The sequence below is a fragment of the Ixodes scapularis genome, unplaced genomic scaffold (genome assembly GCF_016920785.2).
Source record: "Ixodes scapularis isolate PalLabHiFi unplaced genomic scaffold, ASM1692078v2 PGA_scaffold1__304_contigs__length_218370807, whole genome shotgun sequence".
Classification (NCBI taxonomy): domain Eukaryota; kingdom Metazoa; phylum Arthropoda; class Arachnida; order Ixodida; family Ixodidae; genus Ixodes; species Ixodes scapularis.
This window is the reverse complement of record NW_024609846.1, coordinates 91,706,683-91,813,227: the sequence shown is the minus strand read 5'-3', so window position 1 is coordinate 91,813,227 and position 106,545 is coordinate 91,706,683. Positions and strand designations below refer to the sequence as shown.

General features: G+C 45.3%; 2 protein-coding genes and 1 long non-coding RNA gene across 3 annotated transcripts; all 3 read right to left on the bottom strand.

The window, feature by feature from the left end:
- Positions 1 to 16,042: 16,042 nt before the first annotated feature.
- Positions 16,043 to 17,657, bottom strand: LOC121835957. The gene is made up of 3 exons (XR_006077729.1): positions 17,551 to 17,657; positions 16,754 to 16,953; positions 16,043 to 16,108 (listed from the first exon to the last, which is right to left on the bottom strand). It is a non-coding gene; the product is annotated as an uncharacterized LOC121835957 (long non-coding RNA).
- An 8,880-nt stretch (positions 17,658 to 26,537) lies between these two features.
- On the bottom strand, positions 26,538 to 36,887 carry LOC121835776. Its single transcript, XM_042290268.1, has 9 exons — positions 36,807 to 36,887; positions 35,324 to 35,518; positions 33,960 to 34,201; positions 30,798 to 30,964; positions 30,557 to 30,707; positions 29,183 to 29,323; positions 27,954 to 28,088; positions 26,897 to 27,049; positions 26,538 to 26,624 (listed from the first exon to the last, which is right to left on the bottom strand). The coding sequence occupies exons 2-9, from the start codon at positions 35,493 to 35,495 to the stop codon at positions 26,538 to 26,540; spliced, it is 1,248 nt and encodes a 415-aa protein (XP_042146202.1). The 5' UTR covers positions 35,496 to 35,518; positions 36,807 to 36,887.
- Positions 36,888 to 46,632: 9,745 nt separating this feature from the next.
- Positions 46,633 to 105,634, bottom strand: LOC121835956 (neprilysin-1-like). Its single transcript, XM_042290541.1, has 21 exons — positions 105,538 to 105,634; positions 99,664 to 99,723; positions 99,423 to 99,584; positions 81,721 to 81,810; positions 81,325 to 81,533; positions 76,918 to 77,106; positions 71,869 to 71,967; positions 67,301 to 67,393; positions 67,090 to 67,220; positions 66,133 to 66,370; positions 63,192 to 63,290; positions 63,042 to 63,119; positions 62,420 to 62,532; positions 57,465 to 57,523; positions 57,332 to 57,383; positions 57,154 to 57,221; positions 56,964 to 57,094; positions 56,831 to 56,896; positions 48,911 to 49,012; positions 46,866 to 46,942; positions 46,633 to 46,729 (listed from the first exon to the last, which is right to left on the bottom strand). The coding sequence occupies exons 1-21, from the start codon at positions 105,617 to 105,619 to the stop codon at positions 46,633 to 46,635; spliced, it is 2,295 nt and encodes a 764-aa protein (XP_042146475.1). The 5' UTR covers positions 105,620 to 105,634.
- Positions 105,635 to 106,545: the final 911 nt, after the last annotated feature.

Sequence of the window (106,545 nt, the reverse complement as noted above, 5' to 3'; positions counted from 1 at the left end):
GAGAAAGGACACCACAACACACAAATACGCAATCCACACGCCGAACATGGAAACGAACTTGAATACCCAATTGCGCCTATGCGTAGTGAGAATATCAAGGCTGTTCGGATTTTCTGATGTTCCGTGCAACCAAAAAGTTAATCTAATAACAAATTGCAACGTATATCACCTCGACATGCAAAGCAGAAAGCAAGACGGACTCCATCGCATCCGTTAGCGACCATTGAGAAGGACGTCTCCATGGAGGGAAATTGCACAAAGTTACAAAAAATTCGCAAAAAAAAAAAAAAGAAAAAAAGAAAGTCTTATGGTACGTTTACACTTGCGGATCCGCCAGAGGATCCGCCCAGCTTTTGCCGCTGGGGCGAAACGCTGGGCGGAAAACGCGGCGGCGAGATATAGGTCCGGGATCTATTTCTGCCGCCGAACGAGGCGTTTCGCTGACCGGAAGTGACATTCTTGCGCGGCGCGACGCTGCCTACGTCACGAGTACGCGTTCTTCCGGGAGCAGCAACGCCCGGGAGAGAGAGAGCCGAGGCGGGAACTCTCGCGCCTTCTCGTCATATTTGACGAGACGTTACGGGAACCGCTGCCGCAGCCGGCGCTGCCGCCACTGCTCGAAGGAAATAGGTGTAAACACAACCAGCTCGTCGCCGCCGCCACCGGAAGCGGATCCGCTCCCGCCATAGAGATCATATACTAAATCTAGAGGAAAAGGTCCGCCATTTTCCCATACATTCTGGCTGCCGCAAGCGGCGGACCATGCAGGCAGACCCTCGGGGTCCCAAACACGGTTACATCATCAGAGCAGTTTCGTGAACTTCAACAATCCACGAACTTACCGGTGGAAAGATACTCGCGTTCTTTTCGAAGGTTTCTTTTTGCATAGCGCGCAGATGTACGGCCTCGCGTTAACGCTAAACTAAACCATATACCCGGCTTCGCTGGTGGGGCGCGGCTGGCGCGGTTGAGGAATACGAAACTGCGCAACCACCAGATTTCCGAGATTTCGACAGAAGGGAAGTTAATGCAGCGTAATGACTTTATTGCTTTTTATAAGCGTTAGAATAGCTCAGAATTTAGTTTACAACGTTAAATTATCACTGTTTATATTGCTGAGAGTTTTCACTCTTCGTGTTTACCATGGCAACGTTGCTTTCTTTCTCTCGTGTTCTGTCGCTCTCTTTTGCGATCGTTCACTCGGGACCCAGGATGTCGGCGCACGGGATTCGCCACTCCTCCTCACCCACCTTTACCCCCTGGCTCCCGCGGCAGCGGATTTCTTTTCAGGTGTAAACGTATCATTACGCGCCCAATAAAACAGGGAGAAACATGAAACGCCCGTCACATCAGCGCTACGGGCCCTCTGTCCGGAGCCTTATTCCCAAACGTCTATCGCCTCCTCAATATCCCAGCGACTCTGCGCGTAACAACGGCGGAAGCTGAGCGCTCGTTCTCTTTATTACGACGGTTGAAAACAAACCTGAGAGCGCTGAGAGCGTTTACTTCGAATGAGCGACCGCTTGGTCTAGTGCTTCTGAATGTTCACTGCGACATTGAAGTTCAAGCGGTAGACATCCTGGGTATTCATTGCCGTGAACGCAAGCAGCTGCACCTTAATATGCAGGCGCTTGGCATAAATGAAATAATCTAGAGAGCCTGTAAATTGCTTTTTGAAAGAACTAGTCACAGTTCCTTTTTTATTCGCGGTAATTTCTAGTCGAAAGCGCGTAATTCTGATCATTACACATGGTGTGCGTGAGCGCAGCGCCACCCGTTGCTTACAGTGAAACTGTTTTTACAATTAATTTAATATTACTTATATCAATGCCATTATCCTATAGTATCCCCATGTGTTCGTTTTATTATGTTTGCTTTGGTTTGATTTAACTATGTATTTTAGTGACGATAGTTTTTTTTTTTTTTATAATTTGCCTTGAAATTGCCATCCTTCACCCCACAAATGTTTCGAAATATCCGTTCTCCATATATCCGAGATCAAGTTCCGCATCCCATCAAGTAAGCATCAATAAAGAAATAGTGATTATTTTACTTATGTGAGCATTTTCTACCCCACAAACATTCCTCCCGAAACCACATAAGTTGGAGATAGTCCGCGCTCCACCCTTTACTCCGTGCCCCGTGCAAGACCGACTGCGTGTGGGGGGTAGCGAGCGGGCCCAATGCACCGGGGGGTGGGTGTAGCTTCGTGAGAGGGAGAGAAAGCGTCCTCCAAGATAGCACACGGGAACCTACACGGCACTCCGAATGACGTCACTAGGAGGGGGACCAGGTGTGACCCTGAAGGCTGGGAGTGAGTTGAAGGGTGCCCGAAATGCCAATATTTATCTTTTTTTTAAGCAGCAGCTAGGACACGCAGGCGAAATCGGTTTTCTGTTCTTTACTTCAGAAGTGTCAGAGGGCAACTTCCAGAAATCTTTGACCGAAGTTCGGAAATCGTTGCACCCCGCTTTAATGGGCTGGCGAGAGAGAAAATGAAAAAAAAAAAAAAAACAGATTGATGAAGACACTAATGCAATGTCGAGAATATTTCCCGCTGAATTCTGGATGATGCCGCGTTGTTCAAATTCCTTAAGATAAATAAAACGACGTAACCCAGATCCATACACATTCCGAGTGCGACTCACTGTTATATGTTCTCAAAGCAAACAGGGAAACGTCCCCGGCCGTTAGAGCACCTCGTCTGTATCTCTGTCTAGTGCTAACACAATAACAGTATTTTCGAAATACTGAGTAACATGGAAGTAAACATTGAGAGCTAGGGATACTGTCCTCGAGGCAAATCTCAGTAAGGCAAAAAATGGTGAACGAATCGACTGCAGCTTTAGCCATAAATTCAAAAGGTTTTTTCATAAGGCCACGAACGTTTTGGCAATAAAGTGTGCACTCCATATCGCCTTACTGAGGGTTCACATCATCCGATTCACCCGACGTTACGTCTAGAATGCCAACAAATGGGCAAAAAAGACACCCGGAGGACCAAACGTCAAGTGTTTTAATTTCATGGAAGTCATCGTTCTCGACAGGCAGATCTAAGGACGCATAACGATCATGTCTAGTTTGTGACAAGATTGTTGCATCTAACTGACTTGCCTATCAGAACAACCACCAGGGCATTCGTTCACTGAAAGTTAAAGAAATACAGAGCGTGGCGAATCTGAATAACCTTAAGATCGGTTTGCAGTAAATTATATTGCTGCATTGGCCAATAAGCTCACCTAAAAGAAAATCACGAAAATAGAAGCCTGGAATTACAAGTTATAATCTGCTTTGTAGAAGCTTAGATTGACTATAAATTCTTTTTGGATTTGCTTCGCAGTTATTCACCTCATTAATTACGAAACCGTCTCCCGAAAACGCAGCCACCAACGCTTCAATGTAAGATTGTTTTTGTTTTTTTTCTTTAAAGATGAAATGACTAAATCGTGCTTTACAAATCATCGTGGTCTACTTGCAAATTGACGCATAATACCTTTGTTTTCCGCAGTCCTTGAGCTGGAGAATGCTGTCAAGATGAAGATCAGTGTTGCAGTCCTTCTATCCATGATAAACATTTTTTTTAACCAAAGTGATAACAAAAAGCAAATGTTGATTGAGTCCTCCTTATATATCTATAGACCGGTTTCTACCAATGAAAAAGAGCATTCGTAAATTATAATCAAGTTCCTGAAATGCTCGACTGTTCTTTCATGTTTTCAGCAAAACTATCGCATAAAGAATTAACGCACCTTTGAATCTTTCACGTTTCCGCGCCAAGGAGCCACTGGAATCTATTCTTCAAAACATCTGTTCAAAGTCCAGCATTCGCATTCCGCTCATTTTGTTTTTGACTTGAAAGGGCAACCAGGATCTAAGGAAACATAACTTCTAAGCAGCTGGAAACATATCCGTGTTTACGCTGCTTGACAGCTGCATCAACGTGGCAGGCATTCTTGGATGTAAAGGTTATTTCACGATCGTTGCCTTTTTCTTTTATTATGACGTACTTCTTGCTGATATTGAGCAAATATTTGATATTTTAATATTTGTGCAGAGGGGGGAAGGTAAGAACGAATTGCATTCGAATTTAATGGTGCCGAATTGGGCCCAAAAATCTTTGGCGTCGAATCAAATATTGAACACCAAATCCTTTAATCGCTGTGCGCATCAATAAAAAAAAACACCCAGTTTAAACATGAAAAATCCTATACTCGTTTTCACCTCAAGAACCGAAGCAAAAAAAGCCTTGGTCCTAGCAAAGCATTACTAGCTTCACTCTTTATGTGGAAAATTAAAATTAATGTAGGTAAATTTTAGATTAGTTACATGTGTTATCAAGACGTCCACGTTTCTAACGCCAAGACATCGCTTCTTCCTCCGACGACCATATCAATAAAGAAGCACTTTGCGCAGCTTACGAACAATGGGGGGAAACTTCATTTTTTCTTGAGGTGGGAAAAGGGTATCAGTGCTTAGTCTACCGGTGGTCTATCGCAAGCACGATGAATGAAGAGTACAGAGCTGTCCGGCTGAAGTTTTGCCACGCCGCTCCTCCCCCTAGCGACGCACGCCCATATAGAGTTAGGCGTACGTGTGAGCTGAGCAGACGACTCAGGAGGCTGCTGTGCTTGAGGTTGGCCTCGCGCTTCGTAAAATAAGATGCCGAAGGCAAAAAGGAAGGTCACCAATTATTTTTGTGTAGTCAAATGCCACGGCGTAACCTTGAAACATAAATTGAAATGTGTCTTTCGAAAAGTTTTATTCGTTTCCCAGAAGGTTATTTCAGAAACATCGCCAGAACGTAAAATAGGGTTGTCCGGAGCCTTATGAATAAGTAGTGCAACTACGTTTAATTGTCATCTTAAAGAAGCCATGGAACGATTTTTCTACTTTCGCTAAATACTACTTAGAGCCACTCACTAAAGTTAATACTTAAATAAAGCTGCCTTAGTTTTTTTTTGTTTTTTTTTAAGGCAATAGCAGTTGCCGAAAGAATTTGAGAAATATCAGCATTTTTTATCTCGTAAGCTCGCAGCCACAACAAGCGGCCACGTGCCCCATAGTGCCTACCACATTCCGCCAACGTTAATGATAGACACGCGCTGCGGTTAGCAAAATAGAAAGCGCGTGCTGAGCTCCAGGAATTGTTTGAGTTCGGCTATTCTTATAACCGCAGTGGCTGGACACGAGCCCGACCGTCCGCTGAGGCATTTATGTTTCCGAGCCGAAGTTCAGTTTCCACGCAGTTCTCGTGTCCAATTCATGAGCCGCACTTGACTGTTGTCAAGCTTGTGGTTTTAATCCCACAATTCCGTCATCGAGCTGTGCGAAAGCAAGACTGAAATAGGTAGTTCCTTTTATCCTCGCTATTTCACCGCGAGAAAGAAGCTTTTGTATCACTGGCCGTCTGTATGACTATACTTGAGCCAGATTAGGACCATTAAGCCTCTGCAAACTCGTGATAATTCCAACCCGAATTTGTTTTATGACCCCTTTAGGAGGATATCACAGTAAAAGAGCCCATATATTTCTTATGAGAAATTGTTGTACTTATTCTAAGCAACTACTGAACCTATTGGCGTCAAAGTGGTTAATTTCAAAGGATAGAAGAAAAAAAATCTCACTGCTTCGCTGAATTACATCTTTCGATTTTGCTTTCAATATTATTTTATGGGGCTTCAAACTCCCAAAAAAAGAAACGCTACACTTGGCCTTCACTTTTAAGGGTCCCAGCAGTCATTAAAACAAAAATAGAACGTGTACTTCTACATTGCAGTACATATGCATTTTTAGAGCGCAGCTCTTAGGGGCCCGTTCCCGGCTTGAGCGGCGTCGCCGTCGGCGTCGGCGTCGCCGTCGCCGTCGGCGTAACCAAGGTCATCCCAAGGTCACGTGACCCCTCCCAAGGTCATCTCAAGGTCACGTGACCCCCTGAAGGTCACGTGACCCCTCGAGGTCACGTGACCCCTTCCAAGGTCATCTCAAGGTCACGTGACCCCAAGATGACCCCACGTGACCCTTTGAAGGTCACGTGACCCCCAAGTCACGTGACCCCTCTGAGGTCACGTGGTCGCCTCCCCAAGGTCACGTGACCCCCGAGGTCACGTGGTCGCCTCCCCAAGGTCACGTGACCCCTTCCAAGGTCATCTCAAGGTCACGTGACCCCCAGGTCACGTGACCCCTCTGAGGTCACGTGACCCCTCTGAGGTCACGTGACCCCTCTGAGGTCACGTGACCCCCCGAGGTCACGTGACCCCTCCAGGTCACGTGACCCCCAAGGTCACGTGACCCCCAAGGTCAACTGGGGGTCACCTTTGGGGTCACGTGGCCTTGAGGTCACCCCCAGGTCACGCCTCCCCGAGGTCACGTGACCCCCTCCCCGAAGTCACGTGACACCCCCCCCGGAGCATATTAAAGAATGAGGGGAGGAGGAGGAGAAGGGGGAGGGGTCTACCCTCCCCTCAGTACCCTTCACTCCTCCTCCTCAAGAGCTGCGCTCTAATTCGGCGTTACAGGGATTTGTAAACGGCTTTCACTTTTTTTTAGAGTGCAGCTCTTAGGGGCCCGTTCCCGGCTTGAGCGGCGTCGCCGTCGGCGTCGGCGTCGCCGTCGGCGTAACCAAGGTCATCCCAAGGTCACGTGACCCCCAAGGTCACGTGACCCCTCCCAAGGTCATCTCAAGGTCACGTGACCCCTCGAGGTCACGTGACCCCTTCCAAGGTCATCTCAAGGTCACGTGACCCCAAGATGACCCCACGTGACCCTTTGAAGGTCACGTGACCCCCGAGGTCACGTGGTCGCCTCCCCAAGGTCACGTGACCCCCAAGGTCACGTGACCCCTTCCAAGGTCATCTCAAGGTCACGTGACCCCACGTGACCCCCAGGTCACGTGACCCCTCTGACGTCACGTGACCCCCCGAGGTCACGTGACCCCTCCAGGTCACGTGACCCCAAGGTCACGTGGGGGTCACCTTTGGGGTCACGTGGCCTTGAGGTCACCCCCAGGTCACGCCTCCCCGAGGTCACGTGACCCCCTCCCCGAAGTCACGTGACACCCCCCCGGAGCATATTAAAGAATGAGGGGAGGAGGAGGAGAAGGGGGAGGGGTCTACCCTCCCCTCAGTACCCTTCACTCCTCCTCCTCAAGAGCTGCGCTCCAATTCGGCGTTACAGGGATTTGTAAACGGCTTTCACTTTTTTGTTTTATATATCAAATATAATTCCTCGACGCATTTCCCTTACAATATGAATTGAGGGAGTTTGCGCCTCTATGAAATCGAAAAGGCGTCTGCTAAACACCATTTTTCGGCGATCGTGCTCTCTAAACACCTCGCGGCAGTGATCAATGAGTCCACGCAGCGCTATATTCTTCCGCCGCGAGAAATTCACTGCATGCGGTGGTGTGGTTCATTTATTATTCAGTAACCTAGGATCTGAATTTTCTAGAGGTGTCTTTTACTGCTTCTGGCTGCGGGCAGTGCGTGATCTGGAGTCTAAATTCCTTTTCACAAACATCTGCAGTGCTGACGAATGCACGTTGTTACCCTTTGACATTAAAAAATGCCTCGTATGCGATCTCGTAGAAACAAAATCATTCGCCAGAGATAGGCTCACGCGCCTCAGCCCAGCACTGTGGATATTACGACGCACCGATACACTGAAGGGAGGAGAACAAAGCACGTGGGGACGTCAGAACACCTAGGTCTGGTTGGGATGATTTGTGGGTGGACCTATCAGCTAGCTGTGTTAGTCTTCACTACCACAGTTTCCTATATACTCACAAATTCTGGCAGTTCAACGACGGAGCCATAGAGTGCCCGGTCGCAGATTTGGAGCACGAGTGTCTGGTAGGACAGAGCATCAAAGACCCATTTCTCGGGGAACCTGGAGTTCCTGTATAGCTCCCCCGAAGGGGGAGCTATACGGGGAATCTGGACGTCAGCGCACAGCTTTTGAAGCGGCGAGGACCCGAAACAAACTTGTTTGCTCGGGAGAAGTGTGTTTCGGTGTCTCGCCGTAGCGGGGCGCCAGTCACGTGCATGTCCTCTCATCCGCTGCCTGCCGCTCCAGATTTTCCATTTCGGAGGGCGTTTCTCTTGGCGATCTGCCAGGCTTTGTTAGTATATAGGAGGGTATGCCACTGCAATCGTCGAACACTTTACGATGCGGAACGCCGGAGTCTTAGGCCTGGTTCACACTTACAGCTAATCCGCTGCCGCCGAAGCGGAATCAGCCGCGGCAATGCACACTGGACGCTACGCCCGGCGGCCAAATTCTTGCAGATTCGCAAGCCGATTCGTAAGTGTGAACCAGGCCTTACGTATCACGTTCGCTGTCGGACGCGTTCGATGAATGCCTTCGAGACAAAAGCAGACTTCGTCTCCACAGTCGTCGAACCCGTTTGAACGCAGAACGCCATGGCGTCCAGCGTTTGACTTTTGCTTTCTAACGTGTTCGACAGGCGAAAAAAAAATTGGTTGTGGGTATGTTTACACAGCCTTGAAGTTAGTCTGCCTTCAACGAGCAACTTATTGTCTCTCAGCTGTAGCTAGAAATTTAGCTCGTGCAGTAAAACCGCTAGCCTGGGGTCTTTGACGTGCACCACGCAGTAGTGATACATGACCGCACGCCGGTACGATGCTCGTCCAGATCGAAACGGGCAGGGGTGGGGATCGAATCCAGGATCCTGCGTCTTCTGCAGCGCAAGCTTTAACTCCAGGTGCTCCGAGCTGGTGTGCGCTAGACAACTCGGCCACCGATCCTGTTTTCGATGAGTGAAATGGTGAAAAAGGCAGCTAGTCTTTAGTTCTTCCCACTAATCGTTTCAACCAGAGCTCGGTGTTCTGACGTCCCCACGCGCTCTGGTCTCCTCCTCTCGCTCAGTTTCTCGGCGCATAGCTTCTTTCCCTTTATCTGGGGGCGAGGTCGAAGCAACAAGCAGGAGCATGTTGCACTGAAGGATGCATTCACAGAACGAGCGCTCGTTCTTGGCAGGGTTCTGGAGCTTCCACTTCTAGCTTCTACTACGTGTCGTGCAGTCACTAACCTTCCGCTTTTTTTCTCCCGAAGTTTTGTTAAGTGCAGTGTAGATAAAAAAATACGGGCGTGAGGTCAATGCCCAAACAAGATGTTTATGCTGAGTCTAATGACGCACACTTGAAGCAACTTTAAAAGCAACAAGATGTTTTTTTTGTTTTTTTTTCTGGCTCGAAAAGGGTACATGGAGTTCACCCATATCAAATATATTGTTCGCAAGGCATTAACTAAACTCTGGTTTCTCCGGCGAAATTTAAAGCAAACCTCATCGGATGTAAAACTGACAGCCTATAAAACGTTTGTTCTGCCTATATTAGAGTATGCGTCCGTTGTCTGGGACCCGTTTACTAAAACCAACATAAATTTACTTGAATCCATACAGAGGAAAGGCTTGCGTTTCATATACAACGAATTTCAGAGACAATACCCGGTTTCCGAACTATATGTGTGTTCCAGCCTTAGCCCATTAACCCATAGACGCATGTTTCAAAGATTAAAATTTTTGCTCGACCTACTAAACAACCGATTTAATATTGACACCTCTACATATATTTCACCTGCTCTTCATAATTACCCCACGCGAAATTTTCATTGTAGATCATTACAAGAATACAGCTGTAGGGTCGATGTATTTAAGTTCTCATTTTTCCCAAGGACCATTCATGATTGGAATGCCCTACCCAGTCATATAATAAATGCTTCATCTGAGTCATCACTCATTGCTAACCTTCGCAGTTTCTGTAACTCCTGCGATTGACGGTATTTCTTGTAGGTTGTTTTGTTGTCGTTTTTTTTTTTTTTTTGCTCTAATTTTTTATTCAATACTGTATAATGATGACATTGATTGCCTTATTCGGGTGTGCTAAAATGACTAGAAATGTATGCCTTATACAACATTATGTACCCCCTCCTACCACATCTCCCGAAGGAGATAGTAGTATCAATAAATAAAAAAATAAATAAACAACATAAAACAATTGCCTTTTTTAATTTTTTGTTTTTGTTTTGTGTAAGCACAAATGAACTGCCCGATGTCCAATGGGAAGTTGAAAATAAGCGGGATTATGTGCCCCTATCACTGCCTATGGCGCCCGGTGCCAACATCACCGGAAACAAGTGGGCGACAGAGCAAGGAGATCCGCTTTTGTCTCCCTCTCGTTCGTGCATGTGTAGCCAAAGCATTGGTTGGGTTAGATGCATGTTCATATTATGCACTCCTTATTTGTTCACTTGTCAGTGAGTAGGCGTAATTGAAGAGACCTCGGTATGCTTCTTTTTCTTGTTTTGTTCACCAATAAAAGTTTATAGAATCCCTACCGAGGAGCTTCTTCTGTGAGCATGACATTAAACAGAGTCACTACCGTCTACGTTTTACCGAATGATGCGAACATTTCCTACTAGAAGGCTTGCATGAAACTGAGGACTTTTGAATAGTTGTAATTAAGAAAATTGAAAAAAAGTGTGGTATTTTGACTCCCGCACGGTGGTATAACGAGAGCCAGTCATAATTACAAATGAAATAAAATAAAGTATCTACTTGTGTTTCACTGCTTTACTGTATTTCATTTCACCTTAAGTCCGATCGCGGCGGACACTATTAGCCACCCCAGCCAATCTCGCTCTGTGAATGTACCACGTGACACGCTCTTCGCACGCCACTGCGCCCCCTCGCAATGGTTTCATAAGACTCACGTACATGGCCTTGTATTGGCTTCGATGGGTCGTAGCATCCGCTGCTGCCACGTGTAGGGTGGAACGTTATATAAGGCACGTTCACACATTCAAATTTTCTTTATAATAAGTAAGATTTATTTTGATTAAAGTCAGTTTTTTTTTTAAATCGGAATTATTTTAAATAAAGTTTACACGTTTTAAGTCGCTTTATTTACAAAATAATGTGTTTTGTTATGAACTTTTTTAGACATAAACAATTCATCGTTTGATACTTCGAACCAATGAAAACAGCGTTAGAAATGTCGTAAAGTGTAAACGTAATTATGCCGTACACTACAGTTGAATTAGAAACTTTCTTTTATTGCTGTAAACGCCGCCATACGTCTTGTTGGAACTCAAGCAGCCTGATTGTTTTACGAGGTGAAAACACTTTATTTGCTGCAATTCTTCGACAAATGTAAACAAGAGCCAAAAAGCTTCCAACCATATTTTTTTATATCGTCTATTGAAAACTCCAAGCAGAAATGTTTTCCCTCGGTTTCCGGTCGATTGCACGACTGTCCGTTTAGGAAAAATATAAGCGAACTCCCGGCCGCGGCACAAGTGCAAAGCAACCAAACAAAATCTTTAAAAAATTTATAATTTTGCATTCTAACTCGAGCACACCCGTTTGACAATTATCGGTACAACTGATATAATCATGTACATATATTTTTTAGTCAAAGAAAAAAGTGAAAGCCGTTTACAACAGCTCTTGAGGAGGAGGAGGGAAGGGTACTGGGGGGGGGGGGGGGGTGAAGTGACCTGGGGGGTCACGTGACCTTGGGAGTCACGTGACCTTGGGGGGTCACGTGACGATGCCGATGATGTCATCAGTGACGTCACTGATGACGTCATCCGTGATGATGCCGATGCCGATGTCGGTGACGTCATCAGTGACGTCACTGATGACGTAATCCGTGTTGATGACGATGACGATGCGGATGCCGGTGACGTCATTAGTGACGTAACTGATGACGTCATCAGTGATGATGACGATGACGATGCGGATGCCGGTGAGGTCATCAGTGACGTCACTGATGACGTCATCAGTGACGATGACGATGCGGATGCCGGTGACGTCATCAGTGACGATAACGTCATCGGGGAGGTCACGTGACCTCTGGGGGTCACGTGACCTTGGGGTGACCTTGGGGGCCACATGACCTTGGGATGACCTTGGGGGTCGCGTGACCTTGGGGTGACCTCGGTTACGCCGACGCCGACGCCGACGCCGCTCAAGCCGGGAACGGGCCCCTAAGGGTTGCGCTCTAAAAAAGATTACTAGTAGATTTTTATCGACATCTTGTAAACCCTGAGATGGGGAACAATTTTGTTGTGTTCGTCCGTTTTTTTATCGCTCCCCATCTCAGGGTTTACAAGATGTCGATTGATTACCAGCTCGCCTGCACTCTCTCACTGCTTAGATTTTTAGTTCAACGTATCTGCTAGAACACGGGCACCGGCCAGGTTGTTACTGTTCAGAACGCCTTCTTTATCCCGGAGGAAAAGTTGAAATATAACAATGCTTTTATTTTTTTTAGGGGGGGGGGGGATGAACCGGGACTCCGGATGGCAGCAGCGGCCCCGTGATGGTAATTTCAAGTTGTTTGTGCACTAAAACCACTCCAATTTAGATACAAAGGTTTACGAGCGTACCACCGCAGGTAGTTCATTGTTTTCTTAAAACATGAACCCGAGGGCGATGTCCCTTAGCAGACTGTGCAAACTGAATCCGACCCCTCATCCGTATTTTGCTGAAGTTCCAAACAACGGTACTTAGCCGCTTTACAATTGCTTGCCAGGCTACTGAGGGGTTTAGATTGTTCTTTTTATATATTTTACCCCGCGAAATATACTCGAGGCGCCAGCGACTCGATGGTGACCTTCTAGCCACCAATAGACAGATTACCATGGGCGAAAAGCTTGCCCACGGCGGCGGCCTTGCACAGTGTTCCCCTCGGAAGCGGGAGCCTCCCAGGTAAGGAGCCATAAAAACGTTACGTAAACCAACGACCTACTTAAGCCAAGGACCCCACTGAGGGTGTCAATGGTGGTGTCGGATGAAGCTGCCTCGGTGCTTCGACGTTGGTGGCTGAGGCTTTTCTCGACCGGTAGCCGGGAGGCGGGGCGTCCGGAACAGGGTGGTCAGGAGAGTTCTTCATGGCGAGATTCCCCAGGAGCCAGCTGCTGTGCGGTGCCCTCCGGAGCCGGGAACAAAAACAGCTTGCGCAGTGATAAGCGCGACAAACAACAACTGTGCCGTAACGACGTCAAGCATACCCAGGAATTCGGGATATCGACCACCTGCGTCAAATCTTGGCAGATGGGAGCAGAGAGCTAAATAACAATAAAATGTACCCGTTAAAATCAAACAACGAATATTTATCCGAGATATATTAAGGTAAGTAATATTTATTAGCCGAAGGAAATTTTCATTAGACTAACTGTTTCCTAGAGGTTTCTGCAGAAGAAAAAAAAGATTTAGTCTATTGATTCCCATATAAATTTTTAGTTCTATCAAATTTATGAAACAAACATTAAGTATTTCCCAGATTTTCTGGTGGGATATAAAGTAGGGACTGCACGCTGTCAATTTTCGTGTGCATCTAACCTAAAACTGAATTCTCCTAGGTTGACGATAATAATCACTGGAGAAGGGGGTCAAGGGGGACGAGATACAAACATATATCTCCAAAGACAGCTATTTGACTGGTGCGCGACCGAAAAGATCCAGCTCCCTTGCACCTTTGCATTAATTGCATTATCATCATCTCCAAGGTTCTCTGAGAAATAATTAATTAAGTCCTCACCTCATGCCCTGAAAATATGACTTCCCTGTAGCAAATGTATCATCCCTGTAGCAAGCTTTGCGCGCAGGGTGCTTCAACAAGGTTGTCGCACGTGCAAACTAGTGCAAACAAGTTGGGCAACCTCACCCCGTTCCAAAGAGAAAAAAAAGGGTGCCAAAAGGGCCACAAGGAAAAATCTGTGCCTTGTGAAACCGGCGTAGTTTACGACATACCGATGACTTGTGGTTTTAGGTACATAGGGAAGACCTCAAGATGCTTGAACGATCGTCTGACTGAGCAGAAAAGAATTGTAAATATAAAGCGACTAATTCCGAAATTGCGACACATGTACAAGAATGCAAAAACTGCTCGGCCGAGTGGTCCGGTACAACGGTAGTATGCAAAGAAGTCAACGACGTCAAAAGGGTTGTAAAAGAGACGTTGAAAATTAGGTCGATTGGCAACTGCATAAGCCAGGCGTCTATGCGGATAGGCGGATAGGGAGAAAGCTTTTCTGCGAATATGATTTGAACAGGTCTTGTGTTTTTCGTGAGAGGTATCTACTTTGTCAAGTTCTTGTTCCGGATGTATGCGTACGTAGAAAGAAAAAAAAAAAAGGTGTAACAGGGTGATGGGTTTGTACTGCAATCGGTTCCGTGTGGTTCGCTTGTTCGTTTGTTGTAAAGTTAAGAGTGGCTGCAAGGTCGAGAATGTCCCCTTCGGCCGATGTTTTGTTGTGTGTTTACCGTTTGTTAACTCAAAGTGGTTCGTAATTCTTTTTTTTTTTTATTAAGAACTTTGTGGCTGCGAAGTCAAGGCGTGTCTTATTGGTGCCATTGTTTGGAATGTTTTTTGGTGGCGGTGTTGGGTCAGGATGTATAAAAGAAGGGAGAACTGAATAAAGTGGTTAGCTGTGTTTGAGACGTCGTCGTGTTCGAATCCCGGACAAAAGCTCACCGGACAAAAGCTCACCGGACAGAAGCTCACCGGACAAAAGCTCACCCATTTTTTCACAGACCCCGACAAAAGCTCACCAGCAGAAAATTGCATATTGGTCCTAAAGTGCGGACAACCTGGGTGAATGAGTCCGACACTGAAATGCTATGATAAATTAAATCTGACAGGCGCATGGATTGTTGATTAGAGATTCGAACACAACCTGTGGTGGAAGCAAAGCCAGCCTATCCAAACTCCCGCACAGCTTTCTAAAGAGGATAGGGGAAACAATATAATTTTCTTAGCCATTCACTTCAATTATTAACTTGAACCCCAAGAAGCCCATGCATTCCGGTGACCTAAATGTTTTTTCCAAATCGTTGCTTCTCCGCCTGTTATGGCTTATTTGTCGACCCTTTTTCATGGGACGGGGAGGCAGTTCTCCTAAAAATGGTGCAATGTCCACGGCGTCCGCACTTCATCCCCGCCCGTGTCTCGCCCTGATAGTAAAAAAAAAAAGCAAAAAAAAAACAAACTAGCCCGAAGGAAAAATCCATCAATGTAACCCTGTTTGGCAGTCAATGTTTTCTAGTGGACCGCTGACTGTGCCTGACTGTACGTCAAGTGCTGTATCGCCGTACGGCTGCGTCACCGCAACCAGGAGCGGCGCGTTCCAGCGCATGCCCGTGCCGGACATACGTCACCGGCGCGGGAGGTAAAAAGAGAGCGCTTGCCACTCTCTTGCCCTCTCAGGCGCGTAGAGCGATTGACAGGAACCGGGTCTGCTGTGGGCGTCACCTCGGGATCGCCGTTGGTGGCGACCTCTCTTACGTCGGTGCTGGGCGGCCTTGCTCCCACCTCCGACCGGCCGGCGACTCGACGTGCCTTGTCAGCGCCTTCCGGTAGAACTACGCGATGCCCCCAGTAAACCAGGTCGTGGCTCACTGTGAGTTCATACCTGCGGCTGAAGTACGGTAGGAACTGGTGCTGCTCCGGGCGCAGGTGCGACGGCCATCCGGCGTAAATTCAGGCTTTTACTTGGCGAAGTAGGCTGTCCCGCGTAGTCAGGGTGGCCATCTGCTGGGCGGACATAGGTGACGCAGCCGTACGGCGATACAGCATCCCCTCCCCCCTATAAGTTCAAAAGGTCCGGCGGCTTCCGCAGGCGCGTAGAGCGCCTGAGAGGAACCGGGTCTGCTGTGGGCGTCACCTCGGGATCGCCGTTGGTGGCGACCTCTCTTTCTTCGGTGCTGGGCGGCCTTGCTCCCACCTCCGACCGGCCGGCGACTCGACGTGCCTTGTCAGCGCCTTCCGGGGACCCTGAAGCGTCTCGAGGTCGCAGCTGGTCCAGGTGCCGTCTCTGTTGGCCGTCCGGTGTGCGTAGCGTGACCATGCGCCGACCCTCACTGGAGACCACAGTCCCCGGTAGCCATCTCCGCCTCGGCTGGAACTGGCGTGACCAGACCGGCATTCCTGGCGAAAATGGCGGTGGTGTCGTGGCCGGGGCTTGCGGCTCGACCACGCTGTGCTGCGCTTCCTCGCCCCTCGAGAAGAAGCCGGTTAGTCTTGTCCTGGGCCTGAAGCCTAACAACAACTCGGCTGGCGACTTGCCCTCTTTCATAGGGGTAGATCTGTAACGACACAAGAACCTGGAAATACGATCTTGCAACGAGCCTTCCCTGTTCTTCTTTAGCCCCTCCTTGATCGTGCGTACTGCCCGTTCGGCTAACCCGTTCGACTGAGGGTGGTAGGGCGCAGTGGTGAAATGACGTATATGGTTCCCTTGTAAAAATCGTGCCATCGCTGCACTTGAAAATTGCGGCCCATTATCGGAAACCACTGTTCGTGGCACTCCGAAACGCGCAAACAGTTCTCGGAGCACTCCAATTGTAGTCTCGGCCGAAGCTGTTTTGAGTGGTATGGCTTCAATCCACTTTGTTTCCGAGTCCACTAGTACTAGAACCATGTACCCTTCCAGTGGCCCCGCGAAATCCAAGTGCAAACGGGACCACCGTTGGTGGGTCTCCGGCCACTTGGAAGGAACCTGTGCCGCGGGCATCGTCCAACACTGTATACATGTCGAGCAGTTATTTACCAGCTTTTCGATATCTTTGTCTAGACCAGGATACCAATAGAGGGAGCGAGCCAGACGCTTCATCGCAGTCATTCCCGGGTGGGTATCATGCAGTTCCGTCAGCATGAACGCTCGCGCAGCTTCCGGTAGAACTACGCGATGCCCCCAGTAAGCCAGGTCGTGGCTCACTGTGAGTTCATACCTGCGGCTGAAGTACGGTAGGAACTGGTGCTGCTCCGGGCGCAGGTGCGACGGCCATCCGGCGTAAATCCAGGCTTTTACTTGGCGAAGCAGGCTGTCCCGCGTAGTCAGGGTGGCCATCTGCTGGGCGGACATAGGTTGGTCGTCCCACCCCCGCGTGTACAGCACATATTCAGTGAGCACTTCACTGCTGCCCTCCTCCTGTGCCGGCAACGGGAGACGACTAAGAGCGTCTGCATTCCCATTGTGGTTTCCTTTTCGGTACTCGAGATCGTACTGGTAGGCTGCGAGTAGTAACGCCCAACGCTGTACTCTAGCCGCCGCCATTTGTGGAATTGCTCTTTCAGGGTGGAACAGCGCTGTCAGCGGCTTGTGGTCTGTGACGAGCGTAAAGCGGTTGCCGAACAGATAATCTCGAAACTTGGTAACTCCAAAAACCAGCGCCAACGCCTCCTTCTCGAGCTGTGAATAATTACGCTCTGCCTTCGTCAGCGTTCTCGACCGGAACGCTATGGGGTAGTCTTTCCCATGCATGCGATGTGACAACACTGCACCCAAGCCGTCTGGCGACGCGTCGCATTCTAGCCGTAACTGTTGCCGGGGGTTGTAGTGAACCAGGAACTTAGCTTTGGCCATAGCCTGCTTAGTCTTCCGGAAAGCCCTTTCCTGATCCCCGTCCCACTGCCATTGCGCTCCTTTTGCCAATAATCTATACAAAGGAGCCAAGGTGGTTGACAAGTTGGGCAAAAATTTGGCTTAATAGGTGACAAACCCAAGGAAAGACTTGAGCTGGCTTACCGAGGTCGGTCTTGGAGCTTCGGTCACTGCCTCGAGGTTGGTCCGCTCCGGATGAAGACCTTGGGCATCGATTCTGTGGCCCAAAAAGGACACTTGCTTCTCCCGGATACGGCACTTCGCTCGGTTTAACTTCAGGCCGTTTTCCCGTAGCCGCTGCAGCACCTGCCGGAGTGTCGACGTGTCGTGTTTCTTTTCTGCGATGACGATGTCATCCAAGTAGACTTGCACCCTTGGGAGCCCTTGCAGGAGGGACTCGATGCGCCATTGAAACAGAGCCGGTGCTGACGCAATGCCGAAGGCCAGACGATTGTAACAGTACAAGCCTTGGTGCGTGTTCAGCACAGTCATCTTTCGAGCCTCTTCGTCAAGAGGAAGCTGATTGTACGCGTTGCGTAAGTCCAGCGTGGTGAAGAGTTCCCCCTCATATAACGCCGCAAAAATGTCGTCAATTTTAGGCAAGGGGTATCGCTCCAGGTGTGTAGCTGGATTTACCGTCAACTTAAAATCCCCGCACAGTCGTATCTCGCCGTTTTTTTTTGCCACCGGAACAACAGGTGTAGCCCATTCCGACACGCTGACCGGCGAGAGCACGCCGTCCTTCTCCAGGCGGTTGATTTCCGCCGACACCTTGTCGCGAAGCGCGTAGGGCACCGGCCTCGCCTTACAAAAACGGGGTCGCGCATCTTCCTTCCTGTACAGCTTTACTGGCGGGCCCTGGCAGCACCCCAGCTTCTCTTCGAAAACGTCTGCAAATTCTTCCAGTAGGTCCTGCCCCTCTGCGCCGGCCTGCACCATGCTCACCCCAAGCGGTGTCCCAGTTTCTAGAAGCGGTGCCCCTACGTCGTAAAACGCCCGCAGCGTATTCCTACCGCAAAGCAGCGGCCCTGGGCAGTTCACCACAATCAACGAGCTGCGCACCTGCGTCTGTCCGTACTGTACACTCATGGTGATCTTGCGGACAACGGGCAGCGGCCCCAGGAAGCTTCATCCGGAGCGGACCAACCTCGAGGCAGTGACCGAAGCTCCAAGACCGACCTCGGTAAGCCAGCTCAAGTCTTTTCTTGGGTTTGTCACCTATTACGCCAAATATTTGCCCAACTTGTCAACCACCTTGGCCCCTTTGTATAGATTATTGGCAAAAGGAGCGCAATGGCAGTGGGACGGGGATCCGGAAAGGGCTTTCCGGAAGACTAAGCAGGCTATGGCCGAAGCTAAGTTCCTGGTTCACTACAACCCCCGGCAACAGTTACGGCTAGAATGCGACGCGTCGCCAGACGGCTTGGGTGCAGTGTTGTCACATCGCATGCATGGGAAAGACTACCCCATAGCGTTCCGGTCGAGGACGCTGACGAAGGCAGAGCGTAATTATTCACAGCTCGAGAAGAAGGCGTTGGCGCTGGTTTTTGGAGTTACCAAGTTTCGAGATTATCTGTTCGGCAACCGCTTTACGCTCGTCACAGACCACAAGCCGCTGACAGCGCTGTTCCACCCTGAAAGAGCAATTCCACAAATGGCGGCGGCTAGAGTACAGCGTTGGGCGTTACTACTCGCAGCCTACCAGTACGATCTCGAGTACCGAAAAGGAAACCACAATGGGAATGCAGACGCTCTTAGTCGTCTCCCGTTGCCGGCGCAGGAGGAGGGCAGCAGTGAAGTGATCACTGAATATGTGCTGTACACGCGGGGGTGGGACGACCAACCTATGTCCGCCCAGCAGATGGTCACCCTGACTACGCGGGACAGCCTGCTTCGCCAAGTAAAAGCCTGGATTTACGCCGGATGGCCGTCGCACCTGCGCCCGGAGCAGCACCAGTTCCTACCGTACTTGAGCCGCAGGTATGAACTCACAGTGAGCCACGACCTGGTTTACTGGGGGCATCGCGTAGTTCTACCGGAAGCTGCGCGAGCGTTCATGCTGACGGAACTGCATGATACCCACCCGGGAATGACTGCGATGAAGCGTCTGGCTCGCTCCCTCTATTGGTATCCTGGTCTAGACAAAGATATCGAAAAGCTGGTAAATAACTGCTCGCCATGTATACAGTGTTGGACGATGCCCGCGGCACAGGTTCCTTCCAAGTGACCGGAGACCCACCAACGGTGGTCCCGTTTGCACTTGGATTTCGCGGGGCCACTGGAAGGGTACATGGTTCTAGTACTGGTGGACTCGGAAACAAAGTGGATTGAAGCCATACCACTCAAAACAGCTTCGGCCGAGACTACAATTGGAGTGCTCCGAGGACTGTTTGCGCGTTTCGGAGTGCCACAAACAGTGGTTTCCGATAATGGGCCGAAATTTTCAAGTGCAGCGATGGCACGATGGCACAAGGGAACCATATACGTCATTTCACCACTGCGCCCTACCACCCTCAGTCGAACGGGTTAGCCGAACGGGCAGTACGCACGATCAAGGAGGGGCTAAAGAAGAACAGGGAAGGCTCGTTGCAAGATCGTATTTCCAGGTTCTTGTGTCGTTACAGATCTACCCCTATGAAAGAGGGCAAGTCGCCAGCCGAGTTGTTGTTAGGCTTCAGGCCCAGGACAAGGCTAACCGGCTTCTTCTCGAGGGGCGAGGAAGCGCAGCACAGCGTGGTCGAGCCGCAAGCCCCGGCCACGACACCACCGCCATTTTCGCCAGGAATGCCGGTCTGGTCACGCCAGTTCCAGCCGAGGCGGAGATGGCTACCGGGGACTGTGGTCTCCAGTGAGGGTCGGCGCATGGTCACGCTACGCACACCGGACGGCCAACAGAGACGGCACCTGGACCAGCTGCGACCTCGAGACGCTTCAGGGTCCCCGGAAGGCGCTGACAAGGTACGTCGAGTCGCCGGCCGGTCGGAGGTGGGAGCAAGGCCGCCCAGCACCGACGAAAGAGAGGTCGCCACCAACGGCGATCCCGAGGTGACGCCCACAGCAGACCCGGTTCCTCTCAGGCGCTCTACGCGCCTGCGGAAGCCGCCGGACCGTTTGAACTTATAGGGTGGAGGGGATGCTGTATCGCCGTACGGCTGCGTCACCGCAACCAGGAGCGGCGCGTTCCAGCGCATGCCCGTGCCGGACATACGTCACCGGCGCGGGAGGTAAAAAGAGAGCGCTTGCCAATAAACCACGTTTTAATGTCCCGGCCACCGGCGAGTCTGGTCGACGTTCCATCAAGCATGTCTGATTGGCCAACAAGTTACTCTGACCGACAGTCAAACTCCAGTCAGACCCCGCTTGTCGGCTTTCTGATGGTTTACTGGTGGCACTCGGCCGCCGCGAAATGCCATCAGGATGTCTTGGTGGCGATTCTGACTGTACATCGATTGTCTCTGACTGTACGTCAGAAAGCTTTGACGTGCAGACAGACGTACGGTCAAAGCACGTAAAGTTCGTTCGGATACCACTATTTCGTCAAATCTATGAATACGAAAAGTAATCCATGCACGAAAAAACGATTTCGGGACGTGAGCCCTTAAAACCGCTGACGTTAGAGATATGACACGCAACCGACCGACAACCTTGATCAGAAGCCCGCCGAAGCGCCGATCACGACACACGACACTACAGTGACGACACTTCGCACTTCGCTTCGCCCATAGAGGCTTCGCCGAGCTTTCATGAACGATCGCTCTCGACTCGTTTTGTTTGCCCGCTTGCTCCAACCTGTCGATCCTGCCCGGGCTCTACAATGTCTTATGTTTTAGTAGAATTTCTACTCGACAAGACCCAGCCTGTTGTGTGTTCCGACGATATAAGCGACTTTAGCGGTGTAGTTGAAGACGACAAGGTGTACCAGGTCTACTGGCCCGGTGACGCGCGAACAAAAGGATCGCTCTACGACGCGAAAGTACTCTACATGGCAGGTGAGTAGAACTGAAGTACGGCGAGTGATGTGCGAGTGCTTTGCATAACATGCTGACGGCTTAACTGCATTTGCAGCCGAAGCATCTCGTATAAAACGAATAGTCAAATCGAGTTTCTGCAACGGTGGCGTAGCATAGGGGTTAAAGTGTCCGATTTGTACACATGTGGTCGCGAAATCGATGCGCGGTGGTCCTGATTTTTTTTTTTCTCGTACATTTTGTTTTATCGAGGCATTTGGCGATATTTATGAGTGCGTATAGCTTTACTGTTATATAAATGCTGCCCTTGTTGATAAAATCCCTTGGCAGTGGCAGTCAGACGTCATCTGATGGACCATCAGATGACGTCTGATGGTCCATCACGTTCCACCAAGGCTGCTGACTGGCAGTCAGTGTCCCAAATTACGTAGCTTGATGGAATTTTCAATAGGGAGGTGAGCTTTTGTCCGGGTCTGTGAAGAAACGGGTGAGCTTTTGTCCGGTGAGCTTTTGTCCGGTGAGCTTCTGTCCGGTGAGCTTTTGTCCGGTGAGCTTTTGTCCGGTTACCGTCGTGTTCCTTCCACCCAGTCTCAGGTGGTAAAAAATGGTAAAGTAAAGTTCATTCGAAGCATTGCGGCAGCGGCGGTGTAACGATACTGGATTGTGACATTGGTTTATTTAGATGGCAGTCGATATAATGACAACGATGGCTGCGTGACGATAGCGACTTTTAGCAAACCGCCAAAGCTCAGTTACACTCGATGTTGAGCGTAGCAAACGTGGCGTAGCTCAACCTACGCGGATTGGTTGCATATATAGAGTTCCCGCACTCCGGCCAATGAAAGACGCGCGTTCCGCGCTACACTCTTAACACCGTTCCACTTGGGTTCCGGCTATAAGTGGAAAATTATTGCAAAAATTTTCCACTTACCTCCCTGGAACACTGTTCCAGATATCTTGAGAATATGTGGAACACTATTTCAGGTAGACTTCCGAGGTGTTTTGCGGAACAGTGCTCCACATAATGGGATATGGAAAGTTGTCCCTCATATAAATGGGAGACCTATGTGAAACGCTGTTTCATATGTTTATATCTGGAACACTGGTACAGATAGAAGAAGCTAGCTGCTTCCGAAACACTGTTTCATATAAAGCAGGTAAGGGGCTTCTGTTGTCCCACATATTTGTGCACCTGCCTTCTTATAGACCATTCTAAGGTTTCAGACAAAATAAAAAAGCAAGGAAGCTGTAAAGAAAGCAGTTATGCTGCACAGAAGTTTTTTGGTGCTGTGGTATTCGCTTTCTAATAGCACAGCGTCACCAGAAATCAAGAGCTCGCAGCACATTGCGCACGTGAAGAGCGACTTGAAATTTAGCATTTTAGAATTCTCAGCGGCAGCTGACGTTTCACTAAGAGACCAGTGCTAACGTTTCACTAAGAGACCAGACCTAGCTTCACCAGTGCCCTGCAGAAGCTAGGGCTCTTTGTGAAAATTAGACTGCCATTCTAGAAGGCTTCTTCCCAAGTCATTCCTTTTGCGATGCACTGTGACCTCATTTCATAATACATTGAGCTAACAAAAAAAAAAAAAAAAAAAAGCCACATCATCAGAAACATAGTTGCAGCAGAACTGCTTTCCTTGCAACTTCCTTGTTTTTTATGTGATCTCTATATAACGGCACCTTAGAATGGTCAACAAGGCAAGTGCAAAAATACCTGGGACAACAGGCCATGACCTGCTTTATATAAAACAATGTTTCAGAAACGATTGGTACTGTTTTATCTGAAATGGCATCCCAGCTAAGTGGACTGGTTATTTTTTATTGTTTGGTGTTTTAAGGCAGATCCAAAACGAAACAACAAATTGTGGCAGCAATGACGGGCCCTTAAAACATGTTAGTGCGTCGAAAATTTGTGAAATCTAGTCCGACCTTTTGAACATCAGTCAGTGGAAGCCATTACTCCAGTAACCATAACTGTATAACAAACTTACTGAGCCCAAGATTTCTATCAAGTACTAACAGAAAGGAAATGCTACATCAGTACACACACAGCTCTAGCAGATGTGTTTTGCTCACAGCAGATTTGCCTCTCATGTGACGTCTGAGACAAACTAAAATGGTAAATAAATCCAAGACACAAACAATAAAACAAGAATGATCAGATTTAATGAAACTTTATGTTGTAACTCGGTGAACAGACAGCTAGTCTATAGGTAAGGGCTGCTGATGTATACACATTTTTGGTCACACATGCAGTGCTGGCATGGTCAAAGCTTTGCAAAACAAAATGAGTAAGTGGAGCACAAACCACGTGATAACGCAGTTCCAATTGTTTATTTAACTTGTCCCTCAGCTATAAAATGCTCAGAACTAAAAAGTTGATAATTAGGCGGCGAAGAACAATGTAATTAGTCTGAAGGAAACAATGCAAATGGACCTTGCATTTTTAGAGTATTGCGAGAAGTGTAAAAATAAATGCAGCTTGTTCCAAAAACTGGATTAGAGGCTCCTCTCACAGATAAAGCTTCTAAAAAAAAATATGATGCATCCAAGGTCAACTTAAGGAGTGCTTGACACGTCCAAAAGGTTTTCTCTCAAGTGAGGCGACTGACTAGGGTTCCAAGACACCATAAAAAATTAGTTTACTCCAGAGTCGCATATCTTTTTTTCATAAAAACTAAAAACATCAAGCCCATTTTAAAGTGTCTGCCTGAGGAGTGTACTGTATGAGAAATCCAAAAGATGTCAACGTAGTTGGAAAGAGGGCAGTCTTCTTCCGCAACCAGTGTTAGAGAGCCGAGAAGCGAGCGGAATGAGACTTTCTGCACTTGGAGGAGCGCAGCTCCCAGAGACCACACGTATGCCTTTTTTAATTTATGTTTGTTGCTGTCTGCTCCTCTGAGTGCAGGGGGAGTTCAGTTCCATTCCATTCGCTTCTCGGTGTTGTAATACTGCTTGAGAAAGAAGACTGACATCTTTCCGACCACCCCGACATCTTTCGGGCACTTGTGAAGTCACACTGCTCAGGTTGCCACTTTCAAATGGGTTTGATATTTATATTTTTCATTAAGAAAATGTGACTCTGGAGAGAACCTATTTCTAGGTGTCTTAAAATAAAAAAACATATTGGATCTCAGAGGGAGAGAACCTATTTCTAGGTGTCTTAAAATAAAAAAAAATATTGCATCTGAGAGGGAGAGGACCTATTTCTAGGTGTCTTAAAATAAAAAAAAAATGCATTTGCATCTCGGAGGTACCTTAAATAAGGCTTGTATAGTAACCTCAACATAACTTAACACTCATCTAGTTTGTGTTAGTTTCTGTGCTGGTACATTTCGAGGGCGCATTTTTCAACTCCTTTAAGAGAGTCTTTAGTTTAAATGACATGAGACATGACTCAAACACCTCGCCCTTGACTATCACTGTTTGCAGGAGACCCAAAGTTTGTCCAAATGCATAAGGGTAAGAAAGATTCAAAATAAAGTAAGCAGCGAGGCACAGGATCAAAGCACATTCAAGAGAGGATCTGGGAGTCAGGTGAACACAGCACTTCCCAAAGGTGATCTTGTGTTCTCCGTCTCGCATCCTGATGATAAAGGGTCCCGGAAAAGGCGTGTCCACAGCAGGCTCCTCCTTTGTTTAGAGAAATATAATGTAGTCTAATGTGATCATTTAACCAGATCACCATAAATAAAAAAACTGCAAGGTAATACACGACCATGAATAGCCAGGATGCTAGCAGTATCAAAAGACTGACGAACCTAAATTATATTTAGAAGCTGACAAGCAATTTTTCTTAATTATTAAAGCATCTATTGAAGCAGATGTTGGACATCTGCTTCAATAGAGGTCCTACAATTTACCAGTTACAATTTTAACATGAGGGAAATGAGGGCTGGACTATTTCTGCACCTAATTCATTCATATTAAAGGGGCCCTGCAAGGACTTTTATACTGGTTGTTAATTTGCACCGAACCTGAGTGCACTGAACGTAGTAACTTCATAAAATTTTCTTTTCTCCAAATTCACTTTATTTTAAAAGCTATAGGCTAATTAAAATTACAAAAACAAGTAAAAAATAACCTCCCTCATGACGTCCTTGGTTGCGTGAGAGGCCGTGAACTAGAGGAGGAGTAGTGAGCTCATCGAGCACTGACAGCTGCCGCATTCCGTGTCGACGGCGCGAGAGGGCACCATTAAAGCATGTTTTGGATAGGCTGCACGCAGCGAGCAGCCAGAGCGGCTCTGGTCGTTCACTGCATACAGCGGGCGACCAGAGCCTATTAAACACTAATCGACATGACACTTCATTGGCCACAAACGACAGCAAACACGGGGTAAAGATAATTTCAGAATGCGAGCCACTTCGCACTGCCATACTGCGAAACGACCAAACCGCAAGACAAAGCTTCTCGCCGAAGGCCTTCGGAACGCTCGGAGCCGGTCGGATCCTCCTGTCCATATGACCGCAGCGCCGCGGACATCCGGGACTTTTCTGTGTCGGCGCCTGATCCCGCTACTCCTTTCTAGTATGCGCCGCCTTTTCCACCGCTTGGTGACGGGTATGTCGACAGGTCATTACTTGTTTCTGTCCTTTATAAACTGCAATTGTTTCTTTTCTGATCTAAAATACTGAACAAAGACTACTTTTATAAATAATTGAAACGGTTCGCGCCACTGATATTTTGTATTTCGACTAAAAAGAAGCTTTTAGCGGCTCTGACCAGTAGTAAGCACAGGACCAAGGACGTCACATTTTGCGCGCTTTCGGTACCGCGGGTCGCCCCCATCGGTGAAGGAGGTTTCCGCATCGTCAGGTTAAAATATGACGCACTGATATTTAGTTACTCTCTCCATGCCCGCTGGCTTGCCCGAACCTGAAGAGACGTAGAAACCGCAAAAAAGACGCGGATATATTTCTTATTGATATTTATAAATCCGCAGCCAGATTTGCAATACCTTATTCACAATACAATATAGGGCAAAATATAACATTGCAATTAGGTCATTTGTATGAGTCATTAGGTTTGTTTTGGGAGAAAATTAATTTCTTAAATCTAAATTATGATTTCTAAAGATCCCCCATACGTTATAATTTTAACAAAATGTCTTCAAGCAGTGTTACTTTTCATAAATCACTACTTCAGAAACTGAGATAATCAATGAATTGTATAATCATCCAATGCATTGAGAATCACGTTCTTTAACTTTCTGAACTGCTGAAGATTCAATTGGGTATTCCGATCCTGCGAGATGACTCAAATGAAAACTTCGGAATTATGATCTTGTTAAAAATCCACAATTTTGTTTCTACTAAAGCAGAATGCATATTAGGTGGAACCTCGATGTCGGAGCGACTCGAGAATGGAAATGTTTGCACACTAGAAGTGATGGCATCAATCCAATTGAAGGAGTAGCTGGTCACACGCCATATGACGCCCAGACATCATGGTGAACTTCCGTTATAACCCTGTCTACACAATGTCTATGGCAAAGACAGCAAAGTAGAAGTCCTTACCAGTGCGATGAGAGAAAATGTTGCCCTTTTTGGCCGAAGGTAGCAGTCAATGTCCAGGAAACTTCCTCTGTTCAGTGTTTGTCGAACTTCGCACAGCTTGGCCTCCACGTCTTCAAGTGAGAATTTGAATCGAAGTTCTGCCTCAAGTGCCAGCTACAAATATAAAAGGACATGCATGACTCTCAACAAATTTGTAAAGGTTGATTCTACTAAAGTACCATCATAACATGATACTGTAAGCCACCTATTTTTTGCAAGCTCAATATTTTGCCTTAGCAAGATGGAAGGATCTCAGTGTAGCTTTCGAGGTGGACACATTCTTTCTGCCTGAATTGTTGATATGACTTATTTCTCGTGAACTGCAGGCGATTCGCCAAAATTAAACCCGGGAAAAAAGATGGGTCTGTTGCAATATTAAAAACTTCACACAACATTCATTTAAGAAGGCTTCTTAAATGTGCATACAAGGCTACAGCTACGCATGTAATCCATAATCTTTTACTTAACATAACAACCCTACGAGAAACACCATAAATATATTAGGGAATGCTGGCAGAACTTCATATTCTGTCTTTGTGTGCCGACAATCTACCAATCTACAATTCTTGCCGGCAATTACAAGAAAACATATTCAAAATATAGTGGGATCTGTTTTTATAATACTTTTATAATCTGTGTTAATCTTTCTCTCTTGGGTCAATGGGGAACTGTGAAGGCATTTAAAAAGTTGACTTTTTATTGCTCAATTTATGTAATGGAAACCTCTCCATATTACGTACACGAGAAATATTAGCGTTTTTTTTGATAGGAGACTCATATTTTTATGTGTATCAGGTGTGCAATGAACAAAGCTGAAATGTGCAGTGTCCATAAATAGTGATCTTACCTGGTTAGGAATTAACACCCAAAATTGATTTAAAAATAATGTCTAGAGGGCCATCTACTTTGTACATTATTGATGTTAGGGACATAAATAAACATAGGCTGAGCTTTACTACTAATTGATATGAAATCCACAGAATATAAGCTGGATGAATTTGTTCAGAACCAATTTTACCACATCAGGGCTTAAGAAGTAGACCGGTAGTTCATCACTTGGGCTTGCTTTACGAGCTTCAAGCGTAGCTTTCAAGAGGGCCTTCATTCTCGTAATGTCCAGACTTGCAGGATCAGTGACTGTGTCCTCAATCGCCTAGGCAAAAATATAAACCATATAGAAATTAATTACAGTGCACCCGGCTACAACACAGCATTCATGCACAGCATACAGTAATTTATGCTGCTAACACTCTTGGCAAATGTAACATGCACAAGACGGATGATAGCTGCAATGACTAGTATTTATCACATGAATTGCTACAAAAAAAATGCATACCATTTCTAAAAAAAAAAAAAAAAAATCGAAATTTCATCAATGAACACGACCACGTGGCATGTTCAAAGTAAAGACTGGAGGCGTGGGGGAAAAGTGAGTCAGTGACAAAAGTGTGCAAGGCCAAGAAGACAGTGCCCCACTTGAGCAAATTGCCCTTGGACTTCCTTTTTTAGTCTTTGTTACGTGGTGAAACCAGATGGCGCGTTTTTGCATGTAGTCATATAATTTTTTTCCCTTTCACCCACCATTGGTCAATTAGGGCCAATGGTAGTTTCTGATGTTTGAAACGAGCATGTGCCACCACTTTTTTTCTCCTGTTTTTGCGTGTCTAAGTTAGGCTCTCGTTCCAAAGAGATTGCACCGCGGAAATACACATACGTACATACACTTAAGACTGCTTACTTGTGTTAAATGCAAAAGCATTATATGGTTTTTATCACGCAATTAATTTGTCCATGTCTAGTGGTAAATCTCTAAAGCCTCCAGTCAGTCACATGGCGGCGACAAGACGTGTGCAATGACACACGCACTAGGCACACCTTTAATCCTCCAGAATCATTGCGCCGTCATGGCACTGGGGAACCATTCTCGCTTGGCAACCCGGGGGCCCGGGTTCGATTCCCACCGCGTCCAACATTTATTTTTAAAGTACTTAATTTGCTTTGTTTACGGGACCTTCTCCAAGAAATCTGATGTCATTCCAAACATTTGTGACGTGTTTTTGCTCTACGTGCGCCGTCAGCATTTTTGGTACCATCACTCCGTCACAACTACGACGGAATTTTGTAAAATGGGGCATTTAATGCTTTCGCATTAATTAGAAAAAAAAATTGAGGACAGGTCGCCAAAACAGGTTGGACATGCTGCACAACCTATTTTGCAGAAAACATTTGAAATAGAGGCATCCTTACCTTCAATTCTTCTTGTGCTTCATTGCATCGAAGGATGCCATCACAGGCGTCGGTAGAGAGCACGGTTGTTGACACAACCAGTCTTTTGGACCGCAGTTTTCTGGTTTTTCTTGTTGAACTCACGGATCGCATGAATGATCTCTGCAAGAATGCATATAGCATAAATCAACGATTTTGTGAATGACATATTTGATTCGTACCCAATATGATTACTTGGCAACTTTGAGCACTTCCAACGATTTTCTAAGTTTAGGGATGAAGCAGAACATATTTTATTAGGTAAACAAAGCAATGCAAAGAACAAACCAAAGACAAGATTAATGTCAGATAACCCTGCGTGAATGCAGGACAACAGTTTTGTTTCCACATTGTTATTTAGTCCCGGGCCAGAGCAGTGCACTTTCAAGAAAAGTTTCTAAACTACATGGTTCAAACAAGTGTGTTTCAAAAACCATTCCACCCCAAAAATAATTTTTTACCTCAATATTTATGCCATCAGGCACATTTTAAGTTTGTTTTCGCATGCTTTCTTAAAGTTGACTATATTTCTTTGGCTCGGTCCTCAAAATAAAGTCAATCTGGAAAAAGGAAGCGGAACTGGGTGAAAACGTCAAACTTGGATAAAGTGCCCCGCATGGCGTAAATATTGTACTAATTTCTTTTTTTTTTTGGGGGGGGGGGGGGGGGGCAGGGGGCAGGAATAATTTTTGAGGCACTTGTTAAATCCATGTAGATTAGAACAAGATGCTCCTTGGGAGTGCAGTGGCCCTTTAAGAGGCTGTACCAGTATCGTTTATGATGAGTCCCACTTTTCGGGGCCATTTCACTTTGCCCGCTGGAGACAAGCTAGGCTCGTGAACCGATTTCAGGTTAGAGGAGACCACAATTCCAGAAAACGTTTTCTTTCTTTTCGACACCTGGAGTGTGTTTGCACGGTAACAGGTACTAAAAAAGACCCCGGCATTCCTTTAAAGTCGAACATAAAACGGAGTGAGGGAGCCGTGTCTTCTTCCTCTTGTCTTGGTCCTTGTACTCTTTTGGCACTTTTTCTCGAGCTATGAACCACCTGGCCCAAATAGCCATGTTACTTCAAGAACGCATACATTGCCTTGCAGTTTTACAACAGCACGGTGACTGGTACTATTTGGATGCTTTTATTTAAATATTTTGTATTTCAAATATTGTTAAGCTACAATACATCAATGTATTGAGGGGAAGCTGCCCCTCAGGTTGACTTTTGCGTTTCAACCTTTGACTTCACATCAAGAAAAAATAATCCTTGAAATGATATTACAAAGGATTTATACAGTGGTACTATGATGTTTTAAAGTAGTTTGCGATTCAAACAAAATGGACTGTTTAGACCCTACTCACCCAACCGAACTCAAAATCAAGTTTCTTTACTTGACCGTGCTTTGTCGTCTCCCACACCACTTTAGGAAACGACCGAGCTAATGCTTCACCAAGGCCATGGTACTCCCATCTTCTTATTGCACAGTTGGAGCTCTCAATCAACTGGTTCTCACTGAAAATGTTTTGTTGTGCAAGACAATTATAATTTGCTACGACTATCAACAGCTTATTTCACTACAGTAATTAATTAATGTTTACTTACTCCAAGAAAGCAATGACTTCATCTCTCAGTTGTGCTTTCATGTGCTTTCGGGTCTTACTCAACATTCCATGTCCACAAAGAAATGAATCAAGGTACTCCGAGAACGTCGGGAGGCTTAGGTTGTCCCACTGCTTGCAGCGTCCTTTACTGCTTTTTTGTCGTCCAGCCTAAGAGTAAAATATATTACAATTTATAGTTCTGTAGGTCTGTGCAGCTGGGCCATAAAATAATGATTTATGTACTAGTGAGGACAGACATGTGCTTCCACAAAGAAAATAAAAATAAAAGTCTGTGCCCAGAAACACCTTCTTGAAGTAATGCAGGTAAGTTATACAGTGCAACCCGCTTACAGCGATACCGCATATAACATTGTACCACTTATAATAATCAGTTTCTAGAATTTCTAGACTGGAAATGATCAGTTTCTAGTCCAGATACAACGATAATCGGTTATCACGATTTAAATTTCGGCTTTTCTCATCGTTATAAGTGGGTTACACTGCATCACGGTTTCCCCCAAGAAATGTTTGAGAGGTGGTCACTCTAGAGTGACTCTAGCTCACTCCGGGGCCCCATGGCGTCGTGCCATTGTGAAAGAGCGAAGGAAGTGCGAAATGCACAAGGAGAGCTATGCGTGGAGTCTGAAGTCGGAGCAGCGAAGGAAGCGCAAGCGGTAGTAAAGAGAGCGAGAGAGAGGATGGGCGAGGCAGCTCATTCAAGATTTGGCTGCTAAAAATAAAAACAATGCTTTCTTTGTATATAGGTCCATTTTACTCCGATATACAAATATCTCAGCTCAAAGATCAATTACAACTAGCAGAGCTTTTCAACAGGCATCAAACCACCGTATCACTCTTTAGGGTAGCTGTGTGTAAAATCGGGTCAAGCAGTGCAGGTCACTCTCATATGGGTAGACATACAAGGGCCAAGGAAGCAAAAAAGCATTTTTGTAACAACTGTCTCATGACTTGTTCCCCGCAAAATAAAGCAGTTCAGTTCCGGGTCATAGCGCCGCAACACCATAACATTGCAGAGGAAGAAAGTCTTGTCCAAATAGGAAACAATAGTGGTGATCCTTAGAAACCCAGTGCCACCAGAAACAGCTCGAGTCATCATCACATCATTCAATGTGACCACCACATTGTCAGACACTACAGATTCCAACGAGGAACCGATGGAACCAATTGCAGAAGGTGGCAAACCTGCTTGCACAAATGCATCAGTCAAGGAGTAGGGTACACCACTAGTGCAGTCACTGCCAGCGTCGAGAAAACCATGTTTAGCATCACCGTTACCATGCCACATGGAATAAGACAAACTTATTTGAAAAAGCTCACTCACTGAGAATGGGACATTCTTAAAGTTGAAAAGTTTCTTTGACTTGGGGAGTGCATTTTTGCCCTCACATCGCATGGTCCAGTGATGGTGCCCAGGCCCATGCTGCTTTATTTGCTCGACGATGTGCAGCAGCATATGCAACTTTGCCACAAAGGCTCTTTCCCCGTAGCAACTCAAATAGAGCTTCTGGTGCTCAATGATAGTTGCCTCAAGGTCACCCAATGCCTCAACACTGAGTACTGGCGAAAGTATCAGCTGAGTGATATTAAAAATCATGATCAAGCATTTGAATGTCGACCCTAACTGCTTGACAGACACAATGGAGTCTAACATCAATGGCAGGTGCAGCATTAAAACTGCAGTCGCACTTGCAGATGACACCAAATTCAGTGTAGCATCAAATAAACGTGGATAATCGCTGGAACTGACTAATGAGTTGAACTGAAAGTTGCTCAAACAATCGTTCAGCTGCCTTCTACTGAAACTGCGAAGGTCATGGATTTGGTGATGCAAAAACAAAGAAATTTCTTTTGGAACAACACCTTCCAGCAGGACATGCATAGGGTCGAAGAGCAGGTCCTCAGTCAATGAAAAGCGTGTGATGCGAGCCAAAACAGAGGGCCCCTTGATACCACAAGAAGCTGAGATCTCCTTGCGGTCAGATACATTTTCTGTCGTCAACAAATTCTGGACGTGTCTTTCGATCTCAGTGTCAGTTCTCAGGGGACATTCAGCATGTAAGAAAATGTGAGGAAAATTGCATGTGAGAGCATTGCAGCGGCGACATGCATGGCGAACATTTGGTGAGAAAGACTCCTTAAAGCCAGCAATGTTGTGACATGCAAGACTGTCACCCAGAAATGCAAGCAAGCATCCATATACCCTGATTTCCCCTTGCTCTACTTGAACCACTACTCCTTCAGATGACAGCTCATTCATGGTTGAAATGAAATCCTGAAGTAGTTCTGTTTTTGCTTCTACGGCTTTTAGATCATTTGAATGCGCCACTGCAAGAAGAAAGATTAAATTGAGTTTCGACCGCTTTGAAACAGGAATGTTGGCAAACATGATGTAAAAAAGTGTTAGTTTTCCACATCTGCCCCTTTTCATTCCCAAAGGATTAGCCACTTCCACGTCGTCACAATACAGTAGTACACCTAGAGCATTCTCCTTTTCCTTCAATACTGTATGGCTTCTAAATCTTATGCCATCACTAAAATCTCTTAGAAAACCATCATCCGAGTAAGAGAAAGGTTGCAGAAGATAGCTTGCTACCTCAGGGTGCCTAAGAAGGTTTTGCAGCAGTGGCCTCAGCTGTATGTAGTATGCCTTAGATCCATTTGGAAGGATTTTCTGGCAGGGTCTGACATATATACCACTCTGCTCATAGAGGCGTTTTCTGTCCCTGTCAGTGCTCAGTTGTGAAGTATCTAGATCAAGACCTCTTGCACTAAACATTTCAAACACTCCCTCCACAACAGCATTAACAACATTTTTTGCACTCCTGTGCTTCCCTTCTAGCATTCTGCACAAGTCGGAAAGTCTTGCTTTATCGGTCATTACAGACGATCTGGATAGCTGAGTGCTGTAATATCCACCGTCTGCTTCACAGTTCTCATTTGTAGGAGCATGAGGCTCAAGGACACTCGAGACAGGTTTGTGACACTTATTATAGTGCTCTTTGTAACGGTACAGAGCTGTAAAAGTTGCCTTACAGGTTGTACATCTGTACCGTTTAACCCCAGGGTGAACCTCCCTCATGTGCTCCACAAAATGGTTGAAATAAGTCGTAACAAAGTCACAGCAATTGCACACATGTGGTACCTGTAGCCTGGCTTGATCTGATGAGTGGGCTGAAGCGGGTAAAGGTGGAACTGGAATATCTGGTGTCTCCTGGCACATCGTTGCACAAGATGTTGTGGCATCTTCTACCATTTGCTCCAAGGGAGGAACTGCTACGACTTGTACAGGCTCAGTCGGTATTTCACATACTGAACCAAACAAGGGTGCGACTGATGCAGATTCGTGCACTGTTGTGGTCCTTTCCAACTGGTGTGTCCAGTGCTCTGCAAGGAATACATAAACAGCCAGGTGATGCTTGACCTTTTGAAACACTTCATTGCTAAACAAGAGCAAACAAAACATAAAGAGGATCAAAGCTAAGACGAAGAATGTTATAAAGTTCTTAAGGTAGTTGTCTCAGAGTAGTGCCCACACTTTCACCAAGGCTTGGCTTTTTGGGACCCTCAAGCCAAGTCTTTTGGCCTAATGTCAGCTGCTGCTCTGAGGCTTACCGAACTCTCTTTTTAACATTAATGTTTAGGCTTGTAAAGTTGAAGGAAGCAATATAGAAAAAATAGAGAATAATTGCTGCACTACTCCATTCTGCCTCAATTTAAAATGTTTACTTGAGTGTGCTCATACAACATGGCATCATGTTTATCTGCATTGTATACGTTTTAAAGCCAGCAACTGTGTCCAGTGCTTCCCACACTGTTCATACATTGTTACAAAATGTATGCGAATTAGCTTTCGTTTTTTTTGTCACTCCGTTCCTAGGATGTTTGTCCAACGTCTGCGTCGGGATGTGAGGCATCCTCAAACTACACATCAAACAGCTGTCCCACAGATGGCTGAGGAGCAATAACGCCAAAAACGTTAAGAAATGATGTATATGTGATGAGCTTAGACACTTGAGTGTTTTGGAAAGCAAATTTAGAAGGGCAACCGTGATCCTAAGAGAACCTGCAGTTGGTCAAGTTGGTACGTCATTAGATTAAAAAGTGCTAGACAACAAAGAAAAATGCAAGAATTGGACAGGACGATGCGCTACTTTCAACTGAATTTTTATTCAGAAAAACGAACATGTAGACACTTGCAAGCAAACCTTTCGCTCATAAACAAACTTCTCGCGAGATAAATTATCGTGAGAAGGAAATGGATACAAGGAAATGAAATTTATCTTGCAAAAAGTTTGGTTATGAAAGAAAGGTTTGCCTGGGAGTGTATATATGTTCATTTTCCGGAATAAAAATCAGCTGAAAGCAGCGCATCGTCCTCTCCAACTCTTGCCTTTGTCTGCGTTGTCTGGCGCTTTTTCATCTAACAACCGTGATCATCCTGCTTCCTAACACAAAGCACAAATAAAGTAGAAATAAAGCACTGCTGGATGACAAATGAATACTAACCTGTGAGGACCCCATGTGACACAGGGGAATGCCCACACAAAATGCACCACCCAAGAGGCACCCTTTCATGACTGATGAGCTCCACAGTCCGCGTGAAGCCGCTGCACTCGCAATCTTTGCAGCGACCTCTCAGTACGCCCGAGATATCCTCGGAGACGGTTGAACATGCCATGGTGACTTGCAGAGATGCGACACCTGTAAGGAATGTTTGGTCATCTACCTGTTGAATGATGAGGCACAACGACTAATTGCAGTGATTGACAGTAACCGTTTGTGCCATGCTTTCGTTAGCAAGCGTGATTTCACTCTCATGGCTCCCCTGTATATAGTTCCTTCAGTGACAACCTTTAGTGATGTCATTTAGTCACATCCCGAAACTCTTGACTTATTTCCCTTAAGTTGTTTTGACTTAATCATTTCATTTTGCGACCAGACTTCAATGAGACCACGGAAGCTTATATTGCCTGAAAGAACTATAGAGCTCCCCGCTACGTGACTAAAGGTTGGTGGCCTTCGTTAGCTGCCTCCAGGTGCGAGCACAAGTTTTCACAAAAGGCTCAGATGCCAAAAAGGACTTGCAAAAAACCATATGTCGTCCTCCTTAAACCTGGTTGGCTGGACGAACTAAAGGTGCTGCAGTAATGAAGGTGAAACATTTCCCCATACATACCGATATTTGAAATTTTTTCAGATATTGGTTGATAATTTTATCTCATATTTAGATAAAATGCAAATGCCCTGTCAAGATATACTCCCCAATCTCTGTCAAATAAATTTTCCGGGTACGACCCCTGGCTCCATCAATACAGTGGGAACGCGCAATCTCGCTATTAAAGGTAGACACGCGGACAGTTACCGAGGCCTTCACCGTCCGACGTTCAGATTGCTCCGAAAAACCACGTACTACTCCACCGTTCGTGTTCACTGTTTTAAGTACAGGCTCAAACCGATGTGGCGTCATTACGCGAGAATTAAAATATGCACAAAGATGAGTATGTACAAAGAAAAGCTTAACAAGTCAAAACACTGGCGAGGCGTCGCACATGAGCACGAAGACGGGCATCGAAAACAAAAAATCGGCAGAGAGCATGATATACAAAGAAAAAAAATAGAACTAAGTGGCGAGCACGCCGCACACTACAAACAAAAATGCACGTACGGCCGCCCCTGGTGTGGGATCGAACTTGAACGAATTTGAACCACGTGCACACTCCGCAGCCAAATTTGAACCACGTGCACACTCCGCGGCGAAGGCCATAAACGCGAGGCTCTTGGAGTGCATGAACTCTCGCAATGGTTAACTCTGCGCCAGAAGCTCCGGCTCCGCTTCCAGTACACGCGCTAGATAGCCACCGCTCATGCTTTGCCTCCGCATACTCACCCCAAATTCACGAGGTACCGAAGTGACCAAAGACAGAAAGCTTGGTCTGGAGCCAGAGCTTCTTGCGCATTATAAATACAGAAAAGCTTGGTAACCGCTCACCTTGTAATTCATCGAAGTGAAGAACGCCACTCTTGATTTGGAAGCCGCTCCTCGGGCTTCCCCACGCTGACGTTTCTTTGTTTCAGGCAAACCGTAAACCGTGGTGAAAGCAGTGTTGCCAACCTATTTTTCGAAAATACCCCACGACAGCGTCCAGAAAACCCTACATTACCCTACGAATGTTTCTTATTACCCTACGTTTTACCCTACGAGGCAAATCTTTGTTTAAATAATACTGTTGCATGGATTATGATGATACAGGGTAATATTAATACAGTACAAAGCGACAGGGCACGCATTCACGCGCATACCTGCGTTATTCTAGAACACCAGGCTTGCATCTTGCATGTGCGCTGTGTAGCATCAGCACAACAGTGATGTAGCGAGCGCACAGACATCCCCAACCAACATGTTTAGTAGATTCGTCGTGAAATCAAAAAAATGGGCTACGCGGAACCAGCACTCGCGGCGCCAGACAAGGCGGCTCACTACAAAAGGAAGCTAATCCGAACGGTATATTAGCTTCTTTGGGTGTACCGGCTAGGGATTCGTCAAACTAAGGTACTATTTCGACAAACCAGGCTTTAACACCATGGGAGGATAGGAAACCGTCGGCTCCTCCGAATTCGCTAAAATGTCGTTCGATGAAACGTCATTGTTTCGGCTTCGTTCGCTAAAAAGTCGTTCGCTCAAGTGAACGCCTCCAGTCCCCGGGATGCGCTCACTTGATCAAATGACGCATTAGCGAACGCCCACGTTTCACCGAATGATACAATAGTCGGACGCCGCGAAGCGGCGTTTTCGGGTGGGCCAAATGGGTTCACGTTTTTGTAATGAGCCGCCGCAGACTGTCGTCGCGAAACGGCGTAAGCGCAGCGCGGCCCGCGTTATTCGCTACAACGTCGATTCGCTCAAATGTCGCTGTTCGCTAAAACATCATTCGCTCAAGCGATATGGACCCGTCCTGGTGGGCTCGGGATGGTTCCGCCTGCGGTGCCACGTGTTTCGCAGGTGTAACAAGGACCGCCGGATGAACCAGTCATCAGAAGAAAACTGGCGGGACCATTTCCACTGGGAAGATACCTCTTCTGGCTCCAAACTTCCTAAGCGCAACTCCACCGCCTCCCACCTCTCCCACTTGCTCTAGCTCTCCAATACTCTCCAACTTAGGGAGCCTACATACTCCAACTTGGTGTGTGGTGCTCTCAGTTAGCACGTCTTGCAACTTGGATTCTTTCGTTTTGCATGATGTTGCGGTGTGGCAGCACACGGGTTGTAAAACTATGCAAAACTGGCGCGGCAAATTTTTTTTTTTTTTGTTTATGCTCGCCGTTGAAGAAGCAACGTCTGAAAATACCCTACTTTTGGCGGGGAAATGGCCGGACGGCCCTACAGCCCTACAATATACCATAAAGGCCTAAAATACCCTACAAGTAGGGTAATTACCCTACGGTTGGCAACACTGGGTGAAAGACCGATTGGACCGATTTTCACGCGCGCGCGCTGCTGTTACAGGCCTGGCTGCTAGTCGTCGAAGCGCGGAAGGCAGGGGGCGCCACATGTGAGCTAAGCAAAATCCGAAACGATAGGCAGCCTTTCGGGAGCAAGTTACACACTGTGAAAATAGCGGCGAATAAAATCAAACCACCATGGTTTTTGCCACTCGGGTAGAGCGTACGCACAAGGAAGTCAACTTTGTTAAGCAACACAGCAAAACCCATGAAGATAATAGAAACGGGAGACGCCAGCAGCGCCATGACGGGTCGCTAGCGTTCATCCAAAGATTGGTTTCGGTTTCGGCTTCCAGCCACGTTTGGCGACTGCACAAATTCCTCGACCAGGTTACGGTGGCTAGAAGGGCCACCGTAACCAGGTCGACGCCTCCGCCTTTTCGCCTTCATTGTAGGTCGAAAATAAAAACAGCGAAAAATGTCCTAACCGGAAAAGGGTGACAAGTAGCGTCCGGACGCTCGCTGATTGGCTCGAGCGCGCGCGTCGTGGGAAAAATTGGGTTCCGAGGCGTCGTCTCCCTGCGTCGTCCTCCACGGCGCGCGACTTTTTTCAATACAAAAATAAGCAAAAAATTTACCCCACGACGCGCGTCTTTCCGCTGTCTGAATGCGCCAGGCGTCGGAGTTCGTACTGCGTGAAACTTAGTGATCCGCCGTTTGACGCTTCGCGACTTCACAATACATCGGACACATATCTCTTATTAGAGTACCATGATGTTGAGGGACAAATGCGGATTTCTACCAAAATACTCTTGGTCGTGCCTTCAACGAAATCGCTTGTTTCTTTTGAGCAGCCTGCGTTCGTTAGCGCAAATCAGTCAAACGGTAAAAGTGACAATCAGACTCGATGTTCCGGAGCGCAATCCCATTCAGACAATAGAAAAAAAAAAAACGATTTTTGCTTTTCAGTTTGAGATCATTCTTTTTAGCTGGGTAATTGTTAAAGTTTTTATAACATAACCTGGCGACACAGCACTTACAACATGAGTAGTTGGTTTTGAGCAGTTTTGTGGGGGCCTCACCAGGCTATCACTATTAGGTGTGTCGCGAACTTTTGTCGAACCAGATTTTTAGGTCGAACTTCCGGGGTTCGACTGAATCGACCGGTTTGACGAACTTTCGAACTTTTCACCAGATACGACCGGTTCGACTTTCTGGACAGTGTGGCCAGGCCTTGATACAAGCATTTCTAGGTTGGAAAAAAAAATATGCAAAATGTTTCTTTTTTTAATTTTATAACCTGTTGCAATTAAAAAGAACCAATTCTAATCACCGAAGAAGTTAATAACTTAATTTTTTTACTGTATAAACTGAAATAACAAATCAGCGCTGCCCTTAATTCATTCCTTAGCCACCACCATCCAGTCCGAAGCCAACTGCCCAGACTGTGGCGCATGCGCACATGAGTCAAACCTCAATACAAGGTTCGTCGAATTTTCCACTAAAAGTTCGCAAAAGTCGAACCTGGTCGAGCTCGAACCTCGGTCGGTTCGCGGCACCCCCAATCACTATAGCAATTGTCAGAACTATTTCATAAAGCTCCACCCGTCGACGGCCTTACCGACCACACACGCGCACACACACACACACACACACACACAGACACACACACACACACACACATATATATATATATATATATATGCAATGGTCAGGAGCAAAGAAACGTGAAGGAAGCAGAACGGACTCAGATGACAAGAGATATGTAACAAGAACTGAGCACAGCAGGGCGTGTATTTATTTTATAATCAGTTTGGACTTGCTATAACACTTTGAAGCGAAAGTTTAATTAAAAAAGATCTCAACAATCAAGCAACGACCATCACCGTATGTGCTTCTAAGAGGAAAAAATAAACAAATATGTTTTGCAAACTTATCAAAGGACGGCGAGGACCGGCGCGCCTCTCATTCAATTAGAAATTTGTTCAACCTGTTCCGGTAATTTGACACGATTGTAAGTACACTTAACCTTTTGTCACATAACATCCAGAGCTTAGTATTAATAACCTGCATCCACTAAATAGTCAGATATCTTGGTACAATATCTTGAGTCAGCATCAAGGCAATAATACTGATACACTTCCTTTCGACACATTTCACTGCAATGCACAAGAATTCTAAGCGGAACATGAACAAGACAAAATATAGACTGCAATGGTTTTCAGTGGAACAGGTTGGCGCGAAAAACGAACATGGTAAGCGGAACAACTGGCTGATCCGCATAAGACCAGCGTGTTCCACGTAAAAAAAAACAGAAATAAGGCAAAAAAAAAAACTGGCGTTCCGCATATTTTTCTCGACCCAGATAAAATTTTTACTCGTTCCAGAAAGAATATGTGGAACGTTTTTTATGCGGAACCTATGTGGAACTATTTTAAGAGTGTACGTTGCGTTCGCTGCGGTCAACGTCGGAGTGTAGCAGAGCCTTTACCGTGTTCCGCGTACCGCAATACCGGAGCCCTTAAATGATGCTTTTAAGCGCTCGCTCCGCGGTTCCCCCGGGCGCGCGCTTAAAAGCGTGCTTTAAAGGCTCTGATCCTGCGTTACACGGAACTCGGTAACAGTTTTCTACAAGTCCCCAGTGTTAGTAAGGTTATTTCGGTCGTTTACTCTTCGCGAACAAAAGGAATACATAAAGCAGTTATAATATCTACTGAATGTATTGTACTGAACATTTCCCTGCGAACTTTGCAAGATGAGCCCTGGTTGTAGAAATAACAGGCGCTACATGCGACTACTTTAAAAAATCGCATTAAAAAAAAAAAAAAGGAAAAAGCTTTTTTTTTTTTTGAGGGGGGGGGGGGGGGGGTTGGAGTGCGTTTTCGCTAGAAAACTGCAGCTTTCAAACTATATCGCCTAAAATGTTCTGAAGGATTGTAAAACACCGAGTTTTACTGTATGCTTTCCCGTTAAACTTTGTAAGATCGCCTGGTTATTTATATACGAGGCGCTGAATGGTGGCAACTTCCAAAAAATCATGTTCCAAAAGAGCGAACCCTCGAGTATTTCGGAGAAGTGCGTCTCCACGAGGAACCTGCAGCGTGCAATCTGTATATAGATGCTTTACACACGTGCTAATTACAGCCGCCATGGCGGACCTTATCTTGTCTTGCTGAGATACTGAGCCGCTCAAAAGAGCATTGCTGAGCCTCCACAGAGGCCAATGCTGGGACGAAGGGCACAATAAAATCTAACATGAGAAAAAGCCTGGCCTGCTATGGTAATGATGAAGTGAAATAAAGATAATAAGAGGGAACAAAAACTGAAGGACGGTTATGGCAGCGCCCATGCATAGCTGCTGCAAAGCGTCTATAGATAAAAATATTTAATCATGCACTTAACGAGTTCTACTACATGATTTCCCTAGAACTCTGCGAGATACCCCTTGGTTGTTCAGATAAGAAGCGCTGAATGTGGCTACTTCAAGAATCACGTTCCGAAAGAGAATACATACGAATTTGTTGAGGGAGGGGGATTTTGCCAGGAACCTTCAACGTACAAGCTGCATGGCTTAAAATTATTTGGACATCTACTCAAATAGTTATACTACATGATTCCCCAAACACTTCGTGGGATTCGCCATGGTTTTGGAGATAAGAGGCGCTTAATGTAGCTACTTTGAAAGAATCACGTTCCAATAGAGCAAACCTTCCAGTATTTTGGGGAAGTGCGCCTCCACCACGAGGCCGTAGCGGGCAATGCATGTGGCTTATATGGCGACATAAGCGTTGATATAAGAGCCAGCGAATTGAGCTTATTTTACAAATCCTATCCAGAAAAAGAAAATCGGGAGTTTCCTAAACCATGTACTTTTTGAACGGAAAGCAGCCTAAAGCCGTACGTATTTAAAATATGTTTACTTCAATGTAAATTAAATGAATCGAAAAGGAAGACCCAAAACTCAACCTGTCAAACCTGTATTGGCATATTCGTCGTCATGCAGGGATGCGAAGACAAGGGGTCGGAGTGGGGAGATGATCAGAATGGCAGTATGCTTGCATAGCAATCCAGACGGATTAAAATAACTTGGATGTACGGTCGCCAGTGATATATAACAAAAAAAAAAAACTGACGAAGCGTGTAAACTAAAAAGCGTTTTTTTTGTTTTTTTTGCCTTGAAATGATTGTTTTATGGCGCCTTCATGTACGCTTATAATCATTTTGCTCCGAAAGCTTTTTCTTTTTTTCCTGGAGTGGCGTGAAGAAACGTCCTCTGTAAGCATTCTCGACGTTGACTGTGCTAAGGTGGCATTTTGCGTTCGGCGATTTCTTTGTAGTTTCCCTGCGAACGCAGGCGTTCGGGATCGAAGTGTACAAAAAAGGCATCATTCTAAACGGAATGACATCGGGTACCCTAGTCTGTCCAGTTGTGGTGGGCGTTGAATAATATATAGATTTTTCTGTTAAATTATCACTATCTGTCACCGAACAGAAAACGTCTGACGTTTCGTACATCGCGTCAGAAAAAATGAGAAAGGCTTTAACATATGAAGGACGGAACTGCTGACCGATCGTGGAACGTGTCGGAAAGCTTAAGATTCCATTGCCACGCATATTCAGCGTGGTCGCATTCAAAAAATGCTTCATTCATTTTGTGGTACAAGTGTGCCGTGCTGATTCCAATTCGCCGCCAAACATTATAGGCGTGTTGAGGTCATTGTGATGCTGTCATTTGCTGAATCCATTTCTTTAAGAACGCGACATCTTGATTAGCTGGTGCCATAACGGATTGGGGTAAATTTACGAAGTTTGTGACTTCCTGATGGGCTGACACCCGGTCGGATTCGACCAACTCCTTAAATCCTATGACGTGGTGACAGGCGGGCGTCAGGTCGGATTCGGCTATCTTTTTGACGCAACCTACGACTCGTGGCACGTGGGCTGACTGGTCCTGCATATGTCTCGCACTTTGGTCATCCATTTTTGTGTGTCTTGCTACTTCACTGACTTAAGAAAAAAGTCAACAAACACACAGCGACAAGAATGTACTCAGCTATCGATAGAAATATTGCGCGTGCTCATTAGTTATTCGGCTCTTATAAATGTGTCGTAAGTCCACGCTTTTGCTGGCTATTTCCCAAGCACGTCTGTGGCTGATATCGAATCCCTGGTTGAGCCTTTCTTAGAGGAAAAAATGACTGTTTGATTTAAAATAGTAACTCGATTTCCGTCATACGCGTCATTCCACCTAGATTGCGACAAAGAAGCTTTTTCATCGCTAAACAGACCTGATGTAGGGCCGGAAGGATGTATCTTCCACTAGTTTGTTGGGAGACTTGACAGCACACGTGTTGAAGGTGCAGAAACAGCAGCCCATGTAAATGGCACAAAAAGCTCAGTGTTTAGTGTCAAAATGTGAGGGTCCTGCGAAGTAAGGAAGATGAGTTTATGTCAAACCTGATAACAACTAGGCTTGATGTTATTTGTCTCACTGATACATAGCTATGTAATGGTATACCCGACTCAAATTACTTCACAGCTAACTACAACGTGTATCGGGGGAGCCGTACTAATTACTGCTGAGGAATCTCTTTCAACACACCGTCGTTTTGATCTTGAAACATATTCTGAGTGTGTATGGATAGAAATCAAAGGAAGTGATGGCTTCGGCTACCTAGTTGAACGTTTCTACTTCCCACCCCTGTTTGATCAGGTTATCTTTGCTGAGCATCTCGAGATACTTAAAAAACACATCGATTTCAGCATGTAGAAAGTCTATTGCGATCTTAATCTTCCGGGTGTAGATTGGTCAGTTGGAGATGTTAATAGCAGCAGCCTCGTAACAAAAAATAAGGCTTGATTTTTATTCAACTTTATGAACTTTTGTGGCTTGGATCAACTCAACAGAATTGAGAATTGCGCTGGAAATGTCTTTGAACTTGTTCTGTCCAGCGTTCCGGTTGACTTTGTAACTCCCAGTTTAGCCCCCTAAGTGCAGATGGATGTTTTTCAACCTCCATTCAAAGTTGAGTTCTGTCTTCCTCAGAAGAAGCCAGCAACGTATCCCTACTCTACTTACTGTTACTGTAAAGGCGATCGCCTGAATATATATAAATAGTTAAAAAAAAAACTGCGACTGGAGCGGCCTGCTCACTATATCTGATGTCCACCGGGTGACCAAAACATTTTCTTTAATGGGTAAGGACGAAATTGATCTATTCGTTCCCCAGCGCATTGCAAAACCTTCAATATACCCTGAGTGTTTTTTTGATGAGTTGAAAACGTACTGGCGAAAGACAAGACACTTTCATCGACTTTTCATACAAACGGGCTCTTCCTTATATCACACTGAGTTCAGTATATACAGGGTCTTAGTGAAAAAAAAAATATATTCGGGGGACAAGCGCCTACATTTAGACCAGGTAAAGTGTAGCTTAAACCCGCGTCCAAAAACCTTTTGGCGATTTGCAAAAAAGCCAACTCGTCATTCTAACCAAAGCATTTGTATGCGTACAGATAACGATGCCAGCTATGTTACATCTCCTTTAAAAGTTGCGAATATATTTGCTACTTACTGTTACTATCTATTACTCAACCAGCCAGGGTATTGCTCCACCTCAAGGAGTTAAAACGAACTCCCATGACTTATTGACTGGTGCCACAGTAGATAAGAAAGAAATCTTAGACCGCGCCACTTGGAGGGCAAAAACCGTTGTATATTTAAACAGGGAACTAAAGGATAGCTTTATTTTCTCCATTTTACCTACTATTCTTTTTTAATGCTAAAACTCCACTGTAGATATATGTACTTTCCGTCATAATTTCGTACTGTTCAGTCCTTTCCCCAGAGCACAATCGCTCTCGGAGACCGACAGTAACATTGGTCACTCTACGATAGGAACTTACTGTTCAGATCAGCGTTTCAACATGACTATCCGCACGTTGATCAATTGCACCTAATTCCATAGGTTGTCTTAAACTCTTTAATGTAATGTAAAGTGGAATGTCAACCGGCGACCACCCGCCCCCTCGGATCACGGCCCGACCAGCGGCATCAGTGCCCGACAGCTTACGTCATATCACCTCGCTATACCACTGATACCCGAACACACGGTCCCATCGGCGATAATTCCAGTCTTCTGTTCACACGCACAACACTGCACTCACGATGTTGCTGCTAAGTTGCTGACACGCAGAAATACAGAACCGCGTTGATTGCCGGCTAACACTCGTTACGGGAAAACAGAACCAAACTCAGCACGGAAGGCACCCAGGCAGGCGGCAGCAAAACCTGCCTCTCCTGGACGCAGTTCCTGCGATTTTGATAACGTCGAAAACGTCGACACAGTTCCGCCTGGGTCTCGAAAACAAGAAGGTTTTAAATCTCCTTGCCTGCAAACCGGAGACGGTTATCTTACCCAGTGTATGTAACACTGCTGTCATACTCCGGAACTTCGCTGTATCTAGCGGCTTCGTTTGCTCGTTTGATAAAATTAGTGGCAGAAACGTCAATGCAACCGAAATTTTCTGCACGTTTGGACTAGAAGATGGAATTACAGGCGGCCTTCGCTGCTGCTGAAGCTTAATCAACTCGACAACATTTTATAAAAGAAAAAAACGAAAAAAAAAATCGTGCGCGACGTGCTCGAAGAACGGAGCCGAAAGAAGATGAGTCGGGAGGGCGAAAGCGTTCTACCGTCTGCCTGGAGAAGGAGAAAAACGTCTCGTTCCTCCCTACTTCTCGCGTCCGCTGGCGGGCGCGTCAGTAGAAGGGAGGAAGACGCGCCTTGCTACCTTTTTCCTCCATTTGTTCTTAGAGTGTAGACAAAATCAAGTTGTGCCATAATAGACCAACATAAGGAGCGTGAGGTTCGTTTGCCGCATTTCTGGCGATATGTGGTGAACTTCTGAATTGCATTATGCAGTGTTTTTTTACGCTTCGTATTACTTACTTGTGAACAAAATAGCTGGTGCAATGCCTGCGATTTAATAAATAAATAGGTCGGCTTGGGCAAATAAAACACCGCGTTTTCTTCGAAAGGGCAAACACTAGGAATGCGATAAATGTCCACAACCTGAAAGCCTACTCTACATTTCTTGAATTATATTTGACTTTGCTTTGCTAAACAACGAAAAAAGTGTGGGTTACTGACCTGCTCTTTTTAGTTGGATTATCGCTGTTGCATTCCCAATCTCTTTATCATACCCTTTGTCTTCATTTCTGAAGAATTTTTTTTTTTACGTTTTGACGTAGATTAAACACGCCACTTGCAACGGACGCCATTTTTAAGGTATGAATAATCAGCCTTGCGATATTTTGAACGTGTTTATTGTTTATTTATTTGGGTAGTAAATGCAAATATTACTGTTGCATATTACACGTAGCATTTGTCTGTTATATTCATTCGACTGGTTGCATTGCAACTGAATGTCTTCAAAAAGATGGGAGAATCGCCAAGATGCCGGTTGACCCTAAAAAGAGTAGCAAACAATTAAGACTAATAAGATTTACATGTACACTTCAAAAATTCTAAAACTTTTAACTGAAGAAAAGTTCCTTGAGTTTAGTGCACGAAATGTTGTAAAAGCTTTTCTAATAAAATGGTACCTTATTTTAGAAGGGGAATGACTGTCCCGCTCGACGATGTCCCTGAGTTCTGCGCCCTGATCGTTTTGGCAAAAGCTCTGTAGAAAAAAACAGGAGTACACTTAGGGCAACCTGCAATAACTCAAATTTACACTTAATATGCGAGAAAAACTTCCGACATATTGAAATGCAATATTCAAAGATATATTTTTGCGGAAGGATTATTTTAACGTCCGAACGGCAAGCCCCTTAAAGCTGAGAACAATGTGCTAAATATTTAAGAATTTGAAGGTTAACTGATGAATTCCAACATGAAGAATATGCAATGAATTCGTTATCGGACCCCTTCCGCGCCAAGCATGAAGAGGTAGAGATTGATCATGAAAGTGCACCAAATATAAATAATTCTTCTATAAGAGGCAACGTTTTTGTTTACCCGTAAAAAAAAAAAAAAAAAAAGTTATTTTGTTGTGATTTTCTAAACAGATTGGCAATAAACATGATCTCCCACCGCTGCGGTGGAGGCCCTGCCGTAACAGGCCAATTTGCCAATGACTGAAAATGAACCTTGTATTTATTAAACTGACAAAAAGAAAAACCTTACAGACTGAAGGAACGAGAATTCGTCCATTATTCTCGTATCACCTTGAGACATAACATTTGGCTATCGCAACGCCCACATGCGAAGCAATGTTTGGTGTCTTCGATTCGTGTAATGAATTTAGAGTAGAGGTCTTCGTTTCAGACATAAGTAGTGAAAACACGCAGATTTATTTAATCTACTGTAGCTCTCTGTTTCGCATTTCGCTGCCATCAACTAACATTTAAAGGTCAAATTGTCAAGTTCCCTGAATGTGGATTTTATGGTAGGTATAATAGGCAATGAGAATGAAAGGCGGCCGTGCCCTGAGCGAACACAACTTGAGTTATAATCTTGTCATTTTAATATTAAAGCATGTTTGTGAAAACACAAACGTATGCGTAAACCAATTAGACTGCCACGAGTGAAAAGTCCCTCGTAGAACCCCTTTGCCTTCAGTTTTATATCTAATAAAGCGTAGCCTTTGAGAAGAAACAAACAGGAACACATTCAGATGCGCTGAGAAAGACCAATACATTCCAGGAAAACAGACTTTCTGGCTATAATCATGGACAGCTAAGAAACGCAATATCTGCTTTTCTTTAGCTGTCAGTGATATTAGGAGGTCAGTGATAGCCCTACGGAGTGCGGGGGTGACATTTAATTTTATTTAATATAATTCGCTTTATTTTCATTTGTGTTATTTTTAGTGCCACAGAAACAGCTATGCTCCTTTTGGTGGTGCGCTACGTCGTAACAATAAGAATTCACATCTCAAGACCATGTGCTTACATGTCAGAATGAAAGGAAGACACCAATTCACTTTCTAATTGTTGGTTCGCAACCAATAATACCAATATAAAACGTATGTAAGGTGGAGTTGAAGTCTTTAAAAAGAAGAAAAAAAAAGTTGCAGGACAGGTGTTGGCTAAGTGCTGTGTAAAACGAACTAATAAAACAATGAGCGTTGAAAACCAGACCTTTGAGTAAGACGTTAATATAAGATGTTCAGTAGCGCTGCGCAATGATCAAACACATTGAAAACCTAGTGCAAAAAGGTGACCTCACTCATCATTCGTCTATTACACAAATAGTGTGTGCAAGTCAGTTCACCCATACTTTCACAGTAATAAAACAAACGTCTCGACGTCAATTAAGTTTTCACAATTTACGACGCTTTGTTTTTAACGAAACGCGGCCGAATGCACACGGGAGTTTCGTTTTCGTTCCTTTCGTGTTTATATTCGGGCACGTTTTGTTACCTTCGTCAAGTACGACAATAGCAACAAACGGCAATCTCCTTTCAGCTAACTAGAAGATCGGTGATTCTTCCAGTACTTTCAACCTTCCTCTTCTCGTACAGAGGTTGACCTTCGTGGTTGTTTAACATGATATCACTTTCATACAAAATGCACGCGCGCCAACGGACCCGTGATGAAAACAAAGCTTTCACTTTTAATTTCATATTCATGTAGAAAATACTCACATATGCCAGTGATATAAAAAACAACTGGTCCGCATTAAATTCAGTCATGCATGGCAAGCGCTGCGGTGCGGAGGGGTGCTGCGTCAACAGTTTCTTATGAGCCTGCGGAAACAAATAACTGTTAATTAAAGAGTGTACGAAAAGCTGTCACATTTTTTATTCGCACGAAATTTTTAAGATTAATGTCCACAACGCTCTAAAAAGACAAAGACAAGCAAGGAGCGGTAGACAACAAAAGCACTCAACTCTCAATTTAATATTTATTGAGGAAACAAAAATGTGCCCAAAAACGCAGTACCACTTTTTTATGTATAAAATATTTATCTGAGGCAGTTATCTTACCCTGTCTGCTTTTCTTTGAAAAAGGCTGCTTGCCCAACCTTTTTGGGGCTATTTTGAGTGTACTCTTCCACCACAATAATAATGATGCCTTTAAATTTAGGACGACATTTTCAAACCGCAGATTTCTACCGTTGATGACACTCTTAAAATGATATCGTCACATGGGTGTTTAATTATCTGCTTTTCTTTATATAAATTATTTCTTCTGAGATCCTAGCATCCTATTCCACGAGAGGGGATCCAAAAGCAACCGGAATGAATTTCTGGAAAGCGGGCGATCGATAGCACCAGCTTCCGCGCTAGCAGCGCTTAGCGGCAGAAGCTATAGAGAGAATGGTCATTGTGTAAAGCAAATGGTCATTAATTTGTAAGAACAGTGCGAAAACAAGGGTACCTCGTTGGCTGAAGTTGTTTCAATGACCACGGGTGCGCTGATTGACAGCTCTTGTGACCAACCACTAGCCACATATATTCTCCTAGCGGAAGGATAACAAATACCCTCCAATCACAATATCTAGGTAAGGATGTATTCAAGTATTTCATTTCGGCACACAAGATTGGAAATCTGCGAGTCTTCGTAACTGAGAGGGCAATGCACGTGGCGTTGTTGTTGCTGCGATATTCAGAACGCACTCAAGCTTTCTTTTGACGGCACTTGCGGTGGCGACCGCTGCCGCGGCAACGACGGAATGGACAATAAAAAATGAGAATTCGGTTCTGTGCGAGTTTAGACCCGAACTTCAACGCGAACCCCGCATTCGCAGCTGCGCCTCAAGTTTCAGAAATTGTTTCTCGTCAATGTCACCTTTCCTGGCTTAGTAAAGGCACTCAGCACCTTGAAACTCTTCTTTTCCCACCTATATCTTATAATTACACATTCATGCACTGTAAACATCATCTAAAAAAAAAAACCTGCGCCTCGCTACGCGAATTTAGCCAATTCTCACTTTGCAACTTTAGCACGGGGGGAATATTGCCGCGCGCAAGGCTGAGAAAGCAACGCTCGGTTACGGTCCTCCAGAAAGTTCCCGTTTATTCATGTACCGCACGTAACTTCTATCATTTATCCCTGCTTTTGTTTTCTAGAAAGTGCGTGTTCAGTCTCGCCCCAGCGCTCGATTCTGCTGACACGCCGACTTCGACGCCCGCGACGCTCTGCTTTCTTCTGTTTCCTTCTTTATTTTTGGCACAAGTTCGCCACATTAAACGTTTATTTATTTCTGTTTATTTCTTGTTTATTGGTCATGACTCACCACCCGTGACATTCTGGTGGAGGTGCGGGGTACCGCATGCCCGTGCAGCGTTCCCCTCCCAGGACCCGCAGTGCAAGCCCGACTCCAAGCTCGCTGAGAAGACCACTCAGCGCGGAACCTGAAACTCGGACCAGCCGCCGCACCAAGGGAGAGGATCCGGAGTACGGTTTGCTCCTGGATAAACCCAAGCCGAAGAAGACGACGATGGACAACCAGTCGCAGGCCCCCGCCGCTCCTGCCGTCGTCTACCTACCCGTCGCTCCTCGGACACCGGCTCCGTTCCACGGCGAACTCCACGAAGACGTTGAAGATTGGATCGACCAATTCGAACGCGTCGCCCGCCACAATAGCTGGACCAACGAGCAACGGCTGCAAAACGTGTATTTCTCGCTCGAGGGGACTGCCAAAAGCTGGTACGAAAATCACGAGTCTTCATTGACATCCTGGGACATTTTCAAGAGCCAGCTGAAGACGACATTTGTCAACCAGCACCGCCGAGAGAGGGCCGAAGACTTACTGCGTACCAGGACTCAAGGCCCCAACGAGAGCATCACCGGCTTCGTGGAGGATGTTCTCCGCCTAAGCGCCCGCGCCGATCCTCAGGCTACCGAGGAGAAGAAGCTGCACCACCTGATGAGGGGTGTGAAAACCGAGATTTTCGGCGGTCTCATCCGGAATCCCCCAACAACAGTCGACGAGTTCATCACGGAGGCGACAAATATGGAACGGGCCTTGCTAGCCCGCGCCAGACACTACCAACGACACCCTGGCGTAACTACTCTAGCGACATCTGGATCCGACCTGGGCACCACCCTCCCCGACATCCGTGACCTTATCCGTGAAGCCGTCCGGGAGGAGTTGAAGAAGTTGCTACCTGCTGCCACAAGCCTGGATACGCCCTCAGTCGCCGAGATTGTCCGGGAAGAACTTCAGCAGGAGCTGCAGCCAGAAGTTCTCGCCAGCGCCGCTCCTGAACCACCGAAGCTGAGCTACGCCGCAGCTACCCGACGACCACCGCCCCCTGCTCACCCGTATACGGCGCCACCTCGACGTGAACCTCTAGCGCCGCAGTATTCACGACGCCATGAAGATCGGGCGTACGTCCGCCCAGAACAAGCTGCTCCACGAAAGACCGACGTGTGGAGGACGGCCGATCGACGCCCGTTGTGCTACCACTGCGGGGAGGCCGACCATATCTACCGTCGTTGTCCCTACCGGCAAATGGGCCTGCGTGGGTTCCACCCGAACGACCCACGCCCGAGGTACGGCGAACGCCCTCACGACATCGAGGAGTACCTCCGACGTTCCCCCTCCCCAGTGTCGTCACTCCGCCGTGAAGCCCGCTCCCCATCGCCACGACGTTCACCCTCCCCAGCGCCACGATCCCGCCGAGAGAGCCTGTCTCCCCTGCGTCGTCGGGAAAACTGAGTGCGGCAACGCCTGGAGGTGACGTTGCCGAAAACGACGGAAGCAAACAGCCTCCAAGAACGCCGGAGCGCTCCCACTCTCTCAACGCCCCGCATTGCACCGACGCGCCTGCAACGGTGTCCAACAACCTAAACGTTGTTATCGATGGCCAAAACGCATCGGCACTCGTTGACACCGGGGCAGACTACTCAGTATTGAGTGGGAGGCTCTCTCGCCACCTTCGAAAAGTCACGACGCCGTGGGATGGACCGCAGATACGAACCGCCGGAGGACACCTCATCACGCCTGTCGGAAGGTGCACCGCTCGCGTCGAAATTCACGGCGAGACGTGTCCTGTGAAATTCGTCATTCTACAAGACTGTTCCAGAGACGTCATTCTCGGCATGGACTTTTTGTGTGAATACGGCGCCGTCATCGACCTTGGAGAAAACAGATTGACGCTGCGGACACCTGTTCCGCCTTCAGAGAAACTCCAAACTGCGTCAGCCGCCGTCCGAGTCGCTGCCGACCACGTGAATCTGCCGCCGCGATCAAGTGTTGTCGTACCTGTCGTGACCGATGCAGCTACCCGTAGCGAAGTACTTCTGGAAGGTAACCTCCAGTTGCTCCTGGGAAGAGGAATAGGCGTCGCACGAGGAGTAGCTGAACTTCAGGATGGCCGCACTGTGGTCCTCGTGACGAACTTCCGGAATGAAACGCAACACCTCACGAAAGGTGCAGCCGTTGGCCACGTCGAGGATCTCCGAAACTCCGCCGAAATCGCCGCCATTACTGATGAATCCTCGCCACCTCAGCAAGACGGTACGTCGCCAGCGCAACTCGACATCGACCCTAAGCTTCCGGACCCAAAACGACGGCAGCTGATGAACCTCCTCGCCGAATACCGTGACTGCTTTGCGACGTCGTCGAAGGTGCGCCAAACAGCCGTTGCGAAGCACCGCATCATTACCGAGGACGACGCGCGCCCTGTGCATCGATCACCGTACAGAGTCTCCGTTAAAGAAAGGGAGGTGATCCAGGAGCAAGTTCAAGAGATGCTGAACGACGACATAATCCAGCCATCAAGCAGTCCGTGGGCCTCTCCAGTCGTACTAGTTAAGAAGAAGGACGGAACGCTTCGGTTCTGCGTGGACTACCGGCAGCTGAACGCGGTGACGAAGAAAGACGTCTACCCACTCCCCCGAATCGACGACACGTTAGACCGGCTGCGCCACTCTCGATACTTCTCATCGATGGACCTGAAGAGCGGCTACTGGCAGATCGAAGTCGACGAACGGGACCGAGAGAAGACAGCTTTCGTCACGCCAGATGGGCTGTACGAGTTCAAGGTAATGCCCTTCGGACTATGTACGGCGCCAGCAACTTTCCAGCGTGTTATGGACACCGTACTGGCAGGACTGAAGTGGCAGAGCTGTCTGGTCTACCTCGATGACGTCGTGGTGTTTTCCAGCGACTTCGACGAGCACTTGCGACGACTCCGAGCTGTTCTTCAAGCCATACGGACCGCTGGACTCACCCTCAAGCCGTCAAAGTGTCGGTTCGCCTATGACGAACTGAAGTTTCTAGGTCACGTGGTTAGCAACAAAGGCGTGCGCCCAGACCCTGAGAAGACTCGCGCCGTCGCGTCATTTCCAGTGCCGACAGACAAAAAGGCCGTGCGAAGATTCCTCGGACTTTGCGCCTACTATCGTCGCTTCGTTCGGGATTTCGCACGGATTTCCGCACCGCTCACAAACCTCACGAAGGACGCCGAGAGGTTCGAATGGGCCGAGGAGCAGCAGCAGGCATTCGACGAGCTGAAGCGACGACTCCAGACGCCTCCGGTTCTTGGACATTTCGATCAGGATGCGGACACCGAGATTCACACTGACGCAAGTAACGCAGGACTTGGCGCGGTACTAGTTCAAGTACAAGAAGGCACGGAACGAGTCATCGCCTACGCAAGTCGGACACTGTCCAAGGCAGAGAGAAATTACTCCACGACTGAGAAAGAATGCCTTGCGGTCGTCTGGGCAATCACGAAGTTTCGTCCGTACTTGTACGGAAGCCCGTTCCGCGTAGTCACGGACCACCACTCGCTCTGCTGGCTTGCGAACCTCAAGGACCCGTCAGGACGCCTCGCTCGATGGAGCCTCCGGCTACAACAGTTCAACATGACTGTGGTTTACAAGTCAGGACACAAGCACAGCGACGCTGACTGCCTGTCCAGGGCCCCTGTCGAAACACCTTCCGGCAGCAGCGACGACGATGATGACGAGTGCTTTCTAGGGGCAGTGAACACCGATGACATGGCACGACGTCAACGAGACGATCCGGAGCTGCGAGCCTTAATCGAGCACCTGGAAGGGCGCGGCGGTACCGTACCCCGTGTTTTCTCACGAGCCGTGCCGACCTTCACCATTCGGCAAGGTGTACTCTACAAAGAGAACTTCGGGAACAACAACTCGCCGTGGCTGCTGGTAATACCGACCGACCTTCGAGGGGAGATCTTTCAAGCATGTCACGACGACCCGACGTCCGGACACCTCGGATACAGCCGGACACTGGCCCGTATTCGTGAAAAGTATTACTGGCCCAAGCTCCCCAAGACCATCCACCTGTACACACGATCATGCCACGAGTGCCAGCGACGCAAGAAACCTCCGACGAGGCCGGCCGGACTTCTGCAGCCTATTTCTCCTCCAACTGCACCCTTCCAGCAGATCGGAATGGATCTACTTGGTCCTTTTCCGCCTTCGACGTCGAGGAACCGCTGGATCATCGTCGCCACAGATTATCTCACGCGGTACGCCGAAACGAAAGCTCTTCCTTCGGGGACTGCTGTGGAAGTTGCCAAGTTTTTCATTGAGTCCATCGTCCTCCGGCACGGCGCTCCAGAAGTTCTGATTACAGATCGCGGATCATCGTTCATGGGTTCATGGCACAACTGACCCAAGAAATCCTCCGACTCAGTCACACCAGCCATCGTCGTACAACTGCGTACCACCCGCAGACCAACGGGCTGACGGAGCGACTCAACAAGACAATCGCCGATATGATCTCTATGTACGTCGACGTAGAGCACAAGACGTGGGACGAGGTGCTCCCCTACGTCACGTTCGCCTACAATACGGCGGTTCAAGAGACCACTGGATTCACCCCTTTCCAGCTGGTACATGGTCGGAAGGTAACGACCATGCTGGACGCCATGCTGCCCCATGAGCCATCTGACAACGAGAGCGACGACGCCCAGGCGGTTGCTCAACGCGCCGAAGAAGTTCGCCAGCTCGCCCGACTCCTGATTCAAGACCAGCAACGCGTCGACGCCGGCCGCTACAACCTTCGTCGCAGGGACGTCCACTTCCAGCCCGGAGATAGGGTGTGGGTATGGACGCCCATCCGTCGCCGCGGCCTCAGTGAGAAACTGCTGAAACGGTACTTTGGACCATACAAGGTACTTCGTCGCCTCGGCGAGCTGAACTACGAGGTGATGCCCGACGGAACACGAACATCGTCACGCCGCCCACCACGACCTGAGGTCGTCCACGTCGTGCGCCTGAAGCCGTACTACGCTCGATAGGACTGTGGACCTTTTGTGCTCCAAAAGACTCTTTAGTTTATCGTTCTTTTTTATTTTGATTTGTTTTACACTGCATCGGGGCGATGCACTTTTAAAGGGGGGAGTAATGCCGCGCGCAAGGCTGAGAAAGCAACGCTCGGTTACGGTCCTCCAGAAAGTTCCCGTTTATTCATGTACCGCACGTAACTTCTATCATTTATCCCTGCTTTTGTTTTCTAGAAAGTGCGTGTTCAGTCTCGCCCCAGCGCTCGATTCTGCTGACACGCCGACTTCGACGCCCGCGACGCTCTGCTTTCTTCTGTTTCCTTCTTTATTTTTGGCACAAGTTCGCCACATTAAACGTTTATTTATTTCTGTTTATTTCTTGTTTATTGGTCACGACTCACCACCCGTGACAATATGCGGCGCCGGCGGGAGCCGGGGCTCTCCGTCCCGGCTCACGCCTGCTACTCCCATGGACCAGACTCACTCTATTATAACACGGTTATCCCCCTTCCGGGTCATTTTGCCGACCGGCGTCGTTTGTTAAAGTTCTACGGGCATGGTGCAAATATTTTCCCCGACAGTTTTAAAACCGTTTCTCGTTTTTTGCAATGTCCAATATGAAGGAAAACCTTGCGGCTGTGGAAATCATTATTATCTTTTAGAAAAAATGGCGGCGGAAATTCATGTAATACTTCTTCAACAAGCTTTCAAGGAAGATGCTATGAAGAAAACGCAAGCATATGCGTGGTTTTCTCGTTTCAAGGCTGGTGAATTATTACGCCCAACGTCGCTCAGGCCATTTGCGAGGAAAAACGCCACGACTTGTGGGGAATGGGAAAGTGGTGGTTTAATCACGACAATGCCCCAGCACACATGCTCTGTCAGTGCAACAATTTTTGAACAAAAATAACAGAACAGCTCTTCTCTCCCCCCCCCCCCCCCCTCATTTTTATTTAGTGGACCTCGTCCCGTTTGACATTTCCAGTACGTCCTTATAAAAAATTCTTGAATAAAAAATGTTTTGTGCGCGTCGGAGATCCTTCAAGGCAAACATTGCAAAAAAACGAGAAGTGATTTTGAAGCGCTTGGGGATAAAATTCACAGCATGGCGTAGAACTATAGCAGACCATGCTGATCGAAAAATTTACGGTGCCGCTAAGCGCTGCTGGCGGCGGATGCTGGTACTACGAACGGCCCGCCCTCCCGAAGTTCATTCAGTTCATTTTCGGTAACCAACGGCACTCTTTTTTATCTGATTTTGTATTAGTTTGCGCGCTGTGTTTACTTAAAGCATAAATTAACTCTACAGTAGTGCTACTCTGATTCTCGTGCTTTATTAACCTTGATACTCACCTCAAATGCAGTTTGTAATCCTTTAATATCGGCAAGATTTTCGTTAAGTGTTCCATATCCACTAATCTGTTAAAAATGCATGAAATATTAGGTATTGCACGAGTATGTAAATAAACTAAGCAAAGTATATTACGTTCATGTGAGTTTCTTCTTCCGTCTGACCATCATACAGGTTCACGACGCAAGTTTCGAGGGGATTGAAATTCTGCGTCGTTTTATCGTTCCACCATAGGCGTTGGTTGCCATTCTCGTCGTGGTAATTTCCTAGAAAGTATTTATAGTTTGAAATAGATTTATCTAATAGCTATTATTAATTTACAAACCTGGGTAAAAAAAGCCGTGATTGAGCTCGTGTCCTAAAATCCATCCCAGAGTTCCCATTTTGACAGAGCTGTAGCCGTTGAAGGTAAATATATATATAGATTATTGTCATGCAATTTAGTTATTTTTAGGGTAGCAAAGCCAGGCACGATTGCTGAAAGCATTTTCATCTAAACTCACGATGGCAGTCCAGAGGAGTAGAACGGGTGTTGCAATGTCACCGCCGTCAATACTGATGAAGGAAAGTGTAAAGTAAATAATAACTCTTGTCACAAGCAATAAACGCAAAAAAAAATTTTTCAAAAATATTTACCAACTGAATTTTCCAGAGGCAAATAAGCGGCAAACACTTCGCTCACATCATGGGACCATCTAGAAATAAAATGTAATAGCAACCGGGCGTGTACAATAGTTGTAAAAAAACGCAGTTAAGTCTATTCGCGTGACAGGAAGTGCACATTGTTTCACCATTTTCACAACTTCAGCAAACTGTAAGAGCTGATACTGCATTCAGACAGCTTGAACTACGCAACCTCACAACATACGCTCTCATTGTGTGCGCATGTCATTTCCCGCTAATACAACCAGGCGCTTTGAATGCGCCAACGATGCACTCTAGGATTTCATATACGTGTATACGTGGCTTCTTGATTTTGTGCAAACATCGATACAAATTAAGTGAGCTATGATTTGTAAACGAGTAAAATAAAGGAATTCGTCACGAAAATATTCACTAGTTGTACAGTACGCGGCAGGGTTAACACAAAGACGACATCAGTGATTTTTTCAAATTTTACTGAGACAAGAAAATGCTGAACACAAAAAGTGAAAGCCGTTTACAACTCCCTGTAACGCCGAATTAGAGCGCAGCTCTTGAGGAGGAGGAGGGAAGGGTACCGGGGGGGGGGGGGGGTCAAGTGACCTCGCTTGGGGGTCACGTGACCTAGGAGAGTCACGTGACGATGACGATGCCGATGACGTCATCAGTAACGATGACGATGCGGATACCGATGACGTCATCAGTGATGATGACAATGACGATGCAGATGCCGGTGACGTCATCAGTGATGATGACGATGACGATGCGGATGCCGGTGACGTCATCAGTGACGTTACTGATGACGTCATCAGCGATGATGACGATGACGATGCGGATGCCGGTGACGTCATCAGTGATGATGACGATGCGGATGCCGGTGACGTAATCAGTGACGTCACTGATGACGTCATCAGCGGTGATGACGATGACGATACGGATGCCGGTGACGTCATCAGTGACGTCACTGATGACGTCATCAGCGATGATGACGATGACGATGCGGATGCCGGTGACGTCATCAGTGATGATGACGATGACGATGCAGATAAGATAAGCAGATAAGCAGAAATCGCAGGTTTGTATCTTGAGCCTGATGGCTGTATTTTTCGTAAGAAACATCCCACTCTGGCAAGCGCTCGGAGACCAGCCAGCGGAGAGCACGTGACATCCGGCGCAGTCGTGACGTAGATTGTCTCGGGACGAGCAAAGCTGCGGCGAGGCTGGCGTCACAGGATATCCTTGCCGTTCCAGCCACCGAAGCGGCCGAAGCACGCCAGCGATTAGGCCACCGCAACAAACCCAAAACAGCTTTTGTACGAACGATGAGTAACGGTTTATTCTTCTATAATCTTGTAAAGGGATAATAACGACGTCTGGCACACACAAACGAGAGTTCCAGGGAGAGAGGAGTTTCTCCTTCCCCTCGTCTCTCGTGGTAGGCGGCGGCGAGCCAGGCATCGTCAATACCTGTCAAGGCTCCTAGACTGGTATTACAAAAGAGGCTTTAGCGACATCAAAAAAAATCCTTTTTACTAGTCCTTTAACTCGTTTTAAAACTCCTTTTCTTGTCGTTTTGAAGAAGAGATTGCTGAATCTGATGCGGTTCTGGTTTCTCGAACACATATAGACCATGAATTAAGCACCGCAATTTCGTTGTAGTATCCCTTTAAAGGGTCACTGAAACTAAGACGAAACAATCTTGTTTTCTATCTGGTTAGGATAAATACTTTCAAAAAATATGTTTGTCTAGAATTTTTTTTCTTAAATATTTATGTTACAATGTGTGCCTTATTTATGTTACAATGTGTGCCTTATATTACGCACGACTTTGAATATATTTGGCACGCATAGTTTGAACGCCATGTAATCATGAAAAACACAGTGAGCGCCGCTGAAACCGACCGATTCTCGGCCGGCTGTTTTCGGGCGGAAGGAAAACGAATTTCGTGCCGCAAGTTTTGTTCTGGCCAGTTGGGCTTTTATAGTTAATGCTTTAGTAAACATATCGGCGAGCATAAGTGCCCTAATCATGAAGCTTCAAACTCGAGACTGTGGTGAAGGAAAGGTAGGAAACTTTCACGTTGAAAAAAAAGGCACAGGAGAAAACCAACACTACCTAGATAAGCAGAAGGCCTCAGCACCGTCATCACAGTCGGATCAATGGAGGCCTGTGACTGGTCACGAGTGCTCCGTCAGTGTTCGGCCGGGGCTCGTGATCAATCATCGCGTCGAAGGTCGGACTTGCACCCAATAGCCGAGTTAGCGCGATCCGACTGCTGTGACTTTTCTAGATGGGAGAGGAGGAGATGCGGACGCTTTGAGTATTATAGGTGGTGGTGCCGAAACGCAACAAAATCGTTTATTTTTTCCCCTTACTTACATACTCCAAATTGACACCAGCAACTCCTCTCCCGGCATACACTTCGTTCACAATGCACCGATCTGTAAATTGTGAACGTTGGTGCCGGCGTTTATCGGGAGTATATGAATAGCGAGAGAAAATAAACGATTTAGTTGCGTTTGAGACACCTTCTCCTGTGTCTTTTCTTCTTCGCCTCTAGTTTTCAACTTTTCCTCACCACAGTCACGGTTTTTAAACATCTTGATTAACTATCGCCAGGTTGCCTCTTCACCCACTGTTTTTTTAAATTAATACCCTGTCATTGCCCCTTTAAGAAATGCATGACATGGCTTTATTATCTTTGCGTTTCTTTATTCGCGATTCGTGTTTTCGCTTTATCGGCGTATGCCCAAAACTTATAAGATATTTGCTACAAAGCGATAATAAGGCGCTAGGCACTCTCCGGGCGTTTTTGAAACTGTCAATGAGGAAGAAAAAATATCGACTATTTTTTGCTTATGCTAGTGAAACAAAAGATGTAAAGGATTACTTTTAATACAATATATTAGGATCAATAAAAAAAGTGAATACGAAAAAGTAGCCACATAAATTTTCTCGTTAACCACACGCCAGAAAGCTCTTTCTCCTTCAAACGTAAAATAAGGGCTAGGCGACAAACACAGTCAAGTTGGCAAGAAAAGAATACTTGGCAATTATTGGAAGGCGTCCATAACTACCTGTGTTTAATTCGGAAGTACACGGCAACACACGCAGTGGCCCTAACGTTCAGCGACACTTAAGCAAACTTCTTGTTCTGCTTGTTCCTGAAATAATACTGTTCTACGAGGAGGAGTACGTTTGGCTGCGTCATTATCGTTTTCCTTCATACAAACTACGTACAAATCGTTCCTATTATCTTGGCGATAATCACGAATAACAGACACACATAATACTTAAGAAGGATTATAGTTTCTTGAAGCGGCTGAAACATGCTGGCTGCAAACGGTTCTATCTATTGTGAAAATTGAGAAGATCAACATATCAGTAAGCCACCACACCAGAAAACGAGAAAGCATGTATTCGCATCTTGAAACGAAATGTTCAGGATGCCAATACCGAAATCATCCACTAAAAGGAGGATGTCCACCTTTCGGTGTCATACACTTGGCTAGATTTATTTTTTCGTGGTATGCGAGAAAAAACGGATTAGTGAAATGCCGCTGTTAATGAACTCGGGAACGCATAAAAACGCGTATGAAAAATCAAGTTCCAAAATCAATACAGGTTCCAATATTAAAATCATGAAAAACCAACTAGCATAATCCCAAGCACTAAATAAATATGGTTAATGATGAGGACACGGTTTTAAAATCACTTATTTTAACTTGAGAACAATATGCTTATAAAAATATTTCAGAATAATAAAATAACAGACTTGCTAAGGAATAATGATCCTATTTGCCTTGTCCGTCATACTCCACGTTTTTCTATATAGAGCCACAGCTGTTACAGCCTGTCAGCAGACTCAGTGCGCTACAACACAGAACATTGGTAGCACCCCAGTTCCTAGACCAGTGAGGGTGCCTGTTTGTGTGAACACAGGTGTCCGCGTGAGGTTTTTGCAGTAAAAAGAAGAAAACAGATTCTTCTTCCCTAACCCTTGGGCAGAACGTCTCAATTTTTATCGCGTATTAGGAATAGTGCTCGAACACTACAAAGAAATTTACACCAAGACGTCATACAATTGATTTTCCCGCTGAGTGAATTAGGTTGGCGAAGTAAACGATGAGGCAACCATTACTACTTTTAACACTCTCAACTTATTAATGTAAATGGGAAACAATTCAGTTTAGCTTTGCGAACCAGCATTAATATCCCGGCGGCCAATTCCCAAACCTTTTTTCCGTGACATTCAGTAAGAGCAGCACACTCCACAGGGGAATTTTTTGTTTTTAGTAACTACACTAACTTCTTCGCATTATGAATCAATTATCCACAGAAAACCTGAGAAAGCAAATGAGATGGTAGTTGTTTAGGTTTTATATTTAGGTTTCTATTTTCGAAAGAATCAAGAGGAACTACTCTAGAATCGGGACATAAATTGGCTAATACTGGTCGGTAAGCCAAGTAATGCGACTGGCCTGTTCTTAAGTACAAATCATACTGGTATGATTTGTACTTAAGAACATTCCCCAGAGGAAAGCCTTTAGGAACGAGTAAGCGCCTATCGCACTCCTGGCAATTTTTGGTCAAATTTCCTTCTTTTACAGCTGGTGTACTTAAGCCTTAATAAGGAATATATAGAGAATCTTGTTGAGGACCGAAATCTAGTCGTTGTCAATTTGTTTCTTAAAAAAATTTCTATTGAAGAGGAAGCATCTTTTTCACCAGAATAAAGCACCAAAGCCAAAACGTTTACAAACTGAATAGTAAATGACCTGTCATGGTAGTTTAACATACAATTTAATAAAAATATGTTAACTCAATTATTACTGCAATATTTGTCCAAGCCGTTTTTTTAAGTACCATGAGTTCTGGGCACTGTAGTGGTGTACAGGGACACGAGTAAATGTTTTCTTTCGCAGGAGATAAAAAAGTGTATACTAACTCTTTACTCCGACTGTAGGGACTGTGCACCTTCTGTAATTCACGAATAGCATTGTTTTTCCTGAATCTCAGGTAAATATCAAGGAAAGGATCATCTGGTGTTACGTTCCCAACCTGCATAAAACACATTAAGGTCCGTTACATCCACTTAAATCTGCTCTCCAGCGCTTTTAACAATACCCTTCTTGAATTTTCTCATTTAATGTTCGCTATTTCGCATTATACAAAAATGGCGCTAATTCAGTAAAAAGTGTTAGGCCGACATCACACTGGTCATACGTCAAACAAAAGACAGTCTGCAAACGCGAGCCACCGCAATAGCCGTGGTTCGAATGCCGCGTTACAAGTTTCTCTTTAAACTCATTGCCATGCGGCATTCGGAGCACGGATCTCGCGGTGACTCCTGTTCGAATTTGTGTGCAGATTGCCCTCTGCATGAAGTATAAGCAGTGTGACATCGGTTTTGGGCTGCTGTGAAATAAATTTAATTCAAGAGCGAAACCCAAGTTAAAGGGAGAATCGAATTTTGATATGGCTGTTAAATTTATTTGTATTGATTTATGAGATGAACTACTCAGACACATTGAACAAGCGTAAATAAAATTGTACTTCAGTATGCTCACGTGTTTATACATATCTTTTAAGACATCATCTTCATATATCTCTTCGGGGTAACCTATTTTAAAAACCACATTTTTGAGCTGCAAGCAAACAATAAACATTACTTCTGTGAATCCATCAAATCATTTACATCTGATTTCGAGCGAACTTACCTTTTTTATTGCCTCTTTTTTGGTGTCATCGTCCATCCATGTGGTATTTTGAATAACAGCTTGATGAGCTTTTCTGATACTTTCGGCAAGTGACTCTACCTGAAAATAGAAGCATATTTTTAACCCGAAAAATACTTTTTAGGATGTTGGATATACGTTTCAAGTTTCACACAAAAATTATTCGCTGCACGCGTCAAGCGAATCAAATAGATTGTTTTCGCTCCAAATATTCTTGCGGGAAAATTACGACATGAATCGATTTCAAATAATTTGTATCAAATTAGTTTGTACATGTTCTATTTTTCACAGAGAAAATAAATTAATATATTGTAGACTATTAGTTTAGAACATGATAGTTATAAACACGTTGTACTACAATGAGCTACTGCTTACCAGTCTCCACATTGTCATGAATATTTTTTTTTTTTTTATGTTGAGTATTTTTTAACAGAGTTAGTTTAGAGATGGTCGCATTTTTGCGCGCCGCCGAGATCGCGTCTTGTTTAAAGAACTTGTTCATTTCCTCTGTCTCTTGCGCAGGATATTGCGGGGACGTCAGAAAGACGCCGAGCTCTCATTGGCTCTAATTGAAGGATAGTAGGTATGCCTCAAAGCAAGCTGCCGCGGGGTCTACCCACTTTATCTTTCATACAGAACGATTCAAAGCTCGGCGTTCTGACGATACCACAACCCCTGCAAAAGAAGAAAACGAACTTGCGCCCCGTACGTGCTGAACCTGCGGTTCGCTCATCGCGCCCGGAGTTGTATCTTTGCCACTGCCTAAAGGCCCGTTCACACTCTTGCAACCGAGTGCGACCGAGAGAGACCAAACCGGTTTTTAAGCCTCTTGCGATCTCTTAGGACCAGCTCCGCTCAGTGCATCCGGTCCCAAGAAGTCTTTCTCGGTCGTACTCGGTTGCAAGAGTGTGAACGCGCCTTAAGTCTTCACCATTAACCAAAGGACAGGGGCATCCTGTCACATAAACCTACACAGCCAGCAGAACACCTAAGTACACTAGTCAATGGGCAGGCCGTTTTGTAAACCTGACGAAGTGCCAAGGACGCGGGTCTCGGACGCAAGCCACGCAGGCGAAGACCTCGGATCACCTTCCAGTGGTTGGGGGAAGGGAGGGGAAGGGGGGGGGGGGGGGGGGAACTGCGAGGGACTCGACCGCGGCAGAGGTTTACGAGTAGGCGTAGACATAGTGTTGGGTCAAACATCGAAAGTGGTCACCGTATTCTTGGAATCCGGTGTGCTCCTTCGCTGCGCTTATGTTTACGAAACGAATATGTTGATATGTTGTGTCGGCCGAGTTCTTCGTTTATCTAGTTTTTTAACGTACCTAATGCTCGCGCTCCGTTTTGGCGGAAAACTTTTCCTTCTGAGGCACGTTTTGGCGATTCGCGCGGAAATCATCGCGGTCACTTTATTTTTACCTCCAGAAACGAACCAGGGCTCTACGCGGGTTGAACACTGAGCTAGTTGATAGGAATTCATCCTGGTTGGAAGCGCGCGAAAGACGAGGCAATAGACCCTTTCCGAAATTCAGTCTGGCCACTTTGATCACAATCATCATCATCTGAAAAATGGCATATGTGCCATACCAATGGCGGCTTTCGATCTACTGATGAAGGAACATGTTGAAGATACTCCTAAGCTGAGGATTCGAGTCCTATACATTCTAGACGTTAGCGCGTTGCGAAACCGGAATTGAATGCAAGCGCTGCGTAAGTGTTCATTTTTCCAATTCGAGCCCAGTGAACCTGTTAGTGGCACAAAATCGACTTTGAAACCCCTTGACTTATAGAACTTTATCAAGGCGTCTGTTTGGGTTGGCGCTTCGTTCTGACTGGTTGCATCGTTGTGGGAATCGACACTGGAAGAGATGATCCAGAAAAACCTGGATAGCGAGAAGTTTTTTCTCGTCTGCCGTTGACATGCAAAAGTGACGGTGCCCGATAAAATACTGCAGGCTACGGGTTCATTGCCGCCATTCGTATGGCAAAAGTTAAACCGCCATTTCAGCCACCAGATGGCACTGAATTTCGGAAAGGGTCTATTGAATAGAACAAACACGACAGACAAGTGCTCACTCGCAACACACAGATTAAAGAAACAACAGAGGCCACATAGAAAAGAAAGAGGGAGGGAAACTGCCAGTTGCGAGTCAGCGTTTGTCTGTCGTGCTCGTTCTTTACTTTGTCCTCGTCGTATGCGCGCTTTTTAACCAAAATGAAACCAGGGCTCGATTCTTGATGTTTAGTCTCTGAGCTGTGTACCTGACCTTGGGTGCTGACACTTTGGCCTTCCGGTGAGGGTGGTGTTTCTCTTCCGATTGGTCGAGAGTGCATCGGGGCCTGCACCCGATGGAATTCTAACTAGACCCTGATGGGATACGACAGGCCTTCGCGCACTGACATCACCTCTGGCCGAACGGAAGATTGTTGAGTTTGAACTAACCCGTGCCCGGGTCTTCTTTCACGCGGTGTTCCACGTTACTTTAGCCTCTGCTCGCCGTCTACAAGTCAGCCGGCGTCCTCAATGTACGCGGGAAGACTCTTGACGCCAAAGCGTCCGTCTCGTAATTGTTAAATTACGTAAACCGTACGCGGCAGTTTGTTACAGTTATTTCCCATTTGTGCGTCTTTAAGTAATTGCTTTACGTATCAGTGAAGTTCCGTTTGATTTATTTATTACTTCATGAGTCTAAACATTTGTTAACTCTCTTTTGTCGGCTACATAAAAGAAAAAAAAAGTCCTTCAGCATGTGCTATACCTGCAACCGGAATTTCATTCACGTTTCCCCCTGTCCACGTCGCTATAGACACTTCGTACGTTTTCGATTGAGGTCCGGGATAAAATAAGCTAACATCTCTGTTAGCTTCAGTGCGGGATTATTATGACAACACTATTCACAATTTTTAGTTGTAGGGCACTTACATCTTTTTTCTGCGTTGAATTAAAGTACTTATCCACATACAGCTTTCCCATCCCGTTGCCCATTATGGGGTCATACGGATCGTTTACTGCGCTGACGCAATGTCTCCATCGCGGCTCCGGTCCCTGGAGGCCCCTCCACACTTTGTTGAACTCCAAGTTGAGTGTTGTCATATTATGCGAAGCAATCGGACCTAATTTAGACAGAAGTTTCCATCCAAAATAGTTGTTCACTGTCACCCTGAGGAAAAAACGGTGGATCAATTATTTCTTGCCCGCCTATTCGCTTGCAACGCCGAAGCCCAATAACCTTCGCCATCTCCAGTATGCGTGTTTTTTTTAGCTGTGCCAAATTCAGAAAAGGCTGATAAATGTCATGCGTATGGAGGCATCAAGTTTATACGTCATTAGATCCTTATTATTATTGAACAGCTTTTTGCCTAGCCTCCCCTCCAGAAATTCGGGAGAAGAAAAAGATTTGATTGATTGATTGATTGATTCTAGGCAATATAAAATTTTAGAAGACCAGGTGCCTCGCAATTTTTTTGTGTGTCAAATGTCATCACCAAAAAATTCTTTGCATAATTATTGTTTGTCTTAAAAGTGCATTAGACAGGCATAATTTTTGTAATTATTACCTATAAATAAACTCTAGAATTCAATATCCAGCAAAATGGCTTGATAAATCATCGAATTGAGAGGACGAATCGGTTTGGAAAACCGTAAGTAACGACAATTCATTATGAAATGGGAAAACTTGAGAGACGGTTGTAACTGTTATATGTTTTTATCTGGCTTAATATTTTATTCACAACTATGTTATTGTCTACTAAGTTGTCAAATATAACTGTAATTATTTCGTAGACAAGCACGTAAGACATATTGTTGAAAAATAATTCCAACAGTATGATGACGGCTTCTGTTGAGAGTTAAAACACCTTGCAAAGCCTTTTTTCTTACCCAGATGTTTCATTAAGCAACTTCATAGCTCCCTTAAGGAATCCTTCATTGAAAGCATTCACCTCCTCTTCTCCGTTTAAGGTGACTGTCGCATCTTGGAAGATATCTTTTAGAAGCTGAAGCCACCCTTCCTGGCAAAACAAAATAACATATCTGATTCCGTCCGACTCGTACACTCGCTCTTAGCTAGCTATTGATAACGTAAGCTTACTGATCCTAATTTTCTATCAATGTCTTTCAGCTTCGTGGATGGCTCGGACTCCTTTTGAGGTGGGCCTGTAGGTTCGTCACTTCTTGCCTGAAACTGGATTATAAGAGCAGGTGATCATCCGGTGAACAAGGAAAATTAAAAAAAAAAAATGCCAATATTGCATCTAACATCTTTAAATGTTTTTGATGATTAATATTGCTAAACCGGGCATTAGTTGTACTTGAGAAGTTTTGCTTGGAGTATCATGTATGAGTCGATATTTAAAGATGCTTTGAGTGTCTAGATTCTATCTCATAGTTTAGAGTATGTTTAGTAACCATCAAATCCATCGATTTAATAACGAATTAAGTGGTTAGTGTATCGAATAATTGGCCACTTTCACCACTGGCAAATTTGGTGATTGACCAAAGGATGAATTCGTAGACATGTACAACCCACCTCCGACAAATGACACTTTATTGTCTTTGTTGTGTGGGCCATCCCAGTGAATGACTGAACTCTCTTTATATAAGGCTCTGCACGTTACCGGCTCGCAGCACAGCAAAAAATGAGGTTCGTCTTGGGCATATGGAATTCATAATATTGTGTGAGCGCCGACAATATTTTCAGAAAGATAGGATACTTAATTTTGAAAGGCGTTAGCTTCAAACGTGAAAGAATTTAAGTAATATTAGGGGACATTAAAGACGCTTACGTTGGAATATTATTTTTGTTCAAATAGAGGCTAGACGCTTTATTTATTGCTTTTTCCTAACCGTGTGGCTTCTCAGTATATTCTGGTCCACAAAAATGACAGCTTCAAATTAACCAATGTTTAAACATAAAAAACTGAACACGTGAGCCTTACATTACGGCTTAAGCGGCACGTTGTCTTTCGATTGAGCTGTGTCACCAATGATATATGTATGCCCTCAGTCATACCTGATATATAGAACATTATCGTTGCTTATTTAACTGTGTACATCGAATATTTGTGTGTCTACACTTAAATATTGATGAATTTCAAGGCAGTGTCGGCGTCGTTTCGAAGCTTAGCTGTTTATGGCGGATGTGTTTACCCTTTTTTTATGAATGTTGAAAACGCTAGGCAAAGAGACGACTGATGGATAAACCTCGTCGTCTTAATTCCTGCTTAAACGACCTAGATTCAACCTGGGTGCCCAAATTCTGTTTATCAAACAGCGTGCTGGGATGAAATGTGTAGCAATGATATTGTAAAGTTTTCAATGGCGTCAGTGGATAATAGAGACTTTAATTTTCCCTCTTTCGGTCTGGGTTTGTTTATTTTTGTTTTGGTAAATTGAAAAACTAAACTTAACGAAAAACACAAAAAAAAAAAAAACAAAAAAAAAAAAACACTCCGCTGCTTTCAGGGATCGAGCCCTCGACCACTTCGTCAGTAGTGCGATGTTCTAGCTCTGCGTCAACTCAACATGGAGAAACGCGATCTCTTCCTTTATTCTTAACTTCCGTTCCTTCCTTCTCTGGGGAGCGAGTCCAAGGGTGGTCGCACTGTGGGTTAGGTACTGCCCCGCGAAGGTTGACACGATTCGGCGATGCCAGGAGCCAAACCCAGCCGCCTGGTCGCCGCTGGGTGGCCGGCCGCGCCGGCGGGTCGTCGCGTAGCGGACTGAGTGCTCCTCCGCGAAAATCGACAGGTTTGGCGATGAAGAGCCTAACCCAGCCGTCTGGTCGCTGCTGGCTGACTGGCTGCGCTGCGGTCTGGGTGGCCGATCATAACAGCGGCAAGAGGAAACCTCATAGTACTGAGACCCCATATGCATGAAGTAACCAGCCATCGACGCCGCGTCTCGTATCTTCTAAAACCTCATGTATCATTGCGTCCCATCGACCGAATCTATAGGCGCGTCCACACCGGCAATGCGATCTAGTCGCGCGATAACTTTCATAGCAAGAGCGCCCATCGCGGGAAAAAAGTGACGCGATTCCAGCAGTCGCTATATGACCCGACTTTCTGCGATGCGATCTAGTCGCGGTGTGGCTGAGCCAAGCAGTGGCGTTCCGAGCGAGAGTATTCGAGAAGCGACTTGCCAACGAAGGCGTTGGACTCGCTCATCGCGCACGTAAGTATAACCACCTAATCTTTTTGCGATGCGACCTAGTCACATCGAGCGACCGTTTTACATCGCCGGTGTGCACGCGCCTTAAATCAACATGGCGGTCGTCGTGTCGGTGGCGATGCGCTTTTTGGAGGTCAGCTACATGGCTATGCGTATAAGACCGAACCAAAACACGTTTTTTACAACCTCGCATGATTTTATAATTTTTCAACAAACATATATATTACACAACGTGCACATCTAGGCTAATTTGTTTAAATAACGTGTTTCTCACCCCAAATATTCACCAAATACACGGGACTTGCTAACAGTGTACCCCATGACAAGGCAATTTTATAGGTGACCCTCATGGCACACTCACAAAACTTAGTGGTATGAAAATTCCTTGTCATGTGGTAGGGTTTAAGTGGACCAGACGGGGAGGTCCATCGATGATAGGATTAGAGAGCACTCAGCTGCCACCAGGCGATCTCCGTCTGACCGTTTGGCTGTACACTGCGACAGATGTGAATGTAAACTTGAGGAAGAAAACGAGAAAGGACAGACAAACACAAACTTCCAACTGGCAACGTTTTCTTCCTCAAGTTTACTATCCATACCAACCCGCTCGTTCTGTCCCTAGATGTGAATGGCAACCGGATTTCCACAAAACTAATATAGCACAAAGATTCAAAGCGCCACTGGAGCGTGAAATATATGAGGCCTTCATGATAAGGGCCCATGGTCCGAATGTTTGTATCAGCACTCCCTCCATCACCCTCTCTGATAAGGAGCAGGCCTTTATCAGTCAAGGTTCAGACACCCATCAATGACGTCTGGCTTCTATTTTTTTTTTAAATTTAAATGTGTCCTCTGTACGCATGTGCAGTGTTAATATTGTTGTGTGTGTGTGTTCTTTTAAAGTTGAGTTGCAAGTTGCGCCCTGTCCTGCGTGCCTCTCTTCTCTGTCCTCGTTTTTTTTTTTGCGTATTTCCCAATATTGTATTCGAACCATCTAGCCCAAATCGTATGCTTAATGCTTCCTGTTTAAGCAGAAAGCATTAATGCATTCTGGACATGTCTCGTTTTCTGCTTGTCTACTCCAGAAAAAAACAACGCAAAAAAGAACACTTAAACATGAGTTCTGACATCACACGAAAGAACAAACCCAGCAGAGTATTTAATGGTTATTAATAGTAATAGTAAAAATAAAAAAATTTTCAGAAGTTTTTATCTTATAGGTAGATTGTGCTCACTGCAGAAACTTTAGAGGGCGTTCACGTGATGAAGAATAGTAAAATTGTATTTTGGCGGGAGTTCATTTAGAAATTAACAAACAGCCACGATTTTTATACAAAATTGGCGTTGTTCGATATCAGGGTTTGGGACGCTTGGCATGGAATGACCCGCCAAGGTTTATGTGACTTACTGAGTTCTGTCGTCGGCAGAACTCACTGTACCCTCTTTCTTCACCAATACACAAAATAGCCAACAACTAACCGTCTATGCAGACGAATAAGGAAAATGGAAGAAAATTTACATTAGCATGGCCACACTTAACTTTCCGGAAGCGGAAATTTGTTTGTTGAAGCCGGCATATTTCCTATGTCACCCGGCGTATCAGTGCTCCCTCGCGGATGGCACCTCACTCCCACTGGCTGGTGTAAGAATCACGTGACCATAGCGAACACTAAATGGTGCTCTCGTCGAAAGTCGCAGTACGAGTCTCGGAGCACATACAATTCTACGGAAATTTAAGGACCCAAAACGTATTTTACGTAAATCGATTTCGCCAGGTGTGACCAAACCACTTCACGTCAAAATTGTTTTGAACAATTTGAAAGGCTTCCTTTCGTACGGTAATACAACACTATTGCAGAAAACATTACCTTCCCATTCCCCGAACCTCGTCACTGTCGTTTCACGGTACGTGATAAATGTAACTGCTAACTCTAGACACGTACTAAAAAAAAAAAGGAAGAAAAAAACGCGTTCGAACGCGCGCGTAGCTTCAAGACAGCCCTATTAGGCTGGTGTAATTCTAACACAAAGACATAGGCTCTTTCCTTCACTGCTCTTCATTATTGAAACCATCATGCAAATTTTCGTGAACGGTTTCCGCTCTCCTGACTAAAACAACATCTGTCATAAATACCTGAATAAAACTTAGCAAGAGCTGATATATTGGTGGTGGATATTTTTATTGAAAACATTCTATTGTCAAAATGAACGTCTAAAAATATGTCTCGTTTCTTACTGTTACTAGTGTAGTGACATGTCGGTATCTGGACTATGCATTGCAGCTGGGAAGAGCCATATGAGCTGGAATATTGGGTGGAGAATCCCCGCAGCTCTTATACTCAAACTGTTCAAATTTTATTTAATAATCGTAGGCAGCTTTTGATCCACCTTTTACATTAACGTTATTCAGGAGAAAAAAGACTTAGCCCGTATATAATTCTGAGATAATTTCTCACATTACTTGTATTGCCGATTTCAGCCACTTACCACTTCAGGCTCTATGGTACTTGAGGTCTCGTTTTCATCATAATAGTTGTAATCATATGTAAAATTGTAATCAAACTCGAACTTGAGGTCGAAGAATTTCTGGCGAAAAATCAACGGAACAATGATCAAACGCATAACAAAGAACGAAATGCAGAATGAAACATATCTAAAAACAATCAGAATTGCATCATGGTCCCCGTCCCGTCTCCCACCCCCCAGTTGACTGTCAGTTTATTCATCACAATAAAATTAGTGCCGGGGAGGCAAAACGCATGTGCGATGTGCCAACTATAGTGTTCAACAAACTTATTCATTGGAAACTCGGCCGCAGGATAAAATCATCATTAGCTACAATAGCTTGTTCAATGCTTATAAACTTCTATTTCGGCTCCGGACTGCAGAAACGTTAAAGCACTTGGTATAATAGCAATAATCAACGAATAATAATCGCTTCACCAGTTCACACAGAACTTTGATTACGAACCAAATAGTAACATAAGAAACACGAAATAGGGAATGATATTTCGGGTTCTAATAAAATGCGAACGGTGTGGCTTAGTTACAATCTGCGCCACATGAAGCCTACCTCGGAACTAAGAAAAAAACTTCTCAGAAGAAAGGGGGCTCTATTGTGTATGCTTATGAGTGGGACCCAGTGACCCTTTGGGTGACGCAGCATGTATCCGAAGCCATTTGATTCGCTGTTCGCATCTCGTTTGTACACAGTAGTACTTCCCACATATATACAATTGAAAAAGAATGTACTATGAAGGTGACTAAAATGGGAACTCTTTTTCTTTAACTGTCAAGCACTTAATTAAAAAAAAAACTATGTGGTAAGTTGTAAACGATTTTCAAATACCAACTTCTCACAAGAGCTCCAGTTTTTAGAATTTTATTATTAAACTTTACAATTATATAAAATGCCTTGTATTTGTATTAAACTTTAATAAAGGAACACTGCAAGTTTTTTTTTCATGAAGGCACTAACACGCAATAAAATAAAATTATTGTTACATTAAATGTGATTGCCTTGTTTGACATAACGCTAATATTAAAATAGACACTGGTTGCGATAATTGTGCTTTTCTGAAAATATACACCGTGAAGAAATAAATAACCTCACAAAAGAATTTCGCTAGGCGACTGTGAAAAATGGTTTGTTCGTAATTTTCTCGAATATTTTCGGTTTTCCTGTTATTACGAAAGGAATACGAGTAAGCAACAATTTTATCGTTGTAAGGTGAACTCCGCTTTATTTAGCCTTACTTTGTCAAAACTGAACAAGAAATACAATAAGAAGCGACCATAACCAAGATACGGTACCATATACCTAAATCCAACGTCAGCCTCATTCATCTCAAAGTCTTGTTGTACAAAGCAAAGTAAAGTTTATCTACTCGCGCGAGAAGACTGGGCAACAGAAACATATTGCCCTTTAAGTGAACAAAAAATGACGTCACTCAAATGTATTTGAAAGAAACAAAAAAGTCTAGTCAAAATGTCAAGTAAAAATGATGCTGGTTTGAAGTCCGGCGTGGACGCCGCGCGGATGAAACGTTTTTGTCTGCTACGTTCGAGAAAATTCGGACTTCGTGTAGCCTCCGCAGTTTACTGCCCAAGTTTGTCACTCTAAAAAAGCCCGTGCGTCTACTTTCCGGCACAACACTCGGATTGCCAATCAGCGCATCTTACGGAGGCAGCTCGGCGAATGACGGTGCCAAATATATGTTTAGACCAAAAAACGTAGTCTGAGTTTTGACATCAAGCAATGCAAGTGTGACGTTCTTCATTGTTTAATGTAACAACGCAGACTGTTTTTTTTTTGTTTTTTTTTTTGTTGTAAACATATGTTTTGGCATCGTCATTCGCTGAGCGGCCTCTGTAAGTTGCAGTGATTGGCGCTCCGAGTGTTACGCTGGAAAGCAGACGCACGTTTTTTTTTTAGATATTTAGTATCTTTGATCTACGTGGCTGAAACCTCTTGAAGTACGGAGCCTCACGCGCAGCTGTGGCGTCTCCATTTTGTGAGTGGGATCGTCGGGATGGTCGAGCGGAAGAAGGCTCCGAAGAAACTCGTAGCTACCCTTCCGGTGCCACACTGAAAACTGGAGACTTCTCGGTCAGGTCAGGAAACAGGTCGGCCTGGACAATGGAACTTCGACTCCAACCTGACGCCCTTGCGAAATGTCTCGCCTGCATACACTTGCTGGCCAGGGCTCGTGTGTCGTATTCAAAGTGCCTATGCCGACTACTAACTTTATTAATACTAAACCACAGAGAGCTTTCTGTAAGTGACTGACGAGGCAACCGCGACGGAACGAAACTGTTTTCGTCCTAAAGGCATAAGGCACTGGTAAATAAACGTGTTTGTGCCGGCGACATTAGAATTGCTTCCAGTTGCATTTTTCTTCAACATTTAGTATAGCTTAGACGTTTTTTGGACGGTCGCTCTTTATACGACTCGCTCGCAGGGTGAGAACGACGTTTGTAGGACACGTTTAGCACGATCTGCGCAAGTGTGCATTTTTTTGGAGAGAAGCGGGCGGGTGAAGGAAACAAGAGCAGCTGGCGGAGTAAGCTGCCCCTGAATGCGAATGTAAGAGCGAAGTTACATTTGTCAGGTGACTGTTTAAACAAACAGGAAGATCACTTTAAGGTTCACATTATTACTTCAAATAAATATATAATTTAGTTATACTTTGTACGTAATAGCTTTTAAATTAAAAAAAATTTCCATCTCGAAAAATATTTTTTTTTTCGCAGTACATCACATCGCGCATAGTGCCTTTAGTGTTGATTGGACTAACGTCTTTGCAACGACAGCGTTAAAAAACAGGAGCGTAATTCCTCCAAATATGCTCATATTTATTTATTCAATATCACGTTTCGGAGCTTTATTGGAACATAAATATCGTATCACTCGTACAAAACACGAACATTAGTTTAAGGAAAAAGGGTACGCTCCTTTTACCATCGAAGTCTTTGACGCCTACTCTGCGCGATGCCTAAGAATGCCTTGCCAGTGCCATGTCGCAGCTGTGCCTCCCACTACGCTTTAACACAAGATGAAACGAAGTATAGTATTTCTTTTGAAGCCAGTGGTACATATTTATTTATGCGTACTTCGTTATTTTTTTTAAGACAAAAGCGCTAGCTTTTTCAATAATGTAAATGACGATTGAACTAAGAAGGGTCGACAGCACAAGAATGCAAAACAGCCGAAATGAGGCTTAAATGATTATTTGCACGTGGCGTAAGCTTACAGATCTCTCCTCCCCAAACAAAAATTCGCAAAAGATCCCAAGAACAGGATAAAACCAAGCACAGCAGAATCTATTTTGTATATTGTTATGGGAAATATTTTTTTTTGAACATACTGAGTCAGTAATTCACTTCGAACTGTACAAGATCACTACGTCTTCAGACATGTCTGAAGCTTAAAGGATTTGACTAAAACGCCAGTGTCAGTGTCGTCCAACAGATTGACCCTTGAAGATGTACATAAATCTTGCATTTATGGTATTTGAGACGAAATTCCAAAGATTACCGATTTTTTCGGCGGTACACTCTCAGAAAGAAAGGGTATATTCTTACACCCGTTGTCCCATATGCGACACCCCAAAACCTCAGTTCGACGTACAGAGCGCGGACGTCGAACAGACGACTCCAACTTTTGCGAGGGGCTTGAGAACGTTAACATGTACCTCATTAAACAGCTAAACTACGTATCGAAAATTTCAGCAACAAAAAAAAAAAAAAAAAACTGAGGTTTCGGAGTAGGGCCAAGAAAACCCCGATCACTTTTTTTTGTAGTCAGTAAAACGTGCATTAGCTATTTTATTAAATTGTACCACACGGCTATCAAACCGCTCGCAAATGTTGGTACCGCCGGGTTGACGTCAGCGCGCTGTACGTCGAACTGAAGTTCTGAGGTGTCATATGGGTTTTCACAGTCTAGTTGTGGAAACACTAAATATTCTCAATCCAGTATTTTTTTTAAACAACGTAATTTATTTCCCCACTCCAGCTAAGCCTCCCACTATTATTTCTGGATGTTTGACTAAAACAAAAATTATTCATTTTGGAGGGGCGCCAGACCAATTACTGAAATGATAAAATTCGGGAATTCAATATTTATTTTATTTTTTGGGGGGAAAGGGGTCACTCGTTAAGAATTCTTGAAAAAAAACAGTTTTTTTGGTAAAAGCTCCCGTAACTGTAGCCGACCTGTTTTATTTCTCGCTTAGAATCCTCGTGGTGGTGCGGTCGACAGCCGCAACGACTGCCGCGTTATTCTCAGGTCTCGTCAAAACGTCCCGAGGACGGCGTTCTCAGAAGAACCCCCCCCCCCCCCCCCTCCCTGCTCACAGCAGGGGCCGACACCCGACATGGTGTCGGGTGTCGGCCTCTGCTGCAAGCGGGTAGGGGGGGTTTTCTACACCCGACATGCAGGGTATAGAAAAGATGTGGAAAGTATATAAATGGTCATTACTCCCTCGTTACACCTGAAACATTTGAAAAGCGTGTAAACATTGTGTAAGAAAGGTGTAGCAAAGGTGTTCTTTCGAAACTACACAATTTTCACACGAATATAGGTGGGGACATATTATGTGTGCAGGCTCATTCTGTTTCATAGTGGGCTTCATTCGCATAAATAACTTTAAATCAGATGATGAAACCCAGCGGTGCTCTGGCATTTCTTACGGAAGCGAACTACTCGCGGTTACCTTGAAGGAGAAGCGTTAGCTCAAAATCACGGTCGAATGCGAGCATGAACGATAATTGTTGGTTCATCCAGAGCGAAACGCCTAGCTTCACTATTCTTCAATATTCTTATAAACATACAATTTTTTAGAAAAAAAAACATACTCAGTATGCAAAATATTGACCTTGTGAACAGATAAAGCTTATATAAATCATATGTTACTTGAACAGATGCATATATCTTTACACAAAAGATGATTTTAGTTTTATATGTATATGCTAAATATTTATAACACAGGGGTGCTGACGCGTTCATTATAAATATATGAAAGCGAACGCTACCTTTGTTAAATTTACTTCGAAGTCAAATATATCTTGAGCAATCTGTGTCGTTACATTAATGTCTTTGTCTTCCGAAAACAAAATTACTGTTTTCTTGATGAAGTTTTCATAGGCTTCCACAGCGCTGTCCTTTTCCTTTTGTGCCTCAGAAAGTTGATACGAACTGGGCACAAACTTCGCAGGTTCAATCTGAAAAATATGAAAAACAACCAAATCCAACATTGTAGATAAAATTTTCTTCATAAAACAGTTGTTCTCTTAGAAGCACTTCCTGAAGCAAAATATTGACCACTAATACTTTTCGTAAGAGATTCAATCGTGTGAAAATTACACCCAATTAACGGTGTGCGAAATGCACAGCGCCATCTACAACCGCGCCGAAAACTACTTCCGCTATATTGGTTGCGGCGAGAAAGTGAAGAAAGCGACCGGACCTGCGAAGGCCACATGTAAAGAAGCGGCAGCTCCGTGCAACAGGTACGATGCCAAGGAATGTTGCGTTCTCCCGTGTAAACAGCAGAACATGACAGACAGGTAAGCAAGCTTCCGTTTTTTTTTTATTTATTTATGTTTGTTACTTTTCACGCAGCTTTTTGCAATACAGAATCAGCGACACGGCGAAGAAAGAGGTAATTCTCGTATAATGCGAGGCTATTTACATCTACTGGACTGACACCCGACTTACTGAAAACACTGTAAAGGCGCAGGCGAGCTCGTGGTACCAATCATGTCGTTTAACACCTCAGACTGGTGCAGGAAAGGAAATACATTTAGTCGAATGAACAGACATAGAAGGGAACGTCCCTTTCTGTGTCTGTTCCTTCGACTAAAAGTTTTTTTTCTTTTTTGCACCCCAGATTTAGCGCAAGCGCAAGATAGCGAACTAATCTCCCGATTCTTTAAAGGAGTTGGTTCTGAAGGTCTTTAATGTGCCCGTCTGACACGGGTATTACTCTCGCATTAAAGGCCTTCAGAACAAACTTTTTTGAAGGGTCGTCAAATCGGCTGGCGATCTTAGGTCTGCTCGTGCTTATCGGCGGGTGTTGGCTCCCAAAATTTTAAAATGTGTTCACTTTAAGTGTTTTTACAGTGCCCGTAAAACAAAAGTATTTGTCTCAGTTTACGAAAAAATTTACCAAATTAAGTTTCTGAATTAGCGTTTTTTTTTTGTGCATGTTATAGCCAGATTGCTTCTCGCTTGATGCGACAATACATGACCTTATATGCGCTAGAACAAGCACGTGAAAGCGAAGCAGCAAGAAGCTACAGCTTCACAAATTTATGCCACAACCATAATTAAAGCCTTGCATTGTCAACAATGAAAGAAAAGAGTAGAAAACACGAGTTCTTTACTTAATTACCTTTGATAAATAATAAAAAATTCTTAAGACAGCTAGAAAATAATGTGTAGCAGTGATTCCAATACTTGTCTTGGCGTCAGTAAAGGCAGATTCACACGAATGACCAAATCGCGAATTTTGTCAGCAAGTCGTGTACCACGTGACCCCTACATCTTTTATCCATGGGATCCGTGCGTGGTTCGCGGACGCGCGAACTGAAATGGCCGAGCGCGTTTTCACTCGCGGATTCCTGGCGGGTGATTGCCTTGAAATGCGTGTAGCCTGGCAATTTACAACATCCTCTATTTGTTTTAACAAACAAAACAAAGATGGCGCATTATACTATTATATGTTTTTGCTGGTTCATCTTATCGCGCGATTCTTGGCACCACGAGTAAAATCAGCTGCAGAAACTTTGCCTGGCTGACGCGACGCAAAATCCTGTACTCCTCCAGTTCCGTGTGAAGATTCAAGGAGCTTCCGTCACAACTCGTCTAGCACGCCGTGATAGTTTTTGCACCTCTAATCAACCTTTCATCCAGCAAGTCCTTTTTTGTGACGGCGGTGTACCAGAGTGTTGTGTGCAAGCACGGAGTGCTTGAAGGCGTCTCCAAACGCCCCTCCGCAAGTCCAAGGCGTCGTCGCTTCTAGGCCGAAGCCTTCTCGTGCAGGACCATGCTTGGGTCACTGTTATGCCTTGGGTTATTAAAGATAGTGGCGGTTTGCGCCAGGTACATCACGGTGTATTTTCTCGCTCTGTACGTAACAGCGGCTCACGGCGATTCTTTTTCACGGTAGCGACGTGTCCATAGCAGTGAACGTCTATTTCGCCCTTGGACAATAGTGTCACACTTTGATGCTGGAACTCTGCGGCGCAGTAGGGTCGCGAATAGGTTCAATCCCTCACTGTCATTTGCTGGTCGTCTCCTTCGTCTGCATGCGCTTGGGAGACGGACTATCCTCGGACGTGTCGTCGCGTAATCGCTCCGTCCGTGGATCCATCCGTTTTATGAATCGGTTATACACCAGTTTTGTAAAAACTACACTTCTAAAATCAAGCAGGTAAGAATTTAGAATGTATTTATGTAGAAAGGAAACCATTACAGATTGGGACGGCGTGTCTGTTCGCTCTAAACTCAGTCACAGAAAGGCGATTTTACTGTCGCTCTTGTTGAACACAAATTTTGATTGCATGACTTGATTTGGTTCATCAAAGAAGCTAGAACTTCAATATTGGCGGCAGCACAAAAGTGACCTGATGCTAAAGCCGCCGAGTGGATTGGTGAAGCTAAAATTAATATCGTAACCTCTCTTTTTTTTTTCATGGCCGAGATTAAATTTTGTTTATTGTAAAGGAATTCCGTTGATTGGTTTAAAATGTCGCGTAGTACAACACCAATACCGAAATTCAGTCTTTCTACCAGGATCGGACAAATATTCGTTTTCCTGCAGGACGTCAGCGATTTGTGCACGACTTATTTCGAAGTTATCTAAAATTGATTCGACCTGTTCGGAAAACCTCAAAAATAATACCGAGGTTGCAGTTTGTTTGCCAGGAATTCAGAAATCTTCGTCAATCGAGGCTTTCGCCAGTAAGAACATGCCAAAAATAAGCAACTTTGATTCGCATGAATGGGTTTGAAACAGAGCTGGCCAAATTACTCATATTTTGTAATTAAATTACATTACTAATTGCTTTGCTGAAAATTGCTGAAATGTAATTGAATTACTTTACAAATTACCACAGCCAGAAAGTTATTAATTACCATTACAAATTACTTTTAAAAGTAATGACATTACTTTCGCATTACTTTTGTATACCTTTACATATAAAGGAGCTATTGATAACTTCCTTTTACAGATAACTTTATTTACATTATTTACACAGTTCATGGCACACAGCTAGAACTCTCTGTTGCATGTTTACCGATGGACAGAGGAACGCACGCGACTGATCCGTTTCCCACCCCAACTCGGACAACTATTTTTGGAGATGACTGAGGACCCTACGCGGATTATCTCCGGGAGGGGGGAGAACTATTGTCATTGTTCGCAAAATCGCGTCGAGGGCCGTTCCACCAGGGGCCTTAGCTCGACCTACTTCCCCTCCTTCGTTTCCCGAGAATGTCGAGCAGAAAAGCTCAAATGGAAGGCACTTACCAGCCCTATTTCTCACAGTGGAACATAACACAGAGAGGGTACGCAGTATGCATCAGAAAAAGTGAGCGGAAACTTTCAAGAGGGGCCAGGATACGTCGAATGCAAAACCGGAAAACATAGGTAGAGAATCGCGCTGAGCGGGTTTTCACAGTTCAAGAGAGAGGCAGAAAATGTCTAGCTGATAGCGGGCGCGAGAGTCACACCAGCCGCATTAGCATCAGCAACATAGCGGCGGCCAAAGAGCGTTTTCTGCAAAGGTATAGAGGAAAAAGAAAAAGTAAAATAAAAAGAAAAGCGCTCTTGTGTATTGTGGACACAAAAAATATGCCTGGTGCGAAAAAGTAATTAGGTAATTTAATTACAATTACCGGCGCTGGAGTAATTCATTACATTACTAAATTACCTGCTACAAAAAGTAATGAATTACATTACTAATTACTGGAACAAGTAATTAAATTACTGTAATTTCATTACAGTAATTACATTACTGCCAGCTCTGGTTTGAAACTAGGATGGCGATCGATAGATTGTTTTACCGCTAAAGAGTACGACGTCTCGCACCATCACGTCGAAAAGAAAGTAAAATAAAGTGTCATCAAAAAAGGCACGCCGGCCTAGTCTTTCGTCTAGTTTGGATGATCCCAAAGTTTCTGCATCTCAATCACTGAGGTAAAGCATTCTAAATGCCAAGAGCCCGAAACAAACATGATGCTACATGAATGGCAACGCGCACAGTGTTACAAGGCCTCCTAGCAGTTTCACATATTTTCTATTGAGTCGTTTTGTTTTCAACAAATCTGACAGGTAACGATTACGTTGCTTTACTTAATGCAAGCTTGCATTTTCAATTATGGGTGCAGTTTGCAAATATCACACAGAAAAGAGTAATATTTAGGACGCTACTTACGTAAATGGCTAGCTGCGACGTGTTAAAAAGATGCGGTGAGAGATCAACGATAAAAATAAACGACATGTCTGCTCCAACTCGTATTTTTCGGTATATTTCTTTCCAGTCGATAATTTCATTTGAACCAGGTATCATCGGCCATTTAGGGATGCCAAATATTTCCAAGGTTTTTCGTAGCCGGCCTATTTCTTCCGCTGGTTGGGAAGAATCTGCATATAGAACACAGATTATTATTAATGAAGGGGAGAAACTAAAATGTGTATATGTTTAGCAATGGAGCTTTCCTTTAAAATTCGGAGAGACAAATAATTAGTAAAGTGCGATTTCATGAAAACATGTGGATGTTCTTTCAACCTCGTTTTTTTATGCTTAAGGATATTAATTCTAAAGACGTACCTTCATTCATGCACGATTGATAGGCTATTGCAATTTTGTCATTGAGAGATTCAGCTTGACATGTTGGTGGGGTCATGTTGCTTAAGATATCTGTAAAAGGCATAAGAAGAGAAGAGCTAAATGAGAAGGTTTTATTCGTTCATGCACCTATACGTTACAAAATGCTGCTTCTAAAATTTCATTCACCACGTAATGTAAGAGCTAAATTATAAGGTATTATTCGTTCCTGCACCTAATATTTAAAAATGCTGTTTATATAATTTCAGCCAGCACGTAATGTATTAAAGGGCAACAACGATTAATTAATAAAAGTCTGGGATTACTGGTGATTATTATGTCAACACTACTAATAAACGGTTTTATGTCAATCATTTTCCGCGTTCGATTGTCGTCATTGAGATTTTTTTAATCCCACAATTATGTCATCGAGCTTTGCGAAGTAAAGAATGAAGGAAAAAGTCCCATTTTATCCTCGAAACTTCACCGGGACAAAGAAGCATCTGATTCAGTGGCGGTCTGTGAGAGAACACTGGACCCAAACTTGAACCAGTATTCGCTTCTGCAAAGTTATGAACAATCCAAACCGATATCGTCTCATGACGCTTTAAAGTTTTCTAAATTGTCTCATCCATAGTTTTCTTTATGCTTAATGTACAACGCTGTTAAAGGGCAGCTCCGCCGTCAATTTGAGCGTTTGTATCGCAACATATTTTCAGAAAGGGTGCTAAAAACTTCGCCTATGGCGCAGCGGTTAAATCATGAAAAACCTGTTTTCATAATTTATAATTGTTAAAATACGATTAAATCGATTTCGAAATTAACTTGCCACTTGACTGGTTCGCCATTCGGAAGTGACGTCGCATATGGTATAAACATTCGCCCGTGTGCAGTTTGAGCATGGCCTGCCTGGCAGCAGGTCACTGTTTTGCGTTTGCGCCGCATATCGAAATGGACTTATCAGGCTCGTCTGAATCGAGCAATGATCAGGATGTGCTCCTAGATTTCGAGGACGATAACCTAGACGATAACCCGTTCTTATACAATCCACCGGCATCTCTATTAAGCGAACCGCCAGCGGTATTCGCGATTCGCCGCCATGTGGACCCAGCGTCTGCTTCCGAAACGGAATGGTAAGGCAGATTTTCTTTGCTAGCACGCCAAGAAAAACTGATCGACGTAATGCCTTTTAATTGAAAGCACTTTTTGTTATACCTCAGGGTCTGACAATAGACGGTTTTAGTAAACCGTGTTTTCAAGCAACGCTTCTCTAGCAGGAGATCGCGCTGTGTCCTGTCGGTTTCCTTTTACATTGTCCTCGTCTTTGCGGTGTTTTGTTTTTAATAATTTCTGCAGTCCAACTACCCCAAATTTCTACGTTAATCAACTGTATTTCTTTTACATCGGGCACTTTTTAATGTTTTATTTTGACGGCGCTGTGTCCTGTCGGTCACCTTTTACTTTGTCCTCCTCTCTGTGCCGTTTTGTTTTTAATTATGACTGCCTCTTCCAAGCGTGCTCTCACGAGCTCCCGGAGCGGTAGCCAGCCTCTGAAAGCTATCTACTAAAAATCGGACAGTCGACAGCACCAACAAGCTACAAAGAAAGCACCCTCACCAAGGCACTCACCAACATGTGACGTCACGGCAACGTCAGCGCCATCGTGGCAGCCCCCATGTGAACGCTCTTGCTCAGTGTTGCCAGTAGAGCGGCAGCAAGTAATTTGGCCGTGTGCACGTAAATGTCAAGATTAATTTTATTCCAAGAACATCCTTATTTTGCCGAGATATTTTGTAGATATGGTCAGGAAGGAAACCCAAGTACATGGTGGAACATTTATAGAAATCGGTGACCATCAAAATTGCCGCGGATTTGCCCTTTAAAACGGTTTGCGCGATCATGGAATTTTATATCGCAGATCACTTGCTCACGTTCTTGCGCAATGGAAACCATAGATAAAGCCACGCTCTCACACCAGTAGCTTTGACAGCGCAATTTACTGGGCACGAAACGGAGTATAGGAAAATATAAGGAGTATTCACTGGCGGCCATATCTGTTTGCGTGGTTGCTCAGCGCGTGCTGACGGCGAGCTTCCGCAGTTCTTTTGCATCGTGCATTCCGCACCATAACGAGTACCGGTCGTAGCGGCCTATTGATGAGAGCTCGTTTTGAGCATGCGCTCTAAGCAGCACCCACAAATATGCCGTCCAGTGAATACTCCCTATAGGAAACGGAGCATGGTCATTGTCCCTACATAAAAAAACAGGCGAAAACAATGAAAAGTTTGGTGTGCTGTTTGGGCGCGAAAGTTGTCGCCTAAAAATGGAGTACAAAAATGAAGATGAGCTGCGATCGGCTTGCAGATCTCTCCCCTTTGTCTGCCAATTTTTACTTTTGCATCGTGGCTTACAGATATCAGAATATTTCATTGGAGCAGCAACAAAAAACGTTTTTTTGAAGGCAGATAAAAATAACACGCTGCGTGAGATAATTCCATCTCTTAAGAAAAGTTGAAAAATTCTTCAAACAAAAAAAAAGAGAGTTGAATTTGACAGTATTTCATTACATGAATCTGAATATCACGCCCGTTTTCCCCAAAGATGTAACTAAACGCAAAAAAAAAAAAAAAACACGAAAAACCTCCAACCCGATTGTTACGTCATCTTTCAGCCGCCAAAAGTGTGTCGCTCGTGTGAGCAGCGCGAGCAGAAGCAAGCTTGCCAAGTATATTCCTCAACACCGATACCGGTCGCAACGTCTTCTTCTAACCCTTTTGAAAAAAAGAAAAAAAAAGTGTGCGATCATAGCTGTAATAGGCGCTGAAGATGCGTGAGAGCGGAGATTCCGAAAAAAACGCCGTCTATGACGTCACGCTCCGGGAAGGAGGGGCTTCAGCGGTACTTTTAAAATACTTTTCTGCAGCCTCTATGCACCAACTTGAAAAATAATCTCGATATTCGTGATCCTGGAGTCCAAATGAAGACGATTTAAGCATTTTTACTGAAATACAGAACCGGTCTACTGCTCTTTTAAGGCAGTCCAATCCACACCGCTATTCGACTTCGGGTCCTGTAAAGGGCGGTCCAAACAAACCCGCAAAACGCCGTCCGGGAATGTCCGTCGCACAAACCCCGTTTTTTTTCGTTTTTTTTTTTTTTTTTATGTAGCAACGGCAGGTTGGTGCGACTGGAAAGTGCAAGGTTGTGTGTGGACGAAGCAGCCAGTGCAACAGCGGCGGGTGGAAGGGAGGAGGGGGGAGTGGGATTGAGCGAGAAAGGGAATAATCGCACACAAGGCGGAAGGGCCCCGCTAGCAAATAATAATTGGGGTTGTATGGATATTTACACAGCGTGTACTTGGTCAGCCATTTCAGTGTCGCGACGAGTCACTCGCTGTAGACGAGCAATTTAGCCAGTGCAGTACAACCGCTAGCCTGGGGTCTTTAACGTGCACCACGCAATAGTGAAACACGACCAAATGCCGGTACGAAGCTCATCCAGATCGAAAGGGCAGGTTTGTGGACTGAACGCAGGATTCCTAGGTTCTGAAGCGCGAGATTTCACCCTATGTGCTCGGAGCTGGCCGGGCGTGCGAGACAAATCCCTCTTTTTGTGATTTTTGAACGACTTCGAGGGAAATAGTACAACAAAAAGAAATGCGTCTTAAAGAAGTATTCACACGGGGGAGAAGTGCCTCCCTTTGCTCCCTGGGATGGGCATCTCGGGGTAACAACGTCTCTCTTTCGCGGGGAGCCGTGCGGATGTATAGACATTCCAAAAAAAGAAAAGCTAGTGCGTGTACATTCCTGCACAATAACACTCCGAGAGACAATCACCGCAACTTACGGAGGCAGCTCAGCGAATGACTATGGTAACACACATTTCAGAAATACATTTCGTATCTGTATTCTTTATCGCGATACATTTCGTTCTACAGTATCTGTATTTCTGTATCGAAATACATTTAGGATGTTTCTTTGTATCGCGATGAAATCGGAATGAAATGTATTTCGTTACATTTCTTGAGAAATACTCCTCCCCCCCCCCCTCCCCCCCCAAAAAAAAAGATACAAGCCCGACCACATTGTTTTTTGTGTTTTTTTTGTTTCTTTTTTACCTCTGAAAGCATCAGGGTCAAGGAGTTGCTCAGGTATTGTTACTATGCTGACCAAGGTTCCTTCCGATTATCCAAACTCATCTTCTATGCGTCCTCTTCTCTTTTCTGAGAAGTGTTGCGTAGTCGGGGACTCGAACCAGGTGGCGTGCCAGGAGTGGAGTCAGCGCATCTTCTGACGCAGGCCCTTAGGTAGGGATTTCTTGAGTCACTGTTTGTTGGCATCCATCGCCCGCCGCTAACCGTCTCTCTTGCCTGAAGGTGCACAGTACACCCAACCGACAAAGATAAGTCACAGTCCGTTGCAGCACGAGCCTGGTGGTGGTTGACTTCAAAAAGTAGGATGACTCACTCAGTAAAGTTCAACACATATTCGAATGCGTATGCGGCTGCTCTCGTAATATTGTACGGTCAGGGTACGCCATCAGCCGACGTGTACGTGACCCGCTGCTCTGGTGATCCGAAACCCAGGAAAGGGGGCCAGACGTAACCTCGCTATGCCGACCCAGACTTCGTACACTTACGACTCGTCTCGAGCGCGCCGTTTCTCGGAGAGCTCGCACCTGTGCCGGCAATATCAGGTCGCAATTCACAAAGTCCCTGCTTGGATGATGCTAGGCGAAACTTGAGGACTGTAATTCATGCGTCGGTGGCGGACGGTCGGCAGGAAGGGTCTTCAGAACAGGGATGCCACCGTATCGTTTACATCTGTTCCAGGATGGTGGTCCGCTATTCTCAAAAATTCCAACCGACACTGCGTGCACGATCCTCAACTAGGTAACCCACAACGTGTGGGAGCTAGAAGTGAAGGACGAGGCAGAGGGCACGTGACAGACAGGCGGTCGGCGGAGAAGTCACGAGCTGACGCGAGACAGTGCAGGCGGAGCGAGACTAGTAGCTGGATAAGGAACGTTGAAGCCAAGCTGCCTGGCGCGGCCCATGGCGAATTCCGGAGCAGTCCACCAGCGAGGTCTGGAGCAAGACCGGTGGAAACGGCAAGCCCTGACCATATGACCTGGGCAAGACGATCCCGGCGTGATTCCGCAGCGAGACTCGGGCAATGATAGCCCGGGACAGCCAGCCTACGCAGCGCTGGCGTGGGAAGAGCGATCCGCAGGCCTGGACACAGACCCCGACTGTGAGCTCTGATCGACGGGCGACAACAAGGGTCCGCGGACCCGGACTACTGGATCTCGACGACGGGCAACCGGGAGGTACAGTAAACCCATTAGCTGTCCTCTCGTTGCAGTGTGTAACTCCCTGGGTGACGGGCGTAGCGCATACCGTTCGGGCGGCGATGATTAGTAGAGGGACTTACAAAAAGAACCTCACAAACGAAAGTATGTACTGTTCTTTAATACAGCAGTGTGGTAAAGTTTCTTGTTCAAGACAAACATACAGATAAAGAATACCAGTTAATTTCACCGAGACGTCATGTGATCAATGTTGATAGGGGCGTCCTTATTGGACAGGGGCGTGGTGATGTTTGATGGGATTTAGGGTGACATAAAATTTATTTAGTTAAGGCGAAGTCTTTTCGCATCCCTCGTCAGACAGACAGGATGTCAGGGAAGGGACCGCGGTCAGTCTTTGATGGAACGTTTTTTTGAGCTCATTGAAGACACCTTGTCGTCCGAAACCACTACCTTCAAGGCAATGTGCCAAGCCTACGGGAAAGTAATTTCGAGAGCAAAAACTTCCACTTCAAACTTCAAGCTTCATCTCAGTTGGCGTCTCAAACAAATTTGAAAAATGTATTGCAGTATCAGTGTTTCTGTATTTCTATTTCTGCCCTCCCTAAAATGTATTTCTGTATTTGTATTTCCAAAGACTTTTTGCCTATTTTTAAAATGTATTTCCGATACGTATCGCGGTACATTTTTACAAATATATTTTAGTATCAGTATTTTAGCTACTATTTTAATGTATCCCAGTATTTGTATTTCAAAATACATTTTTGAGTATTTCTGCCGAACCCTGCCCAGAATAGACGGAAGTCCATAACAGGTGTGGGAGACCTGATCGAAGTAGACAGGCGCCTCCTCACATTGCGTTTTAAAAGCTCGACGGATCACAATTCACCAGTGAGTTGCCATCAGTACTCTGTTTAAGTAATGTACACGTCCTTGGTGGCTTCTGAATGCTGCTGCAACCATTTACTTTTCCATGTGAAAAACGGGCGGGGATCGTTCGTTGTAACACTGAGACTTGCAGACGCCCACCCTACTCTCGGTCTAATTCAAAAAGAAAAACTCTGCCAAATGTGCATAAGGCTTCTGTATCATCCGGGAACATCTGAAGAGTTTAAAAACACTTGAGGAACCAGCTGGGAAATGTGTTGCTCAATTCGATGACAGTGACTCGAAGTGCCATCGTCTGCTAGGATCGATAAAGCCCCGGCAGCCGTCGGTGAGAGCCCCTTGAAAAGAAGGCAAACACAATGGAGGCGAGAATCCTACGTGAGGAAGAAAGTATACGGGCTTCAAGCAAAAAATCAGAAAAAACTGTGTTAGTCACTTGGCACTGACCAGGCATCTACTTCGCGGGGACGCACAAAAAATAAATTTATGCTTTTTAATTATGCCCAGTTAATGAACGATTAAAAAAAAAGTTCGCACTAGAAGAAAAACGGGGAAAAAAGTTCAGTTAACACTGGCCCTTCATTCATGGCGTGGCAGAGTGTTCACTTTGCAAACACGACATTCTCCGAAGCCCCTTTGACCTCGGGGAACGACAGGGTGAAGACGTGGAAAAGAATGAACCCGTGATCAAATGGATACGCAAGGATCGAAGGAACAACAAACAGAGAAGCGCGAGACATCACCAGCAATTCCTGCTGAGCAAGCAAGCAAGCAAGCAAGCAAAACTTTATTTGGTGTAAGGGCCTACGTCCTGGTCTGGACGACCCGTCCGGCCCACGTCTCGCGGATGGATTCCACAAGGGGACCGGAGTGATTAGTTAGTGCTTCTAATGCGGTGGACATGTCGGCGCCCGTGGGTGGAGCCAACCATTCCTCCCAAGAAATGATGTGTGAGAGGGTTGGGGGAAGGGTGGGTGGGGTCCTCCTGAGTGACCGACGTCGACGTTGTCTTTCCATTTAGCGGGGTTCGGTTTTAAGTAAATTATAGAATAAACGTTCCTCACTGGCTGGGTTAAAACCTGTCGCGCACGCGAGCCCAATAGGAGCGCAACAGCGGTGACCCGGTAACGAACTTCAACGTAACCAACCGAACCAGCCATCATGACGGACAACGATGTGACGAGTTCCACTGGGGGAATTTCGACGGTCACGTTGAAGCTGCCTCCATTCTGGCCAGCATATACTCAGCTCTGGTTCATGCAGGTTGAGTCAGAGTTTGTGACTCTGCGCACCACAGTAGACATGACGAAGTAAAACAACGTCGTGTCCAGCCTATCACCTGCCATTGCCACAGAGGTGCGTGATTTGCTTTTTTCACCGCTAGAGGAGGATGCCTTTAACACCTTCAAGGCCCAGCTTATCCGATGGACAAGTGCCTCGGAGCGAAAACGCCTTCAGCAGCTCTTGAAATCCGAGGAACTGGGCGACCGGACTCCCACCCAGCTGCTTCGCCGACTGGAGCAGCTCCTCGGAGAAAAGGCGACCACCATTGACCAGCCCCTGCTTCGTGAGTTATTTCTGCAGCGGATGCCTAGCAATGTGAGTATGGTCGTCACGTCCGCAGGAGACATTGGTCTGACTAAGATTGCTGAGCCTGCAGATAAAATCATAGAGGTCTCGGCAGCGTCAACCAGCATTTCAGCGATCGAAAGCAGAAGTACTCTGAATGAGAGGAGCGAGCTGCGAGCAGAAGTCGGCCGTCTCGCTGACATGACGGCGAAGCTGCAAGCTCCACGCGGACGCAGCACGTCATGCGGACGCCCACGATGCAAGCCTCGTTCATTGTCCCGGACGAACTCAGGCCTGCTGCTCGCAGGTGTGAGTCACCCTGCTCCCAAGCGGAAAACGCCGCAGCAGAGCACTAACGGTGTCAAGTGCTCTCGCAACGCAGAAAGCCGCCGAACTTTGTTCTTCGTGTGGACCGCAGCACTGGTGTTCAAGTGCGCTTTAGGGAATCTGGAGCTTAATTTTCTCGGGACACAAAATCAACTCTTCGGGAATCCTCCCACTTTTCATCAAGGTTCAGACCATCGAGGAGTTCCCGAAGCCGTCGACCAAGAAGCAACTCCGGGAGTTTCTGGGGGTGGTATACTTTTACCGCCATTTTCTCCCGGGTTGCGCCACCAAGCTTGCGCCACTAGACAGGCTTTCCGGCAAGACTAGCTCAGCAACCGAACTTGCATTGGATGCCTGCACCACATCGGCATTCGATCAAGTCCGATAACTCCTTTCAAACAACTCCATGCTTCCTCACCCCCAAAAAAGGAGCCCCACTCTCAGTTGTAACCGACCCTTCAGATATCGCTGTTGGTGCAGTGCTTCAGCAGAACGTGAATGGGCACTGGCAGCCGCTTTCCTTTTTCTCTCGGAAGCTGACACCCACAAAACAAAGGTACAGTACGTTCGGTCGAGAGCTCCTTGGAGTATATTTGGCACTACGGAACTTCCAGCACATAATGAAAGATCGGCAATTTTTTTTTTTTATATATTGACAGACCGGAAGCCTCTCGTCCTCCGTCTGCTTCCTCCGTCTGGTTCCAGTCTCTGAGACCAGACGGAGGAAGTCATTCTCAGAGAAAGCTCCGCCAGATGTCCAGCGTCTCCGAGCTCACATATGACATCCGGCACATTCATGGTGCTGAGAACGTCGTAGCGGATGCCCTTTCACAGATAGGTACCTGTACGGTTGAACATTCAACCGCCATCGACTTCGCCTAACTGACTTCAGCGCAGAACGGGGAAGCAGAGCTACGAAAGCTCCGCACATCTCCTGGTTGGCTCGTATTCGACGAGACTCCACTTCCCGTGTGTCCCACCAAACATCATTTTGACACATCGACTGGATCGCCCCGCTTGTACGTGCCGGAACAATTTCGTGGGCAAATATTTGGCGCCTTTCATGGGCTATTAGAAAAAAATGGTCGCCCTGTGAGCGAAAGTGTGAAGTCTTCTGTCAAGAAATTTTTTGTGGACGGCTCAGTTTCCTGCTTCCTCCCAGGTTAAAAAAGAAGAAAAAATATGCTGCGCGACCATGAGAAGCGGCTACTTTTGATGAACCTAAAAGAGCTTCCCCAAGAATGGAAGAAAGGCCCAAACCCAACCTATGGATTTTCATATTTTGCCAATATATGCGCACTCCAAACTGTGCTTTAGCCGGGCCAAGTGGGGCGCAGACTGTTTGCGTATGCGTGCAGCACAAAAACTTGAAGCTGATGATACACGCGAGTGAACTCAAGAACACTAAAGAATTATTAGCCACCGCATGGGTCAAGTTTATGAAGAAAATTGTAATATTTGAGGAGTGCGACGTATGCCGTTGTACCGAATACATTGTAACCTCCCCAGAAAATACCTGTCCTTAACACCAATCAGGTCAACTATATATATATATATATATGTTCAAGTTCAGCAGTGGATGAGCGGCGCGCGTTGCAGACTTGAGACAATTTTGTTCACAGTACAGGAATTTTTTTGGACATGTTGAATGAAGTCAAGGGTCACCATTTTATAACTAAACAGCAAGCCCCCCTACTTGCGAAAACTAAAAGCACGGCTAAATAAAGATGAGGCAATCGTGCTTATGGATGTTGCCGAGAATTTCAGTTTCCTGCTACAAGACGCCCCGCAGCCTTATCACTGGGTCATCCCACAGGCTGCACTCTTCCCTGTTGTTATTTCATTTCCGCCTGCCAGAATTCTGTGAAGAATAATCTGTCAGATCTTTTGCTGCCATTTTTGACTGCCGGAAACATGATACTGTAACAATGTACGCATTCCATTGCGAGCTTCTGAAACTTCTAAAGGATGACCCGACACAACTAATAAATATTTATTACTTTTCCGACAGAGCAGCCTCACAGTACAAAAACAAAAATAACTTTCTAAACCTTTCTTTTCACGATGAAGGCTCTAGTGTTTCGCTTGAATGGAAATTTTTCGCAACTTCCCACGGAAAACGTCTCTGCGATCTCATTGGAGGAAAGGTTAAACGTTTGGCAGAAAGAGCCAGCCTTCAAAAACTGTACCAAGACCCAATATTCATTCCACTAGAGCTCATTACATGGGTGCAAAAAAAAAACCCATAAATAGTGTAAACATTTTATAGGTACCAAATTTCATCGTGAAAGAAAATTCAGACGAACTAGCTTGAAGATTCCAAACAGCAGTCGCCCCAAATGGTAAGCGGGATTCGCCACTTTAAGCCAATTTCAACTTAAGCGCTTTGTGTATCGATAACGTCGTACTAGGTGACTGAAGATGTTCAAGCGTCAAAAACGTCTGAAAACCAAAACGTTTACTTAAAAACGAGCCTTCCAAAGATATTTTATGAAAAACAGAATTTTGTGAAGTTTGCTCTCGAGGCTCGACGCACTTCCTGGAAATTGCAGATAAGAATAAATTATGTTTTCTTTTCATCAGCTTTGGTGCTACTTACTACAGCGCTTAAATAAGGCCCATATTTACCGGATGAAGCACCTCAGCTTGTAGCGTGTATAAGATAAAACCCTTCTTCTACGTGGTGTGCGGAAAAGTAGCCGCATGGAACCACTCAGCGCAATATCATGGGTGCTCAACATAAACAAATATTTTCTCGCTTAATTTTTTTTTTTACTTAGATTAAACTTTGCATATTCCAAATTATTGAGGCGTAAACTCGTTTGTTTCAGTGACCTTGTATAGTATAACTTGAACAACCTCAACGCGGAATTTGCAGCTGGATTGTAGTCAAAACGACGTATTTCTCTACCTTACGTTTGATATCAAAGAAACCTTTTCTTATAAGGTATAAAGGTATTGCATGCATAAAATATACGGACCCTCTAGGCTGGAAACTCTTCTGCGGTTATACAGGAGAGTAGATTGAAACAAAACTACCCCGAAAACGGCTCAATTTAAGCTTGTTTTTATAGACTAAATACAACACAAAAACATAGTTATTTATTTATTTATTTAAATTTCACCTCATATTACATACGAATGCAATTAAATTCAAACAAAAAATTAGGCATTGCTAAATAATTACTTAAACAGGGTGTTATTTTTTATTCGAAACAGATTTTTGAAAAAGTCGTCTTTACTGCTACGTGAATGCCGTCTTCACTATGTGTTTCTTGAGCTCGGCGGGCATTCGAGAGGCGAACAACCGTCACAGTCTGGTGATTCATTAACTAAAATTTGTTAATTAACTTTTTAATTATTGGTTCTATGGACCATGTTGCAATTGTAATTTTGAAGCCAGCCGTCCTGGAAAGCTATACCAACTTACACATTTAAAAAAAATGCAACTGGTTTGGAGATATCCGTCGACAATTTCTCCCCTTTCTATCATCCGATTCCGAAACTGAAAGTTCCAAGTGCGCCGAAGCGCTGATCACGTGACGCTTGTAGAAGTGACGGTTTCGTGACGTACAAATCGTCATGATCTCATATCTGCACTGCGGCTGTCACGGTGCGGCACGAGGTAGGCAAACTCGCGGGGGCGGTCTTTAGCGCTCTCGCTTTTAATGCGTCATTGCCCTCGGAGTTTCACTCGCGATTGTTTATCGGCGGGGAAGGCGCTTCGCCAAATAGCGTAGGCGCACGAACGTTGACTCTGCCAGTCGACTTAACAAAAGAAAATGAAAAAATGAAACGCTACAAGAAAGAAGTCTTTGCTATTTATTATCTTCAGCGAAATAACTTCAGAGATCAGAATTGCTGATAATTTAAGTTTCTGGTGTGCTTAGACCCTAAGTTAATGTCTTACTACAAGTAATGTTCGAAATGGCCACCCTCCACTGCTACGCATGCCATGAATCGTTTCTTCATAGATTAAACCACCCGCTTCAGGATGTGTGGTTCAATGTTGGCGCATGCTGAGACAATTCGGTTCTTCAGGTCGTTGACATCTTGGGGCTCAGTTGAATAGACTTCGTTTTTGATGTTACCCCAAAGGAAAAAGTCTAGCGGGGTCAGGTCAGGCGATCTTGGCGGCCAGAACATAGGTCCACCGCGCCCAATCGACTGCTGGGAAAAACAGGCGTTGAGGTAGCTCCACGCACGCGACGAGAAGTGAGCTGGTGCTCCGTCCTGCTGGAACCACGTGCTCCTAAGCTCGCTTAACGGGAGATCGCAGATAAAGTCACTGACAGCACCATCAAGTATGTTGCTGTGTATGACTGAGCTGTCAGTGTGCCTTTGAAAAAAAAATGGTCCCACTATTCTGTCACGAAACACGCCGCACCACACGTTCACTGACCACCGAACCTGATGGTTATGCTGGCGGAGCCAGTGAAAGTTGGAATCAGACCAGTAGTGCGCGTTGTGAACGTTCACATTGCCATTTCGGTAAAACTGTGCTTCGTCAGTCCAGAGTAGATTAGTGAGAAAATCGGGGTCTTCATCCGTTTTAATAAGGGCCCAATTGCTAAACTCCAAGCGCTTCTCAAAGTCACACTCGCTGAGGTCCTGATGCAAAGATATGTGATACGGATGGAGCTTGTGCTTTCTCAGGACTTTCCATACCGAAAAGATGCTGCCTCCGGAATCTTCGACGACATTTCGGATGCTGATTTCGGGGTACGCTCGCACGTAGGCTAACACAGCGATTTCAAAATCTTCGTCCAAGACAGTTGCTTTCCTTCTTCTTTGACGATGCACAGACCCAGTGGACAGAAACTTCTTGGCAACCTGGAAGACGGTGGATGGGGCAGGAACAGTGCGACTAGGGTGTTGGGCGGCATTCAGCCGCGTGGCAAGACGAACGTTGCCATTCATTTTAGCATACGCAATAACCATTTGAACCTTCTCGGCGACTGAATACCTTGACTGAATTTGCGCAGCCATTTTAACGCTACAACTGGTAGAGCCGGCGTTCGTGCGCCCACGCTATCTGGCGAAGCGAATCCCCCGCGGACAAACAATCGCGAATGAAGGTCCGAGGGCAATGACGCATTAAAAACGAGAGCGCTAAAGACCGCCCCCGCGAGTTTGCATACCTCGAGCCGCACCGTGACAGCCGCAGTGCAGATCATGACGATTTGTACGTCACGAAACCGTCACTTCTACAAGCGTCACGTGATCAGCGCTTCCGGCGCACTTGGAACTTTCAGTTTCGGAATCGGATGATAGAAAGGGGAGAAATTGTCGACGGATATATCCAAACCAGTTGCATTTTTTTTTAAATGTGTAAGTTGGTATAGCCTTCCAGGACGGCTGGCTTCAAAATTACAATTGCAACATGGTCCATAAAACCAATAATTAAAAAGTTAATTAAGAAATTTTTGTTAATGACTCACCAAACTGTAACGGTTGTTCGCCTCTCGAATGTCCGCCGAGCTCAAGAAACACATAGTGAAGACGGCATTCCCGTAGCAGTAAAGACGCCTTTTTTTAAAAATCTGTTTCGAATAAAAAATAACACCCTCTATATCTATATATAGAAATATATATATACCATTTTGTCACGAATGACAGGCGCAGAAGCGGCGAAAAACCCGTTTTGAACCAAAAGTTTATGGGGGGCAAACTTGTGCCAAACAAAATAAAGAACGAGCGTCCAGACAGCAGAAAGGCGAGCGGCGATTCGGCGGCGTAAAAGCAAGCGAAAGAGGGAGTGACTCGACAAGGTCCCGCGAAGTATCTCGAAACTTCGTCCCAGAAGGTTCGAGCGTCGAACGTTCGGGGCGAGATTGAACAGGCACTTTCGAGAGCAAGGAAGTCGGACGAAACTTTTACGTTTAAGTCCCGAGCCTTTACGTCCCGAGTAAAAATAAACATGATTCTCCTAGAAGTCTGTGACTGAGCTTGGCATGTTAATTCGGTCCTGCGTGCGGCAATATTTCGAGCTTTTTTGGAAACTTCAAGCAGTGCTAAAAAAACGGTTTTCACCGCAAACTTTTGCGGAAGTGACTACTAACACCGGCAATCTTGGCGGTGCGGAATGCACGTTGCAAAAGAACTGTGGGAGCTCGCCGTCAGTACACGCTCAGCTGTCGCGTACGCAGCTATGGCCGCCAGTGAATACTCCCTATAGTCTGTTGCTGTATAACATGAGCAGTTCAATATATGACTTGAGCTCGATCTATCTACTTTCCGTACCATACGATGCACGCGCGGCCCAAACACAACGGCAGGCAAGGAGCGCGTAATAAAAACAAAGCTTGTCCTGTTTTTTTAGGGCGAAGCTCCTTAGGGTCTAGCCTTGTCCGTCCGGCGTCCGTGCTCACATCGATCTTGCTGGTGCTTGTGCTCGTACTCGTGAGCTCACGTGCTCGTGTAGGGCAAAAAATAAAAAAAATTATGAAAAAAAAATTTTTGCGGAGTCGACAGGATTCGAACCTGTGCGGGGAGACCCCAATGAATTTCTATTCCATCGCCTAACCACTCGGTAACGACTGCGGGACGAGTAGGAGGCTCTGAGATGTGGTAGTAACTCAAGAGCTGGGGATGTCATGGATGAAACGTTGCATGTAGCCGGTCAACGTCTATACAGGAGAGGGTGCTGCGGTCAAGTGCGTATATATTCGCGTTGAACGTTGCATGAATTGGCTGAACGTTTATAGACGAGAGGGCGCTGCAGTCAAATGCTCAAATGCGTACATAACCACGTTCCATAACGCACATTCTTTTTCTGACATGGACCGTTGACTTAATCGGTGGAGATGCCTTCCCACGGCTTCTAGCGGATCCAAGCTGATCCGCTAGAAGTATCACTGGCTCTGCATTTCACCGACCATAAAGCAGTAATAATGAAATCGAAACGCAACCCGGAACTCAGCACTACTTATGAGCAATAAAAAAATCAGCACCATCAGCACTACCTATGAACAAAATCAGTATCATCAGCACCACCAGAGCTTCGCCCAAATCAACATCATTCACCACGATGAGATGCGGTCATATTTTAAAAGGACACTGAAGCTAGGAAAGAAATCTTTTTTTTTTCTACTCGGTTAGGACAGGCATCCCTCAAATAAAATACACGTAAAAAAAAGTTTTTTTTCTTGTGTAATATTTATGCTACAATAAGATTTTTTTTTTTTTTTTTCAATTTGAGACTGAATCTGAAACTGTGCCCCTGTGGGATGATGATGATGGCGTTCTAACCAGGTACAAAAAAAAGTTTCTAGGTTCAGTGTTTGTTTTAGGCGCGCGGAGGCGTATTACCAAACCATATCCAGTACAGTGCCTGGCCACGCCCCCTTCGGCGCGACGCGAAAGCGGCCATTTCATTGGTTTTCAAAATGTCACGTTACGTGACGTCACTTCCGCGCCGTTTGAACGCATTTGAGCGCGTTTTCGTCTCGTCAAGATGGCGTCCGCCGCTACGCTGGTGGGTGAGACGCGCGTTACGCTGCGCCGCTGTAAACACTTCGTTTCACGCGCGTGCCTAGATGACTCGAATGCTTCCAACTTAGCGATGTGAGCTCGTTTTTCGGTAAGATGAACGCCCAGGACTGCACGCCGAGATGATGCCACCGCATACGCGCCGCTGTCGAAGTCGTACGACCCATAACGATCCTTGGAGTTCGCCGCTGCAGCGTAGCACCAAATGCTAGCAACTCTTGCAGAGCACGGCTCGACGCGGACGCAGTGCTTCTTGTACGTGGACATGTTCTCGTTCCGCAAATGCGCGCCTGACCGCGACCGCGGCTGTACTGATGCCTGCGTACGCGCGTTTGCTAGACTCTTAATGCTCAGAGTGCGATTTCGGAAAGCGGTGGAGGTGTTCTAGCACCACCAGTACAAGTGTCAAAGTAGGTGGAGTTGTGCCATTTCAATTCACAATTTTCCAGGTTGCTCACGCGTAACAGCCGCGCACCTAACGTTGCTTTTCTATGCGAGCTTTGCTCGCGGAGAGGAGGTTAACATTCTGTGTACGCATTTATTATTCTTTCATCTCCCTCCTCCTTTCATCGCTTTTCTGGTACACGCACTTCCTACCTGCTGAGAGTAAAATTACTGTGGAGGAAAATGAATACTGTCGTGCACTACGATGATTGCTACTGTGACACAGTCTTCGCCATGAAGTGAGGGAACAAGTGCAGTTACTTTGAATACAAGGAAGAATTTTATTTCACAACATGAAACTGTTTCAACGGAGTGGTATAGTGCTGGTCGTACTCGTAGGGGCGACTTCGGCAGCGGCGCGTATGCGGTGGCATCATCTCGGCGTGCAGTCCTGGGGGTTCATCTTACCGAAAAACGAGTTCACATCGCTAAGTTGAAAGCATTCGAGTCATCTAGGCACGCGCGTGAAACGAAGTGTTCACAGCGGCGCAGCGTAACGCGTGTCTCACCCACCAGCGTAGCGGCGGACGCCATCTTGACGAGACGAAAACGCGCCCAAATGCGTTCAAACGGCGCGGAAGTGACGTCATGTCACGTGACATTTTGAAAACCAATGAAATGGCCGCTTTTGCGTCGCGCCGAAGGGGGCGTGGCCAGGCACTGTACGGGATATGGTTTGCTAATACGCCCCCCGGCCATGGTATCACTCGGGTGCGCGCTTAAAAGCATGCTTCAAAGGCTCTGGTTGTGCGGTAGGTGGAGCACGGTGACGGTTTGCTAAAATATAGAGACAGACCTGATAAAATGTTATGTTAAAGTGACCCAGTTCTTGCGAACCGCGGCAGGCCAGAGTATAAATTAAGTGGCGCGATGGCACAGAGTATGTCTTCCTGAATATTAAAAAGTTGAAGTTAGCACATATTGTCGGTTCTGCCCTCTCGTCCGTCTCTAAAAGTGCTCTCATGATAGCACTTTGAGAACATGCATCTTCAGAAAGTACCGAAAGATATCGCACCCCTATCTTTCGTATGATTTGATAGTGTTTTATAAACACCGAAATAAAGCCCACTTCTAGTGAATACAGGACGCACGCCAAATGGGACCTCGGCAGAAATGATGTTTCTTCGCCACAATGGAAGATAGGCGAGCATTGCTGATTGGGAAGGACAGTCTTTGGATCATCTTCCTTCCTTTTGATCAGAAGTCTCGCAGGTAACAAAATCTTAGACTAGCATTTTTTTTTATTTCTTCTTATGTCGCGCCCAAACTTAGCCCACTTCTCATTTACACCCCATTTGCTTTCAATTTTAGGTTCGCTATTGCTTGTGATATTAAGTATGCAATAGAAGGTCTGCGAGAGTAGAAACACATACAATCATTAATTTTTATTAAAAAAAAATTTGTTTGGAAAATACTTGTCAACGTGACCTAAGCATGGTGGTGTTAAAGTCAGAAACTTCACTTTTTTATTTTGATGAAAGTCAGAAATTTAATTTTTTCTTACCAATAGTGAGCATACCTAAGACATCACACGCGTTTTCCTTTAACCAAAATACAATAACTTGTACATTTATTAATAAACATTTGTAGCAATTTTAGGGGTCAGTTATATATAATAGTAGTAGCTAATTCTCCCACTTTAGTCACCCAAATATAACCATGTTAAAGATCGAAATTACCTTTAAGTCTCTTGGACAGTTCCTCTCGTACTAACCATATATGTCCATAGCTAGGCAAATATGGCGGAATGGTGTTGTCCTGCTTCCAATTTCCGCACACATAATCATAAAAATCATCACATGGATCTTTATTTCTGTCAACTGCATGGCTAAGCTTTATGCCTGTAATAGTATAAAATACATTTCAGATAATATAAATCTAGAGGGATTATCCCGCGGCAAAAAACAAGTCCGTTCTTACCCATCTCTTTACACTCAGGCGTTTGGCATACATTATCAAGGGGATCCTGCTTCACTGGATCTGAAATATTGTCGCGCAATTTTATTTAGAGAGATTTTCTACTGCTATAGACGTTTGCAAGCAGCCGCACTTCGAAAGCTAGTCTGGCCACCGTGTATGAATAACGTTTTGTTTGAGCGCCAGTGTGAAAACCGTGGGTGCGATTCAGCAGTAATTGACGACCAGACGATCTACCCACACCAGCAGCAAGATGACAGCGCCCAGAAGTCGCACTTACAAACGTCTATACATACAGGAGACTTAAAGAACAACTGTGTGTACTTGAAAGAGCAATTATGATTAAGAAATATTACCTTAGGATAAAGTTCCGGGGAGTAGGTCATGTGGACAATGTAAAGTAATAATTAACAATTTAATACTTAAAAATTCTTACTTTCGGAAATACTCGTCTTGACTGGCACATTTCAATTATAAATTTGTCGCCGGCTTGTAAAATGTGCATCGCTGTTGTTTCAGTATGATATCCGTTATACTAAGACAAACGAAGGAAAAAAACAACTGCAGAAAGCGTGTCGTTTTGCGACCTTGTGACCCTTAAATAACGTGACATTGTCAGACCGTCTTTGGTGACTCACTATCAACGCTACATAGGAACTGGAGCCATTAAAGGGCCAATGAAACGAATTTTGGACTGGAATAAATCAATTTATATTTGGATTTTACTAATAGCACATTGTTCAGTGGGCCAACACAAAAAGGTAGAAAGTCAAAAGCCTGACTTTCGATACGAAAATTTGAAAACAGCGCGGACTATTTCGTACCTCCTTCCCTTCGTAAGCTCTCTGCCTTTTCACTGGGATACATCCGCGGACCCTGCAGCGCGTCACCGGGCCCCCGCAGCGCGTCACCGGGCTCCCGCAGCGCGTCACCGGGCCCAAAGGAACGTTACACGACACCGGAGCTTACTTAACCCCTTCACCCCTCAGCTGACATTGTGGTAGAAGCTACGTGCTTGCCGGACCAATCAGACGCCCCCCTTTCATCACCTGACCTCATTGTCTGCGTGTGGGTATGCGCGAGAGACCGTGATCACGTCGCAAAAGTGTGGCTGGCCCAAGCAGCAGGTAGCTTCCACAGCACTGTCAGCTTCGGGGTGAACGGGGTGGGGAAAACAACGTTTGTCTGAATTTTGAGCGACGCGCTAATCTTCTAGGAGGAGAATGGATGTGTCCGGATTACACAAACAAGAGTCCGAGCATTTGTTCAAGCAAGAGGGGACTCCCCCTTTTCGTCTTCTTGAACTGTCGGGTAGAATGCAGGATTTATGAGTTGAGGAGGAAAGCTAAACAGAAAAAATTTGAAAAACTTTTTCATGACTCCTTTAAATGAGCTGCGATTAGAGTTTCGGCACTCTGTTCCCCGACATTGTTGTGGGCGCCACCATTTTGGTGCTTGTGGAGAGCAGACACAACTGCCGATCGTCATGATTCAAAGTGCGACTTCCTCAGTATTATATTTGGTGTTAGGAAGCCCATGTAATATTTCTTTACCCTGTCGCAAACTGTTTAGACATTTGTGGAGGACGAAAAAGCGGTTTCTGTGCTTTCAGATGAGGCTTCAGATAACTGGCAACCATGGTTTTAAGCAACAATATGGTCAAGTGTTTGACCCTATTGTTGCGTATTTCGTGCCACTAAATAAGCGTAGCTTATTTAGTGGCACTAATAGTAACGTTGGTAGCTAGTCATTATCATACGCGGGGGTCAAAAGGCCTCCCTTCGCGAATGATGCTGGTGTTATAGAAAGGGGAAAACATCGGTCAATATGTGCCTGTGCGGTATCCTGTCACCGTCGTGCCCAACCGTGGGAGTTCCACGGGAGAGGAAATTGAGGAGGTACTGCCCTTATCCCCTTTCTTCCGTCTTCGGTAATCTTTTGTGATTTGAAGCGCCATATAGATTTTCGTTTCAAAACAGTGTTTTCTATGGAGTAGAATAACTGTATGGACCTTTTCATCTCAGTAGTTGCCTGATCGGCGGACAGAGGGCGCTGACGCCCTGGCCACCATTAGGTTGTTTCAATTGGGTCGCTTATGGTTTCAACGTGCACATCCCTCCACGACAGTTTAACTAATGGTCCAGCCACCTCGACATAGTTGGGGATGAATTGGCGGTAGTATCGCGTCAATCCGAGAAATATGCTAACTTGCTTCTTGGTTCGGGGTCGTTCAGCGCAATTGATGTTCTACAAAGTCTGCGAGTGTGGCCTTACTTCTTTATTCCCCATTTCATTGCCCGAAAAGGTTATTGTCTTTCTTCCAATTTCGAATTTTTGGAACTTCACCGTGATTCCGGTGCGCCGCATTCGCTTAGGTATTTTTTTCCCACGCGCCTAGGTGCTACTCCCAAGCATTGGTTGCTCTTAGCGCATCGTCAATGTAGTGCTGTACTGTTGGGATGTCTGCCAGCAGCGTACTTATAAGCCGATTAAATACGACTGATGCCGTTTTAATTCCGAAGGGCTTAAACCTAAACTGGTAAACCCCGTCTCAGTTGAAAATGCCGTCTTGACCTTGGAATCCGTCGATAGAAGAATTGACCTATATCTTTTGGATAAGTCGAGTTTGCAAAATAAACATTTCCTGCCCACATGGGCCAGGATTTCATCAACCCGGGGGATGGGTTCCTCATTTAGAGCCAGCAAGCTGTTAAGTTTAACTTCCGTATATCTGACTTGCGTAGAACGACGAGGGGAGAATTGTAGGCGGAAGTCGATCTCTCAATCACTCCCAACTTCAACATCACTTGAACTTCGGTTTCGATTACCTTCCTGATTGCGAAAGGAATCGAGTACTGTGTTGTCTACACAGTGGTGGATGCATGTAACTAAAATACAGAAGGTTTTTTTTACCCAACAAATCGAATAACACATTTTGTATCCGTGGACGAGCTCGTTCACCTCAGCGCCCTGCTCCTAGGTTAACGGGTCTGACCCGGTGACATCTTCTGGTCCCTGGGTCCTCTTGATGCTCATTCAGGGAAGCTCCTTTCCATCATCACAATACTCGATTGCAACATATGCGTTGACATGCACCTTGCTGGCTGTTTAAACTGCTCGTTCCTCACATCCTTTCAACATATAGACGTGAAAGAGCTTGCGCGTGTGACCGGGGTCTAGAACGTAGCACACATCCATCTTCTTCTCCACCATCAAGTATGGACTTTTCTACTGTATCAAGAGCTTGTTACTGCTGCTAGGGAAAATAAACAACACTCAACCTCCCACTTTTAGCTGTCATTCTTTAGCCTTCTTATTGAAGCATTTGCTCTGCTTTCGCTGAGATTCCTGCAGTTTCTCCTACACTAACTCAGTGGCTTGTTTCAGCTTGTTTCTGATATCAAGCACACATCTGCACATTGCTTGGACATCGGAGCTTACGTGGTCTCCGACCCCTTTTACCTTTACCACTGAGAGACCTCTAAAACGGCGGCCATAGATGAATTCAAATAGGCAGAACTCCACACTTGCCTGAAGAACCTCACGGTACACGAAGAGAAGGGGGCTAAATATTTGTCCCAAGAATGAGGCTTGTCCATGCACAGTCTTTTAAGCTTTTGATTGGGGGTCCTTTAATGCTTTGGACTATCCCTTATCCTTATCTAATGATTTAGACATGTCAACGTGTCTAAATCATCAACATGCTCCCGGTCACGAACGAACGGATCTATACGATATAATAAAGAGCATAGTCTCGTATCCACTGATGAGCCCTTCAAACACCCATGCTCTTCAGGCTTATCTTTTGGTTGGAGTACCAGTCGAGACGTATGTACGACCTTTCATAAAAATGCAGAGTAATTAAACGGGCGATAGTTTACAATGTTAGGAACGCCTGATTTATGAATCGGAAGAACTACAGAGCGTTTTCAGACAGATGTATGTATTCCCGTACGTAGTGATAAATTAAAAATATGCTCTAAAAATTGTATGTTCAGAAAATTAAAACTTGTTCAGCACACACTTCTAAAATAAAACTGGGAATTTCATCTGCGCTAGCAGACTGTTTCAATTTCAAACCACGAATGCTTTCCTTCATTTCGACTTCGTCAGTGGGGATAAAACATAAAAATTTGGATTTGCCTAGGCACCTTGAGCTCTCACCACGGACTGCTACAGACTAAAAACAGGATTTAAAATGTTCTGCAAATACGTCGGCAATTTCGCATAGATCACTTGTATAAACAGAGCCATTTTGTATTCGGACCACTTTATACCAGCTCGTTTCTTTTTGACTGTGCACATTTCCGAACAATTTTGGGCCTGGTATACATATCGGACTCAAGCCTAGCAAAATGCAAACCCTCGTCTCGTCTAAAGAGCCCCTTTGCCGAAGTACGACATCACTAAATTTGGCGTACTACTTATCCAGTCCAGAATGCTTAAAGAGTTAGTGAAAACAAAGCTTGTGTTGCAAGCAGCGGCTCATGTCAGCTCAGCTTAGATTAGGCACAGAGCTGTCGATTGCACTCAATACTACTTTTGTAAGAGCTTCAACAGCTGTACCATCTCACTCTTCATTCAGGATCGGCTTGCAGCCATAGCACTGAAGTTATTTATATATATAAAGGTTATCACCACTACTCTGCAATAAGTATTCATTTAAGGGTCGGCGATAGACGAAATAAAATAGATTGGCAAAGACACTAATGCAATGTCGAGAATATTTCCCGCTAAATTCTGGATAGTGTCGCGAAGTTCAAAATCATTATGATAAATAGAATTCAAAAGGCTTAAGACTTTCAAGGTGCTGACATCATGCTCCACCGAGTTATAACCTGTCAGCCAATTAAGGCCTTGCTGGTTAAAGTGTCCATATATTTGCACACAAATCTTCGTTATGTACAGATATTGTGCTAATTTTTTTAAAATGACGTGAACAACTTCCGAGTTAGTGTGTGGCCGAAAATAGTAATTTCGAATCAAATAATAAACCGCGTTGCACGACGTAACCCGGATGCGTACACATTCTGAGTGTGACTCACAGTTATGTATATGCTCGCAATGAAAGCAGAGAAGCGTCCCCGGCCGTTAGAACACCACCTCTGTATCTCCATCCATTGCTAACATAATAACGGAATTTTCGAAGTACTGAGTAACATGGAAGCAAATATTGAGAACTAGGATACTGTCCTCTAGACAAGTCTCAGTAAGGCAAAAATGGCGTATGAATTGGCTGCAATTTCAGACATAAATTCAAAAGATTTCGTCCAAAGGCCACGAACACTCTGGTAATAAAGTGTGCACTCCATATCACCTGATTAATGATTTACATCATCCGATTCACCCGATGTTACTTCTAGAATGTCAAAAATGGACGAAAAAGATACTCGGTGGACCAAACGTTGAGTGTTTTAATATCGTCGAAGTCATCATTTTTGACAGACACATGAACGGACGGATATATCTATCATGTTTTGTTCGTGACAAGCTTGGTACATGTCACTGACTTGCCTTTCGAAACAACTGCCAGGGAGTCAGTTCACTGAAAGTTAAAGAAATCCAGAGCGTGGAAAATCTGAATAACCTTATGATAGTTTGCCCTGGAACATATTGCTGCATTAGCCAATAAACTTGCCGAAGAGCGAACCACGAAGCAAGAAGCCTGGAATTACAAGTTACGCTCTGTGTTGTAGAAGCTTTGATTGACAATAGATTCCGTGTGGATTCACTTCGCAGTTATTTGCCTCATTGGTTACAGAACTGTCTCTCAAAAACGCAACAACATACGCTTCAATGCTATTTTTCTACAAGTGAAACAACTAAATGATAGTTATTAATATCATCATAGTCTACTTGCAAATTCACATATAATACCTTTGATTTCCGCAGTCCTTGAACTGGCGAATGCTGTCACCACGAAGATCAGTGCTGCTATCCTTCGGTCCATGACAAACATTTTTTTTTAAACCTAAGATATATCCAAAAAATAATGTTCAGTGAGGTGCTCCTTGGATTTTTGTAAAACGGTTTCTAAGAATAAAAAGAGCATACGTAATATATTATCAAAATCCTGAAATGCTGGATTATTATTTCATGTTTTCAACAAAACGATCGCTTGAAGAGTAACGCACCTTTCAATCCTTTACGTTTCTCCGTCCAGTAGCCACTGGAATCTATTCTTCAAAAGGTCTGTTCTGAGTCCAGCGTGCTCATCTCACGCATTTTGTTGTTGACTTCAAAGGGCAACCAGGATATGATGAAACATAATCTTTAAACAAGTGTAAACATATCTGCGTTCTTGGGAGATGCATTAAAATGGCAGGTGTTCCTGCATGTAAAAGTGCTTTCACGATTGTTGAGTTTTTTTTTTTTGTTAGTTCTTCTTTATTATGACGCATTTCTTTGTGAGTTTGAGCAAACATTTCATATTTTTATAGGCGTGCATGCAAACAGTGAAAGGTCAGCACGAATCGCATTCGAATCGAATGGTGGAGAATAGTGCTTGGAAAATTCCAACCTCAAATCAAGTATTGAACACCAAATCCTTTAACTGCTGTGCAGAGCGAACAAATCTAAACCACCCACTCTAAACATGAAAACACTATACTCGTTTTCACTTCAAGAACCGCAGGAAAAAAAAGCCCGGCTCCTAGCAAAGCATTACTAGCTTTTCCCTTTATGGGGACAATTATGATATATGCAGTTGAACTTTAGATTAGATACATGTGCTGTCTTATCAAGACGTACTTGCGGTGGTCTACCGCGAATACGCTGAACGAAGCGTATAGGGCTGTCCGGTTGTAGTTTTGCCACGCCGCCCCTTCCCCTGTCCACGCGCGCCCATCTAGAGTTAGGCGTACGAGTGAGCTGAGCAGACGACTC

Coding starts and splice junctions, on each gene's coding strand:
- LOC121835956 (XM_042290541.1), bottom strand. CDS start 105,619: ATGTTTGTCATGGACCGAAGGATAGCAGCACTGATCTTCGTGGTGACA. Junction 62,533..63,041: donor TAAAAGATATGTATAAACAC/GTGAGCATACTG, acceptor TGTTTTATGCAG/GTTGGGAACGTAACACCAGA. Junction 46,730..46,865: donor CATTCCCCTTCTAAAATAAG/GTACCATTTTAT, acceptor TACTCTTTTTAG/GGTCAACCGGCATCTTGGCG.
- LOC121835776 (XM_042290268.1), bottom strand. CDS start 35,495: ATGGCATGTTCAACCGTCTCCGAGGATATCTCGGGCGTACTGAGAGGT. Junction 30,708..30,797: donor GAAGTCATTGCTTTCTTGGA/GTAAGTAAACAT, acceptor AAACATTTTCAG/TGAGAACCAGTTGATTGAGA. Junction 29,324..30,556: donor TTGATTTTGAGTTCGGTTGG/GTGAGTAGGGTC, acceptor GCATTCTTGCAG/AGATCATTCATGCGATCCGT.